At 42.3% G+C, this 142921-nt stretch overlaps 10 protein-coding genes and 1 long non-coding RNA gene across 15 annotated transcripts in view; 4 read left to right on the top strand and 7 right to left on the bottom strand.

The window, feature by feature from the left end:
* Positions 1 to 1552, bottom strand: part of LOC132974861 (chemerin-like receptor 1) — a 1730-nt gene extending 178 nt beyond the window's left edge. The window contains exons 1-2 of the mRNA XM_061039161.1: positions 1365 to 1552; positions 1 to 1247 (exon numbers count right to left, since the gene is read on the bottom strand). The exon at positions 1 to 1247 is cut by the window's left edge and continues 178 nt beyond it. Of these exons, the coding sequence (XP_060895144.1) occupies positions 187 to 1227 (1041 nt within the window). The 5' untranslated portion in view covers positions 1228 to 1247; positions 1365 to 1552 and the 3' untranslated portion in view covers positions 1 to 186. The remainder of the gene's footprint in view (positions 1248 to 1364) is intronic.
* A 19019-nt stretch (positions 1553 to 20571) lies between these two features.
* On the top strand, positions 20572 to 24620 carry ficd (FIC domain protein adenylyltransferase). Of its 2 annotated transcripts, none has more exons than XM_061039146.1 (3): positions 20572 to 21151; positions 22376 to 23691; positions 24044 to 24620. In XM_061039146.1, exons 1-2 carry the CDS (start codon positions 20887 to 20889, stop codon positions 23455 to 23457), a joined length of 1347 nt encoding a protein of 448 aa, XP_060895129.1. In that variant the 5' UTR covers positions 20572 to 20886; the 3' UTR covers positions 23458 to 23691; positions 24044 to 24620. The 2 variants fall into 2 exon arrangements, with proteins under 2 accessions (XP_060895129.1, XP_060895130.1); XM_061039147.1 differs by having other exon boundaries at positions 22376 to 23736; positions 24063 to 24620.
* Positions 24621 to 27926: 3306 nt separating this feature from the next.
* Positions 27927 to 38251, bottom strand: sart3 (spliceosome associated factor 3, U4/U6 recycling protein). The gene is made up of 19 exons (XM_061039113.1): positions 38027 to 38251; positions 36184 to 36310; positions 35998 to 36102; positions 35718 to 35902; positions 35127 to 35232; positions 34077 to 34201; positions 33837 to 33992; positions 33586 to 33724; positions 33092 to 33199; positions 32905 to 32982; positions 32750 to 32808; positions 31802 to 31911; positions 31604 to 31716; positions 31433 to 31509; positions 31060 to 31231; positions 30438 to 30895; positions 28969 to 29121; positions 28686 to 28873; positions 27927 to 28405 (listed from the first exon to the last, which is right to left on the bottom strand). Exons 1-19 carry the CDS (start codon positions 38222 to 38224, stop codon positions 28231 to 28233), a joined length of 2832 nt encoding a protein of 943 aa, XP_060895096.1. The 5' UTR covers positions 38225 to 38251; the 3' UTR covers positions 27927 to 28230.
* An 850-nt stretch (positions 38252 to 39101) lies between these two features.
* iscua (iron-sulfur cluster assembly enzyme a) lies at positions 39102 to 42310 on the top strand. Its single transcript, XM_061039180.1, has 5 exons — positions 39102 to 39259; positions 39449 to 39562; positions 39644 to 39754; positions 39850 to 39928; positions 41919 to 42310. Exons 1-5 carry the CDS (start codon positions 39158 to 39160, stop codon positions 42008 to 42010), a joined length of 498 nt encoding a protein of 165 aa, XP_060895163.1. The 5' UTR covers positions 39102 to 39157; the 3' UTR covers positions 42011 to 42310.
* A 196-nt stretch (positions 42311 to 42506) lies between these two features.
* Positions 42507 to 43826, bottom strand: si:ch211-191d15.2 (leucine-rich repeat transmembrane protein FLRT3). The gene has a single exon (XM_061039075.1). It carries the CDS (start codon positions 43824 to 43826, stop codon positions 42507 to 42509), a length of 1320 nt encoding a protein of 439 aa, XP_060895058.1.
* A 6859-nt stretch (positions 43827 to 50685) lies between these two features.
* tmem119a (transmembrane protein 119a) lies at positions 50686 to 56854 on the bottom strand. Its single transcript, XM_061039173.1, has 2 exons — positions 56702 to 56854; positions 50686 to 51917 (listed from the first exon to the last, which is right to left on the bottom strand). Exon 2 carries the CDS (start codon positions 51900 to 51902, stop codon positions 51195 to 51197), a length of 708 nt encoding a protein of 235 aa, XP_060895156.1. The 5' UTR covers positions 51903 to 51917; positions 56702 to 56854; the 3' UTR covers positions 50686 to 51194.
* Positions 56855 to 58644: 1790 nt separating this feature from the next.
* coro1ca (coronin, actin binding protein, 1Ca) lies at positions 58645 to 92364 on the bottom strand. The gene is made up of 11 exons (XM_061039128.1): positions 92209 to 92364; positions 79052 to 79251; positions 67886 to 68008; positions 66264 to 66393; positions 65727 to 65908; positions 65306 to 65425; positions 64855 to 64959; positions 64621 to 64766; positions 63846 to 63903; positions 63473 to 63715; positions 58645 to 61931 (listed from the first exon to the last, which is right to left on the bottom strand). The coding sequence occupies exons 2-11, from the start codon at positions 79247 to 79249 to the stop codon at positions 61812 to 61814; spliced, it is 1425 nt and encodes a 474-aa protein (XP_060895111.1). The 5' UTR covers positions 79250 to 79251; positions 92209 to 92364; the 3' UTR covers positions 58645 to 61811.
* Positions 92365 to 93693: 1329 nt separating this feature from the next.
* si:ch211-108c6.2 (uncharacterized protein LOC559375 homolog) lies at positions 93694 to 102072 on the bottom strand. Its single transcript, XM_061039074.1, has 2 exons — positions 101673 to 102072; positions 93694 to 95961 (listed from the first exon to the last, which is right to left on the bottom strand). Exon 2 carries the CDS (start codon positions 95953 to 95955, stop codon positions 93694 to 93696), a length of 2262 nt encoding a protein of 753 aa, XP_060895057.1. The 5' UTR covers positions 95956 to 95961; positions 101673 to 102072.
* A 5579-nt stretch (positions 102073 to 107651) lies between these two features.
* Positions 107652 to 136280, bottom strand: ssh1a (slingshot protein phosphatase 1a). Of its 3 annotated transcripts, XM_061039100.1 has the most exons (15): positions 136137 to 136280; positions 132525 to 132562; positions 122498 to 122598; positions 118247 to 118311; positions 117032 to 117153; positions 115416 to 115484; positions 115169 to 115234; positions 114700 to 114894; positions 114255 to 114348; positions 113740 to 113868; positions 113522 to 113568; positions 113259 to 113405; positions 112859 to 113059; positions 111454 to 112153; positions 107652 to 111358 (listed from the first exon to the last, which is right to left on the bottom strand). In XM_061039100.1, the coding sequence occupies exons 1-15, from the start codon at positions 136215 to 136217 to the stop codon at positions 110294 to 110296; spliced, it is 3120 nt and encodes a 1039-aa protein (XP_060895083.1). In that variant the 5' UTR covers positions 136218 to 136280; the 3' UTR covers positions 107652 to 110293. The 3 variants fall into 3 exon arrangements, with proteins under 3 accessions (XP_060895083.1, XP_060895084.1, XP_060895082.1); XM_061039101.1 differs by lacking the exons at positions 132525 to 132562; positions 136137 to 136280 and adding an exon at positions 125897 to 126181; XM_061039099.1 differs by lacking the exons at positions 132525 to 132562; positions 136137 to 136280 and adding an exon at positions 122726 to 122997.
* LOC132974889 (uncharacterized) lies at positions 121324 to 121848 on the top strand. Its single transcript, XR_009673147.1, has 2 exons — positions 121324 to 121529; positions 121695 to 121848. It is a non-coding gene; the product is annotated as an uncharacterized LOC132974889 (long non-coding RNA).
* A 3837-nt stretch (positions 136281 to 140117) lies between the features above and the next one.
* The window catches only part of LOC132974858 (D-amino-acid oxidase-like), an 8004-nt gene continuing 5200 nt past the window's right edge, over positions 140118 to 142921 (top strand). Inside the window, exons 1-3 of one of the 2 annotated variants that reach the window (XM_061039159.1) lie at positions 140118 to 140267; positions 141957 to 142152; positions 142238 to 142352. In XM_061039159.1, the coding sequence (XP_060895142.1) occupies positions 141959 to 142152; positions 142238 to 142352 (309 nt within the window). In that variant the 5' untranslated portion in view covers positions 140118 to 140267; positions 141957 to 141958. Of the gene's footprint in view, positions 140268 to 141492; positions 141524 to 141956; positions 142153 to 142237; positions 142353 to 142921 lie in introns of those variants that run through there. The other variant, XM_061039158.1, reaches the window with a different exon arrangement.

Genomic DNA, 142921 nt, shown 5'->3' with positions numbered 1-142921 from the left:
TTCCTGAACTATTTTACACGTTTAAATTGCCTTTAAAAGAAAAACGCAAAAAATGACACTCTCAATCTATACAGAGCGTGTTTTCACGAGCAAAAACACATTTCATATGTTGTTTAAGAGACAATAATTAAATACTTAAAAGGAGTATTTGAGCTCTTAACTGGAGAACCAGCGGTGCAGTAATGTCTAGATGTGGGTGGAGGCTCTGGTGTCCATCGAGCTGGACCTGGACAGATACCTGCTGGTGGTGCGGCCTTCCTCTTCCATGGCGTTCACCATCTTTGACAGCACGGAGCTCTTGAACTCCTGCTTGCCCATGAACACGTACAGCACCGGGTTGAGGAAGCTGTTTGCCGCAGCCAGAGAAGTCCCCACTTTGAGTCCGGTGATCAAAAGGCCGTGGTGGTCGTGGAGGTTTTCGACGTTCAGCTCGAGCAGCACGAACACGTGGTACGGCAGCCAGCAGATGAAGAACGTTGCGACGAGCGCCGTCATGACTTTGAAGGGTTTGGAGGATTTGGCCATCAGCCTGTTGTTGCGCAGTCTGAGGATGATGATGGAGTAACAGATGATGATGATGATGAAAGGGACGATAAATCCTGCGAGGAAGCGGCTCGCCGCCACAGTTTTGTGACTGTCCCATGTGTAGTTGTTGTAACAAATGGTGCGATCAAAATAAGTGTCAACTTCACGGAAGATCACAGAGGGAAAACTCATAGCGATGGCGAGAACCCAGGCGAAGACAACTATGACGGACGCCTTGTTCACAGTGCGTTGGTTCTGCGCCCAAACTGGAAACACGACGGACACACAGCGGTCGACGCTGATGACGACCAGCAGGAAGATGCTGCTGAACATGTTGAGGAACATCACAGAGGAGACGAATTTGCACATGAAGCGGCCGAAGATCCACTCCTCCATGACCATGTTGGTGATGCTGAACGGCAGGAAGGCGCAGAAGACGAAGTCGGAGATGGCGAGGCTCAGGTACCAGGTGGTGGTCACCGTCTTCTTCATCTTGAAGCCAGAGATCCAGATGACCAAAGCGTTCCCGCAGAAGCCCAGCAGAAAAATGAAGACGTTGATCACGAGTAAAGCCACGCACAACGCTTCCATCAAGCATGACGATTGGTGTGTGAAAACCGTCTCCTCGTGAGGCGTGTCGTTGAATCCATCGGTGTAGTTATAGTCATAGAAATCAAAGGAATAATCTTCAAAAATTTCCATCTTGAAGGATGATCAGAACTCTAAAAAAAAAGAAAAAAAAGATGATTAGTTATCAAATGTTAATTTTCCCAACAACATTTGAGAAGAAAAAATCTCTTTAATCTGAACGACTTTCAGGCGAGTGATCGAGGTCGTACCTGCAGCTCAGAGCGTCTCCAGCTGTTGACTCAACGCTGTTCAGACCAGTTGTGCTGCTTCCTTTTAAATGTGAAACAAACCCACACAAAGTGCTTACCAATCAGCTGAGCGGGCTGTTTCTCAACACTTCCATCCCCGCCACACTTTCAGTACTGCATTTTGAGTTCAAACAGGACAAAGTAACACTCCAACCAAAACTCCAACTTTTCAAGGTGGTGCAAAACACGAGACGACTGAAGTGAAGCAACGTGCCATACATTGTTTTGGGTTTTTTTGTTTAAATGTTTTTCCTTTAAAAATAACAATAAGAGCTTGAATGGCACGATCCTGTTGTTTCAGTTCAGTTTTTCTTTATTTCTGGAAACTTTAAATCCTATAATTGAATCGACTGATCAGTTAAAGCCCCGTGTGAGGAGTTTTTTTATCTGGTTGTGAGACAGACTGAAATCAATATTGCTGTCTCTCTATGAGCTACAAAAGTAAACAAGACCATCAGGGACGAGATGTGTTATGTCCTCAGTAAATTTATTATGAATGAAAACGCTGCAATGTTGTGCCCTGAAAAAGGGTAAAATGAATAAATGGAGTCAAGACACGATGCTTCCTCTGTCAGCGTCACGCAGAATGAGGCATCGCGGCTGAGCGCTCCCCCTTCCGGCCTCGGCAGGCATCACTAATCAATCACATGCATTATCTCTTGATAGACATTACAGGTAGATGACAGATTCATAAATCTTGGCAGACATATCTGTATATGTCAAAGGTTTTTAACAAAAAAATAAGTTTTAAAGTGTTTTAAATCCTTCAGACTGAATCTGTTTTAACACTGATATCTTTTACAAATTATTAAATTTAAATGAACTTCTACAATTGTTTTATGACATTTTTTACAAGAATTCGCTGTTTTATGTCACTAAAATCATATTTATTTCTCCATGAATTTATTTATAACAAATCAGTTATTTCAAATAAATTACACCTATCACAGCTGCAGGTTAGGTGTCAAAGACGACGTGATGAACAGCACTCTGCAGAACCTTTTTGTTTTTTAACATTTCACAGAGCAAACGTCAGAAAAAGGAGGTAGTTACACACACATCATGTAGGCGCAGGGCGAAAAGAGCAGACTGAGGAAGAAGAAGATAGGCCCACACTTATGTGCTCAATTGCCAAGAAAAGTTTCCCTCTTTCAACACTGGCATCCTTATTTTGGCCTCTTTTCCCTCGCCATGACCGTGGCCAATTTTTTGGCCATGATTATGTATTTTCAGTCTGTTTTTCTTATGTTCACACGTCTTTTGTTAAATATCCTGAAATAAAATCTCAAATAAATTAAACTCTCAACGATCTTTTCTTGCCGTGTAAAAAGGGAAGTATCTTGTGTATATACAAACACACACATGTGTATCCTCCCCTCATGTCACAGTTTTATCATATAGCTCTGATGTTTCCCTTTCCTCTGCCAGATGTGTCGTCCTCCTCCGTCTGCTTTGAAGAGTAACATCTGGACAGCAAGACACGGAGAAAGTTATTATTCAGATGAGCATAAAGCAGCACTTTAATAATGCAGATGTTTCTTATCACACACACACACACACTAATCAACAGCTGTTGTAAAAAGAGAGCATGATAGGAGACAGAGAAGTGATTCACTCGGATGGATGGAGCCGTACTCGTGGAGGCGGATGAATCCGTCCACACAGCTCTGTGTTTGTGACGATGAGGACGCTGCAGCAGGATGAAGACGCACAGATGTCAAAGTTACAAAGTTTGAATAATGTTATCAGGAGCGAGGAGGACAGCAGCTTCCTCTGACATAACGCTGGATTCATGTCGTCTGTCTGGAGCTCCCACATTTCTAAATGTTAGACTGATAAAGAGAAAACATCAGACACAGAAATGTTAAACTATAAACCTAAGCCCGACTGATTTATCGGCCATCTGGTAATATCGGCCGATATCAGCTTATCAAGTGACTCATCATGTCGGCTAATTTTATCACAGATATGCGCCCTCCAATAGCATTTCTAGTATCGTTGAATTTCACTAGCAGTTCTCTTTCTGGCTGTTACTAGTGGAGTGTCGCTGACAAATGTGTCAGATGTGCAGTTACTTTGAGTTGGGTGCCTTCATTATTTATATTTTCAACAAGTGTTTGATAACTGCATTTGAGGGATCAACGTAATAAATGTGTTCAAACAGATTGAACATTAATCTTAGAAAGAAATCGGCTGCTATATATCGGTATTTTTTTTCTTCCCCAATATCGATATCGGCCGCAAAAATTCCATATCGGTCGGGCCCTACTATAAACAAGTTGTATAACTTTTTAGTTAATCTGAGGAATTCTTGTTAATAATTCGCCTCTCCTTGTTGCTTCTTTGTGTGATTTGAATTTAGAGTTCGTAGGTTTCATTTTGTGTTTAGTTTTCTTTTTATAATCGAATGTCTACGTGAGATTTTAAACATTTAGAGAGAGAGATAAAAGACTTGACCAGTAGATAAATACAGTATCATTTAGATATTTTAATCATAAACAATGTTGACTAATTATAAAAAAAAACAGATCAGTCTATGGCCACTTTGAGGCGACATCTGCAAGCTTGTTCAGACCAAGAGGTGACCTCTTGGACCAAAATCCTGCAGTTCCTCGAGTCACCACTTGAAAAAAAGCGGGCAGTTCAAGTCTGACTACACTTAGCATTGATTAAAAGCATCCTTTGAAACATCAGTACCATTAGATCCTCCATCCATCCGACAGTAAACATAAATGAAATGTGCTAAAGGAGAACTGAAGTGTATGTGGGTCAAAGGGCTCATGTCTTCACTGGATGAAATTAAAAACAAGAACAAATAGAGAAATGGCTCTTAACGTTTAGAAAAGTGTGTATGAAACGTCATAGATGTGTTGGGTTAAAGTGGGACTAATGGTTCTGCTTCTTTATTTTAAATTAAAGTTGTACAAAGTCAGACACCAACGACACATTCAGATGACGTGATGAATTTCTCTGTTGTTTTTTTTAAGCTTCCTTTGACATGTTCGCAGGTTTCATCTTCGTTTATATTAAGATTAAGATTTACTTTTATTGATCCCTGTGAGGGGAAATTTCAGTTTTTACACTCTGTAAGTCATGAACACACACATACAGAAACAGGATCCTATGGACATGCACTAAGATGTCAGAGTGACGGAGCCGCCCACAGCCGGCGCTCCTGAGCACTGCCACACCTAGGCGGTGCTCAGGAGGTGTCACCTCTCCAGCTACCAGACCAACTTCCATATTTGGTTCACACCGGGACTTGAACCAGCAACCCTCCGGTTCCCAACCCAAGTCCCTACAGACTGAGCTACTGCCGCCCATATTCATATATATCCTGGCTTAACGAACGCCATCAGCTCACAGAGGCCTTCCTGTTCATCTCACCAGAGCTTATCTTCAGTCATCAACTCCTCCGCCCTCCGGTGGCATCTTGAGATATACTTCCACTGCAGGTGAACAGGATGATTAGAGATAACCTGTGTCCGATGTGGCCGATGTTTTCTTCTTTGATTAACAAAATGTTTATCACAGAACTTGTGGGTTTTTATAAGATGAGGAAGCTCTCTAAAGTCTGATATTATTTCTCTCTCTGAAGCACCAACAGGGACTAACTCCTTCTGCTCATGACTGTGAGCTCATTACCTGACATTTTCGGGAAATGAAACAGAGCATTTCCATTTTTATAGACATTATGACTTTGAATCTGCTGTAGCCATGGCTTGGCAGGGGTCATGGTTCAAAATAACAATATGACTAATCCCTATACTCTACTGCAAAGATTGCCTCCAGCTCGATGGTTGCATAACTCTGGTATAGTCTGATTGTATATCACAACAGCCCAAACAGCATCCTCACATTCATATATCAACGTTCCAGTTTGGATCCGAACCATCTGCTATGTTTTTCATCCTTTCATTCCCGTGCTTAGAGGCGCTGCTTGTCAACAGGCAAACCCGGCAACTGCTTGGGACCCCAGGCCAGTAAGGGGCCCCCCAACGGCTCACAAACTTTACACCACAGCTTTGCCTCAAAATGTGCAAATTTTGGAATGGCAGTAGGAAACCTCCCTAAGGGGGCCCCATCTGACAGAACTCACTCCAAAAAGCCCTGCTCAGCATCACATGCATTATTGCTGTGAAAACCAAAATTTGTCAATGCAGGTTAAATGAAGAGGAATTTCCCGTCTGTGAGTGAAAAAAGAAAAGAGGAAAATAATAATGAACGCTGGTTGGACGGGCCCCCAATGAATTTTTGAATGCATGTGTGCATCTTGTAAGGAGAGTCAATGGAGACCGGGACCGCTGGACTCTACTGCCCAAGACCTGAAACATGGGACCAGTAACTTGAGACACGTAGAACTTTTTAAAGCTTCATTTTAATTGCAGATTAAACATTTTACTCAATAACTATACTATTTAATTTAATGTATCTTAACCCTTTTTTCAAAGTTATTTAAAAAAGATCTTAGGCTCCGTGTGCACCTAGTCTTTTTTTCTGGGCAGAAAAGCGCTGGCTGTGCATTGGGAGCGTTAACATGATACGCTGAGAAGAAAAGCGCTGCATGTCCGTCATGTCTCTAAAGCCGTTTTTGCATATTCAGAAAATATCTAGATTTCGTTTTTACCCCCGGCAGACACGGAGCAAAGAGGTTGTTGGTGCACGTTAGATAGATATTTTATTAATCCTAAGGGGAATTCAAACTATGATTGTATACATAGAATATATAGCATTTCAATTAGAACTGAAATGTGACTGAGATTGTATTTCTTATAGTTGATGTTTCTGTTGTTTGGCTTTAATTGCTTCATACCTTCATTCTTCTGCGTGATGATGACCAGCTGATGATTTTGAGCTTTTCGGTTTCTCACCATAACTTGTAGAGGTATAAAGTTACAACATCACTTCCTGTGGTTAATGCCCCCCCGCTTGGTTTCAACATGATTACTTTATACTTCTGATAATCTGACTTCTATCTTCCTCCTCATCATGGAGGTGGATTTCAGATAAACAGGTTTATGACAGGTTTGGGTCCTCTGATGTCCTGTATCAGGTTCAGCTTCTGTCAGCCAGAGAGGCGTTTGAATTGTATTTAGAGAAACTTGAGCATCATCACGACATCAGTGTCTTCTCCTTCAAACTCTGTTATAAAGATAAGAGTGAGGCAGAGTGAACGTCATAAACCTGTTTATCTGAAATCCACCTCCATGATGAGGAGGAAGATAGAAGTCAGATTATCAGAAGTATAAAGTAATCATATTGAAACCAAGTGGGGGGCATTAACCACAGGAAGTGATGTTGTAACTTTAAAGTTATTGTAATTCCAGTGACATAGATTCTAATGTATGTAATGTGTATGCATGCTTTTTGTATCTCTGTCTGTAACTTTGTGTTTTTGCTGCTGCCTGTCTTGGCCAGGTCTCCCCTGAAAAAGAGGTTCTTAATCTCAATGGGACCAACCTGGTTAAATCAAAAATAACCAAAATGTTGTGCTGTGTGATTCTCCTCTGCACAAGTTGTGAACAAACAGTGGATATAACGTGTCAGCAGAATCATTGTTGGGACTATAAACTGCAGAGAACCAAAGGGAGATGGGATATTGATCAGCGCCGGGTAACAGATTTAAAACTTTAAAGGGTTATCGACTGAATCATCGAGTGGAATCTGTCGGCCAGCTGCAGCAACAAAGTCATTTTCTGATGATACATTAAAACATCTGTGTCAGCCTGCGGGGAGTCTGTTTAATCGAGCAGATTTGCCCACTCTGACATCTACACTGGCTCGGTGCAGAACGAGCCGAGCGTCAAGCAAAGCTACGGCACTCCAAAAACTCGATTATTAGTTTGATATCTTGTCAAAAATATCATGATGCATATCATGTCCCACATTCCCCTGACAAGTCCAGATAAACATGTTATATCAAGAAGTAAAATCCAGAATATTAATCACACGATAAAATGGTAAATGGTGACCATCAGATGTAACTAATTCCATTCATCCATCGCGACGAAGCAGAGGGAGCAACTTGGGGTTAAGTGTCTTGCCAAAGGACACATCGGACATGTGGCTGCAGGAGGTGGGGATCAACCTCTGACCTTCCTGTTGAGAGACCACCGGTTCTACCAACTGAGCCACAGCCGCCCCTTAACACCGGTAAATAAGACGCAGTATGGTTGATTTGATCCAGAAGGGAAGAAGTTTTAAACCGTCCACAACATGCAACAAACACTCAACAAAAATCCACAACGAGCAGTTTCTGTGCAGCTGTGTCGCTCCTTTGTTAAATGTCTTTAAATGAGGAGTTTTGTCAATCAAACAAGCACTCCAAAGAGTTTATTTACTCAATACTTTTTCTCGTCCGTGTGGCCCTGTATCCTAGCACCCTTTCTGTTCACAGCAAACGGGCCACTTGTTATTCACAATAACTGAAGGCTAAATTTCTGTCATGAAGGCGCATGATTGATACGTTATATATCAGGGGTTCCCAAAGTCTTCTGCAGTCTTCTGATTTTAGATCGTCCTGAGAATGGGACCTTAACTGTCAACAGCTAAAAAATCCTCACAGAAGCTAAAAGAAGCAAATAAAACATCTTCCTTTATTCTTATTCCTTCCTTTATGTAAAATATGTGAAAAAAGATTATATCTGTGATGTACTGTACTGACGGCATGAGCTTTGTATTAAACTAAATATTTCATCATCATCATCATCATCATCTGACTCTCAGAGCCCCGTAAAGACGCTACGTTTTATTTAATCATTCAAAGTGACCCGGTGAGCTACACTCAACATGGATTCAGGAAATTGAGTTGAGATGAAAAGAGGCTCCAATCAGGAAGCTTGTATGTTTTTTCTATGTGATTTTGTGCAGACGGTGAGAGAGAGGACACACACACACACACACACACACACACACACACACACACACACACACACACACACACACACACACATACACACTATATACTCTGGAGGATTAGTGTTGGTTGTGTGACAGCAGTAATATGCACAGATGGGCCTTCATGGCTGCATGTTACATCTTTACATTCTCAGGTTTCCATCCACAGAGAGCGGAGAAGAGACATGATTTCTCCACGACATGACGACAACACTTTTGTTTCACATTAAGAAATAACGTTCATGCACAGAAGTGTCCAGAAGCCCTGAGCGTCACATACACACCCATTGGAGAAAACCCATTTTTACAGCAGAAACAGACATGTTTACAGCCTGGTTATGAAGACTAATTTGTTCTGATAAGCTCATTCCTTTATCGATTTGGAAGCCAATCAGTGGCAATCGCCTTATTGGAAATGTTGACTCAAACTAACTTTTGGTCAATCAAGTAACAGGCGAAAAGCCTCCTGTCTGGCCTCTGGAGACAATCCCCCCAACGTCCGACGGGGAAAACTTCCCACCATGAGGGATACGCGTGAATAAGCATCTCAAGATGATTTCAGGGACAGACCGTCCAAGAAACATTCTGGAAATGTTCAGGAGTGCGTGTGTGAAAACACATTCACCTGGGGGAGGAGCTTTCTGTCAGGAGGACCAGGAAATAGGAGGAGAGGCATAAAGGGGGATAACTCTGGGCTTCTGGCAACAATTATATCTGTGTTTTAAATGTGACTTTCTTTGATTGAATTAATTAAATCTATCTAGCACCCTTGATATTAATCCATCCATTTCTCCATTTACTTCCACTTATCTGAGGTCGGGTCGCGGTTGCAGCAGGCACAGTAAATCAACTAAAACGTCTCCCTCCTCAGCAGTGTTTTCCAGCTCCTCCTGGGGGATTCCCAGATGTTCCAGCGAACTCTGGGTCTACCTCATGGTCTACTCCCAGTTGGGCGTGCCAACTTCCAAAGGGAGGCGTCCAGGAGGCATCCTAATCAGATGCCTTAACCACCTCAACTGACTCCTTTCAGTTCGAAGGAGACACTAATGTTAATTTGAGTTGTTCATCATGAGATGATGTGTTGTACGTTTTCTGTTTGGATTACAAACCATCAGTGATTTTGCGTCATCCCTCGGAAACCTTTCTCTGATAAATAACCAGAAGAGAGACTCCTGAGTGTTTTCTGTGTTTGACACATAGACTGTAAATAGTAAACTGTTAGTCTTTATGGTCTGACTGCACAGCCATGGCGTTAATCCCGGTTCCTGTAAACCAACATACGGCCTAAACAAAACTCTCAAAGCGATGTTTCACACAGTGTTAGTGGCGCTGCATGACTGTAATGTTAAGTGGCTATGGGGGCTATAGGATGCCGATCTAAGTTGTGGGAATGTTTAAATGAAAATCTGGAATAAGTTTGTGGAATTGTCTTCTCTTTTCTGCAGCGTGCACGATGGTGATAAAGCTGCGACACCGTCATTCTGACAGGCAGGACTCACAAATGTTTAGCTGCAGGGAAGGAATGGAGAGAGAACGTGCTGCCGGCGATTTGTGTTTGTTTAATAAGCCGGAGTCACCCTCCAGATGGGTCCTTGTATGATCACCATATGGGCCCACAATAATTAATCAGATGATGCTGGAGTTGGATGCCTTTGGAGCGCAAATACCACCTGCCAGCATCGTGCTGTCATGTGAGGAGGCGTGCTGGGTTTTCGTTTTCCACTCAATGAAGACGCTTGAAGGATTCCCTCGTTCATAATTCACACCACAAAATCCTCAGGGCACGATTTTTTACTCAACTGTGTTCAGTAAAATAAGATTGTTTCTTACGTAAAGAGATTGTCTAAGTTCCAATCTTTTAAATATGTAGTGAGTGAAATGATAAAGTGATCTTACTATATGATCAGACATTAAGGAAACATGCTATGTTGAAGTGCTGGCTTCTCTGACAACAATGCAGCAGCCAGTATGTCCTCCTTCTAACTTTAGATTCTGGTCCTGAATGCTCTGGATTTGTTTGGACCAGAGAAGGTAGGCGGTTTTAAGGCGACCCCCACACGGCCATTTTGGACGCCCCTCTGTTTGTCAGATATGAGAGCAGTTATCAGGTCAACAGGTGTTGCAGAGATGGAAGCGGGCAAGAGAAGTGGTTCAGATAGAAGTGATTGTACCCGACCTAAAAAGCCTCTGCATGTTTCTAATAAGCTCCACGAGCAGAAACGTGCTCAAACTAGGATCAATATTGGAGATGCTTTTGAAAAATGGAGAGAGGTTAGAACACAGAAAGGTTTACAGACCCATGCAGAGCTGGATAAACACTGAAGCTTCAGTGTCCACCACATGGTGACCTGCGTGAGCATCGACTCTAGAGAGGAGGGGACGGGGGGAGACAGCTCTCTACAATGTTTTTAATTTAGACTGCAGTACCCATTTTAAACACTAGGTGTCAGAGTTACATATTGCTCCTTTAATGCTCTTTTTTTTAGATTAGTTTAGTTTTTAATGTGAAAACGTTTAGTTTTAGTTTAGATGACGTATAAGTATGATGGTCTTTGTAGTTTGTCTGATTGAAACTCAGCTGATGTATCTGTGATGAAGACAACGTTATGACGCTGTTTTTAGGAATCACTGAACAGTTGCTTGGTAACACTCTTTAAAAGGTTACAAAAGACAAATAACTCACATCAACAATGCTGATGGTTAATTACGTGAAGGCAGCAGTGAGTCTAAGCTGACAAAATGACTGTTATAAAATGGTCTGTTGTGTGGCTGCAGTCGTTCTTATTTAAAAAGCAGTCCAAAGTGTGCGAGCAGTGAGAGCACTCGGACGCTGACATTGATCTCCCTCTGCAGCAGAATCATCCGCCTGCATTTACACAGTCTGATAAACAAGTTACACAACCGCTAACAGTGAGCCGTTTCCGGGGGACGCACAAGCGAGTGAACACAATCAGCGGGTAGTATTGTGTCCGATTTGATGACGTTATAAAGAGCTGTGATTTGATTCTGTTCTCCCCTGTGTATCATGCCCAAAGAAACCAAACAGAGTCACAGGCCAGTCATCGCTCTGTGGGTGAGGAAAATAACGAGCCGCCCACACATGCTGAGTCATCGCTCTGAGCTGTGAGATATGCCCTGTTAGTGCTGGAACCGCCACATTTGACAGATCCGGCGTCTCTCACACACCCACTCCACTCGACAGAAGACAGATAATGAAGTAAAACATCTCAGGAGGAGCCCCGAGGGAGGTCTGGTCCAACGGCCGACCCCTCCATGACGACCTCATTATTTTTGTCTCCTGTCTCTGCGCGGGATCAATTTCTCACTTGTGGGCCCTCGTGAGGCCCCTGAGCTGACGGAGCACCAGAGACTTCACCCGAGGGAGAGAGTCAAGTGAAAAAAAACCATGTTTGTTTGTCTTATCAACTGAATTAAACCTCAATGTGCAAAACTAGAATATTCCATGTAGTGCTGCAAATCTTAAAGAAAGCGTAAAGCAACAATCTGTTACTTTTCCACCGAAAAATAATTGTTTCAAAGTCGACCTAAAAGCACAATAACTTTCAACGGGAAGAATGGCGTCCTTCCCATTTCCACAGAGCGCCCGGTCACCTGCTTCCATCATTATGTAACTTTAGTGAGCTGCATTTCTCTCGGGAGAAATAAGTACGTCTTTACGTTCCCTGTACACTGCAAGCCACTCGGGCTACTAGATTGTGATAAAAAAAAATCATAATGTCGTCTATTTTTATTGATATTGAGATCAGGGTTATGAAACACAACACCTGCCAGCAATGGGGGGAAGTGGGGCGCAGGTGCGGACCCGGGGGTGTCTTACATTTCTCCAGACGGATAACCACAAAAATCAGAAGCGTTAGATTTCAGAAAGAAATTGTAAAGGCCCAAAAAAAGCATCCTAAACTAAATAATGCACTGAAAATGATGAACTAAACCACGGCTGCCGAGCGGAGGACTGAAAACTAAATCGTCCAGGAGACCCAGAAACATTGAACACAAAGTGAAGACTGCAGGGAGGCCTTAACATTGAACACAAAAGGCTGGAGGAGAAACAAAAGCACAGTTATTCACTGAGAGACCGGCAATGGAAAACAAATACACAGAACGTTCTCTGTTTGTGTTTAAATACACACACACACACACACACACACACACACACACACACACACACACACACACACACAGAGAGAGAGAACGAGAGAAACCACAGGGAGAACCTCTCACTACCTCTGAAGGTGAGATAATGAGTCAGCACAGAGAACTGGAGACCCAGAGTAAATAAGCTCCCCACACCTGGACCCAATCAGAGCCGATCAGTCACACACACACACACACACACACACACACACACACACACACACACACACACACACACACACACCTGACTGCAGTGTAGTGTGCAGTGTTGGATTGTGTCGTCCCCTAGACCAGTCGTTCCCAACCTGGGGCTCAAAACTTCCCAGGGGGTCGCCAGGCCCTCTTGATTTTAAGGGTGCAAGAATTGATATCGCCTGTACATAAAATATACATGTCTCAGCATTTTATTAATTTCTGCGAATAATATAATTAAATCTATGGGTTATTTTTAGAACTGTATATATTTGCTTCTTCGTTTAGAAGCAGAAGAAAAAAATAACTTAGCTATCACCAAAATCACACCCGACATCACATCACTGGCTCAAGAAATACAGACTCAGAGCTCTCAAGGCTGCCTGGACAAACACAACGTTGCCTACGTATGATTGTGAAATCAATTGAAAATCATAAAGAGACAGATGATGACGGTGACAGATGAAGCTAAGAAAAGAAAAAGCTGGGCTAGGATAAATATTGGATAAGCTTTCACGCTTCCACAAGAGTTCAGGGAACAGAAGGCAGCAAGGTCGACAAAGATTTCAACACAGTGTTTTGTGACAGCGCAGTTATACTCTGAGATCTTCGGTGAGCGCCTCCAACAAGCTGCTTTAACAGTATTCAGGACAAAAATTATACAGAGCAGTCCATTCTCCCTGTGAAACTTGTGGGCACACACTGTCGTCAGGACAGCTGAAATGCCAGAGACACTCGAGCAGCAGCGAGTGTTTGCAGTGTTTTGCAGCAGAGTTCACACAGATGAACCGAGCAGAAGCACGGGGGCGGAAAACTAAAAGCTTCAACAGAAAACGGCAGAAAGAAAAGCATCTGTTAGATATATTGTTTTCTTTGGTTGGTGGAAAGGTTACTCTCATGCCCATCTCGAGTCGTCTGTCTGAAAAAAATGTAAATGTTAAAACAGGAACTATTTGTTTCAGACTCTTCTCGAGAGACGACAGAAAAACTGTGTTATCCGTCAGTGACAGGGCGCCGCAGGGACAGGGCGCCAGTATTCATCTGTGTGACGCAGATGTACCTCTCAGCTGTCTGACCTGCACTGTGGACAGCAGAGGGGACTCCCAGCATGCACTCTGAGGCTCATCGGGAAGCCGGATTGGCGAGAGATGACATCAGATTACGGTTGTTGTAAAAAAGCTTGTAATCTGGTTCTTTTTTGTTGCAGGTGCTTTAATCTCTCTGATTTCATGGCGCGGCTCCAGGACAGGCTGACGGCAACCAAAGATGTCCCGCCCTATGAGATCATCTTGTACCAGATTTATAGCCTGCAGATGAGTGTGTGTGTGTGTGTCTGATATTTCAGAGAACACTTTCTATTTAGGGCAGTATTTTGGATGCAGACAGTTGAGGACAGTTTCTGCACTGACACTCTGTCATCCATCCTCCTGCCCGTCGTCCCTGCTTTCTGAGCCATCCACACTCAGAGAGAGGGAAAGAGAGCCACCATCGCCCTCCCTGTGACTGTTTAAGCAGATCCTCTATCTCTGACACCAGGCTCTGTCACCCAGAACAAAGCCTCTCCTCAGATAGAAAGGCGAGCAGACTGCAGCCCCACAGAGGAGGGAGAGAGAGAGAGAGAGAGCCAGCAGAGAGGAGGAGACCAGTCTGTGCCAGAGGGATTTATTTCCTGCCCTGACAGGTCTCTTCTTTTCCAGGTGGACTGATGGATTTTCTGCCTCTTCAAGCACAGTTCCAGCAAGTAGAGAAAAGACATGTGGTTATTTTAACAGTCTGTAAAAGGTCGTCTGAGGAGTGAACATGTCGGATGGTGTGAGGATCATGCTGTAGTCACATTTTCCTGTTTAGAATCTGCAGAAGATGCAGAGGAAATCGTGTTCTGTGCATCGCAGTCACTTGGCAGCACTAATACAGGAGATTAAAAACATGTTTAAGATAAGAGGCACCTCACCATCCAGAGACAGTTCTCCTCTGATAAGAATCCCAAAGTGACATGAGGCGTTTAATTGTGTCAACACGGAGACAGCAGAATTATCACTCATCGATGATTTTAACAACAGACTCTGTTTCCATAGCTGAAGGGTTTTATCTCCTGTCAGCATATGCCAGATGGGCTCTGAGTTAGTCCGCAATACGGCTCCCAGGCCGCTTCTATTCATGCCATTATTTGTCTTTTTCAACAACGGCACACAACTGTTGTAGAGCTTTACACGAGGAAGGAGATAAGTGCAACTTCATTTAGTGCAACTTTGACCACATTTAGAGAAAAGTGTTAAAGTTCAGCAGTCACTACTGTAGTGCAACTTTGACCACATTTAGAGAAAAGTGTTAAAGTTCAGCAGTCACTACTGTAGTGCAACTGCTCAAAGTTGAGTGAAGCGAGACCATTTGGCAGATTCTCCTAATTCTTTAGTCAGGAGAGATTCATTTGACAAAGAAGACACAAAAAACACGCTGCAGTTTAAAGAGTGCCAGGCGAAACTGGGGAAAGCTGATAACATGAGCAGGTATTATTGTGTGTTTCATGTATTACTTATGTATATGTGGCATTTCTAAAATGAAATACATGTGACTGCCCAAGCAGACCTCTGAGACCGGCTGCCTAAAGGCCTGCTCACCGTACCTGAGTCAAGTTTTAAGGTCAAAGGGTGATCGGACTTCTTCAGTTGTGTCACCTCGGCTCTGGATCAGTCGTCCACTTTCCGTCCGTTCAGCTGACTCTGTTCCTGCTTTTAAAGCCTAAAAAATCATTTTCATGAACTTGCCTTTTTACCTGACGGATCATTTCTATCAGAGCTCCGGCCTGCAGATTTCAACTCTCCTGTTTTAATGTTTTTATTTTCATTCGTCTTTTGTTTTTACTGAATGACTCTTTGCTGTTTGTGTATCTGTAATTGTGATCGTCTTTGTTAACTTTCTTCTGTTGTGCACCCGTCTTAAAAAGTGCTACCCTGAATCACAGAGACGCCCTCAAATAAACAACAATGAAGGGATCCTATTAGACGCTCCAGTTTGACTCTTTAAGTGTCAGATCTGTTGATGTATGTAGGCCCCATGTGGACGTCTGTAAAGAGACACTTTAGCTCCAAACCAGGAGGAAAAGAATAAAACTTTACAGGACTGATCCATCCAATCAGCTCGTCTATGACTCCACAGCAGATTTACAGATCTCTATAATGTAATGGCATTTCAGTACACACATCTACCTCCCTGCAAAGACCAGACAGACTCTTTTTTATCTTAATTTGACTCTTTATGAGACTTTTATGTACTTCTCTTCATTAGGATTCCTTGTTAGGGTTTATTTACCGTGTATTTATTCCTCCTGGGCTTTCTGTGCTCTCATAACCTGCTGATGTAACGTTAGATTTCCCAGATCAATAAAGGACATCCATCTGTCAATCTGTGTATCTATCTCCATCTGTGCCACATGCTCATCAGAGAGCCGGTCAGTATCGATTACATCCGAGGTGGACACACAGGGAAGTGAAGCATAAAACCTGAACTCTTCTGCTTTGGAGAGAGTCAAAGAGTTGAGTTATTTTCACCTGTTTGATTGCAGCTGAGCATTTTCTCTTTTGATGGAATACTTCTTGTAGTTGAAGAAGTTGTATGGCCAATTACAGAACGGGTGCATGTTGTGAACACATGGAGCGTGGAGTTAATGTGATGAGAAATACCGATGGTGACGCGGCCACACTGAGCTCGGAGTGTCACAAGACAATCATTTTAAACTTTGATACAATACAAGAAAAAGTCAAGAAACGATTAGAATATCTGTTTCGACACCACGGTGACAAAGTTAGAATTACAGAAGTAAGGTACCCAAAATTGGAAAAAATTGTACAAATACGTTTAAAGTATTTTTGTAATGTCACCTCCTCTGCTCTCTGTGTGTTTGTAAGAGACATAAAATGTAACTTTTTCATCTTTATGAAATGTAAAAAGGACTTGATGAACGTCATATGCTGACCTGAGAACCTGAATCTACCACCACTGCTCACTCTCAGTCACTCGCAGCAGCTTTGGGATAAATTATGACTAAAGATCTGGAGTTTTTTTTTTTTTTCAAATACTTTGGTACTGTTTGATATTATGAATCGTTAGGGAAAGGGATTGTATTGTTTAGGTTGATATCTTATTAGAGGGGCGGCAGTAGTTCACTCCATCGGGAACCGGAGGGTCGCCGGATCAATTTCCTGTGCAGACCAAAATATGGAAGTTATTCTGGTAGCTGGAGAGGAGCCAGGTCACTCCCTGAGTACTGCAGAGGTGTCCTTGAGCAGATCTGGTGCTCTCCCTGTGTAGCAGACCTTGCTCTATTAATGCATGTCAGCAGGTCTGTGTGTCTGAGAAGAATTCTCTCAACAACAGAGTATAAGAAACAGAATTTCCACTTTATTATTTAAAAAATGTATTTAAAAAATAAAAAGTGTGTCCATCTATTTTGATCGCCTTACACTGTGCACTAAATTGAAGCTAGATCCCTCTGGTTCCCTAGATTCCTGATCTCAGGCAGACGGTCTAGCCTTCCCTGTGAGGTTGCGGAGGCTCAGCGTTTCAAAGTGGATGATATCTTCCTCCCCTGGAGAAGTGGAGTCTTTCTTATCGGCTGTTTTTGTCCTCCTCTCTGCAGCCTGTCTTCACCTCTCTCTGAAGACAGGCTGACATCTTTTCTGACACATGCTGAGATGCTGCTCAGCATCCATATCAACTCTTAAAAGAAGAAAACTGGTCGTGTTCTTAAGCCACCAGACGCAAGCTCATTTTTTAAGTTAATCTTCTGAAACTATGTGATTCAAGAGTCTGATAGTGTCCTCGGCAAAAATCAATGGGGGGGGGGGGGGGCCCTCCAACCAGCGTTCAGCAGGGTGACAAGAGAGAGTTCTGTCAGATGGAAACCCCTTAGCAAGGTTTCCTACCGTCGTTGCAAAATTGTCAATTTTTTGGCCGCTGCTTTGGCGCCCCCCTAATGGTCTCCGGTCCCAGTGTTGACCAGCAGCACCTCTGAGCCCCCGAGTACTGAAAGTGATTATTAGGGCCAGAGCAACAACGGTGCAGAAGTCATATTGTCTGTGTAAAGAATGTGTGTGCCGAGTTCCTCACATTTTTGAGGGCCTAAACATGACAGTAGAAAACCTCCCTAAGGGGGCCCCATCTGACGGACTGTTGTAGCACCGCTAAGCGTTCCACTATTCCCGTGATAACTTCAATGTGTCACTTAAAGTTGGTGTCCGATTATTTTTTAACATAATAGCAAAATGAATGCTAGTTTGAGGGGCCCCCAGTGAATTTTGCTGAGGGCCCCAACAGACTCTAGAATCGCCCCCGTTCCCACCTCTACTGAACAGTGTCACTGCACAAAGTCTATTTAACTCTGATATTGAGATTTGAAATGATATCACTGTGGAGCATCAAGAAGACGTTTTGCTTCTCTGTTATTGTTTTTATGAGAAGCTTCAGTCTTCTCTACAACCCGCCGTGGGTCTGTGTTCACGCATTATGGAATCAAAGCTGCATTCTTGCCAACGTGATAATAAAAGTGCCTCGGTGCGGCGGTTATGTTTTACTGCAGTCTGATTTGAGGCACAGATGCATAAATTGAAAGCCTGAATCCTCTCCTCATCTCAGTTTATCATTGTCAGCGTGTTGATTCATTCTCTGTTTCACTTCATTTTTCATAAACACCATCCGCCCTCTTGGAGGATGAAAAGTTGTTCTGAAGATGATCTTGGCTTTTTACAACTTTTTTTTGCTTCAGACTCTTCTTTGCATTGAGAAGTGTGTGTACGTGTAAATAACGCAGCTCGATCAGGCAGCTCAGGTCGGCTCTGTGGAGTTAAATGTGTCAGCGTGCAGCTCCACAGTCCACTGAGAGGAACACAGGGCAACGTAACCTGACAAATTCTAAACCCCAGCTTTCAGACAGGCTTAACACATCTCCTCTCCGCTACAAAAATCAACACCACGGATGTTCATTCATAACTCTCCCTGACCGTCTGTGGTGGCAGTGGGATGCCGCAGCATCAGTGGCTATGAGCTATTTAGAGGCAGCAGCAGTCTGCCATCTGCTGAGGATACGTCTAATAATGTTGGCTTTGACACGCAGCCAGGAATCAATCCTCATCAACACAGGCTGCAGCCAGCTGGAGCTCGTTTCTCTAAAGGATAAGTCATTATTTAAAAAGGGACATGTTAAAGTTTAGCTTATAATAAAAAATACATGAAACTGATCCACACTGGGAACATGAAGGACTCCTGTTAAACAAACTAAAAGGTTTTAAATACTTTAGAAAAGGTAGCAGGAAAGACTGAGGAGAAACACATCTTGATCTTGTTTTAACACATTCATGTAATTCTTTTACAAACTGCGTGCAGAATAATTCATCCTCCTGATTGTACTGAGATTAAAGGCAGAACAGATACTGCAGACTCTGGAGGATTCCCTTTAACTGTTTCATTACAGAGCAACGCTGCCCTCTTCTGTCTGTTTGTGCAGTTTCATTGAGATGAGTTGCTGAGTTATTAAAAGTATCACACACAGCTTTAGGATGCACGGTGGGTACTCTTGCCTCCTCCCACATTGCAAAGACATTCACGTTGGGTCATTGCAAAATTGCACATTTTGGGACGCTGCTTTGGTTTAAAGTTTGTCATCCCTCAGGGGGACACAAGCAGTTGCCTGCCTTGCCTGTTGGGAAATAGCACCTTTGATTCTGGAAATTCTATACTTTAGTATATTTATAAAAAGAATAATTTCAGTGAAATACCTGCACACATATCAACCATCGGTTACAAAAACTGCTCAGTTTGTCTGATGTCACTAAGCCAAGATGGCAGCCTACCAAATGAAGAGGTAGCCAAAAGATCCAGATCACTGAACAGAGCCGTAGCTCCCATCTATAGATACAATTTAATCTTGTAAAACCTCGTGATGGGTTTAATGTAAACACTGTTAAATGTGTGTGTATGAATTAGAGTCTTTTCAGATAGACTCGTGAGATGCAACATTAAAGGAGCACTTTGTAGATTTGGTAGAGAAATTTGAAAGTTGGAGAAGTGATACAATTCAGTGCTGCATTTTCTGAAATAAATACACAAACTTTATTGAAAAGGGAAAAAATGGGTCCCTGAACACTGTTTAGATCTTAAAAGCTTCCAGAAGAGTTACGGTTTCACTGTAAGATATAAGCATGATATAAGGAAGAAATATGCAAACGTCAACTATATGTAGGCTAAAATAAACAAAAACATATAAATAATAAACTAGATGTGATAAAAGTTATAAATATAACAACAAGAACAATGAGAATACAGTAATATGTTCAAATAGAAATCTACCTTTTTATTGATTTTGATATTGTGTTGACGTTGATGTGTTCAGTAAGACTAATGCTGCCTTCAAGTGCCCCTCGGGAATATCAAATTTACTGTCTGTATTAACGAGTTATGACCATAGACTGTTATGACGTCTTACTGCAATAATGAACGGCCCTTCAAAGTCGTAATTATGAGTGGGAAATTGGGACATTTCAATGATACCCGAGATGCCGAGTTGTGACGTTTGTGCGCAGCATAAATGGGAGAGTTTCAACAACAGACAGTAAAAAGATATATTATTATTAATAGTTGCTATATCGTTTATGTTTAGAAGTTCGACATTTTAGTGTCTGTATCTATTAGCTGTAGTTAAACTCATTTTAAACTCATTAAATGTTCTTAATTCTGCGACAGAACTTGAATGTGTGTGTCGTCGTTACGACTGTACAACTGGGAAATACGATGGCTCCAAGGAGCACCTGAAGGCAGCATCAACTCCGTCTCTTCATCCACCAATCACAGCTCACTACGAACCATTTCTTGTATTGCTGCCTTTCCAGCCAATCGGCGTCGCCCTTTAATGTCGCTGTGACCAATCATAGGGCAGGTTGTTGGCTCGTGCCGAGGAAGTGGATGATTTGTGTATTTTGTACACAACTCTGCTGACGCTGAGAACAAACAAATCGCGGTCTTATCGGTGATTTGTCGGTGTTAAAGTTTTCCGCTCTCAGTCACGTAGCCGCTGACGGAGGAGCTGTGACATCTGAGACTCAGCTGAATTATTCCCGGAGGTTTCGTTGACTCTCAGCTGTCATGTTGGCGGTGTTTCCCCTCCTTTAAGCCGCTCTTCGCTTCACTTCACCGGGTGTGCATGGGGGGCCGTGTCGCCGGAGGATGGACGCTTTAACCCGGGGTCGTCATGGCTGCTGTGACGGTGCTGCGGTGCACCAGCGGCCGTCTCCTCGGAGGATGGGGCCCGCTGCTGTGTGTCCTCCTCGGCTCTCTGGTGGCCCTCCTGATGCCCCTGGTGGGGGTGGAGGACGAGTGCTGCGCCGCCCGAAAAGGCATCGCCCTGCTGCGCTGCCAGCTGTGGGGGGCCCCTCAGCAGACTGTGCAGTCCACCAGCCTCACTGTCCCCTTCACTGCGCTTGATGTGCTGCCTCAGAGGTCCAAACCCAGCAAAGGTACAAACACAGGTGTACTTCATGTTTACGTACCTGTCCAGTGTATTATTAATCAGGACCACCTGTGGACTTCCTGTTATGTCTCAGGTTGTGAGATGTTTGGTCTAACCAAGACCAAGACATTTAGGGACAGAGACCGAGTCAAGACCAAGACATTTAGGGACAGAGACCGAGTCAAGACCAAGACCAAGACATTTAGGAATCGAGACCGAGTCAAGACCGAGACATTTAGGGACCGAGACCGAGTCAAGACCAAGACCAAGACATTTAGGAATCGAGACCGAGACAAGACCAAGACATTTAGGGACAGAGACCGAGTCAAGACCAAGACCAAGACATTTAGGAGTCAAGACCAAGACATTTAGGGACCGAGACCGAGTCAAGACCAAGACCAAGACATTTAGCAATCGAGACCGAGTCAAGACCAAGACATTTAGGGACCGAGACAGAGTCAAGACCGAGACATTTAGGGACCGAGACCGAGTCAAGACATTTAGGAATCAAGACCAAGACCAAGACATTTAGGAATCAAGACCGAGTCAAGACATTTAGGAATCAAGACCAAGACATTTAGGGACCGAGACCGAGTCAAGACAAAGACCAAGACCAAGACATTTAGGGACCGAGACCGAGTCAAGACCAAGACATTTAGGGACCGAGACCGAGTCAAGACCAAGACCAAGACATTTAGGAATCGAGACCGAGTCAAGACCAAGACATTTAGGAATCAAGACCGAGTCAAGACCAAGACCAAGACATTTAGGAATCGAGACCGAGTCAAGACTAAGACCAAGACATTTAGGAATCGAGACCGAGTCAAGACTAAGACCATAAATATCAGTGAAAAATCCTCAACTTGTGTGCGCCGGGAAGGTTGTGGCTGTAGATGTTTGGTGTAACTCAGTCTGTAGTGACTTGTGTTGGGAACCAGAGGGATGCCGGTTCAAGTCCCGGTGCGGACCAAGTCTGGAAATGTATCTGGTAGCTGGAGCGGGCGCCTAGGCACCCAAACATGGAGTCATTTCTTGTTTTTAATTACCAAAAATGGCGAGCAATAGTGCTCTCTCTCTTTCCTTCAGGGCAGCTTTTGAGTTAAAAATATGACTGAAGATTTTAAGTATTTTAAAAGTTTTGATACTTTTCAGTTGTACCGATTATTCAGATAACGGATATTGTACCACAGTTTGAAATGTTTGACCCTCATGCTTCATACTGTGGTTGCAGAGATGCAGCTGGAGGCCAAAGCGGCGCTGCAGCAGGCTCAGGAGATGAAGAAACTGGGGAAGAGGGAGAAGGCCCACAAGCTGCTGGCGCACGCTCTCAGCATGAACCCGGGCTTTGTGGACGCCCTGACGGAGCTGGGGACCATCCTGGAGGAGGAGAAGGACATCGTCCAGGCCGACCACCTCTACACCAAAGCTTTGGCCATCTCGCCGTGTAACGAGAGAGCCCTGGTCAGCAGAGACCGCACGCTGCCCCTGGTGGAGGAGATCGACCAGCGGCACTTCGGCATCATTGACAGTAAAGTGCGCCGGCTTATGTCCATTCCCAAAGGTAACTCCGCTCTCCGCCGCGTGATGGAGGAAACCTACTATCACCACATCTACCACACGGTGGCCATCGAAGGCAGCACGCTCACGCTGTCGGAGATCCGTCACATCATCGAGACGCGCTACGCCGTCCCCGGGAAGAGCCTTCAGGAGCAGAACGAGGCCATCGGTGTGGACGCCGCCATGAAGTACATCAACACCACGCTGCTGTCCAGATCGGGAGCCATGACTGTCGGCGACATCCTGGAGATCCACCGGCGGGTGCTCGGCTACGTGGACCCGGTGGAGGGAGGGAGGCTGCGCACCAACCAGGTGTTCGTGGGCCATCACATCCCGCCGCACCCTCAGGACCTGCAGAGACACATGCAGGAGCTGGTTCAGTGGCTCAACACGGACGAGGCGCTGCAGCTGCACCCTGTGGAGTACGCCGCTCTCGCCCACTACAAACTGGTGTACGTGCACCCGTTTGTGGACGGCAACGGCCGCACGTCGCGGCTGCTCATGAATCTCGTGCTCATGCAGGCGCGATACCCCCCGATCACTATCAGGAAGGAACAAAGAGCGGAGTACTACACGGCGTTAGACACAGCCAATGAGGGCGACGTGCGGCCCTTTATTCGCTTCATAGCCCGATGTACCGAGATCACACTGGACACGCTGTTGATCTCTACGACGGAGCACGCCGTGGGGCTGCCCGGGGCCCGACAGGAGCAGGCCTGTCCCGACTGCAAACAGACCATCCCCATCCACAACTGAGCCGAGAGCTGGAGGACAAAGGGAACAGGAGGTTTTTCATTATTTCAAAAGAATCCTGACTCAAAGTTTGTTTGATGTCCCACGCTGTCATTTCCTGGTTTCTGCTGGATTGTGTGTTCAGTTAAAATCTGGCAAATTAATCTGCATCTAGGTTTTCTTTAATACAAATACCTTTCCTGCTCGATTAGTAGAAACTAGTGTTGTAGTCAAGACCACAATAACGAGACCAGAGTGGTCCAAGACCGAGACAAGACCAAGACATTTAGGGACAGAGACCGAGTCAAGACCGAGACATTTAGGGATCGAGACCGAGACAAGACCAAGACATTTAGGGATCGAGACCGAGACCGAGACAAGACCAAGACATTTAGGGATCGAGACCGAGACCGAGACAAGACCAAGACATTTAGGGACAGAGACCGAGTCAAGACCGAGACATTTAGGGATCGAGACCGAGACAAGACCGAGTCAAGACCAAGACATTTAGGGACAGAGACCGAGTCAAGACCAAGACATTTAGGGACAGAGACCGAGTCAAGACCAAGACATTTAGGGACAGAGACCGAGACAAGGCCGAGACATTTAGGGATCGAGACCGAGTCAAGACCAAGACATGTAGGGGACGGGTCAAGACTAAGACCATAAATATCAGTGAAAAGTCCTCCACTTGTGTGCGCCGGGAAGGTTGTGGCTGTAACCGAATTATGTGTGAGTTATTTGTTCTTTCAGAAAGGGTTGTTTTCCTTCTCATCACAGTAATGATGTGGAAATATAGTCTATCAGTGGTGGTCTTGATTTAAAATCTGGAGTCCGCCCAGTCTGAGACCTAGACAAGACCGATTGAAATGCTTTTGATTCCGAGACCTTTAAAAAGTGGTCTCGAGATGAAGACAGATTTGGAGAACTACAACACCTGTAGAAACCTTTTGTTCACTCCGAGACTTGAGTGACCCCCGTCCTCGTCTCGACCCCTTCTTAAAACACTCTGCAGTTTGACCTCTGCTGATGTGAGGACTGAGTTCTCTTTAACTATTTGATGGTTTGAGTGTATGAACCCTAACTTATCTACCTTTGGGAAGCAGGTGATGTTTGATCGCACAATAAAGCACTTTCATTCATGTGATAATTTATTCTATTTTCAAATAAAGAGTTCTCATCACTGACGGTTTGTTGTTTAGTCCTTTTTTCAGAATAAATAAAGCTGGGCGCATCGGAGTGGGATCTTTAACACAACTTTATTTTTTAAAGTTTAACAGAAGAAGAAAAATCACTTTCTTACAGGAAGTACGTACACACGAGTCGATGATGAAACCAGCAGGAAAATAAACACTACAACTAAAAAAACAAGAACTGTTATTTTTATGAAACATAAAACACTGACTACAGAACAGCGACTCACTCACAGCACTCTAACACCGAACAGGAAACTGATTTTTTTTTGGATCAGGCCACAGTGGTGAGAGAAACACATATAGCTTATATCCCATCTGTCTTTAGATGTTCATCTATTACAAACTACGGCGACCTTCTGAGTATGATCCTGAACGTTCTGGATTTATATTTAAACAGAAAGTTGAGGACTGATCTGGTTCTTAACATGTGCAGACTGAAATGGAGAAACTGCATAGATTCTCTGCTCTCGAGCGGACGATGGTGCTGAATGAAGTCGATCATATGAAAGAAAACTGAAGAGCTTACTGAGACTTTAAAGGTCACATATTCTCCTCCTCCTCAACCAGGTTAAATAAATCTCAGAGCTCCTCAAAACATGTGTGTGAAGTGTCTTGTTCTAAATCCACTCTGATCCTGTATTTCATCATGTCTATAAACCCCTCTATTTCAGCCCTGATCAGAACAGGCTGTTTCTGTGTCTGTACCTTTAAATATGTAAATGTCTCATCATTGAGGGGTTTGTAGATGGATGAGGGACACACATTAGTGTTAGACAAACATGGTGAAGTCTATTGTGCAGAATATGTGACCTTTATTAACAACATCAATATCTCGTTAAGTTGTAAAAAAGTTGAGAACATTACAAAGTCGGCGATCTTAATTTCATTGGCTCAAGATGATGCAATCAAATGTTTTTTTTATTGTCCAATCAATGATCTTGGTGCAGAACAGAAAAATGACCGCATTGTTTATTTTAGACTTTGAACAATTTAATATTTTTTTTAAAGTTCCAGATGCTGATGGCCTAGCGGTTAAGTCACACCACCATGTACAGAGGCTGTAGTCCTCTGAGCAGAGGAACCAGGTTCGAATCTGAGCTGCTGCTCCTTCCCTACAGGTCATTCCCCACTCTCTCCCCCCCCCCCCCATATCACACTGTATCCACTGTCCTGTCAGATAAAGGCAAAAACCCCCCGAAAATGAAAAGGTCAGATATGCACACATTTCATTGAACCCTGTTTTCTGGTGATAACGAGTACACTTAGTTTTTTTCTAGAGTCCTCGACTACTTGTCACGTTATCTTGAGACAACAACGCTGGCTTTCCTGTTATAAACGGTTAATTTGTCGAGATCTCAAGAAAACTGCTGAAAAAATTATCACGGGAAAAACCAGCGTTGTTGAGAAACATAAGATCTCAAGAAAATGTTTTCGTTCTCACAGGGGGAAAATGTCTTGAAACATCTGGATGCATATCCGCTTCGGGCTTCCAGACTGATAAACTTCTGAAACTTTTCAAACCCAAAGCAAGCGTTCTCCTGTTTATTTTATCTCTTTGACTTCAACCAGGTAATATGTGGGGGTGTGGTACTTTTCCCTCCAAATCTCTTCAGCCCTGTTTCCACCACACGGTTCAGTTCAGTTCAGTTCACATTCATCTCCACTGTCAAAAGTTGGTTAAGGATACCGAAATAACCGATCCCTTCTTTGCGTCCCTTCTGTCAGGGTGTGGGGCGTACTGATCCGACCCTACAGGGCGGAGCTAGACACACTGCAGTCCGTTGATTGGTCAAAAGAATAGTCATTTCCTGAGCAACAGCAATAATAAAGGTCAAACACAAATATGACCATGTTTGAATATCCTGTTCATTTTAAGAGTCATTGCAAGGCTGTCGTTTTGTTTTTTTAAACTAATATCTGCGCGTAGCTCGGCCTGATGGACGACCTCCGAGGTTTAGCAGGGTTTACTGTACCAAACTGGACCGCTTTGTGGAAACTAACATCACTGGATTTTTTTTTTTTTACGTGAACAGACTGCTCGTACCAGCAGAGATGAGAGATGATGAGACTGCAGATGTGAAAACACGACCACAGATATCAAGGTTTAGAAGTTTGATATTCGGGCAGATTTTATAATAAGATGAAGCCATGAAACTCAAACCTGTTAGCAGGACACTACAACGCTATAGCAGCATAATATCGATAGTTAACAGTCCACTAAATCAGAGATGATAGTTAAATAAAGGAAGAAAACAATAAATCACTGCTAGCCCTGCTGCCGAACATCTTCAGAAACCCTCACATTAAATCAGAGAAACCCAAAAAATAGTTTAATTTTTTTTTTTTGTCAATAAAGTTCATCAAACTCACACACACACACAAAATCACTCGCAGACATACGGTGGCTGGAAAGTGCAAACCAAAATTAGAAAGTGTGAAACACTTTTGCAAAGCTTGAGACAAATTTACGTTAAAATATTTTTTTTTTATAAATTTAAAAGTTTTAACTCCTGGAAATGTCTCTAAATGTTCAGTGAGCTGCAGGTGTGAATACCAACAGCAGCATTTTTCAGCCCGACTTTTACCGGCTAGCCACGAGTCAAATTTCTGCATGAAGTCGAGGTGAGACGATGTGTGAATACAGCAGGAAATATTCACGAACATTCCCAGCAAGCGACTGACTTTACATTTTTTAAAGTACATTCACAAGACGCGAAACGCTTTGATGAGCACTGAGACAAATATAGAAGTGACAGAACACTTTTACAGACGACAGAATCTCACCTGAAAGGGACTGTACCAAATGTCGGCAGTGACCCAGGTGTGACTGAGTGAACGAGTGAGGCAGTTTGTTTTGATGGAGAGACTGCGTTAACTGTCTCAAGGGAGTTCCAAGAAAAAGGATAAAACATTCGTTCAGCATAAACTCCATACGACACATTTCACACGGACGCCAAAACAAACTACTTGACCCCTCACTGAGTCACTTCCGGGTCACTTTTAGCATTTGGTACAGTCGCTTTACGGCCAGATTCTTTCCCGTCTAAAATGTGTTTCCTGAAATGTCAGTTTTTTTCTGTCCTTGTTAAAAAATGTTTCACACTTTGTAATTGTGGTTTGAACTTCTCAGCCACCGTACACACACACACACAGTAACGCCACACGTCACATCTTTCCAAACAACATTCACAAATTTGTCTGTTTGGACTCTTTAAAAAAAATACTCTTCCCTACGGTCTTCTCAGCTCTACTGAACATGACACCACAGAAGAAGAAGACACTTTGCAACATGAGGCGAACAATTTTAGGTACAGTATATTTACACACAAATATCATACACTTGTTTTATATAAAACAGCCTGTTGGCCATCTGGAAAGAAAACAAAATAAAAGTCAACCTGCCACGCTGATGAAATGTCCTGGTTGAAATGTTTTATAACGGAGGGCAGGAACTGGCGAGATTAGGGCCGAACACACGATGAGAAGGAGATTAAAGGGAAGCCGGATATCCAATCACAGAAAAATCACCAACACTAATTTGTAAGGACACACGATGGCTTTCAGTGCGCAGGCGGTTAAACCTCTCTCTCCCCCCGCCTTCTCACTTGCTGAGAAGCATTCTGGCAAAGTCCGAGTTTGACAAAGGTTTCGTCTCTCCGGCTGCATTCGCCGCCTGGCCGCCTGACGTCGTCCCGTTCTCCACTTTGCCCACAGGAGCGCTCTGTCTGTGCAGCGAGCGGGGGAGTAAGGAGAGCTGGGTGCGTCCTCGTCCTCTCCTGGAAAGAGAAAGAACAACCAGCTCACTTTCTGTAAAGTCACACATCATGGTACGTGTGATTTATAGCTTCTTCACACATGCACATAACTCCTGAAAATGTCTCTAAATGTTCGGGGTGTCGGGGGGAGACAGCTCTCTCCAGTGTTTAGATTTTGGACTGCAGTACTCATTTTAAACACTAGGTGTCAGAGTTACATATTTCTCCTTTGAGACCTCTTAAAAAATAAAAACAAGGCTTCATGTCAGCGTGTGAAAATGGCTTTAGTTAGTGAACTTACGATCCATAGACCTGACGGGGCATCAAGTCTGCCATGTCCCTGCTGGAACCAGGTCTATCACTGAGGTTTCTGCGCGGAGGGTTGCTAATGGCAACAGTGATCTTGTTGCCCTCTATTTCCATGCCGTCCATTTTCAAAACCGCCTGAGAGGCCTGAGCTTCATCTGCAAACTCGACGTAAGCCAGTCCCTGCAGAGAGAACGTTTACTCATTAACATCAGACTCGGCTCAGTATTTTTCCCAGACTCGCACCGGGGCGCCGGCTCCTCCTCGCTATGACTCACCTTGGGTTTTCCTGAGCGATATGTGACCAGACGAACTTCTTTGATGACACCGTGACTCTTGCAGACTTCCCCCAGCTGCTCCTTGGTGCAGGAGAACGGCAGCCCAGAGATGAAGATTTTCTGTTTCTCCAAGGTGGTGTTGTATTTAAACACCTACAGAGACAGGAAGGGTCAGAGGTGAAGTTTCAAGGTTTCAGCAGAATTAATTCAGACTTTTAATACCACATAGAATTTACATATCCATCAATACAAGCTGAAGTATGAAAGAAAACCAGTTAATGTGTTTTGACCTAGACTTATTGGTTATGTCCGACATCACACACTCACTCCTACTCGCTACATGGGGACTTATATGTGGACTATAGTGCTCTCAATCTGCACGATATTAAAAAACATTTCTGACACTACTCCCTCACTAGTCGGCCGTCGACAGTGACGTCATTGCTGTCGAACAAATCAAACGTGTAACTCAACCCTAAGACTCTGGTCTCGTGTCAAACTTATGTTACTCCATTGAGAATCTTTTACTTTTCATTAAATCAGACGATAGATTTCAGTAGAAAAGCCTCAAAATATGAACTAATTTGTGCTTTGTGTTCAGGCTGGTCGCTCCTCTCTTCTGTCTGAGAGCAGTCGAGTCAAACACCACGTTAGGCTCACAAAAAGCTTTGAACTGCAATGGACGGTATATATTGCAGTCAGCGAGTCACATGCACACATCACTTCTCAGATGCTGAGTTGTAAATAAACACTCGATATGATGCACAAAGACTCGCAGCACGATGGCTCCCAAAGACGCACTAATTTCCTGCACTTGTGTTCCTGAATTTGCATAAAGCAAATAAATAAGTTTTTCTTTAGACTCAGCCTTTACTCATCATATTTTTTTAACCTACTCCCCGCTGTATCAAACAATACTGTCTACTGAGAGGAGAAAATCTATGTACCTCTGAACCAGTGGTCCAAATGAGATGAAGCGGAAGGACTGAGAAAACTACTAAAATGGCTAACTTTGGGCGCCAGTTTAGCTCGGTGGTTTACAATAAAAAAAGGCTTCAGGACTCTTATCTGACCCAGGACCAGCGGAAACTGAGACCGCTTTACAGACTCGTGCATGTTAAGTTTGGTCTCTTCAGTCGATTTGTATTTCTGATGTACTATCCATCCACGGAGCACCTCGTTGGACGCAACAGAGGGATATGTATTTTTTTTTTGTAGTTCTTTTTACCATTAAATAAAACAGCTAATCTAGGGTGTCAGGGGCCCGGGGTCTAACTCTGTGACTCTCCACCATTTGCTTCATGTGACCCCGACTATCTCCTCACTCTACTTCCTGTCGCTCTCTCTTCAGCGGTCTAATCAATAAAGAGAAAAAATAAACGACTAATCCATTTAAAAACCATTGGATTAATCATCGAGTATTTTGGTTCAGATAAAAAAACAAACATGTCCTCTGTGTTCATGTTTACCTTGAAATCCGGGTTCTTGTTTTTGTCGACACAGGGCGACACAAACATCGGCCTGCCCTCCACCTCCCGTCTGTCCAGCTTCAGCGCTTCGGGCACGGACACCGGAGACTCAAACTGAAGGTAGCCGTATCCTTTGAACGTCCCTTTGGTGCCGAAGACGGGGCGGATCTGTTTGATGGGGCCGCAGATCTCAAACAGCGTCCTGAGCTTCTCCTCGGGCTCCTCCAGCGTGTACACCAGGTTGCTGATGAACACGCTGCTGTCGTCGTTGCGGAGCTCTGGCTTGTCGTCGGTCTTCCTCGGGGCGTCTGCCGGAGCGCCGTGTTGGGCTTTTTTAGCGCCGGGCGGAGCCGGTTTATATCCGGGCGGAGGTTTCCTCCCGAACTGACCCGCCTCCGTCTCCATGGACTCCTCTGTAGTTTGATCTCTGTTTCCTCTTTGTCTCTTGGGAGCTTGTTCTATTCACAGAGGGAAACCAACGCCGTTTATCAAAACTATCTGTGTGTGTAAATAATCAATAAATAAATCAAACTTCTTTATTAATCCCTCGAGTTTCAAAAAGGAATAAAGATCTCTTTTCTTCAAACTCAGATTTTTAACCACACCGTTCACACAAACTTACCCGGGTCTTCGTTCCACTCGTCGTGGTAATCATCCTGCTCCGCTTTCCTCTTCTCCCCGACTCGACTTCCCTTCTGGAACTTCTTCTGAACCTTCTTCTCTGACTTGGCTTTCCGCCGTTGATCGTTTCTCTCGTCCTCTTGGCGAGCCATGTTGGCTTCTTTCTCGGCCGCCTAGCAGATGGATAACAGAGAGGAACATGAGCCTGAAGCGGCTGAATACACTCACAGGTACAATGCTGTGTGTGTGTGTGTGTGTGTGTGTGTGTGTGTGTGTGTGTGTGTGTGTGTGTGTGTGTGTGTGTGTGTGTGTGTGTGTGTGTGTGTGTGTGTGTGTGTGTGTGTGTGTGTGCGTGCGTGCGTGCGTGCTCCTACCTTCGCTCTCTGCTCATTAACCCGGTTCAGCCGAGTCTCCGTCTTCTGCACGGCCACGTCCCAGTCCTCCAGAGACCCTGAGGATGTCAAACACACAGACGAGCTGTAGTTAATGAAATTCAGTTTGACGCTGATGTGAAACCTTAGACTCCTCGGAGTGTTTGGACTCACCCTCGACTCTCTCAAAGGTCAGCAGGACTTCACACACGTGCTCGGGGTAGTCGGAGGTGCACTGGACGGCTCTGTGGAGAGCTTTCCGACAGTGAACGGGGTCTCCATAAGACCTAGAAAGTTAAATTATCATTAAAACTTGGGATGAGTTTTGTCCAATTGATGGGTTCTAAAGGACTCAGACGTGGACTGACAAACCTCTCCAGGTTGTAGTACTCCAGCCACATGTTGGCGTATTTGGCGTTCCCCTTGGTCATGATGCTGTCCCACAGTTCTCTCGCCTTTTGGATGTTCTTGCAGTGAAGGGCCTGACAGGGAGGCCAGAAAATTAAATGTTTAACATTGAAAGTTTAATAGTAAGAGACCATTTTTATACTTTCCTTTTAGCCTTTTAAACACTCATCATGGAGATCAAATAATTACTTTTCTTTAATTGTATGATCGAACCTCAACCGTCTTCAGCTTCAACACTATGGGAAAATTATATGATATGATATTATTATATTATATTATTATGATAAACTTTCCTGAGGGGCAACTGTGTCACAGTGACCAGCCCAGGATGTAAACCACCCCGCCCGCCTCGCACAAACTAGGGGACACATTTTAGACACTGGTGTATATCTTGGTTTAGGCTCATGGTCAGAACATTTCTTAATATTTAATCATATTGTGTTTGGTATCATTTTACAGGAGACATTCTTCACTTTCACTCAAGTTTTTCAAATTGTGAATCTTTCTGACAAATATTGAGGTACCTGTGGCTCTTCAAATAGTCAATGAGACACTTTTTTTTTCCACAATTTTCGCCTGAAATAATCGTTTTCTTTTATCCCTGTGGCTTCTAGGAACATCAGGGAGGAGAGGCATTACTGTGTCATATTCTAACTTTGTTCAAAGATGATTTTCGCTGAAACTAACAGCACCATGGAGTAGTATCACACGTGTGAGATTTTGTGAGTTTAAATGGACAAACTAAATATCTTTGTCTTTTGATTCAAAATGTCTGCCGCTACTCAAACAAACAAATATAACCTCCTGCTTGAGAGAATAAAAACAAAACTACATGCTATAACTGGTTAACAAAAATTCAACACAACGGACATAACACTCTCTACAAATGGTCGTCATAGTAACAGTGCTTACCTCTATCCTGGCCCAGTTCTGCATTATAAGACAAGAAGGATCTCCACTTTCACCGAACCCTGCAGTGAAGAAAAACACAATGAATGATCTGAACGCCAAACGAAGAGAAACCGCCCCCAAACATCCAGACCTCAATGAGACCTCAGTCCACCTACTCTCTTCAACGTCCTGCTTCATGTAGTCTAAAGAGCGAGCGAACGCTCCCCGCAGCTCCTCCAACTCTTTACTTGATTCTGCAAAAAGGGGAAAAGAGCGTCAGCAAACTTCCAAACCAGAGGCCCTTTATACACACGCGCACACGCACACACACACGCACGCACGCACGCACACAGGTGCTCTCACCTTTGCTGAAATCCACACGTCTCCTCAGGTAGTCCAGGAACGCCTGCCAGATTTCTACATAATCTGTCGCTTGAATGAAACCTGCATTCAGCGCCTTTTCGAACATATCTGTGAGGAGGACAAAGAAACACAATCATTAGTATCAAAAGAGACTCGGGGTCAGAGATGAAGGAGGAGTGTAGTATGAAGAATTAAAAAGGTTCAGCGTCAAACATTCTTAGTTTTGCATCTTTCAATGTCAAAGTCACAAATACAGAAGAACCTGAAAAGACTTCAGAACTACATGAAATTAAAATAGTAGCAATGTGTGTATCCTGAATACATTATTAAGATGCAAAGAGAGGCCTTCAAAATCCACAGAAACCGTCATGGCTCGCTGAGGAGCAAAAGAAACCTTCTATAATAAATGCCTTTTTATTTGGCTGCTCTGTGACTCCCCTAGTTAGCCTGATAACTGTATGAGAGTCTTCATTGAACCAGCTGCAACCTGTTACCTGAAACAGTGTGGTGGTCCGCTCCGTGCCTCTCCAGAGCCAGCAGGTAGCTCTTCCACAGGCCCATGGTCCAGGGACAGTTCCTGACAGCTCGCTCATGAGTGGAGAGAACCAAGTCTTTAATCTTCAGCTGACGATCCTGCAGAAGAGAGAGAGTGAGGGATGATGCTAAAGATGTTTTACTTTAAGAATAAACTACATGTTCTACATCTTTAAGGACAGAGCGACGCCTAACACCGAGCAGCACTCACCAGATAGTTGTTGTACTTGGCCCACATGTCTGGTACCAGGCAGTTCTCCGCCAGAGTCCGCTCAAAGGTGATCTGGACCCGAGCTGGATCGCCCTCCTTCAGTTCGAAGTCGAGGTAGGCCTGATACTCCGCCAGCTTAGGAGTTTCTGCTACCAGCTGAAAGAAGACCACATGTGTGAGTTACACACCGATGAACTGTGCTCGTTGGAAAACTGCAACAAGACGTTTAAAAGAGTTTACCAGAGAGTCCTCGAAGGGTTTGCACTTGGCCATCTGCAGCGAAGCCTTTTTGTACTGATGTGCGGCCGTCTCAGGCACGCCGTCTTCCGACCACTCCTCATACTCTGCATAGGTCGCCTCCATCTCTACAAAGCAACAGCACACATTTCAGTCAAATAGGCACTTTTCATGAATGGTTCAGAAATATCAAACCAGAAAGGAAGTGATGTCGTCCTGAATATCAGCCCTGCAGTGCTGTGGAGTGTTGCCGTAACCAAGGTCAGCCATCATCATAGTATCTTAGTACATTTTTATTGATTCAGCGACAGCGCAATATTAGTGACCCAGTCTTGTCCCGGCAGCAGAAGCCAGACTCTCGGGTAGACCTAGCTCCCCCAACCTTCAGCGAGGTGACCTGACACTACTACCACCCGACGTCCCTGACGCCCCAATTACACCTCTGCAACATTCAGATTGAAGGCGGAATGTCACAGGGGGCGTAAGCATCGCGGCTTGAGACGGCGGTCTGAATAGTGCTCCAGTGATGACATCATGACCTCGAGTGTGATATTACTTTTACACAACAATCATATGAACGGCAAAATAGAAGTACAAGACACATTCAATCAGAAGATTTTGTTTCTCCAACATCGAAACTGAAACGTGACTGTTGCCAAGCAACCCCAACATTCTCCTGCACTCTTTCTTCTAGTTTGTTTCCATGGTTACCATTTACTGACTACTTTGAATGATGTACATTTGTTTGAATTGATCGTTAAACCAGTGAGGTTGATTGATAAAAGACAAAACTGTCTGCTGTTCTATTCATCGACTGTATTCAGGTGATCCGGCAGAGTGATACAGCACTCAAGTAATATGTCTCGTCCAATCAGATTGCTCGGTCAGACCACATACAGTAGGAGTAACTTACTTTGGAAAACTAATTATTATTTCACACTAATCCCTCAAGGTATTTTATCTTTTTGAATAAGGTGGACATATGGTCCCTCACAACAGGTCTCCTGCCCGCTTCAGAGCAGGCCGTCTGGACAGAAGTGGCGTCACACTCACCCATTAAGGGAATGGCCAGCTGGCGGCGAAACAGAGTATGGATTCTCCCGAGCTGAGTGTTCAGCAGCTCCTTCTCCTCGCGGCTGGGGATCCTGCCAGGGGGAGGCTGAGAGGAAAACACAGCCGGGACAATTAAGTCAGAACATTCAAATTCAGCGTCTTAAATATTTGCATTTGTTCTGAGTTCACTTTGTTTGAGTGGATTTTCATTTCAAGGTGTGTTTTGACGTCTTTATTATTAACCTGATGAAGGGACAGAGTAATTCCCTCAAACTACAATCTATCAATTATCCTTTTCACACATGCACTCCTGAAAATGTCTAGGAAAGTTCAGGACAGCATTCCCCTGAAATCCTCCTGAGCTGCTCTTTTAAGCCCGGTTTAAACTGTACGACTGTGGAAGTTTCACCAAGGGGCCCGCAGGAAAAAGTTTGGATAAAGTCAGGGTGAAACATTCGGCCATCTTCGTGCATGTGTAAATAGGATGTTTTTCTCTACATATATAATCTCAAAAAGTCTCTCTCTGACACATGTAAACAAACATCAGAATAAAAGAGAGTAACGTCTCTCCTAGTGACGGGAAACACTGACCTGTACTGTGGACAGGATGGCGTTTTCAAACTCCCTGTACGCCTCCCACACAAACTGTCCCTTGGTCATGTGAAGCCCCACAGCTGTCACAGCTCGCTCAAAGATGGCTCTCACTTTGTCGATTCCCCCCGGGGAGCCCATGCCACCGATTGAATACTGAGCATACTCCAGCCAAATGTCTGGACCTGAGTGTGAGGGGATAAAAAATGTTACAATCCTGTAACGGGACGATGACAAATCAAATCAAACAAGGCGAGAAAAAATGAAACGATGCACTCACAGATGTAGTCTTTTATCGCTTTCTCAAAGAGTTCATAAACTTTCTCCCGGTTTGGCTCCTCTTCACTCAGGCGGATCTCGTCTTTCAGCCAATCCAGCCAGATCTCTGAGGGATTAGACAGCATGTGCTTGAGGCTGTACATATCGCAGATCTTTTACCGTAAAAATGTATTAGAGCTGCACCAACCTTCAGTGAGCGGGAACAGCTCGCTCATCTTCTGCCTCGCCTTTCGCAGACGCAGAAGCTCGCCCTCCTGCTTCAGAAGTTTGATGAGATCCACGTGGCAGTTGTAATCAAAGGCATTGATCGACAGCTGGAAAACACCAAGAAGATGAAACTTAGGTAAGACACGATTTAATAAATCCTCATGAACTGATGTTTTTACTGAGCAGTGACACAAAACTAAAACCAGTTTCTTTATCAGGGCGACAAAATAATACAGGTCCAAAGTTCTGCAGCAGTTCTTGGTTAAAGAAACGATTGATCTTCTGATACAAACGATAATTACAATAACGGAGTCGGAGACAGTTTCATATTTAGAACACGAGGTTTAGAAAAGTATAACATTTTGTCAACCTGAGCAGAGATTCAGTTGCAACGCAGCCGGTTAACTTTGTTATCGATGTAAAACAACTTGCCTGCCTGGTATAATTTACAGTTCAAAATGTGCTTGCTTACTAATAAATGCATACACTAAAACTACAACTAAAAATGAATGCTAGCTACTATGAGAAAAATACTGATATACATTTGCATGTTTTACTATCAATTGTTGACAGCTTCCAAGATTTCCTTCATTTTTGCTGACCTGAAACATCACGTAAACATCACAATTCGGAAACTCAGGTACAATCATCATTTGTGTCAATGTGCTACTACTAATGACGACTTTCGGAGAGGATTCATCATGAGCTCATAACTCATAATTACTCAATTAGACAACTGATTTTTCCAAGGAGCTCAAAAACATTGCCAACAAGTTTTCTTCATTCATTTCTTATGCACCTGTCATTTCTTATTAAATATATGTATTTTGTATTCCAAAGCTTCAGTACTTTTTGACACTTTCAATAAAGGAGATTGTATCGTTTAAAAAAACTACTGGCCATCCTCAGGTCTGTCCCAGAAACCATGAAAAGCAGAAATAAGATTTATTTATTACATATACTTCTCGTAGCAGCCAAGAAGGTAATAACATTGAACTGCTTTAAGAGAGACCACCCCACCCAACCTACAAGTCTTGGAAATTACTTGTCAAAGGAATTTACATAATGGAAAAGATAACTTTCAAAATAGGACTGCAAAATGCAAAATTCATTGACAGATGGTTTCCATGGCAACACAGTGATGGAGGATGTTTAGATACAGGTTGGCAAAGGAAAATGTGGTGATATCTTAATTTAATAAAATATATATAATGAATAGGGGATGTATGGAAACACAGTAAATCATGGTTATGTCGTTGGTGATGTGTGTGTCACTTTTTTTGTTTTGGTCTGTTTTGTTTTGGGTTTGTGTGTGTGTGTGGGGGGGGGGTTATGCGGGTTGCTTGTTTTTTTGTTATATTTTTCAAAAAAATAAATGAATGCAAAACAAAAAAACACGTGGTATGAAAGGTATCGTACAACCTTAACCACTGAAGTGTAACACAGGTAAAGTGTCATTATGGACTTTGTTATGAGTGGCTGTGAATCAAATATATCACACTTAAAACACAGTAAAGATCAGGCTGTGTACTTTTATTTGTGTACTTTTGTTTGCAGGTGCTCAGAAAGCGGAGTTTAAAAACGGCGCCTGAACACACCATTAGCATCACAGCTAATCAGGATAGCTACGAAAATGATGTCGTAGCACACACACTCGTTTAAATATTATTATAACAAATTAATAACCTCACAACTTGTGTAAATAAAACAAAAGAATGGCAGAGTAACTCAGACGTCAGTGTATCTCACAGTGTTTCCCACCCATTCATTCTCGTTAGCTCCTTGGCTAATGTTAGCTTGTGTTAATAAGCTCGGTTTATTACCTGCTCCTCCAAACGCTGGATTTCAGCTTCGTTTTCTTTCTCATCTTCAGACGAGTCGTCCTCTTCGTCGTCTGAATTTTCTTCTCCCATGCCGTCCTCCTCCCCTTCGTCCGAGTCCATCTCCCTCTCCTCCATCCCCGCATCTTCCTCGTCCATGTCCTGCAACTGCGTTTGCTCTGCGTTGCTCGACGCCGCCATGTTGGAAAGTTCTGTCTGCCTGGTAACAAGCTAACAAACCCGGGGGGAGTGTCGCGAGAGGTGGAGCCTGCTCACACCGTGGATAGTATGGAGGACGAGATCTGACAGAAGTATAATACGGACATACGGACACAGAAATGTATAAATAAATAAATGTAAAAATGAGTAAATGTGGAAATAAATAAATGTATAAATAAATAAATATGGAAATAAATAAATGTAGAAATAAATAAATGTGGAAATAAATACATGTAGAAATAAATAAATGTGGAAATAAATAAATGTAGAAATAAATAAATGTGGAAATAAATAAATGTAGAAATGAGTAAATGTATAAATAAATAAATGTAGAAATGAGTAAATGTGGAAATAAATAAATGTAGAAATGAGTAAATGTGGAAATAAATAAATGTATAAATAAATAAATGTGGAAATAAATAAATGTAGAAATTAGTAAATGTAGAAATAAATAAATGTAGAAATGAGTAAATGTGGAAATAAATAAATGTAGAAAGGAGTAAATGTGGAAATAAATAAATGTATAAATAAATAAATGTGGAAATAAATAAATGTAGAAATAAATAAATGTGGAAATAAATAAATATAGAAATAAATTTAAGACATTTAATTATTTATGTCCCATTTATTTACCATTTTTTATTTATTTATTCACGCATTTAATTATTTATTTATTAATTATTTTATTAATTTATTCCAGTATTTATTTATACATTTATTTATTTATTTATTTATACTTCTGTCAGATGTCGTCCTCCATACAATAGTACAACGTGTAAGGGATCCAGTCAGCCGCTAGAAGGGGCTCTTTCCTCCGTACAGCCTTCCCCCTTCGCTTGTTTGTCAACAAAAGATCTTCGTCCTCACTCGGGTGGACTCGTTGATTTCCGCTCATCGTCGCAGTCTGAACCGAACATGGCGATGGTCTCATTACGAAACTCTGCGTCCTCGCTGATGTTGTTCAGCAGAAGGTTATTCAGCCCTCAGCTAAACGCGCTCTGCTCATATCACGAAAAGGTAAATAATTGTCCTTTTAAACTGTCAACTCATTTTAAAAACGAGGTAACATGTAAAGAGTTTTAATATAGTTAGCATTAGCTTCGCATGTTATCTGTCAGGAGGTGTAGCTACTGTTTTATCTTTCCAACCCGCCGTGACCACATTCAAACCAGCGATAAAAGATAATTGTCTGTTTCTGTCTTTAAGGTGGTGGACCACTATGAAAACCCAAGAAACGTGGGCTCTTTAGACAAAACCAGCAGGAATGTGGGGACAGGGTTAGTGGGCGCACCAGCCTGTGGAGATGTCATGAAACTACAGGTAAGCTGGAGGTCAACAACAGTCATGACTCTCTGCCTTATGTTGCACAACCAGGTGTTTGACTCCAGTGTTGTTTTTCAGATCCAGGTAGATGACAATGGAAAGATAGTCGACGCAAAGTTCAAGACGTTTGGCTGTGGATCAGCCATTGCCTCCAGTTCTCTTGCCACAGAGTGGGTGAAGGGGAAGTCGGTGAGTTGACAACACAGGAAGGAAGGGCGGACACTGGTGTGACAACTTCTGCTTTTTGTTGTCCAGTAAGTGATGAGTCTGCTGTCATGCTGTAGGTGGATGAAGCGCTGAAGATCAGGAACACAGACATCGCCAAAGAGCTCTGCCTTCCTCCGGTCAAGCTGCACTGCTCCAGTAAGTTGAAAACAACACGATTTAAAAGATGTTAAAAACCCCCAAAACACAACCAGAACATCATCTCTGCTGCTTGACAAAGATCACATAAAGAAGCCACAACGTTTCAGTCCCTTTGGACCTTTATCATGTGGGGTCTCTGACAAAGATCCAGAGGGACTGATTGTGGCTTTTTCTGATAAATGTTGATGCTGAGAGTAGTGTGCAGGATTTTCTCTGCAAGATTATATATAATCCTCCGTCCTATGCACCGACTTCATGAAATAGTTTGACGTGCGAACACCTTTAAAACGATGACTACAGCCGTTTTCATAGATGCACTCCTGAAAATATGTAGAACATTTCAGCAGAGCGACTCATGAAGTTCTCCCGTCCTGATTGTTCACACTCGACCTCACAGGAGGATATAAACGTCACCACCCATTCCCACTCGCTCGAGGTGAATTCTCCTGATTATATCCTGCTGCGTTCTCACATCCGACTTTCTGCGGAAAAAAACACGAGGGGTCTGGCAGGAGAAACTCAGGGTGAAGTCCGAGTGAAATATTCGACTGTTTGCGTTCACTCATGCAGCTCGTCCTGGAAATATGAGGAGATATTCAGGAGTTTTCTTTAAGTGTGAACGCCCTATACGAGAGGATTTATCACCGTGATCTACAATGATAATCCTTCATTTGGGTTTAATAGCGATGGTGATGCGATGTCCAAATAAGTTCAAATCTCCCATGTGAGCTAATTAATTATTTAGTTTGTCATTTCTTAGTACTGTTTTGGTCTTTTTTCTTTCAAACACTCCTGAAAAAGGTGGGATCATATCACACCAGGGGTCTACAGACTTTTAAACACTTACATATTTCACAACAATAGAGGCATCACTTTTAGTGAGCCGCTCACGACGGAGGCCGGCTGTCACTCACAGCTTATCATCCAGAGCAAAGTGGGTCAAGTTAATAAACAACTGAGGCAGGTTGATGATGCCTGTTTGAAGATAACGGTTATCAGTGCAACATTTTAAAATCTGTATAAGATCGATAAACAAGTGGACGGTCTGGACTCACTCTCTACCCCGCAGACACACTTGTGCTCTGCAGGTGAATCAAAGAGAGAGATGACCGCTCTTAAGTCTGTTTGTAAATCTATGGGATAAGGAACATTTTAATGTGTTTATGGGCGACTTTATGAAACATGGGAGAAGGGTGTCGGTGTGGGGTGGCGGCTATGTTGGTAGAGTCAGCCGTTCGATTCCCCAGCTCCTGCAGCCACGTGTCCGATGTGTCCCCGAGCAAGACACTTAACCACACGTTGCTCCCGCCGCTTCACCGACAGCGTATGAACGGATGAGTTATTTCTGATGGTCACTTTACATATCAGTCTCTACCATCAGTGTGTGAATGTGTAGGTGTGACCTGAGGTATAAAAGTGATTTGAGTCGTCAGAAGACTACAAAATAAATGAACAAGCTCATTTTACTAAATGGGAACTGTGGGGAAGCGAGGTTAGTGAATTACTAATTTGTGAGCAAACGCTACATAAAGTTGAAGAGCACACATACAACCTCCCCTAATAGAAACAGCATTAATTATGATGTCTTTATGTATTTCTTAACATATTTGACATGAAACGACTCCCAGTTGCTGCTCGCATCAGATTTAAAACTCTGCCGCTCGCTTACAAGACAGCGACAAAAACGTCTCATCCAGGTCTACACTCCCTCCTGCCCTCTACGCTCTGCCAATGAAAGGCGTCTGCAACCGTCACAATCCATCAGAAATGCAGAACTTTTGCACAGACGATGGATTTCTTTAGCCTGCGCTACATGCATTCATCCTCACGGTGCATCAGTGGCCTTTTGGTGTTTTGTTTAGATTAGATATTAGATAGAAGTTTTTTATTTTCTCACAAAACCAACCACCAACCTCTCTGCACATTTCTTAAATTAAAATCTATTTCATCCTCCTTCTTAAACCTTTTTCACCCTTTTCTCTCTCAGTGCTCGCGGAAGACGCCATCAAAGCAGCGCTGTCAGACTACAGAATAAAACAGCAGGACAAGAAGGAGGAACGGGCCAAAGCTACAAATTAATGTGTTTTTATGTAACAAGCTGAGTCAGTACGCTGTGATCCATCACTGCAATGCTGTTTGGAAGATTGGTTACCGTACTATATCCTGTGTTTGGGAGTTAACCCTTTAGAAACCAAATTATTTAGAGCATTGTTATAAATCTGGGGGGGTGAGAGTTTAATTTTTCATCACGTCATCTTCTCTTTATTGACGCTGGTTGTGGAGTTGCAGTAAAATTAGGAATATTTTATCACATTACAAACTTTGAATTTTTTGTTTTTCCGCTCATTAAACAACATACGCATTATAAATCAGAAATAATTAGTCTGTGTGTGTTTTTGCTTTCTGTATTTTTGGCATTCAGGTTTTTAATTTGGCTTGTTGTGTAACATCTCTGCTCCCTCATGGAGGATTCAGTATGAAAATGCAGCTCTGTTAAAGTTCACATACATCAGCCTGATACAGAATATTCTAGAATTAAAAAATTTAAAAACTCTTTGAACGTGTCTTGCTGATGTCATCCACCCAACCCTGCATCCAGCGGCGCCACCCTCCGTCTCTGCAGGAGGACCTTCTTCAGGACGAGCAGCACCGCGAGCATTACGAGAGACACTAACGCGCACAGCACGGCGAGCAGAGCGATGATGACTGCAGAGTCTTCGTCTTCTTTCTGTGTGTTGGGAGTGGGCCAGAGAGCGTCTCTGTTTGTGGAAAGCAAAGGCGGCGTTTCTCCTGCGGAGGTCGCGTTGTTCGGAGGGTACCGAGCTGTGATGTCGTCTCTGTATTTCTGCTCCTCGTCAGGAAGAGAAGAGGTGGTTTTTAAAAGAGGAGGGCTGACTGGTTGTGTTTTATTCAGGGACACGCACTCGTCATAGGTGAGGGTCTCTAATGAGAAGTGGTCGAGTAAAACACGGGTCAGGGGAGCGTCTTTTAAAAACGTTAGGGAAGTGTTTTCTTTCGATACTTGCTGTGAAAAGTTGCTTCCAAATGAGTTTGGTTTCGCAGTCTCTCGCTCTCCGTCTGAAGCAGAGGAGTTTGTGTGCAGCTGCTGCGTCCTCTCATTGGGCGCCAGGACTCGTGGACAGATGGCGACGACGGAGAGGTTCAGCAGCAGACGGTGAGCGAGGTGGACGGGCTCGCTGCACACCAGGTCCGTCGCCATCTTCGTCCTTCCGTTCAGCAGCCAGCGGTACAGATACAGAATGTCACACTCGCACGCCCACAGGTTGTCCGCGAGGTCCACAGACCTGAGACGAGGCAGGCGGTCGAAGGCGCTCTCCGGGACTGAGCGCAGGCAGTTGCTGTTGATGTTGAGGACCTGCAGGTTGACCAGAGGGGACAGCGAGGGCAGCTCCAGGACGGAGATGCAGTTTGCAGAGAGATCTAAGTGGGTCAGAGACGGAGGGAGATTCAGAGGGAGGCTTGTCAGTTTGTTCCCCTTCAGCGTCAGGACCTGCAGCTTGTTCAGACCTTCCAGCGCTCCGGGCTGGATGGCGCGGATGCGGTTGTCCTCCAGATCCAGGCGGGTCAGGTTCCCCAGTTGTCTCAGGGCCCCCGAGGTGATGTAAGTGATGCGGTTCTCTTGCAGCAGCAGAGACTCCAGACTGGGAGGGAGGCCGCGGGGGAAGCGGGGCAGAAGGTTGTGACTGAGGCTGAGCTCCTGCAGGCCGGAGAAGCGCCGCAGCAGGTGGTCCACGTTGCAGAGCTGGTTCCTGGCGACGGACAGAGCCGAGGTGCTGAGAGGGACGGAGCGAGGGAGGGACCGGAGACCCAGGGACTCGCACAAAACCAGAAATCCCGCGCGGGGACAGCAGCAGCCGGGAGGACAAGGAGACATCAGGAGGAGGCAGGTTAGAGGACAGACGCAGAGAACCAGGAGGACGCCACATCTGCACCAAAGCATGACTCAGTGCTGGGAACAAAGGAGGAGAAACAGATCAGATCAGAAGACGTGGATCCTCTGGAAGTTTGTCTTGAGATGCAGATATACTAAAGTTTAGAGGCTCATAAAAGGACGACTGAAATCTAAATGAAAAGTGATGACACATAACCATAAACCTGAGATGCTCGTACAGGTTCTTTACTTCATAAAAACATAAGAAAACACTGCAGAGATAGAAAGTGTTGGCTAAAGAACCCCAAACATCTTAGTTACCTTATGAACAGATAAAAGTTCCATCAGGTGTGTGTTTATTTTTTTTAAGCATTTCAAGACTTTTCCAATGTTTTTTTTCTCACATTTTTTTAAACCATGTTGTCAGTGTCAAATTCAAATCAGGTGTATCATTTTCCAAAAACTATAACATTTCTCAGTTTTGACATTTGACATCGTCATCTTTGTGCTATTTCTAATCAAAATATGAAGTTTCAATGTTTTGCACATCATCAAATTCTCTTCTTATTCAAGTCACATATTTTTTTATTTCAGGGTTGTATATTAAGATGTTTAGCTTGACTTAAGATCCAAGATAAACAGGTACTGTTTGAAATGAAGCACAGTCCATAAAGGGTTAATAAGGTCTAATTAATGATGTTATTGATGGTTATTATTTCTCCTCCTGTGTGACACAAAGGCTTTTCACTTCTTGAACTCATCAGTAGATTCTGCTCGTCACCTTTTAAAGATTTATTTTTTGGGCTTTTTGTGCCTTTAATGGAGAGACAGGACAGTGAATAGAGTTGGAAGTCAGGGAGAGAGAGAGAGAGTGGGGAGCGACAGGTGGGAGGGAGGCCACAGGTGGGATGTGAGCCCGGGCCGCCTGCTTGAGACGACAGCCTCCATGCATGGGGCATGCGCACTAACCACTGCGCCACCAGCACCCCTGCTTGTCACATTTAAGATCATCCAAAACATCTGAACTCCTGCACATCAACACACCCACCAACCCGCATCATCATAGAGTCCATGAGGCCCCAGGCCAGAACTCAAAGGGGGCCCCTACAACTAGTGTTCATCACCATTATGTTATAAATAATCTACTAACAAAGAATCATTTCACATTATTATTTTCACATTGTTACTATAAATAACAATCTTGATATCTCTAAATAAAAATATAAAGAACAGCATTCGGGACTAGACGAGCAACATCCAGTTGTTTACTGTTCTGTGAGTGAGTGGTGTCAGATAGGGCCCCATTGGGGAGGTTTACAACTGTCATTTCAAACCTGGGGCGCTTTGAGCCTCTGCTGTGGTTTAAAGTTTGTCAGCCCTCGGGGGGGCCTCTACCCACCTGCACACTCAGGACTTCTTCAATCAACTCACCTCGCCCGCCCGTCTGTCCACCACGGGGGTCCAGAGCCTTCAGCCTCCTCTGAACTCCCTCCCACCAGATGTCTGTAACTCTGACTCTCTCTCCACTTTTAAATCTCATCTCAAAACACGTCGTTTGATCATTATCCATCCTGTCTCATGAATCCTCTTCACAATGATTTCATAGATCCTGTAAATGTTTCTTTTTAATTTGAACTTTATCGATGTATTGTTAGTTTGTTGTTGGTTTTTCTCTCTGCTTTGTAAGGTGACCTCGAGTGTTTTAAAGTTACCTGTAAATAAAATGTATTATTATCATAAATTAGAAACACAGGTTATAGTTTCAGAGGGCTGAGAGAGCTTCTCAAACAGCTGCGAGTCATCTACACATCAGCGATTTATCAGCTTTTTTAACAGCAAACATAAACAGATGAATTAATTAAATTTCTCCTGGCCTCATGAACAGAGAGTTAAAAGTACGACTCAGACAGTGGCTGAAAGAAAGAGAAACACCAGAATGTAGGATTTAACTGAAAGCCCAAAAGTTCTCTCCGCTAAATGACTTATTATCCCTTCAATAAAACTGTTATTGTTGCCGTAGTAACGCCTTCAAAGGCTCACGCACTCACCATTTCCTCCGTGTTTTCAGCTCCTCTGCAGAGACGAGACGGTTTAATCCTCACATGATCTGAAGATGACTTCTGCTGCTGCTGTCGTTGAGAGTTTTCCTGAAGATGCTCATCAAAGTTTAACGACGGCCCTTAAGGTGCTGTGTTACCTCTTCTGGATCCTCTTCACCGTCAGAGGGATACAGAGGTAATGTTGTCAGTGTCAGACAGTGAGAGGGGGTCGCAATGCAAAGAGGAAGACGGTCAGAGTAGAAACATGAGAAGAGAGGCAGCAGTGTTGTCCATCATTATCAGGTGGATGAAATATAAGTCTGACTGTTAGAAAGCACAGCTGGGACGTCCTGTGGCCTTTTCCTCACCTGCTGGAAAAGGAAGAGCGAAAGTGAAGGGGTTGTATTTTCTCGAATTATTTAGCACCTCTTTGACAAAAGATCAGGTTATCTGACCCCGGAGAGAGGCTGTGTCAGGGCTCACCTTTCAGCCGCCACACGGTTACGATCCCGCCAAAGCTGCTGTGCTGTCCTCTCTGATCTTTGATCCTTGGCACATTGACCCAAATATCACAAATGTACAGTGTTTGTGAACACATATTTGGGTAACCTGAGTGTCTACTGACCCACAAAATGTGAAATAAACCCATCCAGTTTGTGGTCTGCATAAGTCTTACAACACAGAGAAAAATGCTCTGTTTCAAATTTGCTCTCCTTGTGATGTCACAGTGGGATTCTGGTATAAAAATCCCCTCCCCTCCCCTGGTATCTCCACCCATGGACTCCACCCCCAGCCTAGAACAAAACGTTCGCGCTGGTCGGCCATTTTTATTCTCACTACAGAGGAGTGATGTCTACCAGGAAAACTCAGGGGGGGTCATTTCATTTAAAGAGACACACACACGAAAACGGAGCGTTCTGAGAGAGCTGGTTTATACAGGGTCACAAACCTCCTCTGGTGCTTGATTCATGTTATATTTTGACCAAAGCACAGCACAGATGTTTCATTTAGACTACAGGGGGACTGTTTGAAAAGGTGGAGAAGGGGGATAATATGTCCTCTTTAAAAGAACAGCTTTGAGCCATATTTGATGTTTGTGTTTATTTGCTGTAATCAAAGGTCGTAAAAATCGTCCACAAGTGTAATGCTTCCAAACCATTTTTCCTTGCATCTATGAAAAGCCGAGCCCTCCCTGGGACCCACATGAAAATATGCCTGCACACTTATTCTTGCCAAGTGACCTTTCTATACATTTCCCAGAACCCCCAAGAGCTCAGGCCCCCCCAATAGGGGCCAGGAACCCAGGTTGGGAACTAATGCATTAGTGGACAGCTAAGGACAGGATGTGTTTAATGGTGAAAGTATTGGCGCATTCACACAAACTCAAAATTTCCCCAAATTCAATTTTTTTTGGGATGGGCTACATAAGTGAATGCAAAAGCCTCTATTTCCCCCGACATCATCCAGATGTTTTTTTCCTGACGGCTAGGCAGTTCAGAGCCTGTGAGCATGTGTTTGTCAGAGAGGTGCATTCACTTACATATATCCTGATCTTCATGACATACAACACTCATCATTCCTCTCCTCGTTCATGCACGGCCTGCTCCAACCTCCACCTCAGCGCTGAGGAAGTGTGGACAACAGGAACATGAGGAACACAAAGGAGCACATTATCCCATATGCTCTTTTGTAAAGCGTCTTGAGATAACAGTTATTATGAATTTGTGCTATACAAATAATGATTCAATTAATTTTTTGAATTCAATAAACACAAAAAAACTTTTCACAAAATTCAAAAAAGATTCCAATAAAAATACAAAGTGTTATCTCGAGGCGTTTTACAAAAGAGCATGTTGGGATAATACGCAGGACGGATTCCTCGTGTGCCGCTGAGGCGGAGGTCGGAGCAGGCCGTGTATGAATGAAGACGGCGGTCGTTGTGGGGACGATACAGTCTGATGATGATGGCTAGGTGAAATGTATTTGTAATTGACCTTCAGGGCCACCGTATGTGTCTGTTTCAGAACAACCTTTTTCAATGAAGACTAGTCAGGGCTTTGTATGTTTTAGTCATATTTAATCCCATTTGTTTACTTATTTGAGATATAATCCTGATGTATATTTAAAGGTGGATGATATGAGTGAACATGCATGTTATAATATCTGTACTGTTCACATGAGGGCGTTTCATCGCTTCTTTAACACTGAAAAGTTGCTCTTTGTTTGTGGAGTAAATCAGTGTTTTCTAGATTTGCACAAATGAAACATGAGCTTGTGTTGGTTCAAAGGGCTTTGTTCATGTCTGCTTTACTGCTGCTGAAATATTTAACAATCTTGTACAGTAGCCAGCGGAGGACAAAAGGGCTGCTGTGGACTTTCTGCAGTCGTGTGTTTGGGTGTGACGGTGCCAGCTGCTTCGATAAATCCTAACATGTGAAGGTGAACCAAACGCTCAGGGTTGAACTGTGGAGTAAGACGACAGCTCTGGTTTCCAAAGAGCAGATAGAAAGAGTCTAACATTCGGGTAATTACCTTAAAAATAGCCACCCGTGATTTTAAAGTGGACGCAGCTCAAAATTACAGATCCCACAGTTAAACATAACGTGCAAGTAGAGCGGGCATCGTCTTTTTTAGACCGTCCTCGCCTTCTCTAATTTAAGGGTTTCTTCAGGGCTGCGTCTGTCTTTCCTGCTACAACTCTTTCCACAGCTCCTGTTCCAGTAAAGACAGAAACATCTTCATCAAATATTTTATTAAACATAAAAACATACAAACAATTAAACTGTCACAGAGAAATAAAAAGGTCTGTGTGTTTACATCTGAGGACGATCATTTGAGGCTGAACAGAAGAGTTTAATCAGAGTCTGCATTCATCTTACAAAACTGAATACTGAAAGTTTAAGATGTTCATTAACGTGCATGATGGAGGAGCGAGTCAGAGAGTTTTTACACAATAATTTTCCTCCAAATTAATACGACACGTGCAAAATTCTTAGTTCTTCAGGGGTTTTTTTGCTGAGCTTTTATCCCCGTATTAAAATTTTGTGCTCAAATTAAATCATTACATTACAAGCAAAACCCCAAATTTATCTTATACATAATTAACAATAATACAAAAACAGATTCACAAAGTTTTAACACAGAAAAAGCTGTTGTTAATGTTTGACAGTTGAAGGCTGAGGGTGTACAGTAGTCCATTGTTGCCAACACAAAACAAAAAAGCTTTAAAGGTCACATATTTTCTCCTCCTCTTAAAAAAGTTTAAATAAGTTTCAGAGCTCCTCAAAACATGTGTGTGAAGTTTCTTGTTCTAAATCCACTCTGATCCTGTATTTGATCATGTCTATAAACCCCTCTATTTCAGCCCTGCTCAGAACAGGCTGTTTCTGTGTCTGTACCTTTAAATATGTAAATGAGCTGTGTCTGACCACGCCCCCTCTCTAGAAGAGGCTCGGGTGTCTCGGGCTTTCTCGCTCCATGTCCTATTGTTTACTGTGAGAAGGTAGACTCAGAGGGCAGAACAAACACCTAGCTGTGGGAGTGTCACCCACCTGTGGGAGGGGCTACTGCCCTTTGTGATGTCATGAAGGGAAAATCTCCAAACGGCCTGTTTGAGCACACATTTTCTGAAAAGTGGAGCAGGGAAAAGATGGAGAGGATGGACTTCTCTCATCATTGGGGGGTTTGTAGACAGACTAGGGACACATATTAGTGTTAGAGAAACATCGTGAAATGTATTCTGCATAATATGTGACAAAGTCACAATTTAAATACTTAAAAACTCCTGACACATTGCCAGTTAATTAATTGCCAGTAAGACAGTGTTTATTACTTTACTATTAACTTGTTTTATGAAGTATGTGTGCAATGTTTTTATTTACAATTTAAAGTACAAACAAAAGGAAATATGCTATATTGATATGACCTAATAGTTGGTTTTAACATAAGTCCCACCTCTTACTGGGTAACTAGCTAATCTGAGGTGGCCAATCAGATTTCTAGGGGGGCCCATGCCACCCCTGGTAACCCCTCAGGACACGCCCCCCTGTCTTCTCCATTCTTCAGTTGTTATTGTGATTCTGTTTAACCTCACAGCATTAATATGAAGACAAATATTCTCTTTAGATTGTCATACAGCAGACTCTGCTGCTTGGTCGGCTACTTCTGCATTTACTTTTTTACATCATATCTTGACCCAAGAGACCCCCCTGCCCCCCCTCCCTACCTTCTGTTAGATAAAATCTCCAACTGTGAGCTGCATACATATGTTTCTCTAGAAACGTTAACAGCAGCTATGGAAGGACAATCGAATGAGTTGGTTGGTTGAAACTAAATATTAAAATAAGACTCTAAACTTTAGAGAGAAAGCAACACACACACACACACACACACACACACACACAAAGAAAAAAACAACAACAAAATCAAACAGATGAAACTCTTGCTTCATTAACTCACAGATCAAAATGTCTGACGAAGCATCCGAGCACAACAACAGATCAATTCACCCGAAGAGCTGGATACACTTTTTGAGAAAAAAACAACAACTAAACATGTAGACTGATAAATAGAAGATACATTTTATTGTGAAATGTTTCTGTGGTTTATGCATGTTAGCCAACAACAACAACAACAACAGTTTTAAAATATCCTTCGGTATAAAACTTTGTGATCCTAAAAGTCAAATAAAAGAGGTGACATGTAATAACATTAAAAAACATAATTAAGTATAAATGTAGATATAAAGAGATTGTTTTGGACCGGGTCCAACAGGTAAAGTTTACTGGCTCCTCTCTTTGCTGCATGAAGAGCAGCAGAGGTTTCTCTCTCTAAACATACAGCAGGACGTACTGAGGGGATTCCTCTGTCTCGGCAGGCATTCACAACAATTTCACTCCATCAAAACATAAGAAAACTTATTGTTTTATATATTTAAACATTTGAATATCCTATTTTTTTGCAAGTGTGGATACTAAATGTTCGGTATTTATTTTGTTTTTGTTACTTTTTTCCCATTTATTCTTTTTTTTTTAAAGCTCAAACAAAAAAAACAGTGTCCTCTTAGGGCTTCCGTACATTTCTTCTTTTCTGCTGTTTTTATATTTTCTTTACTTAAAGCTGCAGGTTGATGTTTATATTTTCATGTTTATTTGTTTTAATGTAACTTATCGAGGTGTTCTCGCCTCATTAATCCATACCTTGCTTGCAGGTGTTAAGGATATTTTTAATGAGATCTCGTTGCACATGTTTCATAGTGTGCAGTTTAAGCAGCCTCTCTGATCTTCCTCTTACGTTGTCAGCTCTTAAAAACAACCCCAGCCTTGAGCCTGAACTAGTGATGGCTCTTCTTCAGGTGGCAGGTGCAGACCGGGGAACTGGAGGTGCTGGGACTCTCCTCTCGCTGCTTCGGCGGCTCCTTGTGCTTCGGCTCCTCCCTCCTCTTCTCTACCTGCTCCACGTCTCTGACCTTTCTCACCTCCTGGCGAGGAGACGACTTGACGTCTCTCCCCTTCTCTCCCACCAGAGCCTTGGAGGGCTGGCGGAAGTGCCTCGGGGAGCTCTGAGCGTGGACCCTCTTGACGTGGTCGACGGCGTACGGCCTCTCCTGGATGTCCTCTGAATTCTTGCGCACGTTTTTTTTCTCAGCCGCGTGCTTCTTGGGGGGATTAGGAGGGGGTTTGTAGGCCTCCAGTTTGCGTTTGTGACTCATGGCCGAGGCGCAGCAGATGATGAAGACCATGACAATGAGCAGGGAGGTGACCACGATGATGATGAGCAGGTGCTCCTGCAGGAAATCCACGACTCGAGTCAGGACGAAGTCCTTCAGGCGGATCATGGTGGTGGTGATGCTGTTGGTGAAGCTGGGGGCTTCAGTAGCAGCAGAGATGTGAACCGGGGCTCGAGTGGTGGGAAAAAGAAGTTCCAGCTCTGGTTCATCTCCGCTGCCGTCCATAGATATGTTATAGAACAGAGGAGTGGCGTGACACACACAGAACCACAGAGAGAGCAGAGCGACCAGAGAAACCAGGCGGGACGTCATCTTCTCCTCTCACTCCTGAAACAACAACAACAAATATTCATCTGGGTTCTTATTCCTCTATAAGCTGTTAAAAAAAGAACATAAATATCTTTACTGTGCATTAGCCAAGTTGGTTAGCTTAGCTTAGCAAAGACTGCTAACATAGGAAATCGACTCGCCTAGTTTTGTTCATGGTTGATTTAATCCATCTAACAGCGTGTCTAAAGATTAGTACTCCTCATCCTGCATTATGTTTCATTTTAAACAAACTTGATTTCCTTTAAAACCAGCCCGCCTGGTGCAGTGGCCTCCTGAAGTCTGCAGGCCCGGCCACCCGAAGGTGATTAAGATATTAAAGCTTTAAAGGAGTGGACGAGGTTTTCTCTCTCGTCTGAACTGAGCCAGTCGAGCTGTTTCCCTCGTGTTCCCATTCGTCCTGCTGAGCAGAGCGACTTGCTTCCTGATGTTTTATCTGTTTGCCGCTGTGTTGTGTTTTATTTGATATGTGCCCCTGGTGGGATGAGAAAAGTTCTTTGATGCTTGATATTTATTTTACAAACCTTAAAGTGGTAACGATCTTTTTATCTTACATCTGGGAAATAAACTAATACTTGACAGGGATGCATTTCTCTGCACAACACCAGTTTCTGAAATCAGGATATGATGTTTACATGCACAAAGACAGAAATAGGATGATTTAAAAAAAATCCTGATCAGAACCAGGATACTCAAGTCCATGTAAACACACTCAGCGACGTCACCAATTGGTTTCTGAAGAGACGTTATGAAAAAATGATGGACGCCATTTTGGAAACACTGACTCAAATGAACTTTTGGTCGATCTAGAAACAGGCAAAGACCTGTCAGTCAAATCATGTGTGCCAAACTCTTAGCCTTAATATAATCAAAGAGATGAGTTATAGAAGCTGCTGTGGAGATAACAGCTTAATATGGGAACTAATGGGGATTCCTTGGCTTTTGCATCCAGCCTCAAGTGGACACTCGAGGAACTGCAGCTGTTTCTGCACATCCACACTCGCTTTTCAACAGCGGAGGTTCCTAAAGCTACTTGATGAAAAACCGCTCCTTTTGCTCTTGGTGACAGTTTGTGCCATCATTCACCCTCAGGTTTGAAAACACTAATCTAATCTAAGTGTTGACTTGAGAGACACACAATTCAAGATTTAAACAATGAATTAAAAGTTCCTCTGGTGTCGACCTTGACTCTGATTTTTCCAGGTTTTTCTGCTGTTTCCCATCCTGGAGCAGATCTATTTTAGCCGGCAGCAGAGTAGCCATTACTTATTTGGGGTGGAGGCATTGAGTTTTTCTGCTGTAGGCCTTATAATTTGTGAAGTAGAGGGAGGCCTCCCATCCACCACACCAAAGCGAGGAGGAAGCTGTAGGGCAGAGGGAGCACAGAGGCGTGGGAGACCTGCGGCTGTGGTCTCTATATTTACTCTGCAGCAGCTGTACTGTACACCAAACTGAACATATTCCTGCTTCCAGGAAAACCTCCATTTACAGAGCGCACAACTGACCGAATAAACATCCCGACCCAGTGTGACATTTATTCCATTATTCTCTCCGTCTTTTCGAACGTGAGGTCGAGCTTAAAGAAGGAACAACCAGGCTAAACCTGTTAGCATTTAGCCCGCTTTAGCTCCTGACACAGCGTGTAATTACGCCGTGTTAAAGAAGCTTCTAATCAGCTTCCTGCTGTAGTGAAGCTGCTGCTGCTCTCGTCTGTACAGTGTGAACCCCCTCCCTGTGTGGTCTTCATGAAGCCTTTACTGGACCAGATGTTTGGCTGGGTTTTCATCATTTGATGTAAAGCTACAGGACAGTAACGCTTCCACCATGTTAGATTCCCTCCATGTCACTAACGGGTTCAAATGATCCTGACCTACAGGCCGTCCCTCACCACGTTTCAAGAATCCATTTGATTACATTTGAACACAGTGTCTAAATACAAGACTGTGTATTTACACACTGCACAGATGAACCACATGTCCTCCTCCCGTCTTAAATATAACACTGACTGAAACCACAATGTCCAGAGAGCAGACTAGAACCTGAAGCCTCAACTGACTGTGACGGTGCTCTCGCAGGAAAATACAGCTGCAGCTCGAACAGATTGTAGGGAAAGAAATCACTGTAAAACTTCAATCGATAGCCCGGGCTTTTATTTACTCCAGTCTATGAAACGATCCTGTCTTTATTTATTTGGGACCGGCGTCAAACACCAAACAAAAACTTGTGCGCAGCAAAGACACCAGAAAGAATATTGAACAGTGCACACATTTAGGATGTCGTTAAACACGTTTTTTTAGTAATCATTCATTTGTTAGACAGCTTCTATGCCGACCTGCTGCACGGCTTTCTCTACTTATTATTGATCCTCCAACTAGTGTTGTAGTTAAAAACAAACTAACAGAGACCAAGACAGACCCGAGACCAGAGTGCTCTGAGACTGAGACAAGAACAAGACCATAAATATCAATGAAACGTCATCATTTTGTGCGTCTCACTCACTTAGACCGTAACACTGGAAAGGTTGTGGACGTAACTGAAGGATAAAAATCTAACTACAAATTAATTGAAGTTATTTGTTCTTTTATAAAAAGGTGTTTTCCTTCTAATCTCCTGAGGTGGAAAAATATCCTCTCAGTAGGGGGGCTTGATTTAAAATCCAGAGTCCGCCCAGTCTGAGGCCGAGACAAGACCGAGCAAATATGCTTTCAATTCCCGAGACAAAAGCGAGACCTTCAAACAGTGGTCTCGAGGCCGGTCTTAAGACCAGGACTGCAAACTAACTTTGATTTACTGGTGTGTTCCTCATGTGGTCTTACTGTCTCTGCTTTTCTTTTTTTAATTTATTGTCCTGTGTCTTCATCCACTCGTTCTGTTTACATCTTGCACATGTTTTTCCAAAGTGGTTTTATTCTGCACTGAACTGAAGAAAAACAAAAACAGAAAATAAATAAAGACTGTTGATTTAGTTGTGAAAGTATAAAATATTTCTCCCCACAGTGATTTAACATCAGATTTGATGAAAAATCTTTACATGAAAGGGGTGCCGTTAGCCTAGTGGTTAGAGTGGGCATCTCCAAGCTGAAGACCCAGGGTTCAAATCCGACCTAAGACTCCCTTCCCGTATGTCGCCTCCCACTCTCTCTCTCTCTCTCCTCCATTTCTGACTCTATCCACTGTCCTGTCTCTCAAATAAAGGCATGAAAAGCCCCAAAATAACCTTTAAAAATCATCTTTGAATCAGAAAAAGGAGGTAGTTAAACACACGTCATGAAGGTGCAGGGTTGAGTAAAGACAGCGGACTGAGGAAGAAGATGGTCGCGCACTTGTTCATTTGAGCGAAGTGAGCGGCCATATCTTCTTCCTTCTTGATCTTCAAATCAAACAGACATGTTGTTTAAAAAAGCCTAAGCCATCATTGATGATGACACATTAACCAAAAATCAAATGTTTGTAAATGTTAATACTTGTTTCAGTTTCAGTCTCTCAGAGTGAAGCTGATGAAATCCTGTTTGAACGATGTTTGCTCAGACGACACGGCAGCAGAGACAATCAGACACCGTCAGAGAGGAACCATTAAAGACGATCACACGTCTGATCAGTGAACACGCTGAGATCACACAAGATGACCTTCAGTTACATCGCTGGTTATTTCAATCAAATCAGGGGAAAAGAACAGATCAACAAGGTTCAAATGTTCGATTACAAGTTTGAAACAAAAAGAGAGGCGAGGAAAGTTGTTCTGAGGAACGTGTGCTGAAAAAGTAAAAAAAGTGCTGAACGAAAGTGGAAGATTCATCTGCACAATCTTCATCAATTTTAGTAAAAGGTTGTGAAGATCTTTTCGATACCAGGTGTTTTATAACAATGAAGTTTCTGTTATCTTTTTTTTTTTTTAAGATTTATTTTTGTGCCTTTATTAGAGAGATAAGATATTAGATAGAGCTGGAAATCAGGGAGAGAGAGAGAGAGAGAGAGGGGAATGACATGCAGGAAAGGAGCCACAGGTCGGATTTGAACCCAGGCCACCCACTTGGAGGACTACAGCCTCCATACACGGGGCACGCACACTAACCACTGTGCCACTGTGCCACCAGCACCCCATGCAGTTTCTGTTATCTTAATGATCCATACCATCGAAAAAGACAAAAACTAAAGATCAGCATCGAGATGTTAGGCAGCATGCAGACGTTTTCTTTCAACGTTTAGTAACTGAAAACAATAATTTGAATACTGCACGCCCAGGACTCTGAATGTGAGTAACTTCATGAGGTTCAAGTATAAAGGAGGATAAAATGTAAACGCTCTTATAAAGTGAAAGAACCTTCAAGTGACAGACTGAGTGATGGACACTGAGGTTTCTCTCATTTCCAAAACCGTCGAGATTACAAGAACAGCAAAACAAACAAAAACAACAACAAACGTTACAATTTGAAACAAAGTGGCAAGAAATCAAACTCCTAAACTCTGCAGGAGAGGGATGAACTCCGACCCTTAAGGAGTCACCTTCTCAGACTACATGTAGGTTTTAGAATCACTTTGAACATCAACCAAATGCATCGTTCATTTTTAACTTCATCATGTTGTTAATTTGGGTTTAAAGTCTGAGAGTCTTGTATATATTAGTTTTTGCTGATTTTGTGTTTATTGTTGATTTCTTATGTTATTCTTTTGCACAGATCACCAAAGTTAAATTCCCCGTGTGTGTAAGAATACCTGGCTGATAAAGCTGATTCTGATCATCTATCTTCTCTTTAAACTGATAAAAATCATGACTGTATACTCACAGAAAGCGTTCTGTCGGGTTTGTCCTGTGAGCAGCACGACTCGCCGCAGACGTCAGGAGACGAGGAGAAAATAAAAAGAGGAGCGAGAGGAGGAAAGTAAGAGTGAAGGCGAGGTTCTGAGCAGTCGCCCTCCCTTCTCCGTTATACACAATGATATTTTTAAGCTGTAAAAAGTCTGCTCTCTGCAAAATGATGTCCATCCCTCTGCAGCGTCTCCTCCCTCCTCCTCCTCCTCCTCCTCCTCATGGCCTTCATCCTCCTGCACTTACAGCTCAGACTTTTAGGATTCTGCTTTTTTTTTTAAAAGTGAACACATTCAGAATTTCAGACATTTTGTGCAGTATTTTAATCAAGTTGTGAATCTTTGTGGAGGATTTTTATTGAGTATAAAAGAGTCATTTATCACAGTTTGCTTTGATATATGAACGTTTTCTGCTTTTAGGCGTCACTGCAGAGACGTCTCAGTTGGGACACGAGTCCCATGTTTCAGGGAGACGGTGTATTTCTGGACCCGGCGGGGCGAGTCCAAAGACTCCTCTGCCTCCCACTGAGAGGTCTGTAATTACGCGCCCGCTGATTACAGCCTGTTCCCCGCAGGGCGCACAGGAGCAGCGCACAGAGAAAGCACCCCTTTCATCCACAAACATATGTACAGGGCGAACATATAAACTTCACTTCTTCTCTCAGGGGCGTTTATCTCTAAATATGAAGGACGTCTATTTATGGCTCCTCTCTTTATTTCATTCTTTTATTTTTTCAGCTGCTTGAAGACGTTGATATTAGAGCGAGGGAGACACGGCGGCATTCATCCAAGTTTAGAAACCCAACGAGACATCGCGCACTCTTTATCAAAGATATTACAATGAATCTGTGACGCGCAATGTGGTCAAATGGTGAATAAACTTGAGCTTGTTTAACACTTTTCTACTTCCTGACTACTTAAATCTCTTTGACACCGCAGGTCACACCTACACATTCACACACTGATGGAGGCTGCTGTGTCCATCAGAATAAATCCCATTCATACACCGCCGACGAAGCAGCAGGAGCAAACTTGGGGTTAAGTGTCTTGCACAAGGAGCTGGGGATCGAACCCCCGACCTTCTGGTTAAGAGAAAACCGACTCTACCACTGAGCCACAGCAGCGAAGAAAATAATGTACCATATTCTCTAACGACTCAAAGGGATGTGCGATGTTTGGTAGATGTGCATATTGTCTCTTTATTTTCACTTTTCTGTTCATGCTAAGCTGTGTGGAGTTTCGTTTTTAAATCGTTTTTTCTCAGTTGCTATATTTGAAAAAGGAAACCTGAAGGAGGAGGGTGACCGGCAGCAGCTTGTCTTGTGTTTGTCTGCATGAGTTTAGGAGACGCTTTGGCTTCCTCCTGATCTTCAGTAAGAGAGCAGCAGCTAAGACTGGAGACATCTTGGTGTCCTCGTCGTCCTCTCCGCAGGCAGGAGATACAAATGATCACCTGAACGATTGACTGAAAGTTAGACTGAGACAGGATTTCCAGCATGGAGACCGCCATCGACATGACTCCAGAGCCCCCTGCAGGAACATACAGGTGACGTCACTCAGGCCTCGTCCAATCATATTTACAGTCTGTTCTTTTATGTGTTTTATGTAGTTTCTAATGTCTGAGTCGATGTGCTCGTGTTTCTTGTTTTCACCTGGCTGCAAAACAAATTTCCCCTCGGGGACGAAGAATTCGACGTTCAATAAACACTTCTGAATGAACGCCTCAGACAACCTGAGGAGGTGGAGTTTAATTTCAACGCTTAATAAATCAATTAAAGAAGTGAGGTGTGTGTTCAGCTCGCTCAGTCGATTGACCTCGTACAGAAGCTACAGTTCACCCCCCCTCCCCCTCCCTCCTCCCTCCTCCCCACACTTCCTGTTTCCCTTCAGCCGTCTCATCAAAAACCAAACACACAAGAAGCCCGTTTTAAAAATTCTTTATTAATTTTTCTTATAATCAATGTTTGATACTTGAAGCAAGAATAATGAACAAAAATGCTGAGCAGACACAAGGCTTCGTCCAGGTTTCGTTTTTTTTTTTCTTCTCTCTTCTTCGTCTGATTGGCTTTCTCGATATTCACACGACCTCCGACATTAAACAGCGGTTCTGCTTTTTCTCATGATGCGTTATGGCAAGGTGCAGGGAACACAGACAAGGGGAAACATTTAAAACCCACCTCCCACACAAATACCCTCTTCAGCACAACCACCAAACAAAATGAAAAAAAAAAAAAATACAGAAAATATGGTCATGTTATTTACAGCTTTCACACATTTCCTAGACCTTTAATTACAAACATACATCTATCTTTCAACGTCACATTTCTCAACCTACTGAGTCCCTTTGGATCACTATTCACTACTCCTCGAATACTTCTCTCTCTCTTTCTCTCTCGTGCCGACGGTGCTGTAAAGAAACTGATATACAGGATAGGGCAGTGTCGTCGCATCAGACCCGTTTCTGTAGCTTTCCTCTCACTCTCTTAAATCTGATCATGATGGATCTAAAGACTGTGCGTTCACAAACAGCTTCTCGGTTTGACATCGTTTCTGAGGATGTTTTGAATACCCGTACCGAGGTTGGAAAGCGGTTAACGTCAGCGGCAGCAAAGCTTCCCAACAAATCCTGACCAGAAAATGTCGCCTGGTGGATTGTGGGATGGGGTCGGCAGGACTTCAGAAACAGGGTCTTTTTGAACGAGTTTTTCCTTTAGTACGAGCACCTCAAAGTGGTTTTTAAATCCGGGCACCTATCGACTCTTCTACACAAACCTATCACACAACAGTCCCCTTTTAAACACTCACGTCCGTGCTCTCCTCTATGGCACTTTCAGGTCTTTACAGTGGTAACAAACATTGAAGGCAAACAACAGACTGAACCATAAGCCGTCTCAGCTTCCATATGGGGAACGAACATCAGGAGGAAGCTTCAGCAGAGCTGCGTGAACAGAGCAGCTCGGACCGGGCGTTGAAATGGTTCCTTAACTGACTGATGGAGGGCTAATCGGGGAGTAACCTTAAGATATACAAGATGTGGAAGTGCTAAGAGGGATACGAGCACAGCTGGAACAAGAAACACTAAAAGACAAGAGGAGGAAGAACCTGGGTGTTCAATTCAACAAAGTTCAAGACCTCACTGCAAAAAAATCAAATCTTAGCAAGTCAGAAATATCTCATTACATGTTATTATAAGCCACATTCACCTGACAAGTCCAGAAAAACATCCTATTTCAAGATATAGAGAGCAGAAAATGAAGCCTGAATTGATGGTAATGAGTACAAATATCTGCCAAAGCTGCAAGAAACTTTTATCCGAATGTCTAAAGTCGGAGGAATATCTGAGAACGGTTGTCAAAAATGTCTTTTTTTTTTAATACTCCGTGTTTAAATCAATGCATTCTTCGTTATTATTTAATGAAAGATGGAACAGAAGAGTGCTGAAGCTTTAAAAAACACCTAGATCTTTTTCATCAGACAGGAGTGTGGGAGAGGAATGCATCCATTAAGGATTGCAGACAATCTCCTGCAGGTGCTAAATTGAGCAAACTGTGCAATTTAGACAGTTCCCGATATTGGGTGTCTGAGACTTCTACATTTGTTTCCATGGTAACAGAACAGGTATGGATATTAAGAAGTCTGTTATCCTGACAACCTTTCACGTCAATTCTACTTCAGCAAGTTTTGCTACGATTCAGTTTTTTTTTATTTTTAGATTCGATGATTATCGAGACTCGTCAGGTGATCGTGGCTTGTATCAAATGTAAAAGATTCATTTGGCTAGAAAATAGACAAACACACTTGTTTAGATTTAAGTTTTTTTGCAGTGCAGTTTTGACCTCTCTACTGAGTTCCCCCTAAAAATAAAAAAAGCAGAGATCCATAGTGACAGGAAGCCAGAAGAGGCACGTGTTCACGCACAATCCAGACCTTCAACGTCCATCATGAACAATTTCTGTAGCACTCCTCGGATGCTTTGTTTTAAGTCTCAGATCTGTATAAAAAAAAACAATCCCACTACAGCTGACGACACGTGTATGTTGGACATCAACCCGAGTGGTTGCCTAACACCGAGGCGGCTGACTGAACCTCGCACAGAAACTCAGCAGAGCCGAGGTCGGTGTCGTCATGGGCAACACAATGTCACAAACACAAAACGACCGAGGGGTTTAACTTTACAGAGGTGTTTTTCCCGCCTGCGTCAAGAACTGCCGAGGATTGTTGTGGAATGTGTTTCTCCGCCTGACGCACGCGGTGCATGTTAATTAAGGACAGATAGAAAGGAATGCATGTTTACACGGACCGTTGTCCACAGTCAGAACGACGGGAAGCAGCAGGAGTGGCAGAAAGCAGGCGTTAGTTTGAGCAGCTTGGGACACAGACGGCAGACGTCTCAGTCACGTCTCGTCTGTGGGCTAAGCGGTACGTTGGCTGCGACAGGTTTATCTGTGTTCATTCAGATTTAAACATCCTCACGGTAGATTTTAAGGATGTGGAAATAACTTTTAGTTTATTGTTTTTATTTCAAAGAACGTCATTGACAGCGGTCTCCTCCTCCTTTTATAACCTGTTGACTGCAATAAGCATTCCTGGTTTGGATGTTTCCACATAAAAAAAAAAAGAAATACTGTAAAGGGGGCGTTCACATAATCGGAAATTTGGCAACTTTATCATTTTGGGGGAAATAACGTTGAAACAACTGAACCTACTTAAAAATATGTGGGGGTGCAAAGGGGACTCTATAGACACCGTTTTTTCCTTGGTCATAATTCTAAAATCAAGAATAAGTAAGACTGTTTGACACAAGTAGACAAAATAAAAAAAAAGACTGCCACACAATAAAAGGAATAGAGTCTTGTCACAAAAAAGCGAGAGTGTTTCCTGCTTAGTTTGCCACACGTCCTTATTCCACCTGTGTTGAAGTGAGGGGTCGGGGGGCTGGATAAGAAAAAGTTCATCTGGAATGTTGCTAGGGATCGTTGCTAGGCAGGCCTCAGGCGAAACACTGTCATTGAGAGAGGCAGTGACTGGTCCCGCCCACCCCCAGCCAATGGAACGTCCTGAATTGTAGCGGGTTGGGGTCAAGGGTCACTAAATGGCAATTTTGGACATTTGCTCTTCAAGTTTGATGATTCGCTTCTCCTGACTGCTGACCAGGTCCTTTAGGGATTTGATTTCTTTCAAGATCTCCTCCAGCTTGGCTTCAGATTTCTGCGGGATAAACGAGAGAGCAGTGAGACTTTTTGGCATGTTTGGAGCGACATCTATCGCAACACTGCCGCCACCAGCTGACAGTCAAAGAAACACTCAGACCTAAACCGACTCATAACACCTTTTCACACATGAACAAAACTCCTGAAATGTCCCCTCAATTTAGGGGTGAGCTGCATGTGTGAACACATACAGCAGAACTTTTAACCGCAACTTTATCCAAACATTTCTGTCAGCCCCTTAGTAAGAGAAGCAAGAAGTCAGGACGTGTAAAAGCAGCAAATAATATTCAGGAAAATTAACCACGAGTGACCAGGAAGAGTAATCAGGTTTATATCCGGCCACCATTGAGAACCAGGAGGGATCTACAAGTCACAAAGCTGCTTCCTTTCTATCCACTCTTTGATGATACCTTGAATACGTCCTATTACACATAGCATTGTTGTAAAGGCAAAAATGATGCATCTCACAGCTGGAGATTCTCTCCGTCATACGGGATGCGGGGGTCTCAGGAGGCAGGACGTGATGTCAAATGCACACATGAAAAAGTCTGGATAAAGTCGGAGTAATAACTTCGACTGTTTGCGTTCACACATGCAGCTCACCCAGGAAATTTTGGGAAATTTGTAAGAGTTTTGTGAATGAGTAAATATGGCAATAATAGGGCTTTGGGTATGTTGTTAATATTAGACTTCCACAGCGTCCTTTTTACATCTTGTCCATATTCTCCGTTGTGATGGACATGTGTGGAAGGGCAACTCCGAGAGATTTAAGGGGCAGGCTGTCCAGAAATGTCATAGACATTTTCAGGAGTGCATGTGTGAAAAGGGCTATAAGACTGGCCAGGTCCAGGACTCTGAGGGTTAACATGTTTGGTCAGCACTGGAGCTCAGTGGGCTGTGATTACAGAGCAGAGCTGCACAGAGACACATGGGCTGGGTCCCGGGGCGGGCGGCTGTGTTGTGGGTGAGGTGCGGCAGGACGCCCAGCAGCAGGCACCCATAGCAGCAGCAGACCCCTCAGTTTGTGGGTCGAACAACATTTACAAACCATCTCATAAAGACAGCCAGCAATCTGCACCGCTTTGAACATGTACAATTTGTCTGTGTGACACTGAGAGCCCCGGAGAGACGGCGACAACCAGAGGGAGCCAGAAGTGAGGGGCATTAATGACAGAGAGAGGGGGGAGGGGGGTCAGAAAAAGACTCTGATGTCTGATATGTTTAAAGTGTAAAGGATGACGAACGCACTCCATTATTTAAATCCTCTGAGGGATAATTGGGCTCACACAACCTGTTCTTAAGCAAAACTATAAAATCTCTGTTATTAAGGATGGAGGGTATCGAACAGGACCAAAGTCCTAAAAGGGTCATACTATGCCCTTTGGCTAGATCCTGTATGCACTTCCTCTACTTTGTATTTTACATATGAAGCCATGTTCATTGCAAAGTAGATGTTAAATAACAATAAATAAATGTTGCCAAACTGAACTGAAACTGACTCCTGAATATAATCAATTATCAGAAAGAGTAAAGACTTACGATTGATGGAGTCGGGGAGGCAGACCTGTTGGCAGGGCTCGAGTTCTCTGACTTCTTGGTCCCCTTGCCGTCCAAAAAGTTCTTTTTAACCACCTTGAATTCGCGGCTTTTGTTGGGGACGTAGCCGTTCTTGAGGGAGATGGGAATGGGGTCTCCATTCTTGCCCTCGAACCAATCCTCGGCCTCCAGGGCGGGGTCCGGGCCGGCCGTGTCCGGGTACAGATCATCCTGGAAGAGGTCAGACTGACAGGGGGGGAAGACAGAAAACTCTTAAACCAGCACAGTGACAGATAAGGCCTCAGGAGGCATTCAGTCATTTAGAAAACAAACTAGGAGGTCTCACTGGTTTAATAAACTTCAGTTAAGAACTCACCTTTCTGGGGACAGTCATCACGATGGGCTCACACTTCCTTTCATGCAGTTTGAAGAACCTGCAAATACACAAAAACAAACAAATTACACACAATAAGAAACAGGTAACAGGCTGTTTTTAAATAGTTCAACACGGAGAGTCCAGAGAGAGATCAGTGATTACTCTCTGCCACCCTGTGGTGAAGCTAGAAACTGCACATCACATCTTGGGACAATAATCAAGTATGTGAGACACACTTTCATTTTCTATAAGTTAAATTATTGGGCGGTTTTTTGCATTTACTGGATAGGACAGCTGAGGAGTGACAGTAAATGAGAGAGTGGGGACGACATGCAGCAAACGGCCGAGGTCAGATTCAGAACCCACAGCGACGAGGACTACAGCCTCTGAACATGGGGCGCGCGCCATGACCTTGATGCTATCTGTTGCCCCGTGACAGACACTTTGATGTCAGGAGGAATAACTTTTAATTTTACAAATATTATTTGCATTTTAGCCATTTTCTGAATTAGCTGTTGTTGCTGTTTATCTGTCTCTCCCTGTATGTTCAGCAGGTGGCAGTTCAACATGAGATGAGTCTGCTTGAGGTTTGTTAAAGGATGTTTTTCCTTGCTAACGTTACTTTGCTCGATGTTGGCGAGTGTTTTGCTCAGGGCGGATTGGTGTTGGATCTTTGTAAAGTGGTAAAGTGTCTTGAGGTAACATTTGTTAAGAATTGACGCTGCTCAAATGAAGATTGATTGACTTGATTAACCCTCCATCTGACAACATTTACCTTGCAATTTCGCACTTATTGACGTCAAGGCCTCTCTTAGGCATGTAGCCCATCCCCCTCTGAGGCTCCTTGGAGGAGTAGGCGCTGAGATAGTGGACATAGGGAGACTCATCCGTGATTTCAAAGTAACGGATGGTGCTGTCACCCTGTCAGGAAACAAAGAAGAGTTTTTGTTTCTGCGTTCTGTTGATGACACTTGATTTAATTTAATGGAGTGCTTGGAGGGTAACTCACCTTCCCACAGAGGTAAACCACGTTGGTGTCTGGATCGTAAAAGGGCAGCAGAACTCCGTTGCTGGTGTCCATCTCGTGAACGGTCATGGGCTCCTCCATGTTTTGCTGATTAAAGAGCGCAAAGGTTAATAAGACATCGTCTGGAGTGATGACAAACATAGGTATGAGCTTGTTCTCTGAAATAAGGTTGTCAAAATGTTCAATACTTAAGATACTTTTAACACCAGTAACAAGTCTTAGAATGAAACAGCCCCCTTTTTAAAGAAAATATATCAACCATATTGCAAAAGTTTGGAAGCCCAAAAAAACCCCAGATTCTGACAATAACAATTTCAACAAGTAATAGAAATACAAAATAGTATGGTAAGTTCTTTAGACGACTCGGGTACCTACTATTCCCATTAGTTAAATTATGTTATATTGTAAAATGTGGAAATGCTGTGCTGCTTACCGCGTTCCAGAGGACGATCTGTCGCTCGCTCATGCGACTGAAACCGGTTGTGAGGAGGTTTCCATCGGAGAGGAAAATGGCTCTCATTGGTCGAGCGCCCTCATGTGCCTTCTCCTTCTCCTGTGAAGTTTACAGGACAATACAAAACTTATTATTTTTGTCCCTTTTTTGTTTATCCTACAATTCCAGTCAATATGTGGCTGTGTTTCTATGTCAGGTCTTGGTTGGTCTATAAATCACAGTCTGAGGTCATTTTAGTTGACACCAATCAGCTGTTTTTCAACTTTTTTTATTGATTTTCTGAATGTTAGAGAGACAGCTACACATTATTGAGTATAAATCCAGTGTCATTAATAATTACGGTTCACATACAACAAAAGAAAAAAACGTCACAACAAAGACATCTTTAAAAAGCGCTTACAGCAATGATGGTCTCCTTGCGAGGGTCGATGACACGGATGGACTTGTCCTTGCACGAGGTGCAGATGAGGCTTCCGTTGCGGTTCCAGCACACGTTGAAAATGACGTCAGGGTGCATGTCCTCCAGGCTGATCATGGCCTCCCCTGTGCCCACGTTCCAGATGTAGATCTGGTTGTCGCAACCTTCAGACAGGGTGACATAAAAGGTGAGCAGGACAGCAGCACATTCAAGACACACAATATTTTCACCTCGAGACATCTGCCACAAAGACGACATGTCATGGCTAGAAGATTCAGCAGAGTTGCTGTGTAGATTTTTAGATAGAAAGAGATTCTTTTGGGGCATAGGTTTAGATCATTTAGCACAGGAGGCCCCCAGGCTAGAAGACTACAGTCCTCAACACATTGTCTGAATGTTCGACTCCCAGCCTCGGCCCTTTGATGCACGTCTACCTGACTCTCTCCTCCCAACATTTCCTGTCTCTCTTAAGCCATCCTATCTAATAAAGGCAACAAAAAAAAAAAAGTGTCATGTTACCTGCACTTAGCAGGACATTGCGTGCTGTTGGGTGCCATGTGATGATGCCAACACGCTTGGAGTGGCCCTCCAGAACCACTACAGGCTCAGATAGTGCAGTGACGAGACCATTCTCAGGTATCTGCCACACCTGAGGAGGACATGAACAGCACAGAGATCAAGGAATGAAGTGACAGTGAAGCCTTGCTACATGTTATTGTCTTACATCAGGATGAATCAAGCCCAGCCTAGCAACAGTATCAATGCACAGAAAACATTACAAACTGCAGTTACCAGAATGTACCTGCAGGGGGCAGCAGTGACCAAGAGTTTAGCGGCATACAACAGCATATTATTTACTGACAGATGTGATATTAGCTCCATTTAGCATCGTAAAGTAAGATTTATTAATTTCACTATTGAAATAAATGATACACAAAGTATTTTTCTTGTAAAAATGCAGCCTGAATGAAATGTGGTCTAAGAGTATACAAATGAATTTAAGCTGCTTCCACACTTTACATTTTCAATCTGAACTCATTCATGGCCTGGGTAAGATAAAGTGAGAGCACAAATGTTTGGGGCACTTAAACCAGTCAGTCAAATCAGACATTATAATAATGTAAATAACGTGATGTCGGATCTCAATCACGTGGGAACTGAACAGGTATGACCCGGACCATTCACAGTGAGAGAGCAGGTATGTGTGAGAATGTTGGTGGTCATGCAGGAGCTGTGTTTCATCTCTGCTGCTTGCCTGTGTATTGCACTATAATGCTTCCTCCTGTGTACACTGCATCCAACACCATCCCTCACACAAACCTCACACACGTGTTGTCCAGAAAACAAGACTTATTATCGTTTTGATTTCTTATTACCATATCACCATTAACTGGCAGCCATTTTCCTACACTTATTGATGAAAGGTGTCACATGTCTAGTTTTAGTGAGGTAATGTCAGACTAATCATTACATTTACAGACAGGTTTCTGTTCTCTAGTTTCCTGTATTACTGTCTCTAGCAGAAGAATACACAGGGGGCTTTTGTTGCCAAACTTTTTTTGTGTGGCCACCTCCATATCATCAGCATGCATCAGTTACACCGCCATCTTTCACCTAATCTAAAGCAAACATGAGCATAATCCTCTTTAAGGCTGTGAACTTCCCTTTAAAAAGGTTAAAAGCTGTGAAAAGAGGGACCATTGATGGTTCCTTTTTGACACAGCGTATACTTCTGCAAACATTAAATGAATCTGGCATTGATTCAGGGTTGTTTTTACAGGAAGTCGGCACTTTCAGGTGAGTGGTGGCAGCATACGTAAACAGGCAGCACACTTATCATTTCAGTCTTTCACGGTCCAAATAAGGACATATGGAGGAAAGTAAAAACTACAGTCTCAGAAAAGTCGATGAGGTCAGCTCAATAAATAGCTAAATCATTCCCCAGCTCTGATTCCTGCAACACATATTTGGGCCTAATCTAATCCAGAGGGCGAGGACTGCACCCATCCCTGTGTTACAACAGTCCAGCCTTTCGCAATAAAAGCATGTAATCTCTTGTCCCTCATTAGCTCAAGAACGGGGCGTTTTTAGCCTCATTAAAAAGCTCTGAGTTCAAGTGTCAAAGGAGAGACAAATCTTACCATCACTGTGCAGTCCTCTGAGCTGCTGGCGATGACCTGATCATTGTGAGGGCACCAGTCGATGTCCAACACCGGGCCTGTGTGACCACACACTGTGGGGTAGGATTTGTCAATGCGGCCTGTCTGTAAAGACAAAGATCAACAAAACAGAGTAATGAGATTAGTCTCAAGAGAACATCGTCCATGCTGGAAGAGAGAGCGTGTTTTAAAACAGGACAGTTACAGTTTAATCCTAAATCCCACCTGTGAAATTAAGCTGACTCGCACGCAAACACAAAATAGGAACATCTCAGAAAAAGCACATCGATGGATTCTAGGGTAAATAAAACGTGGGATGCCGCCTAGGCAGAAAATCAGAGATGACAGAGTTTGTTCCACGTCCAAAAGATGTTTAAAAGCTCTTTGTATTTCATTTTATTGAGAAAATTCATTTTTAACCAGAAGAGAGAGAAGTTTCAGAAACCAGAAACAATTCAAATAACATGAATAAACGTTTGCAAAGTGAACATGTTCCTCTTGGTTTTGAGCACTTCATGAGTGAGTGTCTCACCGTCCCATAAAATCTCCAAGTGATGTGAACCAGCATCCATTTTGAAAGAAATTTTCACTTATCAATCCTTATTAGCTGGCTGATAATTAAATAATGTGCACTAAGAAGAAGAATACAAACTGTATGAGGCCGAGACTCTCAGGCTTTGGTTTGTCTCTCTGCCAAAAGAAAAGGAGCCAGGGTTTTATTGGTGCTGCACTGAAGCAAACTAAGATTAGTTTTAGCCCGTTTTGGACCACCCACAGTAATTAAGGAAAGTTATTAGTGGTGACGTCATTTACAAAAGACACATGCCAACAGATGCTTAGTTTTCCACTGCATCTCCTTACTTTAAAATGGCCCCAAATTCAACCTTAAACCATGGGCCCTTTACATAACCTACTTATGTAAATGGCAAATGAACTTGAGCTTGCAAAGCACTTTTCTAGTCTGACTACTCAAAGCACTTTTACACTTCATGTCACACATGCACATTCACACACTGATGGAAGAGGCTGCTAAGTAAAGTGACCATCAGAAGAAGCTAATCACATTCCTACACATTCAAACGCGGCCGAAGAAGCAGTGGGAGCAATTCTGGGTTAAATATCTTGCCTAAGGACACATCGGACATGTTGCAGCAGGAGCTGGGGATCAACCTTCTGGTTGAGAGACGACGACGACGACCAACTGAGCCACAGCTTCCCTGTCTACAAATATAAAAATAATGTCTACAAATTAATTCCTGATGAACACACACTCTTGTTGCACAAATGTAATGATCCTCCTCACTCATTTTCCAAAAATCTACCTCATCTCCAAACCCTCTAAGACAGAAGTATCCAGTGGTCTCTCCAGACTGATTGTTACCTTCATAAACCCATGCTGTTGTCGTGGGTGACTCAGACACACCCTAGTCTGTCCTGACTCCAAGTATCACCACAGGGCCATAAAGATGATGTCACTAACTGTGGAAAGAGACCTGCTGCGGGTGCAGCCCTATTTAAAGCCCGATGGTTTCCCTAATACAAAAAAGGAAAGAATCCAGTGCCCACAGCATCTCTGCTATTGTAGTGGAAACAGCAATAAAGCTCAAAAAAGGATTTCATCTATTAACTGTTTATTAAGTAATAGGTAAAAGGAACAAGACGATTATCAAACCAAACTTTAAAGAACGTAAGTCGGTGTATTAATAATATTAAGCCCACTAAGCTTTCATTATAATATGTGTAACACGATAACATAAAAACATCATAACATCTAAGAACTCTAAAATGCCCCAAAGAAGGTTTAGTGCATGATTAATGGGATTATTCACAGCTATCAGGAGTCAGTTCCACCTCTTATCAAGCTTCATCTTTTTACTTTCACTACTGTCTGAATTATCCCGCTTCATCTATCCCGCTGTCAACTTCATCTTTGGCCAATTCACTTCTGTTGACATTTCCCTCAAATTTGTTTAAATGCCACAGTGAGGAGGAGACATGAAGTAGTGACTTGGTGAGTCAAATTGGCAGAGAAATCTGTTTAGAGCGCCATGTTTTTTTCCTTTAAATGTCAATATTATTCTCTGGCTCTTAATCCCATAGCTACAACTTCAAGCATGCTGCTGCTATGGCTGAAATCAATAACTAACATAATTCATGTCTCAGAGGTCTGTCCATATTCTGTGAGACTGATCAGATTCAATCTGGATCAAGACAGTCCTCCAATGGCTGGACATGCACACAAATCACAGGTAGGTAGGTCCTGTAATATATTAAAATATCAGACTGGTAACCAACACAGGCCGTTTATGTAAACCATGCAGTCAGCTGAATGAATCATAGTTACGTTGTGACACAAGTAAGAGATCAGAGTCCGGTTTATGTGAGAATTTACTCTCTGTGTGTGTGTGTGTGTGTGTGTGTGTGTAAATCACAAGGTCTCGTCTCAAACTCACCCTGACGACTGAACACACCCTGATATCTACCCTGACTGTAAAGAAAGCAGACTTTGACCCTTCTGTCAACAGATCTATAAACCGCCATCCCATACAGGATAACGTTACAATTCAACAAGAGGCCAATGACCTCGCCTCTGCAGTCGAGTCTCAGTTTACACTTTCTTCAAGATACATCAGAAAACACAAAATCATGCATTACACCGCAGAGATGAAATATTAATTTCAGCGCACACAGAACAGCTGCATATTAAAGCTGAATGCACTGAATTTTTACTGCATGTGATTCCACAGGAAGAGGATGTAAAGCAGGAAGGACAAAGAGTGATGACCAGGTGTAACTACAGACACACAAACAAGTCTGACTTAGAAAGAAAAAAAACGTCCCACGGATAAGAGGAGTCAACAATTAGTGCTGCTAGGGCTTTACAAATAATGGAATATTCGTCCTAATGAGAGGTGTTACTTCCTCTGATTATATATAAACGTGATTGAATGCAGAATGGACTTTTAAAATGTGTGCTCCGCCCATCGCAAACTCAGAAGCTTATCAAATCAAACACAAATAAAACTAACAGCAATCCCCCTTTGGACAGAAGACATGTCATTCTGTCACGTAGTCATTTCTCCAAAATTACCTGCGCTGTATGTCAAAAATCACAGCTGTTCTTTCATTCTAAGTTTGATGCTAAGACTTAATTGTTAACAGGAATGTAGTACATCGAAGTATAAAGGGAGCTATGTTGATTTGATTGGGGGTTGAAAGTTTTATTTATCTTTATTTAAATTTGGCTCTACAAGAAGAACTCAATTTAGGTCAATGACGGCAAATTTGTACACGAGCGGGAATGTAGCACGGAATGAGATTAAAAGAGCAAGAAAAAGAACATAGTTTATGGATCAACACTGTAACAGATCATGTTCAGTCTAGTTGTAAAGCGCTAGTTTTGGCAACGTCGACCTCTTCTGTTATGTAAGACACTTAACTATGTTTCAACATGAATTGGTGCTGTACTGTGGTGATGTCTGTGTACTATGATTGGACAATTTCCAGATGGATTTAACTCGGTGCATTTATTATGATCTTCGCTCTATATGCTTTTAAGATTCCCAACACTGCTGGACAACTGCAACAGATGTTTTGGTTTACGTACAAGCCAAAAGGGGAGTAAACTGTGACCCGTGCATGTTAGGACACTGTCACTGTTTACTACAAGCATGAGAAGATTTTGACTTAACAACCTTTGCAGTAGCCTGGTTGACAGAGCCCCCAAAGATTAAGACCACCAACGAGAGCAATCAGCGTTTAGGCCTCAACACTCTGACAGACTTTGACGTATCTGAGCAAATCCCACATTAGTTCCAGTTTAGGCATACTACTAAGACTCCTACACAACCAATAATCATGTATTCTCGTTTTTCAACACTTTTCATTACTGATATTATTGAAAATTATTAATCAAAGGAGAACATCTGAATTCTATAATACTTAAATAAAATTCTTAGCTTCTGTGGTTGTCCTGTAGCAATGAACCATGACCCCTGTAACACTTAAGCAGAGCCCTGGAGCTCGACCCCATGATCTACCCGACAGGGCAGAAGAGAACCGACAGTTAGTCCAGAGAGCCAGGCGTTCTTCAAATTCCACACCTCGGCCCCAGGCAGCTCTGGTATGAGTATGACTAATGAGAGCAAGACGGCCGCTAGAGTGGCAAATATTGCACCCTTTGAGATGTTAATTACGTTTGTGTCTGATATACATAATTAGGAATTCCAGGCTCTGAAGAGCAGACACAAGTAGATCTTGCTTCAAGCTGGCATAAAGAAGAAGATATACTTTACTAATCCCACAAGGGGAAATTCTCTGATAACATAGTACTCAAGGTAGGTAATGCAGTTTGCATGTAGTTATCCCTGGAGGTGTTAGCAAAGCCAATAAATAAGGGTTAATGGTGCAGGTATAGAGATCGTATTCAATCGATCAAACGTTGACAAAAAGACACCCCACTAACGCCTTCAATTTATTAGTATTATGCAGAGATGCATTGATTGCTATTTCCTTGGACAATTCAGATTTTCATTTTCTAAAGCACTAACATTAACAGCTAATTAAATTATGTTTGGAACTTTTCCTTAATGGAAATTAATTTTATGTTCGTCATAAGACATTGACATTTGATTACCGGTTCATTAAAAAAAGAACATCTTCCAAACTGCCCCACATTACATGACCATCTCTCATTCTAACGCAAATAAATCTCTCCAGAACATTTTGATAGTCAGGGCGCACTCACACTTTATAAGCCGGGCCAATCATGTTTGACCCCCAAAGTACATTTCATTTGACTAATGTGAGTGCTCCTTACCGTGGCTCAAGCACACTACACTTCCTTGGCCCTGACACAAGATATTATAGAATTAATTAAACCGTCAAATAATATTTTAACATAATGCGCTCCCCAAGCCTGCTAACCAGAAAGAACGCACGAGAGAGAGAGAGAGCACACACAATCAGCGAGGACACATATCCGCTCTTGGGTAGAGAGGTACTGTCAGGCAAGAGGAGCAAAGAGACGAGTTATGTTTATCCTCCAATGTGTTGAAGCTTGCTCCCGTGTGCTGATGGGCGTCTAAAATCCACACTGCTGACATGTGACAGCTTGTGTGTGTGGAGGAGGCACTAAGTGTTTATTTTGCTATGCGCATGGCACGAAATAGCTTGTGTGCGCGCGTCTGTGATCTGCTCAGAAACGGTTATACTTGTGAGGACTGGTAGGTCACATGCTGATCTATCGCCGCACCTTTAGATTGAGACCAACATGCATATTTTTATTATTGAAGTAAAAAGACTGAAGAGTACCAGCCCTCACACTTGTAAAGATAAGTGAGTCTGAGCTATCATAACTTTCACAATACTGCAAAAATATAAAACATAGATTAAAACACAAAAAAGACCAGCCCCCATCCCAAAAAAAAGTATCCAAGGCAACCAGCATCAAGCAAAAAACCAACCACACAAGCATTAAAAAAATGCACCCACGCTAACAGCAAGGAGATGAAACTAAGCAGTGGAATACCTAACATGTCCATAAGCACACTATGGACATTAGTATCCAGCAGAGGAATGTCTGAAGCCTAGAAAACAACCAGTTGCATAGCAACAAGCAAGACTGCAGAAAACGAGAGTGAATCATACAGAGATAAATACAAAGCAAAACACTGAAACACACACAAAAAAAATGGATGAACAGCATTCCCTTAAGGCAAGAGACGGCATTCTTTTCATTCACACAAGAGGCCTGCACCCTTAGTTTCCTTGCAGCTCAACATGTGATTCACACATGCACTCCACTAAAAAGGGTCTGCATGCTGTCCACTGCTGCTCAGAGCTCCATGGAAATTTCCACTTTTACAAGGCTCTGCGTCTGTATGATATGGAACAACACAGTGAAGGCTGCTTCACACTGACTGTACACCTGAGCTGATGAAGCAGATACACCTATACAACAACGTGCAACTGGAATGCTGTAGTACAACATAATCCTGGTATCTCATTAGTCGATCTATATGAAGAAGAAGAAGCAGACATACTTTATTAATCCCACAAGGGGAAATTACTTATATGGGAAGGAAGGATGTCAGTGTTATGATAATGTCTCCAAATCTTCCTGTCTCAATTGTGAACGCTTTGATTCATTTCAGCACCAAAACAAAAGACCTACTGGAGATACTGATTTTTAGGTAAATGAATGAAGTTGAAAATTTAAAAAAAGACAGTGCTCTTGCCTGCTAGATAAACATATTTATGTGCAACTGAAGTTAATTTGTGAATTAATTTGTCCTACATTCAAGATTCATACATAGCAGATTCTAAATGCAAAAGATGACATGAAAACGGCATTGCACACACACCATCTGTTATTTCAACAGAATATAGCTTTGTCCTAAAGTGTGCAGCTAGAAAATGTCAGGACTCGCAGCTCTATCACGATAGATTATGAATTATGAATGAATACATTTACACTAATAATACATTATTCATTAATCCAGAAACCATGCTGATTATTACATTAGCATGATAATTGACATAGCACTTGGACACAGTCAGTGACTCTGTGACAGAGACAATATCTGACTTCAGCCCAGTTCTCTCATCTTGGCCGCTCTTCATAATTCGGCCTATCCCAGAATTCACATGTGTACTGACACTGCATGAGGCAGCCAATGGCAATGCAGGGAGGAAATGGTCTTGGAAGGCTGTCAGGCAGGGAGCAGTGAATGACCATATATGGTAAAATCTGCAGTCAGCACGACTGAACGGCAGAAGCAGCAAAGGCAGAGGCAACCCAGCAGTACAGAGTTATTGGAACACAAAGTGACAAAAGTAGGGGGAAAGACTGTGGATATTATGCACACCTAGTGTAATAATGTATTTATGGATAGAGCAAAGCTTAGTTAGCAGCCAAACTGGTGTATACAAGACAGAACAACAGTACTGTGTCACTGTGCACACACCCAGGGATTACTAACAGCCAGGGTTGAGCACTGGATGAATGGTGCATAGAGGGATTGAATCCAAATCAAACACACACCACATCTGATCATCCTCTGTACAGTGCTTCAACATGGAATATGCGTTTATATCAAGCATTTCTTTATGGAGTGTTTGGGCTGTAGTTTTGGTCAATCCATAATGAAACAGGCAAACGCAGGATGAAAATACTGATAGGTGAACAGGAGAGACAGAATGGAAAATGTGACAACTGCACGACAGATAGTCAGACAATCAGACAGTTTCCAGATAAAGGAAATAAATCACATCATCTGTAATGATTTACTAAGACTTCCTTTCCCCTAATGTTGAGCAGACAGAGAGGAATTATCAGGAATGTTTCACTGAACACTTTCTAGCTGCTGCATTCACTCCCACAGCTTCCTTCATATGGAAATCAGGGAATAAATTAGCAGGCATCCCGCTAAGAGAGAGAAAGGGGGAGATTGAAAGCACGAGGCTGGGGAATGACGTGTTGAGCTGGACATCTGATGCCCTCTCTATAAATCCCTGTGCTCTGACAGGAGGAAGCAACAATACTCATGGCTGTGCTGAGTCACAGCGGCCTGCCGCACTAACCTCACCCTCCTGAGTCAAACAAAGAGATGGCTCCAATGGTTGACTACTCAAACTGAGTCTCAGACCTCAGGTCAGGGCACGAATCCACTACATCAACCTCTGAACTCCAAGAAAATTATTTCCTGTTTGTTCATATATACATGAATCATGACAAAGAGCAGAGAGTACAATGCTTTTTATGGGGCTCATGATTTAATAATTCATTCTCCTCCCATTAATGCATTGCTACAACAAAGGCAGCACACAGTTGCATATGGCTTAATTGTGAAGGGGGAAGGCGCATCATCACACTCATGCCTCCCCCCTCAGCCAAAGTGTGGTAATGACAAAGGGCTACGCTGGGAGAAAGCCTGGGACAAAGGCTCTGAGCAGCTGGCTGCCCACAGAGACTGGGACCGACACAGCACAGGCAGATGGGTTAGCTGGACAGATGCACCCTCACATTAGGGACGGGAAAGGGTGGGAGGGTGGGGGCGTGGAGGAAATGTGGGGTCTGGAAACAAAAAATTAAAATGGGACCAGGTGATTAAAACAGCAAGTGTCCTTGAATCAAGCCCAAATATTTATTCAAAAAGCAGAACTCTTAAAGTAAAACAGACACTTTGTCCCTTACGCACGATACCAGATGGGAAAATCTACAGCTCACTTACAAATTACTTTAACAGGCATCACATCATGGTCCTCATTTTTTCAATTTATTACAAATGATGTCAGGTGCTGAGAGCATCTCTGTATTACCAGGCCACTGCAGTGCAGTCTAGTAATATCACTTGTAAGAACTGACCTGCCCCACTTTTGAGACCTGCATTTCCAGCTGAGGCTATACTGAGATTTCCAGATGGACCAGCTTTGTCAGAAAAATACCGTGGTGAAAAATGCCAAAAATAGTTGTTAAAGTAGAAAATAGAAAGAAATTAAAAAGGGGAATGCCCATTTATTTGAGATGTGAAATAAAAACTATCCTTTCCTACCTACAACTGACTCTTGGGCGCAGCTATCAATGAGCACACGTCACACTTTTAAAAACACACTAATGAAAATAAACAACATACTATAATGCTTAAATGGCATGGTATTCCCCCCCTGCGGCTCCACAGTCTCAATGTGAAGACTGTTGAAATGATGAAAACACCAAATCTGAAGGATTAGTCTGGGTTTCGCCTGCCAGCCTGCATGTGGGAAGATCCAAAAATCAAGAGAGCTGTTTTAATCTCTCATTTGAGGAAACTGCCCGAGGTTCACTCAGCACATAAAGACCTCAGTCTTTCACAACTTTAAAGCAGTAGTCAAAGTAGACTTTGTTCAGTAGTAGACCCGCCATAACTGTACTGGGACAAGGCAAGCAGAGGGCAGCTCATTCAAACACAGAGGGGAGGGAGGAGGCAGAGGGAGTGTGAAACCAGTCGAGCTCGTAGCCCACCTCCACTGCGAGCCGCGTATTGAACGAGGTGCTGAGAGGTGGAAGCTGTGTGATGACAGGCCTAAGGATCCGGTCGCCTGTGCCAGGGCCTTCTCAGATGACATAGCTGGTGCACATGCACTGGTGTACACTAATTACAGGCCCAGGTTGAATCTGTCAACAGCATTGCAGTACTTATGTCACTCACAGTGTCAGGACCTGCCACTTGGCCATATCTCAGAGCTGCCTTTCAGAAACAAGAGCAGCCAGTAATTCACAAATATCATCCGTGATGGCACCCAAGTGCTCTCTAGGGGAGATGCCAGAACCCCTTGACCTCTACTGAACTGTAATTAGATCAATTATGACATCAGCATTCAAACAAAGGGGAGAGACGTGTTCATCCAGCGAACTTGTTTGTTTACAGCTAAACAATCTGAAAAGCTGTCTTGCCCAACCCAAATGTAACTCTAGTTGGAGTTGAGCGATTCCTTATATGGAGGTAAGAATCAGAAGACTGTTGGCTCCAGGGCTTTGGAGTACACATGAGGGTGTGTGCAACAGCCCGCTGGTAAACATTAATCCCAAGGTACACTAACATGGAGAGTCAGCAGTCCGAACTGCAACAGGTAAAGTCCTCAAAGCAAATGAGTGTTTACTGTAAACAAAACATAGCAAACAAGCTTCAACTCCAACCAGCAGAAGACAGTTAGATTGTCCAAATATTCACCCCAAGCTTTAAAATGATACAATCTCCGTTGTTTTAATGATCAATAGTATCAAAAGCAAAGCAAAAAAAATGCAGATTCACAGGTTGGTTCAATTGGTTTGTGGGTGATAATTGAGATATAATAATATGTAAAATGGGTCTATAACCTTATTCTGGGGACAACTGAAGACACTGTAAATTGCACAAATACATTGACACCAGGTCTAATTTTCTCTAGAATGTTGTCAAAGTTTTAAATTCTGACAGCAATCAAGACATTTGGTTCAACTGTTTAACTTTTAGGTGAGTCATGTCTGCAGTCGTGTCAGTCCTAATATTAAGAGCTAGCTAAGAGAACTAAGAGCCTTCATGTCATCACTGATATGAGGACAATATCAAGATGTTCCCACCATCCACCATCCTAAAATATCCCAGTGAAATTTGATCATCTGATATCAAGGGTAACAAAATATCACATGCATTACCACACTCAAAGACACACCATGCCTTCAAAAGGTCAGCATTACACCATGTCCGAGAAGGCTTTTTCTCATAAAAAGGACAAGAAAGCTACCCTCAAATCAGTTTTCAATCAGAATGTGCAGAGTAATCGACCTGTTGTTAAGGACAGGGAACTAACATTTAGATCATTAAAATGGACACCACCGATCGTGCGTGAATGCAGGATGCCAATATTACTAGAAATGAATCTCAAAATGTGCATCTCAGCCACATAATGCCTAACCAGTAGTTTGATTAAATGTGTAGGTGAAACCAAAGTTTTAAATGATTTTAAATATCACAGCAGTCTGTTTTCACTGATATTAACCAGTGTGCAGCAGGGCAATTTAAAAAAAGACACGTTAAGATAGGGCTGCAATGATACCACATTTTTAAATATCCATACAATACTTGTAAAAATAAAATAAATATTGATACCAATTTGGATACCACAGCAACAAAAATAGCGTTCCAAGGCATCCAATATGGGCTTATTCCTTGTTTTCAATTACCCACAATGCAGGTAAACTCCTGCACACTGTCTAAAGAACACAAATACATGGGTAACTTTCCAGTACCAAAAAGTTGCCCATGTATTTGTGCAATTAAGATGGCTAGTATCAGCTTTGGCTTATTAATAGTACTGAAGATCTGTATTATTTTAAGGCTTTTGTAGCATCAATTACTAAAATAACAGACATGGTATCACATTAATACATGAGCAATGAAAAAGTATCAAAGTTTCAAATATTCTGACTACTATTTTCAATATTAAGAATTGTGTTGTCATGCTCTGAGTGTGTACTACACTAAACAAAACAAGCTGTAAATGCAAACAAGCTTACATATCTGGTTTAGCCTCCACCTTGTTGTCTCACAGGCCAATGTTGACTGATGTGCTCAGTCCAAGCCTATAATAAACTGTTTCATCACTAACGATTCATCATAAACTTACCTTGTGAAGAGGGAGAACAAGGAAAGCCCCGCCACCACTGGCCTCGATAATTATGGCAACGAATTTTGGGTTGACTGCACAGAAGGAGCTGTCCCATGTGACCCTTGACACCCGAATATCATCATAGCATTGGTCGTTCTTCACCGCTGCGCCAAAGACGTGACGGAATTTGCTCTGCCGTACAACTCGTCTCATCATATCTGTGCAAAGAGCAGAGAGGAACATGTAACATGTGCTTGTTAGAAGATGATCTCAAGGACAGAGTGCTGAGATGAGAAAGCATCAGCGAATAGGTTTAAAATCACAGTAACAAGATTACAGGTATACTTAGAGGAAAACTTAGATAAAAATCAACAGACAGTTTAGAAACTTGAGCTTTTCAAAAGACATGACAAAATAAGACCTTCTATCCACAAGCTCCTGCAAAGCTGCCAGAACAAACTGAGATCATATGTGAGCTTTTTTTTCTGCCATGGCAGATGTGTTTGATTCTCTCACTCTGCAAGTGTGTTCTCACTATCCCTCACTATCCACTGTCTCAAGGGTCTTTTGTGGGATTTATTAACAGCATAGCACAGATACTTTAAAACAAAAGGAGTATAAGCAATACATGTTGTGACTCAAAAATTTTATTTATACACGATATAATCGTATGGATATGTGGTGTGGTGACACAGATTCAATGGTTCACTCTTTAAAGCCTGGCTCAGACGATAAAAGTCAGGGCATGTCAGCTCACACTGTACGACCGGATCAATTACAACACACGACCAGACCTTGTTATTTAGGTGTTCACACCGTATGATCAGATTGTCAGGCACGACCTGAGAGCTCATTTTATTTCACTACCTTTAATTCTGTTGGCCAAGAGATTATTTTAAGCAAAAAGGAAGCCCCCTGAAACGTATCTACTCATCCCCATATCAGTTCTCCTCACATCTGGGATCATCATTAACCAATCAAGAAATGTAATTGTACACTAAATACAATATTGGTTAAAACGCATAATTTATTCATGTGTTATGTGTGAGCATTTGCAACAAGGGATTGATATTCAAATCCCTTCAATGCAAAGTATCATACCGTGCTAAAAATTGTTAAATATTTAAAAGCAACTTGAAATTTTCAGATTTCACAAATATACTTAATGAATCATAACAAAAGGAACAAAGAAACTTTACGACATTTCACAAGACTATTTTCTAAGATGAGCAGTTTATTTTCATCTTCTGTTGTGCCAACTATTAAACATCTGAAATAGTAAGACGCTTCCTCGTGGTACAGTTAGAAAGTGCTGCTTCCATAGAGAAATATGACATACTAATAAAATAAACTGACTTTGTAGCTGGTTCAGCTAAAATCTTCACCAGGACAAGAATCTGCTGGCAGACACAGAGCTTTGGAAAACAAACCCATTCAAACGCTACAAGTCCCAGAGCTCTGTGCTTACAATAACAGACCACTTCCAAAGATAACAGAAAGCTGGCCAGTTTCAGATAAATGGCCAGAACTAAGGTCCAAGCCAATCCAAAACCTAAAGAAATGTACTGTAAAATCTGTAGTATGAGTCACACCGGTATTATAAGAGGTATAAAGGGTTTAAACTTTGTTCCTGTGTGATGATTTAGCAAAGTCAACAACATGCAGTTTCTGTAGCTCTTTCTAGTAACATCTGTTTTCACCATGTGGAGTTTGAACTCCTCCTAGCTACGGGTACAGTAGTTAAGCTCTTAGCCTACGAGGATAGTTGTGAAGTACGGACCCACAGCCCGAAAGTCATGCTGCGCACCTCCGCTGGTTACTTATTGTCTTTAAATGAGGAGTCTTTTCAATCAAACCATCTCTCCACAAGGTTTAATTATTTAATAATATAACACATTTTTCTTTAAATGCAGGATTATGATCTAATGAGGGAGAAAAGCAGTTGAAAAGTGGTGCCGACAGCCTGGTCTGCATCGTTATGTGTCTCAGCCTTTGAGCAGTGAAGCGGCCGCTCGCAGCGGCTTACACAATGAATGAGAACTTTCAATGACGTCAAGTCGTCGGCTGCTGCACTTGCGGTAATGACAGTGCATGTCTCAGCATACTATACTCGTATAATGGTCGATCAGGTATATGGGACGCAGACTACTTTCTAGATGAAATAACAGGTATCAAAAAAAGTGTCTTATATATCAGAATTTACTATAACTTCTCTACAGATCTTCAAATCTTTATTCTTTTTATGACAGAGCACATGGTAACAGGCAGCTTAACAGCCTGATTCACCAACATGATAAAATCACAGAACAGGATGTGGGACATGTTTTGGTGGTTTTTTTCCATTGTGTGTGTGAGAGAGAAGGAGGGAGAGAGACAGAGGGAGAAAGAGGGAGAGAAAGGGAGACTGTGTAAATGAGAAAAAGACAGAAACAGCCAAAGGGAAAGAATGAGTGTGAGTGAGACAGGCATGTTTCTGAAGGGACAACAAACACAACACAAGCAGGAAGTTCTTCCTGTCAGGATGTGGGAGTGTCTTTACAGTTAAACTCTTCTGTAAAACATGTCCGTCATTACACTGTTATTCATGTCTCCAAACTGACTTTTGCTTAAAGCTGTAGTTATTTACGGACACTAAAGTGTTAATCCTCTCTAAATTTTGGATTTTCCAGTTTTCACTGGGTTACGTAAGAGTCTCTAAATCCTCCTCTGAACTCATCTGGATCAGAAGTGCATTCGTCGAGGAAACTAAATTTGATTACAGCTGGAAAGGCTGACGCAGACCAAGAGCAAATCACTGGCATCCGATTTTGAATGAACAGTCTCAAGAAATCCTTGATAGTTAAAATGACACTAAATTCATTTTAAGGGCATTAGAGGATCCTTTGACAAATATCTTTCAAGGTAAATAGTCTCCACTTTCACAGAAAGTAATCTGCAGCCAGGAACTAAGTAGAAACTGTTCAACCTTACAGAAATGAGATGGTAGCCTGGGGCAACACAACAAAGACAAGTTTGTGATGGTTGAGGACTGAGGCTTGCTTTCTTACTTTTTGTGCTGCAAATATGTCTCATTATTTTGCTGAAATAGGAGCTACATGTGAACAAACACCTAAATCAGCTACCTGTCCCATGGAGTTAAGGGTCAAAAATGGCCAGACAGGATTTGTTATGCTGCCGCTTTTACTTCTTCTGCTTTCTTTCACCGGAGGTTTGTAGTGTTTTTCTGATTATTACTCAAATGTCTCATCTTCTATAACTTGACATACTTAAGGTTGCATTACATATAAGATAATGGCAGTTGCAGCACTGACTTCTGGGTATGACCTCTGTCTGCATAAAGTATCAGGAACCTTACAGCTGGATCTGTGTGTGTAGCATAAGCATTTGCGTGTTAAATGTAATGGCATGGTCGCCAATGGGGAGACATACTACTTACTGTAACTCACTGATGTTGCTATGCGTTTATAAAACTAATGCAGTGATGTAAAGCCCCAGACATTTTAACAATGTACTGATTCTGCTGGTAAATGTTAGATGCTACATTTAGAGAGACCAGAACGGGACTTGATACAGCTTGCCACAAAGCCTTGTTTGATGACACACAGAAGAATATGGCTTCTGTCAGGGTCGCCCTTCACCAATGTCAGGGATGCTTATTCATGGCAGTATAACAATAAGTATTATTTGATCACATTAAAAATGATGACTCCATTGTCATTGCTAGAGTTTAACTACGTGCAAAAGCTTGGCTGAGAGTTTTTTGCATTGACATGGATAAGGTGTTGGAGGCAAGACAGAATTAAGTGGACAAGAGCTTGACAGTATAATTACATATCAATAACAATAGACAACATTGCAATCCAAAAATACACTTTTTTTTACCCATCCTCCCCTCTCTCTTTGAGTGCTGCTCTTCACACACAGTATTTAAACTAAGTCTTATCTGCCACAGGCAAGATCTAGAGTAAATTAGTCTCCAAGAAGCAAGAGATAACATTGTGTCAAACACTCAAGTAAAACATGCAAAAGAACAGCAAAAAGTTCAGTTTATGCCACTGGCAATTGCATGGTTGTTTGGTTGGCTGCAATCTGTCTCCAAGACATGTTTAGTAACACAGACATGCTGCTTAGCAACATCAGGGAAATACCAGCCAAGAAAAAAAACACAAAACAACACTTAAAACACGGTCTTATTTCGTGGAAAGCAGTTCTAATGATGGAATGAAAACAACTTTAAAATGTAGTTTATCGCTATTGCCTTACTTCACTGCTTTGAGGCTTCTCTGTGAGATTTAAGTAAGAAAAACATGATGGGCAGCTAAAAGCCAGGCTGATCAGAAAACCCTTGGAAGAGGTTCAAATGAAGTGCAGAGCTGTATTTGGAGTTTCTATTTAGCAATGATGCACAACTGTTAATTCTGAACTGTGTGAATTCCTTTGGTGATGTAGAAATAAAGTGCACCATCTTTTTTTTTTAACTGAAATGAAATGTAAACTGTTTTCCTCTGGCCCTTTAGGTGAAATGTGGATATGTTGCTATAACAACTATGTCTTTCCATGGAGGCAAAACTTTAAGGCCAACTGTCGAGTTAGATGAAGCGATGAAGGCTGATCCAATCAACCACAGGGTCACTTCTATTGATGACAACTCACACCAATGCTCAAGCTATTGAGCCTTGTCCATTCTTAATACAGAACCAAAAGGGAAAGGATCATCTCGCTCTTGGCTTTCTTCATCAGCAGCAGAATAGTACACTGTTTTATGCAGGAGAGATGTGCTGTTTTATCACCACAATAGTGTGACTAGACTATACAAAACAATCACTGCATTCTTGAGGTCAGTTCCGAGTCTGCACAAAGATCCCCAGTCACACAATCCTTTAGCTCGACAAACAGCAGGAAATGCTTAATATCATATGTTACTCTTGCAACAAAAAAACACTCTGAAGACATAAATGAGGCTAGTGATTGTTTATCTAAAAGTCGAGATTTTAAAAAATACTTCTGTTAAATCAACATCGACGAGATTGGGTTTGCTTTTGTTCAACGTGTAAAAAGTTTTTGCTAAATGAGAGTACAGATACTGGAGAGAGGGTTTGAGCAAACTGTTTAGGCTGCAGCTGAATTTGCATCAATCACTCTTGGTGAGTAGGTCGTGTTTGTGATGAAGCTGTGTATCCTAACAATCCTTTTCTGAAAAATATTGCAATGTTTTAGTCTCTGGTTGCTAACCCTTGTTAGATTTACACAGCCATTCCTTCCAGGGGTTCAATTTTGCAGGTAAATCACACCATTTCCAGTAAGTCAATCTTAACATTTATGTCTTCATCAGTGCACCTGCACATACACAAAATATCCACCGATCATGTCCTGGATTAGGATCCAAAGAACAAGCATCATCATCCCTGAAGCAAGTCTACAAAGAGACCAGGGATAACGGAAAATGATGGTGTGGTTCATTTTACTGCCATTTTTAATGGACTCACTGACATGCATAGCTGTCGTAAAACAATATAATCTATATTTTAGAGAATCAAACTTGCAGCTGGGCCAAGCTCAGTTTTTGAGCATAGCTTTGTGTACAGCTGACAGAGCTGCAGTAAATCACATAAGCTGAAATTATGTGATTGTACACTCAAAAAGTCAGCATTTGGGATGCCAGTTTAGCTCAAGAGTCGGTAGAGCGGGCGCCCCATATATTCAGGCTACAGTACTTAACTCCCGGCTTCAGTCCTTCAATGCATTTCCATCTACCATAGAAAGCCCAGTAACCATTAGTGAACACAGTCATTCTGAACAAAAGGAAACACCTAATTAACTGATTTTCCAAGTCCAACACAAAAAGGGATCCTTTCAGCCTAATATATACAGCAGCAAGACCTTCAGATAACCATTGGAGGTAATTTAAGGCAGTACTGTCTGCACATCATATATTAAACATCAATGTTTCCCCCAAAACAAGACTGTCACAATGATCATTGGCTGACATTTGAACGACACATTGTCAGCAGGGGTTCGGCTGAGGCAGCCCAGGTTGGCACCAGCCTGACAGACACAGCAGAGAGAGACTGACACACACCTCGAGGGAATCCTCTGCTACTCAGTGACACTCTCCTGAGATTTGCAGCTCACTGATCCAGCCCTAATTCAAGAAAAAACCCCTTAAGTATGTGTTGGGCGGATCAGATGAAAGTAAAGCCGTGTACCTTATTGCCCTCAAAGCCAGCCTAGCTGACCGTGATGTGCAGAGACAGAAGGAGGACCCCACAGCCTGAGGGAATGACCAGCAGGAAATGTGACCAGTGTGACACAGTTTTTAGTCTTCACTGCATTCCTCAACTACTTTTACATCTGCCAATTCTGTTGAGGAAATGTGTCCTCTACTGCAATCGTGGGCTTTATTCTTCACTTTTATTTGCAAATCATGCAGTCCTGCTTCTCCTTGTGTTTTTACTAAATGGTGCCTTATCAAGGATCAGTAGAATAAAACAGACAATCCTTAAATTCAAGAAAATAAGGAGGTGATAATGGTAGAATTTAACGCTTTCCTGTGTCTAACAGTCACAGTAGAGATCACTGCCTTTCATTAAACAAGGGGGGAATTGTTTAGCTCTGACATAAGACTGCAAAACAGCTACATAGAGGAAACGCATAAAAAAGGCTTGGTGTGGGCTCATTGTTGTTTACTATGCCAGCACTTTAACCCCGTAACATCTCTTATTACTGGGAGAACAAACTGCTTTTTAAGTCACTAGATCCAATATGTATCTCAGTAAGTGGACACCTAAATCAATGAAGCACAGGGGACAAAATCTAAAAATCTAAAATTTTGAGTCATCAGATATCATCTAATTTTGTAAATTACTTTGTAGAGACTTTGGAGCATGTGCATAAAACACAGAAGAGATTATTTCACATCCTCATAGGCGAGAGACTTACATAGCTGCCACATTCAGTTATGTTCACACATTCAAATTAAAACATGGGGCCACCCCATTCTGTCAACAGCTATTTGTCCTGGAACTGGTTTATAATTGACAGACCTCACAAATATCAAATTTATCAAGACATTGCCTCACCTTAAAAATAAATATACAATTGAAGGAACGGAAATTTTAAAGAAATTTAAGAGGACTTGAGCAGCTGTTTCAAGAGCAGTGTCTGGACAATGATGAGATTTTCTAATCCGCTTATTTAACGATAAATAATGGAAAATACTGCCTACTTTACAGCTCTGTGAAACCCAAGGTAAAGGCTTATTTTAAGACAATGGGGTGATCAAAACAGAAGTCAAACATGTCTTTTATATTCATCGTTTATATCTTTTCCAGCACCTTGTTTTTTTCTATGCATAAATCTCCCTGCGCTCTGCTTGTTCATAGTGAGCGTCATGACTGAGATGTGACATAACATGACAATCCCGGTCACAAAATGAGATGAGCTGATTCAGGAGAAGGAGGGGCTGTAGAATAATAACAGGACAAACAATCTCCACAACACAGTTATATCAGAATATTTCTACTCACTGTGTACCACTGAACACTTCAGTGCATGGAATAATCTCTAATACATGTCTATCAGCTATTATCACATAACAAAGGACCGTTATAAATATTTCTGAAATGGTATTAAATGTTGAATCGGATGAAAACAGATCTAGTTCTCAATAAATCGAGCTACAACAAAACAGAACAAAAACAATTAGGGCCTCTGAAATCAGATTTATATTTTTTATTAAGATGTTTCCCTTAAATTAGGAAGACCTCTGGTCAAAAATGTTTTGATTGCGATGAATTAAAAACTTTGTGGCATTTGAGCAAGTGTGCGGACAAATCTTCCTCAGTCTGCTGTTTTTGCACTGCCCTGCACCTTCGTGATGTGTGTCACTACTTCCTCTTTCTATTTAACTATTAAGCCACATTTTTTTTTAAAGACAAATCATTTTAAACTTGTGACAGATGAACTCAATTATAAATACTTCAATCTAAGACATTCGGTGTATGTAACAAATTTACATCAGTGCCTTGCTTTTGGTTATATGTAATGCCTTCCACGATACGAGAATATAAAACTTATGGGTTAGGGTTAGATATGATGGTAAAAATGTATCAATATTGATACCGGTTTCCTTGGATTTCTTCGTTCATCTGTTGTCTCATTCGGGTTCAACAAAACCAAACATCTGTGTCATTTACAACCATTTCATATCTTGAAAATGGCATGCATTTTACAGCCCAAGTTAATGTGGATACATGCTATCAGCAAATAAAACAAGGCCTAACCATTTTTCCTGGAAGGTCTGTTACATGTGTAGTTTTGTAATTCCTTTATTTGTTGGTGGTGTATTTCAGCATCGTTATGTCAGACGTCCCTGCAGAGTGTCTGCTAGTCTGATCTTGTTAACCACACAGTCTGTGCAGCAAAAATACACCCCTTTAACAAACGTTACACTAAAGTACAGGGGGGGATATAGCATGTGAAAAAAAATCTACATAATGGATATTTTTCAGAAGGTTTCATGTTATAACTGTAGAGAGGTAACAGCTGTTAATGTAACAGGCTGTACTTTCCCACACTTTGCAGTCCATGCTGCCCCTCGCTGCCACTACACTCACACCAATGATGCCGCCTCAGTGCTCCCCGTACACTGGCTGCCTTTTGCCTTTTGTCACCAAGACCACATGAGACGCCACCTAAATCCCCTTCCTGTAACCAAGGCCACGGACCACCATTGTAATCAGATTCCAGCTACATTCCGGTGCTTTATGCAACAATGAGATAAGGTGGTGTTTTTTCACCTCTCTCCAACCCCAAGTGACCATGCAGGCTACTGCTCTGCTCGATTCAAAACAATACATTACACACCAGTGTTTCAAGGAATGCTATTGTGTTCTTTTATAGTTTACAGAGGAAATGGGACTTGCAGACACGATACCAATTCTGCTTACAGTTGGACTCAGTGCCAGGCAACTTTTAGATGGAAGAACCAAGTACCAGCCTCAATAAAAATATCTCAAACATAAATAAAAATGTAAAGATGAACAGATTTCAAACACATATATTGTGTATTTATTAATAAAATGAATCGTGTTAGGCATTGAAAGATCGAAATAAGTCACCACTGGCAGTCAAAGCGGATGTTTTGCCAACTTCCTCATTCCAAAAGGAGGAAAAACCAACTCCTCATGTACAAAATTAGCAAAACATGTCAGAAAATGTGTGTTTCATGTGCTGCTGTACATGCCTTCAATTGTAATCAGACACAAACCAACTTTCCAATTCCTCTTCTATGAATGTGCTGTAAGACTTAAGAGACTAACTCCTAAACTTCTTATCCTACTTCAAGTCAAGATTTAAAAGAACCTCTTTTAAAGTCTTATATATTTACTCACAACAGGAAAAGCTCTAGGCTTTATAAGTGTTTGTGTACTATTACTGTTGTATCAGAAGCAATCAAACTCATCATATAAACCACTGACGTTGTTTCACTTGCACCTCTGCTATCAGATGAATAACAAAAATGACACCACCACAAGAGGGAGAATTCAAGAAGCCTGCCTATTGTTCTTTTAAAAAAATAACTCCTATGATACAGCCTGAGAGTACAAAGCATGCGTATTCCTCTTCCTGATCAGCTACTTCCCCCTCCCCCAGTGAGCAATGCAAAAACCACTGCTCCATTTCAGCAGATGTTGTCAGCTGTGGTGGGAAAGACCATTGGCGGAGACGGTGTTACATGCAAGCTACAAAGCACAATAAAGGTAAAAAAGTATTGAAGGGAATTTTAACTTCTCTCTTTAATTAAGATTGCAAACACAGCCATCAGACTTATTTCTTTAATAAAAATAAATATGACAGAAGCATAATCATATGGTCTACATAAACACCAAGACAGCCAATAAGCTGAGACAGACAACTATATAAAGTTAAAAGCATGAACTGTCTGTGGGCTGTGTCTCCCCTGTGTAAGCATAAGCTGCACAGATTTAGGCATGTGATCCTCTTCATTGCCAGGCTGGTCCAAACAAACAAACACTCTAATATGCTTAGCAGTTGGTTAATGAGATGTGTCTCCCTACCTATCCTCAGAAAAAAAAGTAACACCTAAACCTTGTTTGGAAAGAAATGCTGTGCATCAAACCGAGTAGGTAGATCATAAATCAGTAAAATCTTTACGTTGCTGAAGGTTTCTCATCAGAAGACTGCAGACTGAGATAACATCTCCACTGACAGGACTGGACACAAACTGAGGTATGTGAGAAATGTAAAAAGAATGCAATCTTTCAGTCAAACTGAGTTACAGAGTTGACCAGACATCCATCTTTTTTTTTCTCCACAGGATGCTGATTATTCAAGCAGACTGACATCAGAGCTAACTCTAGCAAGAGAGATCTCAAATTATACTCCTTTGTTCTAATGTGCACACTACTTAATCCGTGAAATAAGGACTAAACCATTACTTTTTAACAATTTCTGCACACAAAATAAAAAGTGAGCTGAGATGGTAAGCAGGGTTGAAGCTAGATTCAGTCAAACCTAACTTAATTCTAATTAGTATCATGAAATGGATTAATTGGACATTAATCTTCATGGTCTTCCTGTCACCAGTTTAAATGTTTTTTTTAAAATGCACTCGAGATTGCACCATAGCTGAAACCAGAACACTGTGCTGCAGTTGATAGGAACCAGCACTCCCTAACATCTCACGCTCAGTTTCCCTCTGCTTCCTGACCCACTTCCTCTCTCTCAACTCAAACATGTGAATGCAGGCTACGCACTTCTAAAGACCTTGTACCGCAGCACAACCAGCAGAGGTTGATGTGTCTGGAATGGTTAACAAGCCCAAACACAGCTGTTGTACGGTTGACTGTCGACCCCAGGGTCACGCTGTCAGCCCTCACCTGCTCTACATCCCACAGCGGGTCTCCAAATCCTGAGATTCAAAAGCTGATTACACACGAGTGCTGAGTAACCAAGTTCAAGAAAGAGGCCAAATATGCAAATCATGCTGACCTTTTGGCACACTGACCAGAGCCATTACAAGTCCAACTGGCCTATTGTCATCACGAGCAAGCAAATGAGCTGCTGTTGGCATACAGAGGGGTCACACAAAGGACTACTTTGGGTCAAGTTCCAGCCACTAGGACTTGCCTGCATAGAGACTGTTTGGGACAACCCATCGGGGATAGGATCATCAATAAAGATCTCCCCTTAAAACCTCAATTTCAAACGTACATTTTGGATAGGATACACTCCTATTCCAAAATAGTATTGTCACTTAAGAATTATTTAACTTCTACAAGCCGGGCTAATTCATAATACTTTTGGTTGAGACTTTGAATTTGTGAGTGGAGGGACTGAAAATGAACAAAAAGACAGATTCAAAAACAGGTTTAAACAAACGCATCCTTGATAAATGAAAATCATTATTTTTTTGTCCTTTGAAAATGTAAAGCCCTCACTCATCACTGTTTGTTATATGCACGTGTTGGATGGTCTTCTTTGTCCACACATACACTTAAACACTGGCGTATTCTTATCTTCAAGTCTATTTTAGGTCTGCTTCCTTCATACCTTCAGACCTACATCAGTCAAAAGAGTACATGGACTTACAATCTTCGATCCCTGGACCTTGTCCTGCTGTCAAAACTGAACAGGGGAAAAATGGGCATTTCAGTTTGCTGCCCCCTTTACTTTGAACAAATTACAAAAAGACCTGATGCTTTTTAAGACGATGTGTTAAATGACTTGGAGGGAGACACATCTGGTGGTAGATGTTCCCCCTGATGTATTTGTGGGTGATCTTGAAAATGTTTAGTCTCTTTTAATGTTTAGTAATTGTGCATCTTTATCGTTTTTTGTAGTCATGTCTGCTCTTTGTTTGTCTGAGACTGTGTTAATTTTGGTGCTGTATGTCTTGAAAAGGTCACTCTTGGAAGTTTTTTCCTGGTATAATGAAAAAAATATTACCATCTTTTATTATTATCTCTGAATACTGATGGACTCAGCATTGGAGTTGCAGCATTATAGACTACACAACCTTACCAGGGCTCTCAGGGTATCAAGTGAACGTCTGTTAGTCATTCCAAGAATTAAATCTAGTTCCTGAGAGGGGTCTTTAGTGACTGTGGTCCTTCTCTCTGTAACAAACTACCTGCTGACCTGATCCATCACAACTGTCTGTACTTTTAAAGCTAAACTCAAAACCTATCTTTTCTCTCAAAATAATTACTCTTTGTGTCTGTGTGGGTATGTGAAAGTGTTTTCTTCCTTATTTGATTTCTGTATCATATTCATGATTGTTTAGACAGCTATTTTTGTCTGTTTTGTTTTTATCTTGCACACAGCACACTGAGTTTACCTGTAATGAAATGTGCTTCATAAATAAACTTTTCTATTCTTTAATTCGTGTCTATCTCAGCCCTCATAGCTCAAATCTTATCTAATTCATCAGCACAGATTCTGCATAATTTCAATCTGATGATGGTTCTCCACGTGTTGTGACCTGCTGGAGGACTCACAGCCGATGCATTTGGGTAAAAATTTGCATTGAAGCAGGTTGTATCTGCAATAGCTCGTTTCCATTCATCCCTTCCAAACCAGTGTGTTAGTAGGTCAACTCTGACTCGAGAATCTGAATTAATATTGCATTTTCATGAATATTAATGTTCAGAAATATCGTCTGTGAATGAGAGAGACTTGATCCTGTGATGTTTGTCGGTCTGGTTCATTGTTCAGGTGTTTAAGAGTCTATTTGAGCAGCCTCGGTGCCACGGGCCAGGGCGCGGTTGTGCTGCCTGCCTGAACCTCCGTGTCTGTGGATCTCACAGATAAGTTTTCCTGCCGCACTATGGTTAGCTACCCCACCCCGCACTGTAACATACAACCTCCTGGATTGTCCACGGAGCCACGTCTAAAGCAGGGAGTGAAAACCTAACGTGAAAACACATAATTTATCTCCAGTTATCGATGAGAAACTTTGTCAGTTAACCGCCGTTAACGGCTAACGCTAGCTTAAAAAAAAAAACTGTTCAATTCATTTTAGCTAGCGAGAGCACTTTCCTGTCTGGATGTGCTGTGACGTTAGGTGGGAAAACGATGGACATTAAAACACATTTTACATCCAGATAAAATGCTAAATACACTCGAAATATGCCTCTTAATGTTTAACCTACCTTCTGAGAGGAAAATGTAAGTATTCCCGAAAAGCCGAATGATATAACAGAGCCCAACGAGTATCCCACTTGATTCCTCCCTCAGCCGGAGCCGCTGCTGTGCTGCTTGACACCCTCGCTCTGTCTGCTCTTTCCCGACTCTGCCACAAGACCCGCCCCCTTTTTTCTCTTGGCGAGCTATGAATGGATTATCGACTTTGACGGACGGCCGCAACAGCCAATAAGAGCGTTTGTCGTTTTGTTTGGCTGAACATGGAATAGAGCTCACGCCTTGCTTTTTTTTTTTTTTTTTTTTTTTTGTTACAGGAAGCCAGTCAGTGAAAATCATAATCAATTGTGTGTTTAAATGCTGATTTCATTGCATGCTAATCTTCTATACAATATATTACTACATCCTTTTCTGAATATGTACACACACCATCTCTCAATAACTACCCTCCTCCTACTATATTCTTTAAAACAATCACAAGTACTAAATAATCTGAGTAATGAAGCTCTTTTATGGAACAGTATCCTACTACTCTCATCTGACAGGAGAGAATAAATGAGCCAAGATGATGGACCACTCAGGGAAAAAACCTTGAGGGTGATGCAATAATAAAAGGGTAGGTATAGTGTGTTTATGCATACACACACATGTGGTAGAGGGGGCATACATATGTTAAGACTGAATACAAGAGTATAAACACAACTGTGTATGACTGGTTGTTTATATTTGAGAGAGTTACTCATCAAAACAATAGATGTTTTTAAGCAAGCTGCTTGCTCTGTCTTCGAACAAAAGCTGCATCTCACAGTTTGTGATAAACGCAGAAAAAAACAACATAACATGCTTATGTAATGTGTCTATCTGAGGAATCATTTTATAATCCTAAAAAATCTATTTCAAGAACACAGTGTACCACAAGTGTATAGCAGTGCCACAAGATGGCGTTATTTCCCAAATCCAGAGTGATGCAGTCTCTTGACAGAGGAAAACAGCTGTATTCCATCATTAAATCTATTTTCTCTTCACCCTTCTGCAGTCTCATAGAGATGAGGGTTGATGCAAGTGTTTGTGGTGAATCTGGCAGACCATTTTTACTTAAATGACTCACTGATGTCTTTACCTGTAATCCGGCTATTACTCTGTGTGTTCTGCACTATGCACAGTTTCTACATACAGTATTTCATGTTATATTATTGTACATTTGCTGCACAAAGGGGACGTCAGGATACTAGAAATGTAAACTTCCATACAATATTTATACCTGTTTCGATAGATAGAAGTCCTGTGTTGAGGTCAATTTTAAATATTAATCATAATAAAGTTCAGCGAAACTCATGCAAACTGTCTAAATTACACACAAACATTGCCATGTAGGAGTTTGCATGCATTCTTTTGTTTCATTCATTCCTCTCCTATGCACATATCTTGTGTCATTTTTTAAAGTTTTGGTACTTTTCCATACTATCTATCATTAAAAAAATAAACATTTCTTCATTTTAAAACACGATGTATTGGGAAAGTATCAAAGTATCGAGCATTTTGACAATCTTACAGCAGATATCACTCTTACCTTTTCTGATCGATGGCTTCCTCTCGACTCCCTTCTCCGGGGATTTCTGAGCTGTGTCGAAGGCGGCCTTCATCTGAGCCACCTTCACCGACTGGCCCTGCTCATCACACTTCACTTCGGCTGGTTTGGGTCGCTCCTGGTGCTGCAGCTTCTCGTGCAGCTGAATAGACTCCTTTATGAGATCGGAGACCGGCCTAGATCTGGAAGTGCGTTGGGAATTATCTCTCCTTACGACCGTGTCTCCTCTCTCTTCACCAGGTTTGCTATCTGGTTGTTCTGGCATAATGTTTTCTGAGTTAAGTGTTGTATGAAGATCCTGCTTCATGTCTGCTGTGAGCTGATTGCTTTCCTCTGAGGCGCCTGCGACAGCTTCAACATAAACTGAACCGGTCTCCACAGCTTGTGTCTTGTCCTCAGTGGAGTTCTTTACCTCCCTCTTCCTCACACATTGATCCTGTGAGCTCGCAGAGTCAGACGACTGTGGATCAGCCTTGCTGTCGCTGTCACTCTTTATTTGCAGAGGTGGGCCTACAGTGCTGTTGTCAGTCTTCTGAGAGGTAAATAAATGGCTTGAGTCATCCCTTTTTGTGGGGGGAGACTTTTCCTCAGACATTGAGAAAGGTGCAGATTCCTCAGATGTCACACCCCCCGCCTCACATGACGCTTCTTCATGTGAGACAGCTGATAGTGAGCGATCTGAAGGCAGGTTCTCAGAGGGGCTTACCTCCTCCACCTTCTCCTCAGGTTTAGCGTGAACGGAGGTGATCTTTTTCTCTGACTTCAGACAATGAGCTTTTGAATGTCGTGACTTTACGTGTGAGCTCTCACACGGAGCGTTACTGATCACTGATGGCTGAAAACAAAGAACATCTGAGGACGTCCTCTCATCGGCATCCGTCTGATTCAAATCCAGTTCCTTTATGTGAAGATCTTTTTCCGCGAGGCTTTCCATGTCACCTGCTGACGAACGTGTGCCTACATCTGACTTGTAGATTTGATCTGAGGAGGGCTCTGTGGCTGCGCTGTAAATGTAATGCCTTGCAGCCTCATTCATATTCTTCTTGTCCGTTACATCAACCTCTTTCATCTCTGAGAGATCCGGGATTACCTCCTTTCTGTTTCTCTTCAGCAGCTTCTCCAAAATAGAGCCGGGTTCAGCGGGCACTTCTGGATTTGATGATTCAATCATTTGATTTGTGCTGTCTTCAATTGTGTAATTCACCACATAAGGCCTCGCAGACTCCCTTTGATCCCCAGTGATCTTTGCTTCAGTCGAAGAGGAGTCATTCAAACTTGGCTCCACCTCACACATTGCCGTTTCCTCTTTTGTATTATCCTCTGTTTTCCCTGTTGGAGCTCCACAGTGAATGGTATCACTCATGTCTAATAAAGACTCTTTCTGCACGCTGTTTTCCAAAGGATGTTGGGATTGAGCTGAAGGCGGTTCCTTCCTCTCACTCAAGAGGCCCACTGTTCGTGCACAGAGTTTGATATCTTCATCCATCATGGCGTCCTTCTCATGACGATGAACCGACGGTAACAGATCACTTCCTGCATGAGCTCCAAATCTGCCCATCTTCACCTTTGCAGTGTTGCCGTACCTTTCCTCTGAAACACCGGCTGAGAAGTTTTCACCTCGCTCCTCCTCATGTGCGATGGTTCCTCCTTCGTGATTCTCCATCGTGACTTCTGAGGACTTCTGAGGCTCCTCCTCTTTCTTCTTCTTCTCTCTCTTCACTCTGTTGAAGGGCTTGTGCGTGTTGGCTCTCTCCTCGGTCCTCTCACTGCTCTCTAGGTTCTTGTGCGTCTCCTGTGGAACCAGTGGCACGGTCCTGCCTCCTCCTCCTCCTCCTCCTTCCTCCTTTCCTGCTGCCCCTCCCTGTCTCACCTCCCTTGCAGCGAAAGGACTAACCAGCGGATTTATGTGCTTCTCACTAGAAGGTGTTGTTGGCTCCTGGCCGGGGCTCCCTTCCAGATCCTGAGCGTCTGGCTCTCCTGAATTTTTCCTGTTGCTACCAGCCTCCTCCTCCTCCTCCTCTTCCTCCTCCACCTCACAGGAGCTTCCTCCTTCCATGACATCACCTGTATGACTGCCTGCATCTCCAGACTCCGGGCTTGGCCTTGCCTCCTCCAGTCCTTCACTCTGAGCCGGTTCTCCCTCGCCCAGTTTGTCCTGGTTCTGTCCCATCCTGGTCTGTAAGGAAACACACAGTTAACCTCACAACAAAAATACAATCCTGCCACACATGCCATGTGTTACTTAAATTTTCCTGCAGCCCATGATTGATCTGACTTTAACCACAGCCTACATCACTCTCAGCATCCTAACTCATATTTCCTGTTCCAATAACACACTGCCGCTGAAACAGGAGGGAAAAAATGAGCAGACGCCTGGGATCAACATCAGCGTCTGCACAGTAGAAACAGTCTTTGGGTGGAGAGCATGTAGCATGTAGCGAACAATTCACAGTCACACAGGAGCTCCTCTCATGGACGAGGTGAGCCGCAGTATCTTATGACTCCAGCTGCTATTGTATGGACTTGATTGGGTTATTCGTGCACTTGCAGTGACCACAGCTGCTCATCTTTAAGGAAAATAACAGTCACAAGATGTTGGAACAATCTGACCTGTGAATATGAATCATTTGTTTTTGAATGATTCAGCACAATCGCTGCACATTTCTTTATGTTATAGAATTTAAGTTTCAAACAGTTACACTCATAGAAATCATAATTCTTTAAACAGTTCATGTAAATACAACTCTCTTAACACACTATACATGTTGGGAAAAGTATCTCTAAACAGTTGAAAAAACTGAGAACTATGTTTGGCTGAATTTTGGATTTAGACTGCTACAAAGTTTTTCATAATTTTAAAAGGTTTAGGATTTTTTGGGTTGGGCTCAATGACGCTCTGAGGTTCCCAAACATAATCCTGCTCTCTTAGCGCTACAACGATATAAAAGCTCTGAGCACTTTAGCGTCTTCAGATCTCTCATTGGCTGCAAGTTTCTACAAGTTTCTAGGTTCCTTCATTCTGCAAGTTCATCTTCCCCATGGATGCCAGAATTTCAACACTTTAAATCACAGTTTTTGACAATCTCAAGAGGCTATAAGTTCATTAAACAGACACACCCTGAGCCTCCCGGAGCGGAGATTACAGCTTCATGGTTCATGATTTTGAACCTTATTTTATAAACTTTGAGATATGTGTCTTCTGTTGAATATCAAACTTAAAATACATACAGTGTGTTGTATTGCTTCATATGGACTTAAAGTGAAAATCTCCCTCACAACAGTATAAAATCTGTGATCAGTGTTTGGGGATAATCAGTAACCCAGCAGACACACAGACACGCAGTGTGACTAATTGATTATTTCTGGTCTGTATTATCAGAAGTCTTATGACACTCTATCTGAAAACACTTTCCTACTCTTTGAATTTTGAGAGCCAGCTTCTTTTCTCTTGTTGTTGTCAGAATATTTGGTAAATTAGTTTTCATGTGACCTAATGAAGATATCATGCGTCAGTCCTTTTTTTTGCCTTCTATCATGTGAGATGTATGCAGAGCATGTTTTATGTAAGTCTAGTTAAAGCGTGAACAGGATAAAAAGCTCTGCATCAGCTTCATATCAAACCTTCTTCACACTTGCACAAAACTCCTGAAAACTCAGATTATGAGCTGCATGGCAGAATGTTAACAACCACATTTTATACTTAGAGTTTCTCCTGCCAACCTCCTTTAGTATTTGAAGTCCACGTTATCTGATGTGAGAACACAGCAGGATTTAATCAGGAGAATTCCCCTCGAGGTCGGAGGAGGGCGTGGTGACATTTATCACCTGTGATCGGTGCACGACCTAGATGAGTCTGTATGCAACCGGTACAATCTCTGTGCACGTAATTAAACTGTTCAGAATGTTTTCTGTTCTCCAGGATGTTCTTTTACACTCTGTTGTTGATATTGTGAACATGTTGAACTACATGTAGCATTTATATAAAGACAGATATTCTCATTATAGCGTCGTATAGAGGAGTCTCCGACAGAGATCGTCTCCTGCTGTGAGCTGCATGTGTGAACAACCAGATCAGGAGGATTTTAGGAGCAGACCTCCTGAAATGCTCTAGAAATATTCAGGAGTGTGTGTGTGTGTGTGTGTGTGTGTGTGTGTGTGTGTGTGTGTGTGTGTGTGTGTGTGTGTGTGTGTGTGTGTCTTCACTTTGGATCTGTTTTGTGGTTATTCAGGTTCCTTCAGCCCTTTTCACACATGCACTCCTGGACATTTCTATAAAATTTAAGTTTTTTTTTTCCGGAGTTCCCCTTCCACACACGACCGTTGCAGTGGGAGATTTCCACTCTTGAACGGGGGAGGGGGGGGGGGGGTCAGGACACGACATACAAAGGTGTGATGTTTACAACATGTACCGGAGGGTGTGCGGAGCTACAAAATGTTGACTCTATGATTACAGATTTTATCTTTTAATCAAAGCTAGTAACATTCAACACATTCACAGGATCAACAAATGACTGGTGAGCAGAAAAGAGTATGAGGCAGCTCTATGACGTACACAAAGATCAATCCGTTTTCTCGCTGGTTGCAGGACATAAACATCATCACCCACTCGCCCACATTTTCCTCAATATTTCCTGCTACATTCACACGTCGGCTCACCCTGACTTCATGCAGACTTTTTTTTTTATTACCAGGAGTTAGGCAGGAAAAAGTCCAGATAAAGTCAGGAGGGAAACATCAGCTGTTAACATTCACTCATGCAGCTCAGTCAGAGCATCGTGTGAAAGGAGCTTTGAGACACATTATCCTGCAGCTCTGCTCTCATAAATACGATGTCTGTGGGTACGCTGCTGCTGATGATGATAAATGGACAAAAAGTGTGGGAGTATTATCATTAGCAGAGGAAGGAGGTGGAAAGATAGCAGGAAAGAAAAACATAAGGCAGAACATAATTCTCAAACTGCAGCTCCCTGAGAGCATCTGATCGGTTAATAAGTTGTCGTCCTCCAAACTGCTGCAGTAAGCGGAGAAAATGGAGAGACACAATGAACAATGAAGGGGACCATGAGTCTGTATCCTGTCTCTGTGTGAAGACATATGACTGCTGCTGTCTTATCATCTGACAGGCCTGAACTCTGGCCAGACACATGGCTGAGGGAGTTACAGATACCATCCCGCAGCGGAGGCACAGCTGGCTGTGTGGAAGCTCAAATGTCGTTTTTCATGCTGATACAGAGAAAGAATAATTACAAATAAAACCCATAATACGGTGAGGAAGTGTTTGTGTCTTGTCTTTGGATTTCTCTCATCGTTTGGACTCATCAGCGAAAAATCCAGAGTAGAGTTGAGTGGAATTTACTTTCATTGATTATCTTCTACTTTCTCACTCTCTGTCTCCATCACAGTCTGGTACGCTGTGGTCACCGCCAGGCCCGCCCGCAGAAACATCTGAATGGGCCCTCCCAAGATATGGTTTAGATCAACGTGGGCACATTCGATCAGTGCTGTTAGCGCTAGCCTCCTGGCTAACATTAGCTCCCTCTGCCTGGCTCCCATCAGCCTTTTGGAGTCGACTGAAATAAGTTTCCTTTTCTGGCATCCTAACTTTGTGCTGATCCTGGAATGGATATACTTTCTTCCAACATAACTAACATAACAGTTAAGTTCACTGGGCCAGGTAACGTCGGTAACATTAAAACAAAAACAAGACTCATATCACTTGAAGAAGAGGGCGTTCACATTTTCAAACAGGCTACATTTTACTGAAGCGACGATTAATAAAATGAGTGTTTTTGTTGTTTTAAGAGGTCATGGTGAGTATTTAGGTGTAAAATAAGATTTGGTCATTGCTGCTTAAAAGTAGGATGGACCATGTTTTTTTTGCCCTGGAGAGCGTTCCCCTTTAATCCCCCCTTATGGGACAAGAGCCGGCTGCAGCGTATCAGCCGCTCTGCAGAGATGGTGATTGGCTGCAATCTGCCATCTCTCCACTAAACCCTGAGGTGTGGACTCAGGCTGTTTTTAAAACCCTCCCATCAGGGCGAGAGGAGGCGGCGGTCCATCCATCAGGACTGACCCGTCACAAGACAACAGTTTCTTCCTCTCTGCTCCGAGAAAGATAGACGGATATCTTACTGACCTCGAGGGAAACTCAGGCATCCAGTAGCAGCTTACAGCACACCTGACATGAAACATCTGTCACATCTTACACCCCTCTCCTACATGTACATGTTAACCCATAAAACAAAATGTACACATACACAAACAATGTTTATGAAGCCTGTGCAAAGTTGATTTAAAACCTATACACAAACAATAAGACCTCTATGACATAAAAGCAGAACTATTTTATGCATTCTGTAAAGACACAGAAGTGTTTTTATGGTGGCAGTGAAAATGTAACATGAGTCTGTGCAAATTTTAAATTTTGCAAATGTGCTGATGTAATATTCAAATCGTCAAGACTCATTCATAATGCCCCTGCTGCTGCCGCCAGACCCAGCCTCCTCCACAGGATACAGAGTTTCACCCAGACCCAGAGTCACTAAACATCACAGTCATGTTAAGGCACTCGGCAGACTTCCTGTATGTGGGTTACATTAGCTCAGTGGCCCCCAGACCTTCATTATCAGGACCCCGACCCTTCACCATACACATCAACACATAAACACTTACACACTAAGCACACTGCCAGTCAGACGCTTTGTTATCAAAGTCCTACATGTTAAGACTTTGTCTGCACAAAGCAGAGAAGAGCAACTTCAGTGTGACAGCAAACTTAAAAAAAACTAACACACAGCTTTAACGGAGGAAGCAACAAAAGGTGATACAGCAACATGAAAACTTTTAACTTTCTAAGATTTAAGAAGAGTCCTGCTACTCAGATTTCTTTATTCCTGACTCTCTGAATGGTTGAACAACTAACCACAAGTTAAAACCGGACTGAAACTTTCAGTCCTGGAATAATGTCATTAACTAATTTGGGCTTGTTTACAGATCTTCTCAGTCTGAGGTTCAGCTCTGAGACTGACACTCTCACGTCTTTTCTCACGTCCAGTTTTCATCTTTATTTTTGTGTTGATTGAGTCAACTGCAGACAAAACGATCTCACACAGGTAGCACGCGGTGAAAGGGAGTGTGTCTCTCTTCATGACCCACTAGTGTACAGACCGAGGGCGAGATGTGACCTGTCATATTTTCTTGTATTTAAGTAGTTGTGACTTCTTCTGTAGATATATTGTCAGTCTTATGTTTACCTGGAAGTTCTCTCACAACATTGACGATGAAACAGACTGAATTGAATCCTGACACCTCAACATGATTTACGGAGGTATAAAGGGCTTTTTTATTATTGCAGACAGATTATTGCTATATAGTTATTTTAATGCCTGTAAACACTGCTGAGGGGAAGGTAGCATACTGATACTGATCCTGTTAACATTTTCCACAGCAAAGATTTACAGTGTGTGAAATATTTGACTAATAAGAGACAATACGAGGGGCGCTGATGGCGTAGGGGTCCGGTTACATCCCATGTACGAAAACTGTAGTACTCCAAGCGGGCGGCCTCGGTTCAAGTCCAACCTGCAGCTCCTTTCTCGCATGTCATTCCTCTCTCTCTCACTCCTGATTTCCTACTCTTTTCATTTAATTTAATTTCATATTTGATTTATTTGCTCATTTCAGTGTATGGTTCCAACACAATAAAACACAACATGAAATATCTTTTCATGATACTAGTACGCTGTCCATGAAGAAGAAAACTTGTAATACCTGCCTCTTTCCTAATAACACAAGATGCTGTTGAAACAGAATAAGTTGTTTTCTCTTTCTTTCACTGTCCTATCAAAATAAAAGAATAAAAGTCCACAAATAAAACATGATGAGAACACTACTTCAGGACAAACTCAGCAGAGATTAGAGGTTTGTCCACAGGGGGCGCCAAAGTCAACGTTAATAGAAAGTTCCTCACAGGAGCTTTAAGTTTCTTGACAGTAGTAGTGCTGCTGTTTTATAACTTTTTACTGATTTACCCCACATTCCTTAGAGGTGTAAACGTACTCGTCCAAACCCGATTCTGATTGTGACCCCTCAGGCAGTCCGCCCCTTCAAAACAACTCCTCCATTATCTCGTCCGAGAGCCCGACATGGTCACTTGATCACCATGTGCTCGCTCTCTCTTTGCATACTCAAACGTACAGGAATCTAAAAGCACCGGAGCAAGGAAACAAATCGGAAAAAAGTTTCAGGATCAGGAAACTTTGGAACCGATCGAATGTCTACGCTCAGAGCTCTGACGATTACATCACAACAAGCTTTAGATCTGACAAGAGGACAGGTCACTACTCCTACAGCAGGATTTACATTATATTGATCACTTATCAGATGTTGCGTTCACACTTACCGGTTAGAAGCCAAGTCGATCGTCCTCTCCCTCTCTCTCCCTCTCTCTCTCTCTCTCTCTCTCGGGACCACAGAGTGCTCTTTGTTGCTTGTTTGGTGATGTTTAGTCCTCCCTCAAATGCACAAGCAATGGGAGCCTTATATTACATCCATGTGATGTCACAGCACATTTGACTAACACAATCAGGGGGAGATCAGGCTCGCAGCGGGACTTTTTGCAGTCTTGGACGGGTCATCTGGAAGCTTCTCCGTCTCTTTGAGGGCGGTGGGTCAGGCTCATTGAAAATCTGCTTCTTTAAGTTGAAACGAAATTAGGTGTGGCAACAAAAAGAGAGAGAATAAGGAATTGGAAATCGGAAAAATGCCTGAGCTTGTCTCGTTCTTTTCTAGTCTTCTGACGACTCAAAGCTCTTTTACACCGCAGGACAGACCGACACATTCACACACTGATGGTAGAGGCTGCTATGTGAAGTGACCATTCATACACATTCACACACTGATGGTAGAGGCTGCTGTGTGAAGTGACCATTCATACACATTCACACACTGATGGTAGAGGCTGCTGTGTAAAGTGACCATTCATACACATTCACACACTGATGGTAGAGGCTGCTGTGTAAAGTGACCATTCATACACATTCACACACTGCCGAAAAAGCAGCAGGAGCCACTTGGGGTTAAGTGTCTTTCCCAAGGACACATCAGACTTGTTGCTGCAGGAGCTGGGGATCAAACCCCCGACCTTCCAGGTTAAGAGACGACCGACTCTACCACTGATCCACAGCCGGATAAGCTTTTGAGTGTTGTCACCTCTTACATGCAGTATTTCATTTCTCCTAATCCATTCATCTGTTCCTAGTTCCTCCTCTGATGTCCTATTTTTACCTTCTTTAATACTTTTATTTATATTTATTGTCTTACTGTCCCACACGTTTTAAATTCTCTTTCCTTTGACGTGATGTCGTCCTCTTATTATCGTTTTTTATGTTTTTAGTGCTTTGATTCTCTGAGGAGATCTGCCTGTTTTATCACTTCTATTTGCATTTTGTCTTCTTGTTTTTTAGACATTCCTTGTTGCTGAATTAGTGGCCGACGCTCTGTTTGGTCTGAATGTTGACTCTGTCGTCTTCCTGAGTTCCTGCCTTTGCACGTTACATAAAAAAGAAATAAAAATCAGGTAAAAGTCAGAGAGAAACGAACGTCTTGAGGTTTACTTTTTAAATGATTGACACTTTGTGCTGCCCCCTCAGATCCTCTGCTCTTCTTGGTTTTTGTTTCCACTTTTATAACAATAAAAAGATCACTTCCAGAAGACCTGAGGGTTCTTGCAGGCTCGTAGTATAAAAACATATTTGATAAATTGGTGGGAGAAAAATCATTTTACACTTTTTAAACCATTATAAGAACCTTAGAGTTTATTTTTAAACCGGGCCGGCTCCAAGTCAAAGACAGATAACGAGAGGAAACAAGAAGTTTATTTACATTCAAGTTTCAATAGGAAAACAAACATTACACGATGTGAAAGTCAGGTGCGTGTATTGATGAGTGAAGGAAAGGTGAGTGAGGTGTTGTGTGGAGAAATAAGGAGGCTAAGTGGGGAGCAGGGTCTCTTGTCTCTCCTTCTTCCTCCCAACAATGAGGAGGCGGGGCCTGGACTGGGAACACCTGGCCCGGTGTTCTGAATCCATGACGACCCAGCAACACCTACCAGCACCTGAAACATAAGAACAAAACAGAATGCAGGGGCCATCCCTTCATAAGCTGACTGTTTAACTGGCACCCATCTACAGGTATGTGATGTCATTAAAATCTGTATAAAATCATTAAACATCTTGATTTTGGAGGAAACGAGAAAAAGGAATGTCTAATTATTTTTGTCTCCTTTAACCCAACGCTGTTTTCATGCCAGAGTCCGGGCAGCAGAAACACTCCCTCAGTCCAGGAGTGAAGATAAGAAGGAGATCCAGACAGCCTGGTGAGGGAAGTCATCTGAAAAACAGCTCAGGCCTCTGTCTTTTGTTTCTCTCCATCTCCATGGTAACGCCCAAAACAGGAAACATCCTCTGATAATAAAACAAAAGTGGACGTACAGCGGCCAAGAAATCACCGGCAGGATTAGTGGAAGAGCCCACACCCAGAGGCTGAGGGTGAGACAGACAGGCAGACAGGCAGACAGGCAGACAGGCAGACAGACAGACACACAGACACACAGACAGACAGACAGACAGACAGACAGACAGATAGACAGACACACAGACAGACAGACAGACAGACAGACAGGCAGACAGACAGAGAGACAGGCAGACAGGCAGACAGACAGAGAGACAGAGAGACAGGCAGACAGACAGACAGACACACAGACAGGCAGACAGACAGAGAGACAGGCAGACAGGCAGACAGACAGAGAGACAGAGAGACAGGCAGACAGACAGACAGGCAGACAGGCAGACAGACAGACAGACAGGCAGACAGGCAGACAGACAGACAGAGAGACAGACAGACAGACAGACAGGCAGAGAGACAGACAGACAGACAGACAGACAGACAGACACACAGACAGACAGACAGACAGACAGACACACAGACAGACACACAGAGAGACAGACACACAGACATACACAGACACACAGACACACAGACAGATAGACAGACAGACAGACAGACAGACAAAGAGACACACAGACAGATAGACAGACAGACAGACAGACAGACAGACACACAGACATGTGTTTGTATGTTTGGAAAGTGTACCAGGTCACAGACAGACAGACAGACAGACACACAGACAGACAGACACACAGACACACAGACAGACAGACACACAGACAGACAGACAGACAGACACACAGAGAGACAGACAGACACACAGACACACAGAGAGACAGACAGACACACACACAGACACACAGACAGATAGACAGATAGACAGACAAGCAGACAGACAGACAGACAGTTATGTGTTTGTATGTTTGGAAAGTGTACCAGGTCACAGACAGACAGACAGACAGACACACAGACAGACAGACACACAGACAGACAGACAGACACACAGACAGACAGACACACAGACAGACACACAGACACACAGACACACAGACACACAGACACACAGACAGTTATGTGTTTGTATGTTTGGAAAGTGTACCAGGTCACAGTAAGTCTCGTCTAGACAAAAGCCAATCTGGCTTTAATTTAAGATCATCATTAATTCAAGACGCGCTCCGCAGGCTTCTTGGCACGTTGCTGATGAGAGTGACGAAGCTTCTTTTTTAGTCTCTCTGCGGTTTGAAACGTTTACAAGACTACAGTAGTCACACATAAAGCTCTGAAATCTTACAGCTACAAGTACATGTAGGGAAAAACAGAAGATAAAATGTTCTCTTCTAGTGTCAATGTCCGCACTGACGACATGAAGCGGTCTCAACAACAACCAGAACTTCAAACTTTGATGGAATACTAGTAAAAATCAAAGTAGCGGTATATCGATACATGTTTCAATACCATGGCAACTAAAATTGAACCATGGCCGCCAAAAAATTTAGAATTTGTTGTTTTTAATTTCCAAACAATTCCAAAAAAAACATGCAAACAAAGTCCTAGGCCCCCTTTTTATTTGGCGACTTTTATAATTAAAAACAAAATTTGTAGGCTAACTCCCGCACAAGGACTGAAGTGTTGCCGATGTGTTAGTGCCATTTATTCAGGGTCACCTCCTCCGCTCCCTGTCTGTTTGAAAGAGACATAAATGTCACTTTTTTTTTGTAAGATTTATTTTTGGGCTTTTTGTGCCTTTATTGGAGAGACAGGTCAGTGGACAGAATCGGAAATCAGGGAGAGAGAGAGAGTTGGGAATGACATGCGGGAAAGGAGCCACAGGTCGGACTCGAACCCGGGCCGCCTTCTCGAAGGACCACAGCCTCCACACATGGGGCGCACGCACCAACCACTGTGCCACCAGCGCACACAAACTTTTGCATCTTAATAAGACGCCAAAAGGACCTGGTGAACATCAGTGTTCGCTGACCTGTGAATTTAAACGGATCACCTCTTTACCTTTTTAAAATCTCCTCACAGAGGCTTTAACAACATTAAATAACTTGTCCGCCTCAATGCTCTACTGTACTCCACACACACACACACACACACACACACACACACACACACACACACACACACACACACACACACACACACACACACACACACACACACACACACACACACACACACACACACACACACACACACACACACACACACACACACACACACACACACACACACACACACACACACACACACACACGTATAGGAGCAACAGGAGCGTGTAACTTAAGTATTTCACTGATGTCATGCAAACAGTGACGGGAAGCCAAATGTTATATAACCTGGCTGTTAGAAAGCGGCTCTCCTGCCAAAGCATACAGATGGGGGCATGATGATGTAATTTCAGGATACTCACACACACACCATCCCATTGCAGTCACAGATATTAAGTCATGCCTGGGATATTTTACCCGTTCAGGAAGGTTTTCATCACAGCGTCAGTCACACTCAGACTGTTTTTGACTGTTTTGTAAAACCGGTGGTTTGTGTTTCAGTTCGTCTGACGTCCTGAAAAAAAACACTTTTAATCTAAAGGCAGGGTTGGTCATTTCCTCCAGATAGACTTTTTAAGATTTTGGTTGAAATTGTCTTTAGGTCCTGACAGACATTAATAACTCATTTTTTACTCAACATAAAAAATCTGTCATCTGTATCAGTTATAAGTCTGAGGTAACATTCTGATGAACCAATCAGACGCCTCCCTGCTCGTTCTCTACCCCTCGCGTTCACTAGCTCATACTCAAAGCGCGTCACCGACGATGGAGTCCAGTGGCGATTCTAGAGTCCGTTGGGGCCTGAATCAAGACATATCTGTGGGGCCCTAAAACCTGCCTTTATCACCATTATGTCTGCCATTGTCCCCTCACTTACTTCACTTCCTCTTTCTTCCTTTGTTGACTTTCATTGACAAACTTTTTGCATGCAACGCTTAGGCAGCGAGAGTGAGTGCTGTCAAATGGGACCCCCTTAGGGAGGTTTCATACTGTCTTTGCAAAATTTGCACATTTTGGGTGGTTGCCGTGGTTTAAAGTTTGCGAGCCCTCAGGGGCCCCCTTACTGGTCTGGGGCCCTAAGCAGTTGCCTGTTGACAAGCAGCGCCTCTGACAGAGTTTATACTGAGTTAGTCGTCGTTAGTAGTAAAATAGTCACTTTTTTAAAATGTATTATGATAAAGTTTAGTGTTTACTTACCGCTGAATGAGACATGAGACGACGTCGTTTCTACACAATGTAAGCGATGAGCTGAAGTGAGGGGGCGTGGCTTTCGACGGAGCACTGAGGGAATGATACTTTCAAAATCATTCTAGTTTTCTAAAAAAGTACCAGCCCTGCCTTTAATGGAAGAAGAAGCGACGTCAGATTTGTTTCTTGTAAAAGAAATGTTTATTTCCATAATGAACACATACAGTACATTATTCTGACCAACATAAAAAGTGCAATATGCATTCAAACTACAGCAATGTACAGTACAAAAAGTTACTGCATACTTAAATATAAAAAGAAAAAAAAAAGGTTACAAACGGTGAAGTAACCTGTCGTGTGATCGTCGGTCACGTCAGCGTGGCGTGACCGATGATGATATGAGCGTGAAAAAGCTTAACAGCTATGAGCCCGAGGACTTCGCTGAGTCGCTCTCCCAAAAAGGTGCAAAAAAGACGTGACAGCATTTCTTTGAATACGAACATGATTGAAATGATGGGTCACATGTTTAGTACAGCTTCGGTGGTGTTTTTTTCCGATTTCGTCGAGACAGCCGAACAACTTTGGTCTTTCACATTTCAAGAAGCACGAGTTCAACGTGTTGGCAACCCGTCGAGGATGAGCTCCTTGGAAGGTAAAGAAGGTCTGGAAGTCAAATGTTTTGTTTTTAAACTTTAGCGTGGGAACAAACCTCACTTACATCACACGTTTCTGTCACACTTAGGCGTCTGAAGGTTTCCAGCCATGCAGCGTTGACTCCTCGCTCGTCTCTCCCAGCGACACTGACGGGGAATGATGAGGTCAATAACATTACACTAATGTTATTTTGGAAGATAGCTTGTGTGTACCGGTATTCACTCGATAAAAAAACAGTGCAAAGTAAGAACAAACTCAGAAATGTTTTGTTCTGTTTGTTGAAAACAGTGAAAAAGTCACAGCCTCCTCCTCCTCTCTCTCTTTTGTTTCGTCCCATTCACTCGCTCACAAACTCGCACAAAGTTACACGTTAATGCATAAACACACACACCTCTGCTTTAAAGTGAGTTTCCTTAAATGAAGTAAACTGAAGTGTAGCCAGGTGTTCATCTGGTGATGAGGTAACCGTCTGATTTACAACCCTCGAGTATCTACAAACCCCCGATCCTAAAAGTCGGGACGGGCGTCGTGTAAAATGTAAAAAAAACAAAAACAGATTGTGATGATTTGAAAAACATTGAAGGATGATATTGAATTGAAAACGGCACAAAGACAACAAATCAAATGCTGAAACTGAGAAATGTCATCGTTTTTTGGAAATCTATATAAAACTATACAGTATGCCCATTTATGAATGTGATGCCACCAGACTGGAAAAGAAAACACCTGACGGGATTTCTCACAGTTAATAAAGTTAACTGGCGACAGTTCAGAAACATGACTATCCCAGAGAGGCTGAGATGGGGAGGCAGACAGAATCTGTGGAGTTCATCGTCAAAAGTAAAAAAGAATATCATTTAAAGATCCAGAGAATCTGAAGGAATCTCTGCATGTAGGAGACAAGTGAAGTGTGGCTGTGACCTTTGACCCTCAGACGGTCCTGCATTAAAAACAGACGCGACTCTGTAGTGGGCGTCACAGCATGATCTCAGGAACACTTCCAACACCGTTATGTGTGAGCACAGTTCATCAGTGCATTCACTAACGCTGGCTGGAAATGTACCGCAGCCTCTGTGATGTGTATGAGGGAGCATTAGTGGGTCGGCTGCACGTTTGTGAAGGCTCCGTTAATGCTGAATCATTAATACAGCAGGTACTGGAGCAGCGTATGCTTGCTAAAAGACGGCTTCTTTCTGCAGGGAAGGCTTTGATTATTTCAGTAAGAGAAAGCCGGACCACATTCTGAACGTGTGACAACAGCTTGGCTCCAAAGTAAAAGAGTCGAGCCTTCCTGCCGCCCTGACTCGTCAACCATTGAAAGTGTTTAGAGCTTTATGAAGCATAAAATAAGACATGGGAGACTTTTGAAATGAGAGAAACTGTTCTCCTCAGTTCATAAAACACTTAAAAAGTGTTAAAAGAAAAAGTGATGCACAGAGAGGTAAACAGGATCCTGTCACAACTCTTTCTTCAAAGTGTTGCTGACATCAGATTCAAGATGGGAAAATAATTATCTTAAAAAACCCTCTCACTGTTTTTCTGAACGTTTGACATGTCGTCTTGGTGTTATAATATATTCTGAAAAATCATCACATTCTGTTTTTATTTACATTTCACACAACGTCCCGACTTTTTAGGGATTAGGTTTGTAAAACGTAGACTGTGTGGTCAACAACTTTACATTTCGTAACTTTGCTTTCTGTCAAAGCTCTGATGAAGAACTCATGTTGATCCTTTCACACCTCCACTTTGGAGCAGACAGGTAAAAATAATCTAAGTGCCATCAGGTACCATCTACAGGTACGTATCAGGTACGCGTGGCTGTGTGGAGTTAAAGGTTTTAGAGGGTCTTGTGCCGTCTCATCCCCGCAGTCTAACACACAGCTCTGTGCCTCTGGTCTCATACGTAAGGCACTTGTTTTGTCCATGAATCAAACCAAGTTAGAGGTGAACGGATGGCTTACACAGATACAGCAATAAGACGATCATCACTGTGAACAGCAGTTTGAAGAACAATGTGGCAAAGGAGAGAGAGAGAGCCCTCCTTGGAACAACTATTGGCATTGTTTTTTAGATTTTCATTTGTTTCTTTAGACTCGGCTCTCTGGCCCCACAGGGTGACGGAGCGGGGGATGGGTGGAGTGTACGTGGTCTCTTCTCGGTGTGTCAGCTTCTGGGCTCACCTGGTAGCGCTCTCTCTGGAGTGTGCAGGTCCTTGCAGGGCCGGGGCGGAGCAAATGTGCTGGGGGAGTCCCATTCGGGGCCGGGGTCGGGCTCTGGGGACAGCGAGAGGAGCAGCAGCGTCCCTGCGTCGGACGAGCAGGCCGAGTACAGATCCTCCGAGGAGAAGTTGAGGCTGCCCAACTTGGCCAGCGAGTTGGAGCGCTTCAGCCTGGAGGGCACGGTGAGGCCCGCCAGACGCATGCGGGTCTCGATCTCCTGCGCCCTCTGACGCACGAGGCCGGGTTTCCCCCTCACGCTGCGCAGACTGTCGCTGCTGGAGCTGCGCGTCAGGGCGGAGCCATGAGGCGAGTTGGTGGGTGTAAGCAACCCGGACCCCACCACCCCCAACAAGGCTTCATTGGTCAGTGGCACCACCAGTGGCTCTAACCGCACTTGGCATGGTGTGGAAGATTTCGGGAAGTCCCCAGGGATGCGGGAGAACTCCTCCTCCTCCTCCTCCTCCTCCTCCTCCTCGGGGTGGCTGTTCTTGGACTTTTGGCAAGCTTGCAAAGGCGTCAGGAAGTGCAAGCTCTCCTTGGATAAACCTGAAAGTCTCTCGAGTCTCTCTGCTCGGCGGCGGACCAGCCCAGACCGCTGCAGCTGAGAAAGCGCCTCCGGTTGTTGGCCGATGTAGCACGCCACACCTTGTTGCTCCCCCTCCATGTCCATGCTCACCAGCTCGGGGACCGCCTCAGAGGCAGCAGCAGGTTTACTTCTTTGACTGTCGGTCTCTACTTTGACTAAATCACCATCGTCCTTCAGCTCCATTAGCTGCGGCGGGTCTCCTGGCTGCTCGTCGAGGGGAGCTTCAGGTGGGGAGGCAGCACAGTTGGCACAGGGGTGTAGCACTACAACTGAAGATGTTAGGCATTCAGCAGAGGTATGGGGCAGTTTGAATGAAGCACTTGGGACTTCAGAAGGACTGGGGTTAAGGCAAAGCTTAGAAACGAGGGGTGGAGAGTCGTCTTTTTGCTTGGACTTGGAAGGAGGGACAGAGGCAACTTTCTCCTGAATGAAAAGATGAAAGAATTAGAGTCAGAGGGAAGGTGACGATTTAAGAAATAAACCAGATTCTTCAAAATTAAAAACATTTTCAAACTTACATGAAGGTTCTGTGGAGTGCTGATATGGTTGTTATTGTTGGAGTTTTCATTCAGGGATGCCAGGTCCATCCCATTACCCTCTGCATCCCCCTCCACCTCGACATCTTGTGTTTCCTGTCCTCCGCCTGCTCCTCCGCCCCCTCCATCATCTGGCTGCATGAGCACCTCCATCTCTGCCTCCTCCTTCTGCACCTCCTCCTCATCCTCCTCCTCCACTGTGCTGAACTCCAGCCTCAGACGCAGCTCCTCCAGGGGCTCCGGTCCCCGAGAGGATGTCTGCGCAGCGGCCCCCTCTGCTGTTGGTCCAAAGGGAGGCGGAGGGAGTCCTTCCTGCCCATCGAAGGCCTCGTCATCCAGCAGGGCGTCTCGCTCCACATCCTCGATTTCAATGAAGACTTTCTCCATGCCGACGAGGGGAGGGCCGCGCACTGGAGTCGATGGTTCGCTGTCCAGCGCCGAGTCAGAAAGCCGGCGGAAGTAGTAGTTGTTGTAGGCAGGGTCGATTTCCAGCGCCACAGCCCTACGGGGGGAGGGACAGGTGGCCCCCTTATCAGAGAGCGCCTCCTCGCAGCAGGGAGACATCCCCGGCTCCGGAGTCGGGTGGTCTCCCTCCTCTCCTCCACAACACTGCAACCCCTGCTGCCCCTCCGACATCTCACAGTCTGCGTCGGGATGCCACAGCTTGTTGTGACGCTGTTTACTGGAGACAAACACAGAGTGCAGAGGACACAGGTCACAATCTAAGAGGTCATCCACTGAGGCTGTCATTTTCAATAATTGGAGTGTACTTTAAAACGATACAATCTACAATTTCTATCTTCATTAGAATCTAAATGTATTGAAAAACTGATCTTCAGTTATATTTTCAACTTCAAAAGCTGCCACAAGTTAAAGAGCGAGAGCAGTACTCACTGAGTTACAGAGACGAAGGTAGGAGAGTGTGCGCTGCTAATAAAACTAAGCGGTGAAATAAAGAAGACGTGTGTTTCTGAATGTTTCACTGTGGTTATGCTGCAAATTAACGCTTCCACAGCTCCACTCCTACATGCAGAAACGAGCTGGATTTTGTTGAAAAGACGCCATGCTGTAACGTCTATCTCCGCCCCGCCCTCCGTCAGACCTGATGCTCTCAAACAGCCCAGACACAGACCGGCCGCTCCATTTTTTGCCGATTGGCTCACTTGAGAAAAGACCGTTTGTCTCCTACCACATTTGCCCGAGTAAATAAAGTAGCTCATCGGAAGCTGAACAGTTTGCTTTCTCTCATTTTTCTGAATATTTAAAACAGGAAATGGTCCAACATTCCATGGCGTCAAAGCGAGTATGAGTATAGTTTATATTTTATTGGTATCATATCAAAGTTTAATTTCTGCTATCCTCCACCCCTGTGTGTGACGGGCTGTACCTGGCGTCCAGGATGCCCTCATACTCAGCCAGCTGCCTCATGAAGCCGGCGTTGGGACGTGTGATGGTCCTCTTCTGCTTGACAAAGTTGTAAGCCTTCTCCAGCGACCACCCGAACTCCTTCATGGCGTAGGCGATGACGGTGGAGGCCGACCGGCTGACGCCCATCTTGCAGTGGACGAGACACTTTGAGTGGTTCTTTCTGTGGGGGACGAAACAACGTGGATTTAAAGAAAACTCCAGGGGCCTTTAACTTCTTATCAGATTATCGACAAGAAAGATGCTCCAACATTAAAGAATGGTCTCGGCTCTCCTCACCTCGGCTGTTATTCATATGATAAGAGAGTCTTTACAAACTGATATCAACATGAGCAGTGTGTTCTCTGTCCCCCTCCACTCACTTTGCTTTCACTATGAAGTTGTACGTGTCGTTCCAGTGAGCCAGGAGGTCGGTGGCGTCCTCATCGTAGACGCGTATGTTGTGATAACTGAAGGTGCCTGGAAAGAAGTTGTCTATCTCCCGGGTAACGTTGAGGATATAGCCCACCCTGGGGAGGAAAGATAACGTACACTCGTCAACAACATTCCTTCTCGCTCGAATCATTATGAAAATGTTGTTTTATGCGAGGTTATCTTGGTTCCTCCGTATTATAAAATAAATCACCCCGTCTCCTGCAGCTCCTCCAAATTAGACGCATTCCACTCTGATCCCTACAAACAAATGAAGCAAAACACTGTTTAGACGGTTTCTTCTTTCTCTAAAAACAGGACAGCAGTCTTCCTCTCAGACCTAAGAAAACCCTTTTATCCCCGAGTTATTCACATTGAACGACTGAGTGTAACACGTGTTTGAGTGTAAAGAGACGGGGTCGCTCGTCTCACCAGGTAGACGTGGTCAAAGATGAGCGTGGCTTTGTCCATCTGGCCCAGGATCAGCAGCATCTCATTGTCGATGAACTCCTTGTACTCCTTCAGGTTACAGCTCATGTGTTGTTCTAACTCTGTGCGGATCTGAAAACGGAAAGCGACACGGTTTACGTTTATGTGTCAATCAAATATTCAGCATGCAGGATCTTGATGTCCCAGTGATGTTTGTCATCAATGTGAGAGTCACTGAGGCATAAGAGGGGGATGAAGTGATCCCCCCTCTGTACCGTCTTTGGAGGTAGTAACAGAAGCGTTACAGGGGGAAACAGGATCGGCAGAGCCAGCGGGGGAGCACAGCACTGTGTGTTTGTGCATTTTAATTGAGTGTGTGTTTATCAAGTTAAAGTTTATAGTTTCATGTTTCACATTCACAACAACCTCAGCTGGCCAAAGTTCTGTACGGGTTTAAAACACAAAATAAAACACAATATAAAAGGGCATTGTTTGTGTGTGTTGTGTTGTATACGAACCTGTTTGCAGGTGACGTTCTCGAGGTCCTGGCACGTCATGATGCTTCTGAGTTTGGCTTTGATAAGGCACTCTGTCCTCTCTCTCTCTGAAGGCCTGCGGAGGAGAAAGTCCGATCAAAACCTCAGCGTTCACACAACAGCTGCTCATGAAGCGGCAAACTAACAGTAACTTTACAGTCTTTAAATACAGAACATGTTGTTATGTGTTCAGTGTTTCCCCACAGAGACTCAGTTTTGATGGCAGCTCAATCGGAGCATTTTTAAGAGGGATGTACGGACAGTTGACCTTCTCTCTCTCTCTCTCTCTCTCTCTCCCTCTCTTTCTTTCTCTTTTATGAAAAAATAAAAAAACAAATCGGAAATGTACTTGGGGAGTCCGGCCAGGTATCGTCTATGTGTGGGAAACACTGATGTTTTTTAATTTTTGGTCTACAGGTTTACTTACTTGTCCACAAACATGGTGGGCGAGTCGGGCCGGGTGGTCTCCAAGTCCTTCATGGCGTTCCACTCGTTGATGCAGCTCTGTTCCGAGGCGATGCAGCTATCATAGTAACCCGTCCAGGTGAGAGCCATGCCTCCAGGGAAGTAGTTATACCTGCGTGACACCTCACACACCTTGTGCAGCACCTGCAGGGCTGACCTACATTGTGGTTTTAAAAAACAGATCACAGTTTCAGACTCATATTTTGAGACATTTAAGCACAAACAATCATAAAACTGCAGTGCTACATTATGTTACAGTCACTGCATTTCTCTGCACATGCATCTTTATGTCAGCAGGGGGCAGAGTGGGTCAGTGCTGCCTCGCTGCAGCACAGTGGCACATGTGTTTAACAGCAGATTTATTGTGCTGTGTCATGAAGCTATTTTTTTGTAGACGGGCGCCGTGGCTCCTGAGGTCGTTTGTTACTCACCACATAGCCTGCACCGACACGGGTTTGAAGACATGAGTCCGACCCGCCGTGTTCACAGTGAAGCCCCTGAGGAGCAAACAAGAACAGATGGTCATTGGCTGACTACCACGTAGCGCTGACTTTATGGTGCTCAATGTTAAAGTGTGAGGCGTCGATGCAGTGTGGGCAGAGGTAGAGGCACATCACTGCGCTGAATGCTGCAGCTGTGTCTGAAGAGCAGGGGGTCACAGTGACAGCAAGGACTCACCCGTCTCCATCCAGATGGATCTTTGTGTCACTCCACAGAGGTAGCACCATGCCGATCGAACAGCTTTTGCTGGAACAGATGAAGGAGAACTTAATATGTTGTGGGGTTGTCAGAAGACCAGAATGTTAAATTCTGTTTTGATACTAGTAAAAATCAAACAATGTTGTTTGTTACAATACCTAGGCAACAAACAAAGATGTCCTATTGAGTAATTTCTTGTCAGCAAACTGCACAACTATATTTGTGATGTCTCTGTATTGACATATTCTGTCACCTCCTCTGCTCTCTGTTTTTTTTCAAGGGACATAAACGTAACTTTTCCCTCTTTATGAGACACCACAAGGACTTAAAGAAAACATCAGAATTTGCAGATATTTTCATTTGAATGGACAGCTGCTACTTTCTCTCTCTCTCTCGTTCTCTACTAATTAAAACCTTTATTTTAAACCTCTGGATGTTCTTTCCTGTGGTTTAGCTACTCATGGACATAACTCTTCAAACCGAGTGCTGCCCTGTCCTAAAACACTCTGGAGAGAGAGACACAGATACGGAAATGTAAAGCAGAAAAAAAGGAGGGAGTGTAAGGAGGGTGTAAACATTATCACCCATTTTTGGGGAAACTTTGGAGACCAGACAGAATAGCCCGAAATATGACTTTGTAGCTGGGCGCTGATGGTATAGCGGTAGGTCCCCGCCCCATTTGGAAAGGATAAAGCCCTCCAAGTGGGCGACCCATGTTCAAGTCTGACCTGTTGCTCCTTCCCCACATCCCATCTCTCTGTCCTGGTTTCCTACTTTTGTGCTACCTGAATAAAGGCCAAAGCTCAAATATAAAATATTAAAAAATAAAATAAAAGTGGCTCTGCAGTGATAAAGGTCACGGTTGTCATGGCTGCTTGAGGGAAACTTAGATTATGGAAAATTAAAGTCACTCCAGATCTAAAAAAAATTATGGAATTTGTGTTGAAGAAAGCAAAATATGGCAGCGCCGATAGCCTAGCGCTAATGTCGCACACTCCATGTACAGAGGTAGTAGTCCTCGTTGCAGCAGCCATGGGTTCGAATCCGACCTCGGCACCTTGCTGGGTGTCACCCCCCCCCCCCACTCTCTCTCCTCCCAACATTTCCTGTCTCTCTGCAGCTGACCTATCATTAAAGGGAAAAATGCCAAAAACAAAACAGTATCCTATGAACAAATCAACGATGAAGGTGAGAACTTTAAAGAGGTCAGAAGACCACTTGGTGCTCGTAGCGTTGTAGGGACACGGGGAGGATCTGGTTCATGTCTGTAATATTCTCAAAGTGTACATTTACAGCCGACCTTTGGATATCTGGTGACTGAAAGTGATAACACTGTCTGTAGTTTTATGGTTTCACAGGTGGCTTCATGTATGGCAAACAATGATCATAAACACACACACACACACACACACACACACACACACACACACACACACACACACACACACACACACACACACACACACACACACACACACACACACACACACACACACACACACACACACACACACACACACACACACACACACACACACACACACACACACACACACACACACACACACACACACACACAGAGGGCTTACTCTTACCAGTCTTTGCTGGTAAAGTCGATTCCCAGTAGGATGTTCTCCTCTGTGTCTTGTCGTCCGCTGGTGTACACCACCACCATGTACCGCACTCGATCTGACCACGCACTCTCGAGCCGCACCGCCTGCACACAACACAGACAGTTTATTTCAAATACCACAACTTCTTGATTCGAAGTAGATCCAAACAAACCACATTAAAAGGAAGAATGTGCGACATGTTACACATTAATAACTGGAGCAGAACTCAAGTCTATCCTGTGTAAACGTGTCTCTGAGTCATGACTGTCTACAATGAGTGAGAAGCTCGAGTCCCGCTGGCTGTGTTGTTGTCAGGCCGTGTTTACATGGCTCCTCCCCTTGTGTATAAAAGCTGTTTTAGTCAAGAACTAGAGAGAAGAAGAAGAACATACTCACTGATTATTTGAATGTCACGCTCATTCTGTGTCAATATATTCAAAATGTGAAGCTACGAGCGAACTAAAGAGCGCTACGATTAGCATGCTAACACAACAATGCAGCGTGCGATAAGGACAATTTTGTCCGCCGCTTGTGCTTAATGGTGCTTAATTACTGAGCGTTCGAATTCATAACTCTATTCAGTGCGGTGGAGGTGTCGCCAAACAGCGGTTTGTTTTGGTTTCATGCTGGTGCTTGAAATCTAAGTTAGGAGTGTGAGAATAAAAGGAACTCAGAATCACACTTTAAACTTGTGTCGACACAAAGTTAATACGCTTTAATCCTTTGTGTCAGAGTGATTCTTATGTCAGAGTGATTCTTATGCCCCGTTAATAAAAGCTAAACTCTTATTGGACAAGGCAGCAACACACCTCAGAGGTCCAAAAATGTCGATGCTCTGACCCTGCTGCTGAAAATGTGTGTCCAACACGAGTGTCACAGTTCGATGTGCGCAGAAGAGCAGCACATAAACTTGATGTAATGGGATAAGCGAGTCCTCAGAATGTGTGAGAACACAGAGCTGGTTAACATAAAATGAAATAAGTCTCTCTAACGCGCCGTGGAAACATTTGGTCATGCTCTCCTGAGTGCGTTCAAACCTGCTCTCATGAGCCAGTAATTACAGTGAACAAATAAGCTTCTTAAGTACACAATAAAATGCATTCTGGAGGGTTTGCTATGCCAGCTTGTTAAGTCGCTCGCCTGTATGTATGTGTGTGCGTGTTTGGATGCATGCTGCATACTTGTGTTGTCTCTCACCAGTTTGATTCTGTCCTCGGAGCGAAGAATGTTGATCATCACCTGCAGGTGTTGAGGTAAATCGCCTGTGGAGGACGGTCATAAAGAAAACCTGATGTCAGAGGTTATAAATCTCACCCGACACATTTTGACTTCAAGGGGAAAAACAAAGACACTCTAGGCGGTTTGGATTTGACACCACTGATTGGGAATAATAATGAGAACATAATGCATGCTGGGAACTTATTATGCTTATATGATTAAAGGTGACGCTGTAGTGTAGTGAACAGTATGTGAGGTTCCTTTAAAGAGAAATCCCTCATCAAACCTGTTCTGTTTGTTTTTTTTAAATCAGCTGACGCGTTCATTGAAAAGAAACAAACGTTTTTTTTTTATCTTTACATAAGTCAATTACCCAACCACAAACCACAATTCAAGAGCCTGTCTTTGTTTCGATAAACCCTCGCCGTGCCAGCTCTGATGTAAGACGTGTCAGTGAAAACTGGATAATAAAAACAGGGCGTGGAGACGCAGCGACAGGAGCAACATCAAAGGAGCAGCAGATGGGAGGCCAGCCATGTTGAAATATGTCACAAACAGGACTAATCATGTCGTCTTGACTGGTTTTAATGACAGTTACTGGCAGGAGATGGAAAGTGACCAACAGTCTGCTGCTCCCAAACTTGTTCTTAGGGTTGTCACAATACTCGATTTTTAACTTACTATACTTGTAAAAATCAACTTATATCAATACCATGGAAACAAAAAGAGAACTCTTATTCACTCAGTATTGAGACATTTCTTGTTTTTAATTAACAAAAAACTCCCACACACTGTTGACAAATACTTTGCAGTGTTCGGGTACCAAAAACGTTTCCAACGTGTTTGTGCATTCAGAGAGCGTTCTTTCTCCGTCACTCGTGGCAGCTTTTGGTGACAGAAGATCTCAAGTTTTTTAAAGCGTCTGTACTTTTCAATACTACCAATCGTTTCAAAACTGAGGGTTTTCAAAAAGCATCAAAGATTTTCTCTGATGTTGCTGAGATTGTCAAATCGTGCACATGACTCTCAGCTGTGTTTTGAAGAATAATGCAGACATTTGAAGGATATTTTAGAGACCCAACTCCAGAAATGTTCACTGATGGAGTCCAGAGATCAGTCAGTCAAGGTGAGACGGCTAGCAGCTAACGTTAGCCGACATCACAAGCATCAGAGACCGATCATATTTTAAATTATTTTAGAGTTCTCCTCATACGCCCTACTGTCGGGCAAACGACTCAATTAAATATAAATAAAAGTCTGTTTAATCTCGAGGTATTTTCATTTGTTTCAAACGGGAGGGGGCCCAGCGACAAGATTTTGTCTAACCTAATGTGACAACCAAACTACAAAATCCACCTGTTTTTAAATCAAGATTTATGAAAATGCATCATTTATCGAGCTCAGTGGTCTAGCCTCAGGACCCACCAACAACAAAGTAACTATTTTCATGGTGTCAAAAAGTTCCTATTCTAAGACAAGGTTTCAGCTGAGTCAGGGATATTTGAACATGTTCACCTGCTGAATGTTTATTTTGTCTTATAATGAATCCCATGGTCATGGTGAGTGTGTTTTTGACAGATCCAGAGAGAACAAACTGTGAAAGTCAAGTGAGTTCAAATCTCTTTGGCAGCCGAGCTGGCATCTGTTCTGAGTTATAACATCTGCAGGGAAGGAGCCATTCACAGAAACAGAAATGTATCTTCAGAGAATTATGTATCGTGCGTCTGTGCGGAGGTGAGAGGCCAGACGAGTTCAGCCGACGGCCTCGTCTGACGCCGCAGTCTTTCAGTTTAGAGATAAGCTACTGTTTGACCTGCGTTAGTGGGTTTCAAACACTTCATCAGGATGAAACACTCCGCTGAGTCACACTCAGATAAAACTACAGTTAATAATTCAATTAATCATAATCTCTTAGCTTTGGTGGGCCCACGGAAGGACTGCATTACAGTGTTTTTTATCTTGTAAGCTTTGTGGTGTCATGTTTATTTCCATAAAAAAAGCCTGATTGAGAACAGATAATATGCTCCAGTAAGTCACTGATGGTAGGACACAAGTACATAGAGCAGCAAAATCTTTACCAAGCACTTTGTCAAAGTCACACCACTGTCTTTGTTCTTCTGAAGGCCACAGTTACTGAGAAATGTGCTTGAGAACAAAGCGGGAGCAGCAAATACCCAGTATACCTGACAGAGTGGCTGGTAGAGTGGACAGAGCTGCCAACACGAGCCCCGACCGGCCAAACGGCCTGGCAGCATTTCAGCTGGTGGTTTCCCATCGTGCCGGTGCACTGTGGGGTCTGACTCAGGTCTCAAAAGCAACGAGTGTGGCTTTCAATGGTGACATTTTACAGAATGAAGATAATTTGAATATCAATTGGCCTTTATAGTAGAACCATCAGCTGGGACACTGAAAGCATCACACAGGGAAACTCAAGACATGATGATATCTGAGACGATACGAGGCCGACGATAATTACATCACATTTCAGCGATTCATTTTTTTTTAAAGATTTATTTGGGGCTTTTTGTGCCTTTAATGTAGAGACAGGACAGTGGATAGAGTCAGAAATCAGGGAGGGAGAGAGAGAGAGCGGGGAAAGTACATGCGGGGAAAAGGAGCCACTGGCTGGATTTGAACCTGGGCTGTCTGCTTGGAGGACTATAGCCTCCATAAATGGGGCGCGCGCACTAACCACTGCACCACCAGCACCCCACGTTTCAGCGATTCTGTGTTAATTGATATATTTCTAGACAACCATACATTCAAAGATACATTATGATTCTCGGTATGGATAACTTCAAAATGGTTCACCAAAACCTGTGATCACTAAAAAAACGTATAAACACTGTAAACGGTTCATGGTTATTAATTATAGATGTTGCAATCTCGGTGGGGGGGGGGGGGGTTGCAAGGTAAGTCACGATACAATGTCATCATACGTTACAACGTGTTACAATACGTGATGTGGGGTACAGGATAACGAAAATATTGTGACACATCATCTCACGATAATTGATATATTGTAAGAGAATCCTAACCATACATCACAACAGTTTCACACTTCTTATTACGCTTCATTTTCGAATTTCACTCGAGATCAATGAAGTATCTTTCCATCTATCTGTTCTTTAACTTTTTTTTTTACAGCTGTCCAATATTACAATCCCGCTGTCAACTTCTTCTTTGGCCAGTAAACTTCTGTTCACAATACCCTCATTCATGTCGTAAGCGCCAACATGAGGAGTCATGACGAAGTGATGCAGTGAGTCAAATCTGTTTAGTGTGCCAAAAAAATGTTAAAGAGAAAAATCTATATTTGTCACCAGCGATTTGAATATTGTATCTCACAAGTCAGAATTATGATAAACTGCTGCTTTGATTTTTTTGTCACATCCCTCCTGACAACTGTTACTTTCTTCATCATCAGGGGCGCTGCTCTTGTAGCGACCGGCAGCAGGTGACTGTCTGTAACTCAGGCCATCAAAAGACTGAACTCCAATGATGACTGACGTGTTTTATTTTGTTTAAATGATGGTTTTATGGAGGTTTTTTTTATACATTCTCTGTTTCCTGTTGCAGTGTATGTTGTCTGTGTTTTTTCTGTGTTTCTTGTTTTCACCTTACTGCAAAAAAAATAAAATAAAGTTGAGGTTGACAACAAAAAACTGTAACGCTCTCCTGTTCCTGTCCATTTACAGACATTATTCCAAAAACTGTCCCAGCTTCACGAACCTCAATTTCGTTTACTTGCAATGATTGTTTTCCTCGGGTAAAATGAACCTGATTCATTGTCCAGCCGGGTCACAGTGAGTTGAGAGAAGTTCTCATTTACCTTATGTACCCTCTCCAGTAAAGTGAGCACATGGGACACACAAGGTAACACAAACAATCAGGGCCTCCTCTAATAGTCCACTCAAGTTTTGCTCACAGTGCAGCCATGCGCTGGATTTAAACTCTAATCTGCCTAAGCTATACGTCTGGAACACGCTTATCAACCAGGCACCCTCCATCCTCCTCACCTCAGCTGAAAACAGCACGACAGTTACACACTTTATGACCTGGAGGACGAGTGTGACGGGGAGAGAAACGTAACCAAACTACCAGCGTGTGTGTGTGTGTGTGTGTGTGTGTGTGTGTGTGTGTGTGTGTGTGTGTGTGTGTGTGTGTGTGTGTGTGTGTGTGTGTGTGTGTGTGTGTGTGTGTGTGTGTGTGTGTGTTTGGGGTTCTTACCTGCATGTTTGTGGTGAGGATGAGCTTTCTGGCCCTGTTGGCTGCTCCCCTGCTGCAGGAAGAGGGCAGCACCCTTCACCATGAAGAAGCTCTCACTCAGGCTGCAGAACAGATGGGAAACAGAAGTTAAAGGCAGTGAAACATCGAGACAACACGCTGAGGAGGAACAGCTCAGCACATTGGGCTGAGAAGTGGAACACGAGACAAATGAAATATTCAGTTTCTTACAGAGACACAACAAGATGATAATAAATCACGGTTTCCTGCAGCTGGTGAATTATCTCAACAGCTGAGTGGAAGAGCTCAGCTGCCACGGTACAGAAGAAGACCTCGAGTCTGCGGCAGCCATGAATCAAGCTTTGATCCAGAATGCTTATCTGTCTTTTTTCTGCTGCATGGGCTGCCCTCAGATTTGACTCGTCAGGTCTCTGCTGGCTCAGTGTAATGCAAAACGAGCCGAAAAACAATTGCAGATGTTTAATCATTAACAAGCAATAAGGCTGCGGGTCACACCTTCCAGTGAGGTTGTCAAATAGATACTACAACTCATTTAGGAGATGCTTTTATCCCATCACAGAGTAAGAACAACACAAGCAAGGATCCACAATGTCAGTAAGTACTTTGATACTTTGGTATACCATGTGCTTTTAAAATAAACTCTGGTTTATTTACGATCAAAGCATTGAGATGTACTGATGTTTTAAATAAAAACTACAGATCTTCAGTCTAATTTTAGCCCAAAGCTGCCACAAGAAAAGAGAGAGAGCGTATCAAAAACATGCTAAAGTTACGTCACACAAGTTAGGAGAGCAGGAGAGGTGACGTTGATGATATATTTGAGTGATTTAGAAGGGGGGGCAGAAGTTGGATTGCAATTTTTTGGAACTAAAAACAAAAAAATTACACAATATTGGGTGCCTAGGAGTTCCATTTTCAATGTCATGGTATCAAAAAAGGAATCAATCACTGTTTGATTTGTACAGGCAGCAAATCAAAGTTTAAAACTGTGGTATTGTGACAACCCTACCTGATGGTTAAAGGAAGTTTTGGGGTATTCCAGGCTTTAGAGCTGTCAACATATTACATAAGAAACAGCAATAAAAAAGAAGGACGTGAGGTGTTTCCTTCAGGCTGAATTCAATCATTCCTCTTCATTGAAAAACAATGTGAGTGCACTCGTAAATCTACCTGGCAGCAGGGTGGAAACACACACCTTGTATTCTGTGTGTGCAGTCTGGCGGACCAGAGCATCATCAAAAGGAATGAAATAAGTGATGATTGATGGGAGAAAAACAAAAATCCAAGCTGGTACCAAAGACAAACCGTCTCTAAATACAGCTAAAACACCAGTGTGTTGGTTAAGTGTTGGAATAAACCTTTCTTTTAAAGTCCTGTAAGAATCGGTGTTTTCACACCTGCTACTTTATCTTCACTTTTTCCTGCCAGCATCCCGAGTTAAATTTGCAAAAGAAGTAGGGCGCTGATGACCTAGCGGTTAAGCCGGACCCCACGTACAAAGGCTGCAACCCGGAGTGGGCAGCAAGAGTTCAAATCCGTCCTGTAGCACCTTTTCCGGCACTCCCGATAAATAAAGGCCAAAAGCCCCAAAATAAATCAAAAAGAAATGTGAGCAAAAAGTCATATTGAGCCACTGTGTGAATGAAGGGAGGTGATGATGTTTATATCCTGCTGGAAGATTTCAAGAGCAGGCTGTCATGACGTTTATGAGTGAAGACAAAGACACAATGACTCTCCACATTTTTTGAACCCAGTTCTGACTGTTCCCTCACTCAGCCGTCTCTGATCTGACTTTCAAAAACCCCACACACAGAAGGAAAGGCCCGGGCTAAACACATGATTTTGTGTGAACAATAGACCTCGGTTTGTGCACCTCACAATAAATTCCCGCCGCCCCCAGCACCGAAGACAAACCAAGTTCCACAGCGAGTGACGAAGCATGGGGGTGGACGATTCTCAACGAGAGCTTTTGTCTCACTGTGGTGGATTATTTGTTTCCGTCTGTTCTCTGTTTGGGATTTGTGAGGGTGTCAGGAGGGTCCGCTGTCAGAGGATGATGGATAATATACAAGAAAAGGGCTTCGGCCTCATTATTGATGTGTTCAAATCCGTGCCACAACATTTCAGACCTGCATGTCTGTGATACCTGACAACTTCCCAGAAGAAAAACAAACACATCTGAAGGGCACTTTGGTGAAATTTGAGGATGTGTGAAACTTGTTCTCATGTGTAAATCAAAAACTGTCCCACTGTTTTACAAGCTGTCCTCAGACATCCTCATTAAAACAGCCTCCGCTATGCTGTCTCTTACGCTGCAGCACCCTGCTATCAGCTTCTCCGCAAACACCAGAGCTAAAAATACATCAGTTATCAAAGCTGAAGAAGACTATGACAGAAAAGCTCGCCAGATAGCCTCAAAGATTCCACATGATTACAGCCTGCAGCACCTATACCTCCATATTTAGGCTGTCAAAATGTTTATTCCTTGACACTTTACGATTCCACATGTTTTAAAACAATACAATCTGTGTTATTTTTATGTTCAATGGTATAGAAAAGCACAGAAGCTTTAAATAAAGGTGCTGCAGGAGAGAGAGAGAGGGAGAGAGACAGAGAGAGAGAGAGAGAGAGAGAGGAACGGTGGTCCTTTCAAAGTCACAGGTCACACACGGCATAAACTGACTTTTTTAAACGTCTTCAGCTTCTCATAAACATTTGAAACAGACAAAGAGCAGAGGAGGAGACACTTTTGGTATCGCACAAATATATTGCAAAAGTTTTGTTATGGAAACAACCTGAAGTACTAAAAAATGCAATCGAACTTCACACTGTCTTAATTGTTCAATCATGTTGCCAACATCCCAGTTGTCAACGTGGTTGTGCAATTCAGACAGAGTGCAGAAGATTGTATTTTATGTTTGGTGGTTAAGCACAAGAAAAACCCCAAATCTGGTGCCGTATTTTTGTTACTGTATCAAAACAGGTACCAATATTTTTAGATTTCTACTAGCATGGTATCAAAGTTTAAAATCCTGGTATGGTGATGAACCTTCTCCTTACAAAACCGAACACAAAGACAGATAAAAAGTAATGTTTTAAATCTGAGCTTACATTGCATTAGAGCTTACTTTACTCGGGGTTCATCAGCTTATATCTCTTAGACACGTTAACTGACTTACTCCGACTGACGGCCTGATATGACACCAAAGCATCTGTTGCAAAATGACTCAGCCCGCATTCAAACTCAAGCGCTACACTGAGTAAAGCTACAGCACTACAACAGCAATAGATTCACGTCAGAGTGCAGACTGGAGTACACATTCCTGACCTAAGTCGAATGTTTGATCTTAAATCTCATAAGCAACAACACACTTCACTCACATGCGGTTTATCTCGCTTTGGGTCAGGACGGCATTCTCCACAAAATAGGGTATCATCTTCATCATGGCCTCCTGTATGGGCTCTAGGACCAGATGCATCCTGTTGACTGGAACAAAACCAGGGCCAATCGGATGTGAGCTACCTCCTCTTCATCAGCCTCAAGGAGCCGCAAAGGAGCAGAAGGGGAAGAAGGTTCAGGTCTTAGTCCACAGATTCAGAGTGACAGTCTGCTCTCATCTGTGCTGCTCGGTGGAGAATTGCCGTCTGTTCAGATGCCACACCCTCCAGTTTCCTCCTCCTCCCTCATCTGAGCCTCTGTGAGACTGTGTGCGAGTCAGAGTCCTGCCTGGAGGGACGTACTGCAGTCTCCACCCGCTGCCTCGGGCTCACGCAACTGAGCTCTTTTTCTCTTTGGCCTTGGTCCCACTTTTCCACAGTACAATGCAGGTCATACATTCACATCAGTAAGACAGAAAGCCAATAATAGAAAGGACTGTTCCCTTTCTTTGAGAGACACCGAGTCTAAACAAACTTGAGCAAAATAGCCCAGGAGGGTTCAGAGGACAATGAATGTGGTACAAATCCTTTTGAATGAGCTATTCCCTTCCCTCATCTATCAGATTGAAATCAGTTCAAAGTAAAGAGGTCTCTCTTTACTAAAACATGTCTCCTTCCAGGATCCTGTGTTGCCGTCCAACAGAAACCGTCTGCTATTTTCTCTTCAAAAGGTAAAAAAGCGGGACCTCTTGCTCAGTCGGAGGAAGACAAAAAAAGTAGACGAAAGAAATCCTAATGGGACGTCTCGATGTGCATGCCGCAAGAAGGGTCAACAGAATCCAAGACAGTGCCTCCAGGGAGCTTAATACATGAGCCAAGCATTGGAGGAGAGGACAGTGAGAGCGGGCACTCCTCCAAAACCTCCCAAATCTCATTATACTCGGGCTTAGAAGGGAGGGATTAGCTAGTGTCTCTCCTTCAAGTGGCCGGCAGCTGCTGTCACTCACTCCCATGTACCGCAAACAAACCAGTGTGTGGGATTCTTAGAGAGTACAATGACATTTACATGTTTTTAGGTCAAACTCTTAAGACACTAGGACTGTCCCGACCCCAGAATTTGATACAATGCTAGTAAAATAAAACAATATAGATACCTGTTTCACTACCATGGCAACAGCAATAGAGGACTCCTAGGCACTCGATATTGGAAAATGTCTTGTTTTTTATTACAAGAAATTTAAAAAAGTTTTTTTTCTTTCTGTCTGTTTGTAAGATACATAAAAGTAACTTTTCATCTTTATAAGTTATGCTCAAATTATGCTCAGATACATAAGCTCGTCGTTAAACATATTCTCTTCCTCGGATCTGTTTCGCCCGTTCTTCTTGACTATGGTCAACGCGGAGTTCATTTTCACCGGGTGGGGGGGTGGAGTAGCAGAGAGAACTCCCATGATTCCCCGCAGCCTTGACGGCATCTTTTTGTGATTGTTTTAAATGAAAGCCCTCTAGTGGCAGATTTAACATTACTGTACGTTATAATGAAACTTATCATCGAAAAGTGTCAGAGCTTTAAAAAAACCTGCAGCATCAAGTTCATAAGACAGGTTCTTTGGCGGGGAATGAATCAATTCTCCAAAGTCTGTCTAAATTGCACAAATAGCTTGGCAACATATGGATACCCAAACACTGCCAATGGTATATGAATTATCCAAAACTGGGTGCCGTGGTCTTCTATTTTTGATGCCATGGTATCAAAATAGGTAGCAATAAATTAGTTTTGGTTTTTACTAGTAGTATCATATCGAAGTTTAAAATTCTGATATGATCATGACAAAAACATCATCAAAAACAGAAGTGTGACAAAATATAATTGTGCCATTGAAATCAAAATATGGGAAAAAAAAAACCTGCAGATAAGTTTCTGTTTGAAAGCTAAGAGAAGCTACAACTTTCCTTCTGACTTTCCCTCTTAAGCCAAGCATTCAAACCCGGACACGTGCACTATAAAGCTGCTCGCCTCAGTTAATCTGGGAGGATTTGCTGATAGGACATTAACAATAGTACTGTGACACCGATAACAAGATAGCCCTCCCATTCTCCTCGACAAAACAACAACAACAACGTCTGTAAAAACCTGTTTGCCAGCAGACACTGAACTCAGTAAGCCGCTGCAGGTTCACCAGCTCTGTGTTTGCAGGACTAGTGGGACCTGATGGATTTTGGATCTTCCTGATTCAGATGATGTCAAACTGTAGGAGCAGCAGGCACAGAGGATGGCATGTCACAGAGGGTAAGGTATAGTTTTGGTGGCTGCAGCAGATGGATCAAGAAGACCAGATGTCCTCTAAGCCACAGCTCTGAATCACATAACGGTATGTGAGAGAGGTGCATGGGATTACACTGAAGACTTACACCGAGGCGGTGACCAGGCTGGTTTGTAAATGCTCTCTGAGTGTTTGCAAACACCAGCAAAGTCAGTGAGGGAAAAACAGCCTCCTCGTGGGGCTGCCAGTTGCATAATGCTGCCATTTTCTCACTTACAACCTAGAAAAGAGGGCGAGAAATAGAGAGGGAGAAGGCAGGGCTGGACAGAGGGGGAATAAACCTCAGGTGTCAGTGCAGACACAAAGATGACATCATCGTGTAACTGAGGGAAAAACGTACAAAGACGCCTCAGAAATGATGCTTTTGCTGCAGTCAGTTTCTCCTGTGCGAACATATTGTACCCACAGAGAGTATTTTGACCTATTACACCTACCAGTCGTGACAAGTGTGATCATTGAGTGAGAAAAGTGTTGCGGTGAGTTTAAAACTGACTTCATATTAGAAGCAGGAATGTTCCTGTTTATTTTTTCTGGGGAGGTCATAATCTACCAATCCTTCATCTCACCCTCAAAGTTCAATCCGTCCTCCTCAGTCCAAACACCGCACCACCTATCTCCACACATTTTTTTGGTCTAGTTTGGACTTCTTGCCTAATTCTGCTGTTTATGTACAAGGTGGTCGGATGAAATCATTCTTGGTCCTGTGCCTACGACACCTGCACCGTGTTTGTGTTGGCCTCCATCAACCCCTTCAGCTCGTCGTCATGATTAAGGTCAGGCAGGAACAGAGAACACCAAATACTCCCACTTGGCATTCGTATAGCTGTCCATCAACACGTGGCGCTCTCCATCTATCTACAGCTTTTGAAAAGTACAGACTGATCTAAAGAGAAATGCACCTGTCAAATGAGACGCCTTAATGTGCCATAACATTATAAAACGTGAAATTACTGGCAGTTCAATTGCATAATGTGGCTTAGTAGCGCTTCAAAAAATGGAAGCAATCTCGAGGCAAGACAGGACTCGTATCACACATACATCATTCACACACACGTATCGCTCAGGGACAGGGAATAGGCTATTGCATAAGTGAAGAGAAAGTGAACTTTTAAAAATGACACACTTTGTTCTGGGAAGCTCAAAAGGGCTCTGCCTTTCAAAAGAATCCTCCACTTCACTTCAAGTTAATTTCTCAGCACTAAAGGCATTAAAATCCCAAACGTTCAGACAGAACTACGCAGTAAAATCTGATTATTGTAGGTATTTAAAGTGCGGTCTAAAGAACAGTGTTGTTCTGTAATATGTTTTTGTCTCACCTTCAAAAGTGTCTCAACATTTCATGATAAGAATTTCAAAAATAACAACCTCAAAACAAGACTGTGCGATTACATTAGTACAACCTAATCCATATATTTAATTAAATACATTTTCTAAGGATAATCAGTCATTTCAAGTTTCTTTTCTCAAGATCTCGACTTATTTTTCTCTTTATCTCTATAACAGGTGACAAATCCTTTAAGGTCTTTGCACACCGAGTTCATTTTTGTCTGATGTGATTTTGGATCCTTAATCTGATTTTAAAAAACGTTACGCACAGATACCTTGCACACCGAGTCCAATGTGTTGATTTTTCTATTAACTGTGAAAAGTTAAATTCCAGCATTGTGGGAGTCTAACACTATCTCTGAGAAAGGTCAGCCACATGCAGTTTGTTAGACATGCTCCAGTTACATTTGAAGAGGAGGGACGACTAAACAAAAATGTAAAAATCTTAAAAAATCCAGAATCAAAGTTTTATCAGTATATGAGACGCAGTCTGTTTTAAGTTACTCTCAGAGAGAAAAAAGGTTTAAACTGTCTGTGTGATAATTTCCATCGTGCTTTGCAACATCTATAAAGTGCTTTTCCTGTGCAGCTCTGAAGTTTATTAGTACTGCTGTGTGGACTTTGCACTCGTACTAGCTACAGTGCGGTAGTTGAGCTCTCAGCCTATGGTTAACGTTCTGAAGTACCGATAGCCCGTTTTATACTGGTATATTGGTTGCACTGGTAAATAGGCTGCAGCAACATCGGTACATCAAATCTCATCGCTCATTTGAATATCAGATTCAAAGATTTACGAAGACCTAGAAAGAAATTGGAATTGGAATCAACAATCGGCTTAATAGTTACTTTAAACATCAATACCGGCCCTGGTTTTCACAATCAGTGCATCTCTAGAAATGACTCATTATCACACAAGAAAACGAAGTAAAGCAAATGTATGGATGCATGTCTGCTTGGGCTTCTTTTACACATAAGAAGAGAAGATTCACTTCACTGCAGCCGGTTCACACAGTAAGATACTTGTTATCGGATTCCTACAGCACAGTTCAGCTCAAAGGAAAGAAAGCATGTTTCCAAAAGTGAAAAGAACATTTAGTTTGAACTGAGACACACCTGTAGAACAGACTCACAATAAAGCAGGACTTGTGGGATAGTTTTCAGACTAAACCCGTTTCACAGTCAGCTGATCAAAGTCTCTGGATAAAGCCTCATTATTGGACGATACCATCCAAAAGAAACCTTTAGTCAAAACAAACTCTACAAAATCAGTTCAAACTGTCTGTATGTTGCCATTAGTACACTATGTTACACAATAAAAGTTCCTTCTATATGAAAAAGAACTCATAACTCCAAACACCCCCAGGGTGTCACTGCAGCTTTTTACAGACTCTTGACTCTAACAAGCTTTAACAAGACTGAGTCACTCCGTCCCAATTTGTCAAGCACTAATCTCTTATCCAAATATCATAAAACCGTAAATTCTATGGCTGCAAGTTCCTGTCACGATCAAAAAACACAACAACAGGGATCACTCGAGCCGAGGGCTTTCCTTAAATTATACCTTTCAATGTATTCTTGGCTTTGCAACACGATTGAGAACAACAAAAAAAAAACTTTGGCTGGAAAAAAGTCTGTTTGCAACATGAAGAACCGTTCTGTCCAAACTGCAGTGATTATGGTGAGCTCGAGGACGAAACAAGTTATTACATCTTCAACTCTCTTGATACAAAGTCAATGGGTTTGAGCCGTGATTAAAGAAAACAATAGTGATCCTTTTCTGATACCTTAAGGTCCACATGAAATGAAAAATACATTTCTCTGGTTTTTATCCAGCGTTTCAGTGTTATATCAAATGTTCATTTATCTGCCAGTAGGAAATTTGTCTTGGACATTAGCATGTCCAGTTAATGACATTTTCCCCCAATTCCTGTCATTCTATAGACCAACCAGCTGAACAGTTCATTGAGAAAACACTTGTTGTTCTGTGTAAAACAAGATGATAAACTAGCTCAGTCACCAGTTTATGACTTAGCCACAGCCTGTGTAGCTTTAAGAACTCAGTGTTTGCCAGCGCCCTGCTTCTCTCCTCCTCAAAATGTGGTCACAAAAAAACTGTCATCGCCTTCGACAAGGCAGTCGCACAACAAATGACAGACGTCACTGCGGCTGCGTCCATTATTTATACAGTCTATGATTCTTTCTCATGTGCTTTGTTGCTGCCCTGCTTTGTGTTTCGTGGTCTGTCTTTTTCTGGTTCTTTGACTTTCCCAGGTTCCTTTTTGTTTCCCTGTACTCGTTGTGCCACCTGCCAGTACCTGCACGCTATCGAGCTAATGCTCTATTAATCATTGTATGAGACCTGTCTGCTTATTACCACCTGTGTTTGTCTCCTTCCCTACTACGACAAATCCTTAAAAACAAAGAATGAACACTGTTTGTTCCATGACTAAAACGAAGACCTTGGGTTTAAAAATTTCTTAATGTGTGAACTCTTCTCTTGGACTTCAAGACCAAGTATTCAAGTACGTGTTCAATGAACGTATGGTTGGTGTTTTTACTCAGTAACTGAATCATTAATCAATCAGATAACCATAAACAGCTTTCTGTAAATCCAGAAACATGCCCACTGTAGAGGAGCCAAGTGACTCAGCAGATGATGCAAATCTGCTCATCGATGTTGTCGTTGATGAAGGCAGACATATCTGTCGACACTTTACTCCACAGACTGCAGGGAAAAACATTTGTTTCTTATTTAGAATTGATGACTCTGCAGACAGACAGGTGTTTTATTACACTGACTCTTCGCTGTCCTTATTTACCGATGCCAGAAAGTCTGACTGTCTCCTCTCCACATTTCCCTGAGTGACTCAAAGACAGAAGCAGCCGACCAGCCAACGACGCCTGTGTATAAAACGTGACCTGCTTTGCCAAGAACCCATGATGCAACAGTAGAGCACACTGTACATTTAGAGTAAACTCACCTCTGATTTATTCGCCGTTCATCTTCACTCCCGAAATCCTGCAACACAGATAAGGGGAAATTATTAATACCACTTCGAACAAGTTCTGGCATTGTTATGAAACATTTCAAGACGGCTTGTAAAACAGAAGCTTCATGTCTGTTTGTATATCTATCCAAGAGTATGATTCTCATTTTTCAAATACAAGGCCAGATGTTCCACAAAGATGCTGTAGGTATATTTTTATAGCCAATCACACAATTGACCCAGGACCAGCGGAAACCCAGACTGCTATACAGACTCGTACACATTGGGTGATGTCTCTTCAGTCGATTTTAAGTTCTCTTTACTCTCCATCCACAGAGCACCTTGTTGGATGCAACAGTGAGATTTGTAGTTTTTAGCTGTCTAATAACAACCATATCACCTATCATGTTCATCTATTCCCTTACCGCACAGTACAGTAAAACTGGGCTTGCTAATGTGGGATCAAACAGGCATTGAAGGTACATACATAGGAGTGCAGCTTGACTGCAGAATTAGTCAAAAAGTACGCTCAAATCAAAGTGAATCATGTCTTTATGTTCTCACACTGCTGTCAAAAAACTTCACTGCAAGCAAATACCAGTGCAGTCACTGAGGTTGCAGAGGGGTGTGTGTGTGTGTGTGTGTGTGTGTGTGTGTGTGTGTGTGTGTGTGTGTGTGTGTGTGTGTGTGTGTGTGTGTGTGTGTGTGTGTGTTGTGTGCATTAAATCCAAGGAGCCTGAGGAGCTCTGAAGACGCAGAGTGAGCAGACGTGACTTGAAAGTTTCTCAACATGAGATTGAGCGTACTTAAAGCAGTCTGACTGTACGGAGCAAAGCAAAGTCTGGGACAAAATTACATGACAAGCAATTACATGGCAGGAGGACAGGGGTATAATGGGGACGGATGAAGTGTGTAAATGTTTTTGACACATGCCAGTTTACACACGCACTGAAGCGTTCACAGTCAAAAGCATTGCTTAGCTTAAGTTTTTTTTTTTTTTTTTTTACACCTTAAGAGCTTATATCTGACCAAACGATTGAGGAGGAGAATGGAGGACGGAGGATGCAGGAGCATGTCTGATTAATCATGATGCTCTCACTTTAGCAAATCCTCTAAGAACAATCTTGATAACTTTTACTCATGCTAAATCAAAACATTTTCTTTTTTTTTAAGATTTATTTGTTAGCTTTTTGTGCCTTCATGTTAGAGATAAGACAGTGGCTAGAGTCAGAAATCGGGCGCGCACACTAACCACTAGGCTACCGGTGCCCCAAGACATATTCTTTTGTTTCATGATGAACTAGTAAGTGACTATGAAGAAAAGTAGAATAGTTTAACACCCCTGTTGTGACTCAAAAGCATTAATTATTACCTTAACCTTAATTATTTGTGGCTTTAACATTTCACTCACATTGACACATCTCTTGTTTTAGTGGTGTTAGTTTAAGTCTGACTTTTTCAATACGTGTGAATTACCTCGTGATTTAATATGACACATTCTCCAATATTTTAATGATCGATGGTAACAAAAAGTGCTGAAGCTTTAGAGAAATTAAGTCTATTTCATAAGCCAGGCGCTCAGCAGAGGAAGGAATCCATCAAAAATGGCAAGACGACTCCTGCACACTGTCTCAATTTAACAAATATGTTGGCCACGTTTCGGTACTGAAACAAAGCCAATGTATTTGTACAATTGAGACGGTGTGTTGGAGTTTGCATGCATCCCAAAATTGGTACCTTGCGTATTTAAATATTTCAGCTTCTGTTTGAGCTTTTTTCATTTTTTGTTCTCTTTGATTTTTATGGTTTTATTTCGATGATTTTGAAATGTCCTCTTTTCATGCGTATCCCCAGGATGCTTTTTGATGCCTTGTGTTTTTGCCTTGTTGATTAAATGTGCTATAGAAATAATCTTGCCTTGCCTCAGTGCCTTCTATTTTTGTTGCAAAGGTATACAACCTGGTATGAATATTGTTTGATTTTTACTAGCATCATATCAAAGTTTTAAATTCTGGTTTCCTGACGAGCCTCCCACCGATGTATGGCTGCAGGATTTCAACTACATTCATGATTTTTTTCTTAAAACGGAGAAATGCTACGGCATACAGAAAAATTGACCAGAATGAGTCGATGTAATAAAAATAATTCTGTAAGGGGAGCACGTGACGTTCAACTAAGTTGGCATTATTTTGTATTTGGTTAATCTCACACATAAACCGCCTCATGCCAGCTTTTTACCAAATCTGTTTACCTCTGTTCGCTCAAGCTCTCTCCCTTACCGTAGTACTCCACCACCCCACCCACACCCACCCCTCATGAGTAGATGACATCATAGCTGCAGCAGCTCCCTGCCAGCTTTATCTGTCACACCTCACCACGCTGCTGGACGACACACTCATCACTACATATCTGTTTAGATGTCATATGCATTAAAATGTAGAGCGTACAGTCAATGCAAAAATATGCATTTTGCTCAGACGCTGTCTCATCCTTCAATCAATAGTAAGGGAAAAGGGAAAAACACAGTCATACCAATGCAACCAAATCCTTGACATCTAACTTGTTTGCTTTTGCTCATGTTGTGAAAAAATAAAGCCTTTTTGTCCAACTTGTCTCCAATAAAACTCGTCTGTGGTGCAGTTATTTTAAAATAAACCAGCAAGTCAGTGTCTAAGTTTGTTCGGTTGATGTGTTCCTGCAGAGATATACAACCTCAGCATCCCTGTTTCTATCTGACAGGTAGCGCCCTCCTCTGGCAGCACATGATAACGATTTGTACTTGACAGATGGCAAAGGAAGTTATCTTAAAATGATTTGAAGGAATTGACAATAATGTGATTGAGAAGTCCACACAGTGTTTCGATTAGTGATCCTAAAACAAGAAAAGCTCAAACTGTGATTCTTTAAAGCTAGAGATGAGTATAAACACGTCTTATAGTTGATTTATGTTCCTTATATAGATGTTTAGCAGTGTGGAAATCTTTTCTATGAATGCTGGATGAAACATTAGGACAACATAGAAACATCCAGTGAAGCTGCTTTTTTTATATTCTGTCATTTTAAGAGAATCGAGCTCAAAATAAAACACACTAATCCACCAAATGGTTTCATATTGATAAATTAAAGTGACTTGAGCAGTGTTTAAACTACAACACGCACCATGAGGGTCATTATGTCGCTGTGCAGATTTAATTTCTCACATTTGAGTGATAATAATACTTATAAAAACGTAATGTTCAATGACAGGCAGTCATATCATAATCACTAAAGCTAATGCTAACTAAAGCTAATATCATTCATAAGGCACTTGTCACGCTCAATTAGCTCTTTCAAACTACCGACGGGTTTAATAGATGTAATATATTCTTAATGGTTTAATTACGCTTAATAATGACGACTACAGCAGCCGTCATGTCACATATGTTGAGGGGAAATATCTGCTTATCAGGAACGTAGACGTAAGCTAGCGACTGTTAGCTACAGAGCTAGGTAGCATAACGGGATGCTAACGCTGCTAATTCAGCTTCAATCAACGGTCACATCTCAGCCGGTGAACACACCGGAGCACCGTTTGTGTGTTCACCGGGCACCGGGGCACACACTAACCTCCCCCGCGGTCGTCGTTGCTGTGCTGGCGCTGGATGCGGCGCTCGGGGTCGGGGACCGCTGCAGAGTGACCAACGCCATGAAGCTGAGGATGCACCGCCGGCGGGCCGCTGGGCCTGCTGAGCTGCTCGGCTAACGGCTCAAAGTGAGGAAGCTGCTGATCCTGCAGGAGGCTGAGTGTGTGCTCAGGAGGTCCATCATCACAACACTGTAATAATATAATAATAATATAATAATATAATACTTACAACACTGTAATATAATAATATAGTACTTATAACACTGTAATATAATAATATAATAATACTTACAACACTGTAATATAATAATATAATACTTATAACACTGTAATATAATAATATAATAATACTTACAACACTGTAATATAATAATACTTATACCACTGTAATATAATAATATAATACTTATAACACTGTAATATAATAATATAATAATACTTATAACACTGTAATATAATAATAATATAATACTTACAACACTGTAATATAATAATATAATACTTATAACACTGTAATATAATAATATAATAATACTTATAACACTGTAATATAATAATATAATAATACTTATAACACTGTAATATAATAATATAATACTTACAACACTGTAATATAATAATATAATAATACTTACAACACTGTAATATAATAATACTTATAACACTGTAATATAATAATATAATACTTATAACACTGTAATATAATAATGTAATACTTATAACACTGTAATATAATAATATAATAATACTTATAACACTGTAATATAATAATATAATAATACTTACAACACTGTAATATCATATAATAATACTTATAACACTGTAATATCATATAATAATACTTACAACACTGTAATATAATAATATAATAATACTTACAACACTGTAATATAATATAATAATACTTATAACACTGTAATGTAATATAATAATACTTACAACACTTTAATATATAATATAATACTTACAACACTTTAATATATAATATAATAATACTTATAACACTTTAATATATAATATAATACTTACAACACTTTAATATATAATATAATAATACTTATAACACTGTAATATAATAATACTTATAACACTGTAATATAATAATATAATAATACTTACAACACTTTAATATATAATATAATAATACTTATAACACTGTAATATAATAATATAATAATACTTATAACACTGTAATATAATAATACTTATAACACTGTAATATAATAAATATATAATAATACTTACAACACTTTAATATATAATAAATAAATATAATAATACTTATAACACTGTAATATAATAAATATATAATAATACTTACAACACTTTAATATATAATAAATAAATATAATAATATTTATAACACTGTAATATAATAAATATAATAATACTTACAACACTTTAATATATAATATAATACTTATAACACTTTAATATAATAATACTTACAACACTTTAATATATAATAAATATATAATAATACTTACAACACTTTAATATATAATAAATATATAATAATACTTACAACACTGTAATATAATAATATAATACTTACAACACTGTAATATAATAATATAATACTTACAACACTTTAATATATAATAAATAAATATAATAATACTTACAACACTTTAATATATAATAAATAACTATAATAATACTTATCATATATAGATTGTATCAAATGTATAACTGTAAACATACTGTACCAAACTGTATAGATATAAGGATTGTATAAATATATAAAATGTAAATATAGTTCATCAAATTGTACAAATAGATATGTCTATATAGATATATGGATTGTATAAATATATAAAATGTAAATATAGTACATCAAATTGTACAAATAGATATGTATATATAGATATAAGGATTGTATAAATATATAAATTATAAAAAAAATCATAGTATATCAAGTTGTATATATGTATGGAAAATCATTGGATTGTAAATATCAAATATAGTATCATAAATATAGTAATATAGATAGATTGTATATAGAGAGAGATTATGAGGAACACAGGAATTTAATTTAATAAATATAAATTATTGAGATGTGGAAAAGGGGTAGAATTAAATCAGTTTTATACTTCTTCCTACTCCTTTTCAGGCATATCAATTGAATATGTGTAATTTGCTTTTTCTTTTTCTTTTTTTGTGAAATAATTTGAACATTGTTTTTTTGTTTATTGTATTTTCGTGCTTTTCATTTTGTTTTGTATTTTTGATATGTTTGATTTTATTTGATATGTCTGAAATAAATGTAATCAATCAATCAATACAGTCTTTTTCAAAATAAGTAAATGGCTTAAATTGGTCTATAGCCTACAGTTTAAAAAAATTATAACATCAAAATTATGTTATTTAAAGCTACTGTGAGGACTTTTTAGCTGGTTATGAAGCTTCTTAATGAGGAGGGTCTTAAGCCTCTTGACAAACCATTACATCGTGCCCACCTGCCCATTAGGTCAGCTACGAGCTTTAATACCCCCATAATATAATTACCTTTTGTGCACAAGATAATAACTTGTGTGAACAAGATTTTTTAATCTAATCTAGTTGCATGTTACTTTAATTACAAAGAATACACATTTTTTGGGGCGTAAAACTCTACTCACAGAACTAAAGACAAGATCTGTCAAGATCAAATAGAGCTATCCTCCTGCCTCGTCCACATGGGGGGGCGGGCGGGTGTACAACATCAATACAAACCAAAAGTTCTTCACAGAAACTCTAAAATAGTAATAATGACAGAAGACCAAAATATGGTGGAAAATGAGCTTCAATAGAAAAGTACTGGTGAAAAAAACATGCTGTTAGAGAGAAGCGAGCAAAAAATGACAAAAACAAGAAGTGTTTCGATGTGTGCAGGAGACCCAAGAGGTCTTGTGTGAGAGGAGGATAACAACTTGTGCTTTGAAGGACTTTCACAGGAGAAAACATGTGGACAGATGGTATAACTTATTAGATGCTTCCAGCACTTAGTACAAGTACACAGGGTATGTCGCAGTAATCATATATTACATGTTTATTCAGCTGGGATGACAAAGCACCAGTTCACTTAAATGGTGTCCAGGATTTATCATTGACTGTTTTATGATTGTTTGCTGTCCTCATTCATGTTAAACGAGTTTAACAGTGCAGGTACGAATGTGAAATCAGTTTGAGGCATCCATGTTGGTCATAAAGTAGAACAACATAAACAAAGTGTGATATGATTACATTTGTAATAATTCACATTGTGCCTCTTTTTGTCCGTTGACATTTGAAGGCAAATAGAAAAATGTGCATGTTGGAGATGTCCTGAATTTGTCCCTCCCTTCTATAGTCATTTTATGAAGCTAACACTACAAGAAGAAATATACAAAGTATGGAGTCAATATATCAACAAACCACCTGAAGACACAACTTCTGAATTAAGTGCTTTTTGAATAAAGTTTCTATATGTTAATACAGATACATCCATAATAGGCCTGAATATCAGCCGCTATATTAGGCAACCATTGATCGGTTTCTTACCTCTACTGTTGCTCATCGAAATTTTTACCTAAAAATATGAAAAATGCAAACCAAAATTTGAGCAAAGGACTTGAAGGGAAAAAAACTAGAGCCATTTTTCTTCAGAAACTCAGATCTCTTAAATCTGAAGATTAAATTATATACCCCACCCTACAAGATGTATTACTACAGCCTACTGAAATATAACCTATTGAATGATTATATGCCTATAAATGTAACCAAACATCCTCTAATTAGGCCTATAGGCTAAAGAAAGTGCTTCCCAATTTAAAACACATGACAGGAAGTGTCAACAGGTTCACGACACATGATAATGATGACGTATGTTCACTGCAGCTCACGTGTTTCTTAAGTTTAACTCTGCGTGATAATGAGACGGCTTGGTTTTATATTTGCGCTGTGAAACATGGATCCCACAGTGTCATCATGTGTGTGCATGGCTTTACATGGCTCTGACAGATCATACGTGTTGCTGAGTTACCGTTGACCCCGCCCCCTCCCCACTACGTCACAGCCGAACCAGTGCGTGCGCGTAATAGGTGACAGACTTCAACAACTCCTGCAGAGGTGGTCCGAACTCCAGATTGAAGGTAAAGCAAACTTTTTAAAGCTTGCATAAGATCGAGTTTTGGGTGGATTAAACTTTACTTGCTTTAAATCTGTTCAACCAAAAGTTTTCCACGTCAGAAATGTTTTCGCTTCATTACATAATATAGCCTTTACCACTCTCCTATTATAAACCGTCTGAGTGCAAAAGTCTTGCTGGGATGCGGTGCAAGTTTCAGCCAACCCTGTAATGCATATTAATCTCACACATGTTCACATATTATTATAATATTTACAAGTTATTGATTGATGAAGTCACACCGTTTTGACCTCGTGTTGTTCTTTTTCTGCTCACAATTTCAGTGTTAATAATTATTACACAATAATTATAATAATCATAATCCATAATTTTAAAATGTCTGCATTGTTTTGTAATAGTTGTAAAATCTCTGGTTTATTGGCCTCTCACAGTCACACACACAAGGAATTAGACTTTAACAAACTCTGCTCTCTATGTACAACATGACATTTTAACAATAAACAAAGACTAGTATCTACAAGACTGGGGAAGATAATAGTGCAGTGGTGAGTGGTGCAAAAGATAATGAACATGATAATAGATTATGTAAATGTGTAACAGATTCCATGAGGTATATAAAGTTTTTACAGTATTTTTATGAAGCACTTTGAACAGGTTTGATATTTATTGATTTATCCAGGTTAGTCCTTTTTTCAAGGGAGACCTGGTTAAGAATGGTCAATAGACTTGAGCTTGTAAAGCGCTTTTCTCGTCTTCTGACTACTCAAAGTGCTTTAACACCGCAGGTCACACCGACACATTCACACACTGATGGTAGAGGCTGCTATGTGAAGTGACCATCAGAAGTAAATAACCCGTTTCATACACATGGATAGCAGCAGGAGCAACTTGGGGTTAAGTGTCCAAGTAAACATCGGACATGTGGCTGCAGGAGCTGGGGATCAAACCCCTGAGCTTTTGGTTAACAGACCACCGACTCTACCACTGAGCCACAGCCACCCCAGCAACACACAGTTTCAACAACAAAACACTCAAACTCGTACAGAAAACATTTCATTAGAATTTTTAGATTTTTAGAATCTTCACTAAGGATTTAAAAACATTCAGGGTAACTCAGTTTTGCCGTTTAAAATCAGACATTGCAAGTCGTTCAAAGCAAACATAAAAACAAAAAAACAAATTGCACAGAAGAAGGTTGTGGACTTCATCCTTCAGAATCAGACAGATATCAGACGAGGATAATAATGTTAACACGATTAAGTGAGTCACTATAACATGTGGATAAATTATTAACGTTCCCAGTACATGTAGGTGTCACATCACACATAACATCCAATCTACAGTATTAGCATATGATAAAAAAAACAAGATATCCATATACAATACGTACATTATGGTATGATACAGTATGACACGGTGCGATGCGATGTGATACACTTTATGGTCCCTTTGCGAGATTTGTCTTGGACTCAAAGTGCTGCAAACATTCAGCTGCCTCTACAGTCGAATCCATAAGTAAAAACAACATAAAAAACAGAAAAGCACATTCCAATGCAACCAAACACAACAACATATTTTGCACAATATCTCCATCAAATCCAACATATTGTCATGTAACAGTTTCTTTGTTTACTTGTTGATTACTTTTGTGGATGAGTGAGTCTCAGATGTGTTTTGTCTCGTCTTAATCCAGACATGCGTGTGGCAGTGATTGGAGCGGGAGTCATCGGCCTGTCGACAGCTCAGAGCATCTACGAGCAGTATCACTCCATCGTCAGCCCGCTGACCATCGAGGTGTACGCAGACCTTCTCACTCCGCTGACCACCAGTGATGGAGCCGCCGGCTTCTGGCAACCATATTTATACGATAACGGCAAAGTGGAAGAGACGTGAGTGCATATTCATGAACCGTCTTTTTTACACAGCTCCACATCTCCATAAACATTTTAATGCTGTCTTTGTTTTCACTGTTAGAAAATGGAATAAAGAGACGTTCGACTACTGTCTGAGCTGCCTCAGTTCACCAGAGTCCATAAAAATGGGAGTGTTCCTTCAGTCTGGCTACAACCTCTTCAAGGAACCGGTCGAGGTGAGGGATAAGATTTGACCTTGTTTGGAGGACTTTTACAACCCAGAGAAAAGCCAGTGTGCAGTTTTATCCAGAGATATAGTTAAAGTATCACCTGAGATAACTTATTGATACATTTTTCCACACACCGGTGCAATGTCTACCATAAAACACAGCCGGTCTGTTTTCTGAGTGGAGCTTTGTTTAGCCACACAAACATGGCTGCCTGCTGTTGTAGGCACACACAAAAGAGAGAGGCCTCGCAGAGGGTGGACACTTGGACTCAGGGGTTAATTTAGATTCTTTAGTGTGACTCTTGTATGCTGATTGCCGGCTGTGTAGTACGTATGTATTTTATTGCTGACTGCAAAACAAACTGCCCTCTCGCAGGGATAATAAAGACGACCTTCAACCAGTAAATCTAAAGTAAATCAACTCACAGCAACTCTGAGTGAGAAACTCATGAGCCTGTTAAAGTTCCTCCTCATTCCTCCTCACAGTTTCTCACCTTCGGAGCGTTCTCAAGGGTTAAGGTGCTTTGTGAATAACTTTGATCTTTACCAGGATCTAGTCTTAACTTTAAGGGGAAA

Source organism: Labrus mixtus, chromosome 5, assembly GCF_963584025.1.
Source record: "Labrus mixtus chromosome 5, fLabMix1.1, whole genome shotgun sequence".
Lineage (NCBI taxonomy): Eukaryota > Metazoa > Chordata > Actinopteri > Labriformes > Labridae > Labrus > Labrus mixtus.
This window is presented reverse-complemented; position numbering and strand designations above follow the sequence as displayed.

Excerpts from the sequence above, each read along its gene's own strand:
- ficd (XM_061039146.1), top strand. The coding sequence starts at position 20,887 with ATGGCTGCTGTGACGGTGCTGCGGTGCACCAGCGGCCGTCTCCTCGGA. Across the intron at positions 21,152-22,375 it reads GAGGTCCAAACCCAGCAAAG|AGATGCAGCTGGAGGCCAAA; the intron begins GTACAAACACAG and ends CTGTGGTTGCAG.
- sart3 (XM_061039113.1), bottom strand. The coding sequence starts at position 38,224 with ATGGCGGCGTCGAGCAACGCAGAGCAAACGCAGTTGCAGGACATGGAC. Across the intron at positions 31,232-31,432 it reads TTAATGAGCAGAGAGCGAAG|GCGGCCGAGAAAGAAGCCAA; the intron begins GTAGGAGCACGC and ends TCCATCTGCTAG. Across the intron at positions 28,874-28,968 it reads ATCGCTCAGGAAAACCCAAG|GGACTGGCTTACGTCGAGTT; the intron begins GTGAGTCATAGC and ends TTCTCTCTGCAG.
- iscua (XM_061039180.1), top strand. The coding sequence starts at position 39,158 with ATGGCGATGGTCTCATTACGAAACTCTGCGTCCTCGCTGATGTTGTTC. Across the intron at positions 39,260-39,448 it reads TCTGCTCATATCACGAAAAG|GTGGTGGACCACTATGAAAA; the intron begins GTAAATAATTGT and ends TCTGTCTTTAAG. Across the intron at positions 39,755-39,849 it reads AGTGGGTGAAGGGGAAGTCG|GTGGATGAAGCGCTGAAGAT; the intron begins GTGAGTTGACAA and ends GTCATGCTGTAG.
- si:ch211-191d15.2 (XM_061039075.1), bottom strand. The coding sequence starts at position 43,826 with ATGTCTCCTTGTCCTCCCGGCTGCTGCTGTCCCCGCGCGGGATTTCTG.
- tmem119a (XM_061039173.1), bottom strand. The coding sequence starts at position 51,902 with ATGACGTCCCGCCTGGTTTCTCTGGTCGCTCTGCTCTCTCTGTGGTTC.
- coro1ca (XM_061039128.1), bottom strand. The coding sequence starts at position 79,249 with ATGATGAGACGAGTTGTACGGCAGAGCAAATTCCGTCACGTCTTTGGC. Across the intron at positions 66,394-67,885 it reads CAGAGGACTGCACAGTGATG|GTGTGGCAGATACCTGAGAA; the intron begins GTAAGATTTGTC and ends TGTCCTCCTCAG. Across the intron at positions 64,767-64,854 it reads TGGTTTACCTCTGTGGGAAG|GGTGACAGCACCATCCGTTA; the intron begins GTGAGTTACCCT and ends GTTTCCTGACAG.
- si:ch211-108c6.2 (XM_061039074.1), bottom strand. The coding sequence starts at position 95,955 with ATGGGACAGAACCAGGACAAACTGGGCGAGGGAGAACCGGCTCAGAGT.
- ssh1a (XM_061039099.1), bottom strand. The coding sequence starts at position 122,982 with ATGATTAAACATCTGCAATTGTTTTTCGGCTCGTTTTGCATTACACTG. Across the intron at positions 122,599-122,725 it reads TATCATCTTGTTGTGTCTCT|CCTGAGTGAGAGCTTCTTCA; the intron begins GTAAGAAACTGA and ends TCTGTTCTGCAG. Across the intron at positions 117,154-118,246 it reads CCGAGGACAGAATCAAACTG|GCGGTGCGGCTCGAGAGTGC; the intron begins GTGAGAGACAAC and ends TGTTGTGTGCAG.